Here is a 144,179-nt window from a genome sequence, read left to right as displayed (position 1 = left end):
TGAGTCTCTCTTAGATTAGAGTTGAATAGCGTCCTAGCTCATTCAGCAACAGAGACAATCACGATCTTAGCTTTTAGCAAGAAATGCATTAAAAACAGTGTGCGTCTTATCATTGAGGCTGTCTTGTTAGGAAAATGAGTTAGGAGTTCCTACATGAAGTTAGTGAGTCTCTCTTAGATTAGAGTTGAATAGCGTCCTAGCTCATTCAGCAACAGAGACAATCACGATCTTAGCTCTTTTAGCAAGAAATGCATTGAAAACAGTGTGCGTCTTATCATTGAGGTTGTCTTGTTAGGAAAATGAGTTAGGAGACAAAGTAACGGTGTTCCTACATGAAGTTAGTGAGTCTCTCTTAGATTAGAGTTAAATAGCGTCCTAGCTCATTCAGCAACAGAGACAATCACGATCTTAGCTCTTTTATCAAGAAATGCGTTGAAAACAGTGTGCGTCTTATCATTGAGGTTGTCTTGTTAGGAAAATGCGTTAGGAGACAAAGTAACGGTGTTCTTACATGAAGTTAGTGAGTCTCTCTTAGATTAGAGTTGAATAGCGTCCTAGCTCATTCAGCTACAGAGACAATCGCGATCTTAGCTCTTTTAGCAAGAAATGCATTGAAAACAGTGTGCGTCTTATCATTGAGGTTGTCTTGTTAGGAAAATGAGTTAGGAGACAAAGTAACGGTGTTCCTACATGAAGTTAGTGAGTCTCTCTTAGATTAGAGTTGAATAGCGTCCTAGCTCATTCAGCAACAGAGACAATCACGATCTTAGCTTTTAGCAAGAAATGCATTGAAAACAGTGTGCGTCTTATCATTGAGGCTGTCTTGTTAGGAAAATGAGTTAGGAGTTTCTACATGAAGTTAGTGAGTCTCTCTTAGATTAGAGTTGAATAGCGTCCTAGCTCATTCAGCAACAGAGACAATCACAATCTTAGCTCTTTTAGCAAGAAATGCATTGAAAACAGTGTGCATCCTATCATTGAGGTTGTCTTGTTAGGAAAATGAGTTAGGAGACAAAGTAACGGTGTTCCTACATGAAGTTAGTGAGTCTCTCTTAGATTAGAGTTGAATAGCGTCCTAGCTCATTCAGCAACAGAGACAATCACGATCTTAGCTCTTTTAGCAAGAAATGCATTGAAAACAGTGTGCGTCTTATCATTGAGGTTGTCTTGTTAGGAAAATGAGTTAGGAGACAAAGTAACGGTGTTCCTACATGAAGTTAGTGAGTCTCTCTTAGATTAGAGTTGAATAGCGTCCTAGCTCATTCAGCAACAGAGACAATCACGATCTTAGCTCTTTTAGCAAGAAATGCATTGAAAACAGTGTGCGTCTTATCATTGAGGTTGTCTTGTTAGGAAAATGAGTTAGGAGACAAAGTAACGGTGTTCCTACATGAAGTTAGTGAGTCTCTCTTAGATTAGAGTTGAATAGCGTCCTAGCTCATTCAGCAACAGAGACAATCACGATCTTAGCTCTTTTAGCAAGAAATGCATTAAAAACAGTGTGCGTCTTATCATTGAGGTTGTCTTGTTAGGAAAATGCGTTAGGAGACAAAGTAATGGTGTTCCTACATGAAGTTAGTGAGTCTCTCTTAGATTAGAGTTGAATAGCGTCCTAGCTCATTCAGCAACAGAGTCATTCACAATCTTAGCTCTTTTAGCAAGAAATGCAGTGAAAACAGTGTGCGTCTTATCATTGAGGTTGTCTTGTTAGGAAAATGAGTTAGGAGTTTCTACATGAAGTTAGTGAGTCTCTCTTAGATTAGAGTTGAATAGCGTCCTAGCTCATTCAGCAACAGAGACAATCACGATCTTAGCTCTTTTAGCAAGAAATGCATTGAAAACAGTGTGCGTCTTATCATTGAGGTTGTCGTGATGGAAAATGCGTTAGGAGACAAAGTAACGGTGTTCCTACATGAAGTTAGTGAGTCTCTCTTAGATTAGAGTTGATTAGCGTCCTAGCTCATTCAGCAACAGAGACAATCACGATCTTAGCTCTTTTAGCAAGAAATGCATTGAAAACAGTGTGCGTCTTATCATTGAGGTTGTCTTGTTAGGAAAATGAGTTAGGAGACAAAGTAACGGTGTTCCTACATGAAGTAAGTGAGTCTCTCTTAGATTAGAGTTGAATAGCGTCCTAGCTCATTCAGCAACAGAGACAATCACGATCTTAGCTCTTTTAGCAAGAAATGCATTGAAAACAGTGTGCGTCTATTCATTGAGGTTGTCTTGATAGAAAATACGTTAGGAGACAAAGTAACGGTGTTCCTACATGAAGTTAGTGAGTCTCTCTTAGATTAGAGTTAAATAGCGTCCTAGCTCATTCAGCAACAGAGACAATCACGATCTTAGCTCTTTTAGCAAGAAATGCATTGAAAACAGTGTGCGTCTTATCATTGAGGTTGTCTTGTTAGGAAAATGAGTTAGGAGACAAAGTAACGGTGTTCCTACATGAAGTTAGTGAGTCTCTCTTAGATTAGAGTTGAATAGCCTCCTAGGTCATTCAGCAACAGAGACAATCACGATCTTAGCTCTTTTAGCAAGAAATGCATTGAAAACAGTGTGCGTCTTATCATTGAGGTTGTCTTGTTAGGAAAATGCGTTAGGAGACAAAGTAACGGTGTTCCTACATGAAGTTAGTGAGTCTCTCTTAGATTAGAGTTGAATAGCGTCCTAGCTCATTCAGCAACAGAGACAATCACGATCTTAGCTCTTTTAGCAAGAAATGCATTGAAAACAGTGTGCGTCTTATCATTGAGGTTGTCTTGTTAGGAAAATGAGTTAGGAGTTCCTACATGAAGTTAGTGAGTCTCTCTTAGATTAGAGTTGAATAGCGTCCTAGCTCATTCAGCAACAGAGACAATCACGATCTTAGCTCTTTTAGCAAGAAATGCATTGAAAACAGTGTGCGTCTTATCATTGAGGTTGTCTTGTTAGGAAAATGAGTTAGGAGACAAAGTAACGGTGTTCCTACATGAAGTTAGTAAGTCTCTCTTAGATTAGAGTTGAATAGCGTCCTAGCTCATTCAGCAACAGAGACAATCACGATCTTAGCTCTTTTAGCAAGAAATGCATTGAAAACAGTGTGCGTCTTATCATTGAGGTTGTCTTGTTAGGAAAATGCGTTAGGAGACAAAGTAATGGTGTTCCTACATGAAGTTAGTGAGTCTCTCTTAGATTAGAGTTGAATAGCGTCCTAGCTTATTCAGCAACAGAGACATTCACAATCTTAGCTCTTTTAGCAAGAAATGCAGTGAAAACAGTGTGCGTCTTATCATTGAGGTTGTCTTGTTAGGAAAATGAGTTAGGAGTACCTACTTGAAGTTAGTGAGTCTCTCTTAGATTAGAGTTGAATAGCGTCCTAGCTTATTCAGCAACAGAGAATCACGATCTTAGCTCTTTTAGCAAGAAATGCATTGAAAACAGTGTGCGTCCTATCATTGAGGTTGTCTTGTTAGGAAAATGAGTTAGGAGACAAAGTAATGGTGTTCCTACATGAAGTTAGTGAGTCTCTCTTAGATTAGAGTTGAATAGCGTCCTAGCTCATTCAGCAACAGAGACAATCACGATCTTAGCTCTTTTAGCAAGAAATGCATTGAAAACAGTGTGCGTCTTATCATTGAGGTTGTCTTGTTAGGAAAATGAGTTAGGAGACAAAGTAACGGTGTTCCTACATGAAGTTAGTGAGTCTCTCTTAGATTAGAGTTGAATAGCGTCCTAGCTCATTCAGCAACAGAGACAATCACGATCTTAGCTCTTTTAGAAAGAAATGCATTGAAAACAGTGTGCGTCTTATCATTGAGGTTGTCTTGATGGAAAATGCGTTAGGAGACAAAGTAACGGTGTTCCTACATGAAGTTAGTGAGTCTCTCTTAGATTAGAGTTGATTAGCGTCCTAGCTCATTCAGCAACAGAGACAATCACGATCTTAGCTCTTTTAGCAAGAAATGCATTGAAAACAGTGTGCGTCTTATCATTGAGGTTGTCTTGTTAGGAAAATGAGTTAGGAGACAAAGTAACGGTGTTCCTACATGAAGTTAGTGAGTCTCTCTTAGATTAGAGTTGAATAGCGTCCTAGCTCATTCAGCAACAGAGACAATCACGATCTTAGCTCTTTTAGCAAGAAATGCATTGAAAACAGTGTGCGTCTATTCATTGAGGTTGTCTTGATGGAAAATGCGTTAGGAGACAAAGTAACGGTGTTCCTACATGAAGTTAGTGAGTCTCTCTTAGATTAGAGTTAAATAGCGTCCTAGCTCATTCAGCAACAGAGACAATCACGATCTTAGCTCTTTTAGCAAGAAATGCATTGAAAACAGTGTGCGTCTTATCATTGAGGTTGTCTTGTTAGGAAAATGCGTTAGGAGACAAAGTAACGGTGTTCCTACATGAAGTTAGTGAGTCTCTCTTAGATTAGAGTTGAATAGCGTCCTAGCTCATTCAGCAACAGAGACAATCACGATCTTAGCTCTTTTAGCAAGAAATGCATTGAAAACAGTGTGCGTCTTATCATTGAGGTTGTCTTGTTAGGAAAATGAGTTAGGAGTTCCTACATGAAGTTAGTGAGTCTCTCTTAGATTAGAGTTGAATAGCGTCCTAGCTCATTCAGCAACAGAGACAATCACGATCTTAGCTCTTTTAGCAAGAAATGCATTGAAAACAGTGTGCGTCCTATCATTGAGGTTGTCTTGTTAGGAAAATGAGTTAGGAGACAAAGTAACGGTGTTCCTACATGAAGTTAGTGAGTCTCTCTTAGATTAGAGTTGAATAGCGTCCTAGCTCATTCAGCAACAGAGACAATCACGATCTTAGCTCTTTTAGCAAGAAATGCATTGAAAACAGCGTGCGTCTTATCATTGAGGTTGTCTTGTTAGGAAAATGAGTTAGGAGACAAAGTAAAGGTGTTCCTACATGAAGTTAGTAAGTCTCTCTTAGATTAGAGTTGAATAGCGTCCTAGCTCATTCAGCAACAGAGACAATCACGATCTTAGCTCTTTTAGCAAGAAATGCATTGAAAACAGTGTGCGTCTTATCATTGAGGTTGTCTTGTTAGGAAAATGCGTTAGGAGACAAAGTAATGGTGTTCCTACATGAAGTTAGTGAGTCTCTCTTAGATTAGAGTTGAATAGCGTCCTAGCTTATTCAGCAACAGAGACATTCACAATCTTAGCTCTTTTAGCAAGAAATGCAGTGAAAACAGTGTGCGTCTTATCATTGAGGTTGTCTTGTTAGGAAAATGAGTTAGGAGTTCCTACTTGAAGTTAGTGAGTCTCTCTTAGATTAGAGTTGAATAGCGTCCTAGCTTATTCAGCAACAGAGAATCACGATCTTAGCTCTTTTAGCAAGAAATGCATTGAAAACAGTGTGCGTCCTATCATTGAGGTTGTCTTGTTAGGAAAATGAGTTAGGAGACAAAGTAATGGTGTTCCTACATGAAGTTAGTGAGTCTCTCTTAGATTAGAGTTGAATAGCGTCCTAGCTCATTCAGCAACAGAGACAATCACGATCTTAGCTCTTTTAGCAAGAAATGCATTGAAAACAGTGTGCGTCTTATCATTGAGGTTGTCTTGTTAGGAAAATGAGTTAGGAGACAAAGTAACGGTGTTCCTACATGAAGTTAGTGAGTCTCTCTTAGATTAGAGTTGAATAGCGTCCTAGCTCATTCAGCAACAGAGACAATCACGATCTTAGCTCTTTTAGCAAGAAATGCATTGAAAACAGTGTGCGTCTTATCATTGAGGTTGTCTTGATGGAAAATGCGTTAGGAGACAAAGTAACGGTGTTCCTACATGAAGTTAGTGAGTCTCTCTTAGATTAGAGTTGATTAGCGTCCTAGCTCATTCAGCAACAGAGACAATCACGATCTTAGCTCTTTTAGCAAGAAATGCATTGAAAACAGTGTGCGTCTTATCATTGAGGTTGTCTTGTTAGGAAAATGAGTTAGGAGACAAAGTAACGGTGTTCCTACATGAAGTTAGTGAGTCTCTCTTAGATTAGAGTTGAATAGCGTCCTAGCTCATTCAGCAACAGAGACAATCACGATCTTAGCTCTTTTAGCAAGAAATGCATTGAAAACAGTGTGCGTCTATTCATTGAGGTTGTCTTGATGGAAAATGCGTTAGGAGACAAAGTAACGGTGTTCCTACATGAAGTTAGTGAGTCTCTCTTAGATTAGAGTTGAATAGCGTCCTAGCTCATTCAGCAACAGAGACAATCACGATCTTAGCTCTTTTAGCAAGAAATGCATTGAAAACAGTGTGCGTCTTATCATTGAGGTTGTCTTGTTAGGAAAATGAGTTAGGAGACAAAGTAACGGTGTTCCTACATGAAGTTAGTGAGTCTCTCTTAGATTAGAGTTGAATAGCCTCCTAGGTCATTCAGCAACAGAGACAATCACGATCTTAGCTCTTTTAGCAAGAAATGCATTGAAAACAATTGTGCGTCTTATCATTGAGGTTGTCTTGTTAGGAAAATGCGTTAGGAGACAATGTAACAGTGTTCCTACATGAAGTTAGTGAGTCTCTCTTAGATTAGAGTTGAATAGCGTCCTAGCTCATTCAGCAACAGAGACAATCACGATCTTAGCTCTTTTAGCAAGAAATGCATTGAAAACAGTGTGCGTCTTATCATTGAGGTTGTCTTGTTAGGAAAATGAGTTAGGAGTTCCTACATGAAGTTAGTGAGTCTCTCTTAGATTAGAGTTGAATAGCGTCCTAGCTCATTCAGCAACAGAGACAATCACGATCTTAGCTCTTTTAGCAAGAAATGCATTGAAAACAGTGTGCGTCCTATCATTGAGGTTGTCTTGTTAGGAAAATGAGTTAGGAGACAAAGTAACGGTGTTCCTACATGAAGTTAGTGAGTCTCTCTTAGATTAGAGTTAAATAGCGTCCTAGCTCATTCAGCAACAGAGACAATCACGATCTTAGCTCTTTTAGCAAGAAATGCGTTGAAAACAGTGTGCGTCTTATCATTGAGGTTGTCTTGTTAGGAAAATGCGTTCGGAGACAAAGTAACGGTGTTCCTACATGAAGTTAGTGAGTCTCTCTTAGATTAGAGTTGAATAGCGTCCTAGCTCATTCAGCTACAGAGACAATCGCGATCTTAGCTCTTTTAGCAAGAAATGCATTGAAAACAGTGTGCGTCTTATCATTGAGGTTGTCTTGTTAGGAAGATGAGTTAGGAGACAAAGTAACGGTGTTCCTACATGAAGTTAGTGAGTCTCTCTTAGATTAGAGTTGAATAGCGTTCTAGCTCATTCAGCAACAGAGACAATCACGATCTTAGCTCTTTTAGCAAGAAATGCATTGAAAACAGTGTGCGTCTTATCATTGAGGTTGTCTTGTTAGGAAAATGAGTTAGGAGACAAAGTAACGGTGTTCCTACATAAAGTTAGTGAGTCTCTCTTAGATTAGAGTTGAATAGCGTCCTAGCTCATTCAGCAACAGAGACAATCACGATCTTAGCTCTTTTAGCAAGAAATGCATTGAAAACAGTGTGCGTCTTATCATTGAGGCTGTCTTGTTAGGAAAATGAGTTAGGAGTTCCTACATGAAGTTAGTGAGTCTCTCTTAGACTAGAGTTGAATAGCGTCCTAGCTCATTCAGCAACAGAGACAATCACGATCATAGCTCTTTTAGCAAGAAATGCATTGAAAACAGTGTGCATCCTATCATTGAGGTTGTCTTGTCTGGAAAATGAGTTAGGAGACAAAGTAACGGTGTTCCTACATGAAGTTAGTGAGTCTCTCTTAGATTAGAGTTGAATAGCGTCCTAGCTCATTCAGCAACAGAGACAATCACGATCTTAGCTCTTTTAGCAAGAAATGCATTGAAAACAGTGTGCGTCTTATCATTGAGGTTGTCTTGTTAGGAAAATGAGTTAGGAGACAAAGTAACGGTGTTCCTACATGAAGTTAGTGAGTCTCTCTTAGATTAGAGTTGAATAGCGTCCTAGCTCATTCAGCAACAGAGACAATCACGATCTTAGCTTTTAGCAAGAAATGCATTAAAAACAGTGTGCGTCTTATCATTGAGGCTGTCTTGTTAGGAAAATGAGTTAGGAGTTCCTACATGAAGTTAGTGAGTCTCTCTTAGATTAGAGTTGAATAGCGTCCTAGCTCATTCAGCAACAGAGACAATCACGATCTTAGCTCTTTTAGCAAGAAATGCATTGAAAACAGTGTGCGTCTTATCATTGAGGTTGTCTTGTTAGGAAAATGAGTTAGGAGACAAAGTAACGGTGTTCCTACATGAAGTTAGTGAGTCTCTCTTAGATTAGAGTTGAATAGCGTCCTAGCTCATTCAGCAACAGAGACAATCGCGATCTTAGCTCTTTTAGCATGAAATGCATTGAAAACAGTGTGCGTCTTATCATTGAGGTTGTCTTGTTAGCAAAATGAGTTAGGAGACAAAGTAACGGTGTTCCTACATGAAGTTAGTGAGTCTCTCTTAGATTAGAGTTAAATAGCGTCCTAGCTCATTCAGCAACAGAGACAATCACGATCTTAGCTCTTTTATCAAGAAATGCGTTGAAAACAGTGTGCGTCTTATCATTGAGGTTGTCTTGTTAGGAAAATGCGTTAGGAGACAAAGTAACGGTGTTCTTACATGAAGTTAGTGAGTCTCTCTTAGATTAGAGTTGAATAGCGTCCTAGCTCATTCAGCTACAGAGACAATCGCGATCTTAGCTCTTTTAGCAAGAAATGCATTGAAAACAGTGTGCGTCTTATCATTGAGGTTGTCTTGTTAGGAAAATGAGTTAGGAGACAAAGTAACGGTGTTCCTACATGAAGTTAGTGAGTCTCTCTTAGATTAGAGTTGAATAGCGTCCTAGCTCATTCAGCAACAGAGACAATCACGATCTTAGCTTTTAGCAAGAAATGCATTGAAAACAGTGTGCGTCTTATCATTGAGGCTGTCTTGTTAGGAAAATGAGTTAGGAGTTTCTACATGAAGTTAGTGAGTCTCTCTTAGATTAGAGTTGAATAGCGTCCTAGCTCATTCAGCAACAGAGACAATCACGATCTTAGCTCTTTTAGCAAGAAATGCATTGAAAACAGTGTGCATCCTATCATTGAGGTTGTCTTGTTAGGAAAATGAGTTAGGAGACAAAGTAACGGTGTTCCTACATGAAGTTAGTGAGTCTCTCTTAGATTAGAGTTGAATAGCGTCCTAGCTCATTCAGCAACAGAGACAATCACGATCTTAGCTCTTTTAGCAAGAAATGCATTGAAAACAGTGTGCGTCTTATCATTGAGGTTGTCTTGTTAGGAAAATGAGTTAGGAGACAAAGTAACGGTGTTCCTACATGAAGTTAGTGAGTCTCTCTTAGATTAGAGTTGAATAGCGTCCTAGCTCATTCAGCAACAGAGACAATCACGATCTTAGCTCTTTTAGCAAGAAATGCATTGAAAACAGTGTGCGTCTTATCATTGAGGTTGTCTTGTTAGGAAAATGAGTTAGGAGACAAAGTAACGGTGTTCCTACATGAAGTTAGTGAGTCTCTCTTAGATTAGAGTTGAATAGCGTCCTAGCTCATTCAGCAACAGAGACAATCACGATCTTAGCTCTTTTAGCAAGAAATGCATTAAAAACAGTGTGCGTCTTATCATTGAGGTTGTCTTGTTAGGAAAATGCGTTAGGAGACAAAGTAATGGTGTTCCTACATGAAGTTAGTGAGTCTCTCTTAGATTAGAGTTGAATAGCGTCCTAGCTCATTCAGCAACAGAGACATTCACAATCTTAGCTCTTTTAGCAAGAAATGCAGTGAAAACAGTGTGCGTCTTATCATTGAGGTTGTCTTGTTAGGAAAATGAGTTAGGAGTTCCTACTTGAAGTTAGTGAGTCTCTCTTAGATTAGAGTTGAATAGCGTCCTAGCTTATTCAGCAACAGAGACAATCACGATCTTAGCTCTTTTAGCAAGAAATGCATTGAAAACAGTGTGCGTCCTATCATTGAGGTTGTCTTGTTAGGAAAATGAGTTAGGAGACAAAGTAATGGTGTTCCTACATGAAGTTAGTGAGTCTCTCTTAGATTAGAGTTGAATAGCGTCCTAGCTCATTCAGCAACAGAGACAATCACGATCTTAGCTCTTTTAGCAAGAAATGCATTGAAAACAGTGTGCGTCTTATCATTGAGGTTGTCTTGTTAGGAAAATGAGTTAGGAGACAAAGTAACGGTGTTCCTACATGAAGTTAGTGAGTCTCTCTTAGATTAGAGTTGAATAGCGTCCTAGCTCATTCAGCAACAGAGACAATCACGATCTTAGCTCTTTTAGCAAGAAATGCATTGAAAACAGTGTGCGTCTTATCATTGAGGTTGTCGTGATGGAAAATGCGTTAGGAGACAAAGTAACGGTGTTCCTACATGAAGTTAGTGAGTCTCTCTTAGATTAGAGTTGATTAGCGTCCTAGCTCATTCAGCAACAGAGACAATCACGATCTTAGCTCTTTTAGCAAGAAATGCATTGAAAACAGTGTGCGTCTTATCATTGAGGTTGTCTTGTTAGGAAAATGAGTTAGGAGACAAAGTAACGGTGTTCCTACATGAAGTTAGTGAGTCTCTCTTAGATTAGAGTTGAATAGCGTCCTAGCTCATTCAGCAACAGAGACAATCACGATCTTAGCTTTTTTAGCAAGAAATGCATTGAAAACAGTGTGCGTCTATTCATTGAGGTTGTCTTGATGGAAAATGCGTTAGGAGACAAAGTAACGGTGTTCCTACATGAAGTTAGTGAGTCTCTCTTAGATTAGAGTTAAATAGCGTCCTAGCTCATTCAGCAACAGAGACAATCACGATCTTAGCTCTTTTAGCAAGAAATGCATTGAAAACAGTGTGCGTCTTATCATTGAGGTTGTCTTGTTAGGAAAATGAGTTAGGAGACAAAGTAACGGTGTTCCTACATGAAGTTAGTGAGTCTCTCTTAGATTAGAGTTGAATAGCCTCCTAGGTCATTCAGCAACAGAGACAATCACGATCTTAGCTCTTTTAGCAAGAAATGCATTGAAAACAGTGTGCGTCTTATCATTGAGGTTGTCTTGTTAGGAAAATGCGTTAGGAGACAAAGTAACGGTGTTCCTACATGAAGTTAGTGAGTCTCTCTTAGATTAGAGTTGAATAGCGTCCTAGCTCATTCAGCAACAGAGACAATCACGATCTTAGCTCTTTTAGCAAGAAATGCATTGAAAACAGTGTGCGTCTTATCATTGAGGTTGTCTTGTTAGGAAAATGAGTTAGGAGTTCCTACATGAAGTTAGTGAGTCTCTCTTAGATTAGAGTTGAATAGCGTCCTAGCTCATTCAGCAACAGAGACAATCACGATCTTAGCTCTTTTAGCAAGAAATGCATTGAAAACAGTGTGCGTCCTATCATTGAGGTTGTCTTGTTAGGAAAATGAGTTAGGAGACAAAGTAACGGTGTTCCTACATGAAGTTAGTGAGTCTCTCTTAGATTAGAGTTGAATAGCGTCCTAGCTCATTCAGCAACAGAGACAATCACGATCTTAGCTCTTTTAGCAAGAAATGCATTGAAAACAGTGTGCGTCTTATCATTGAGGTTGTCTTGTTAGGAAAATGAGTTAGGAGACAAAGTAACGGTGTTCCTACATGAAGTTAGTAAGTCTCTCTTAGATTAGAGTTGAATAGCGTCCTAGCTCATTCAGCAACAGAGACAATCACGATCTTAGCTCTTTTAGCAAGAAATGCATTGAAAACAGTGTGCGTCTTATCATTGAGGTTGTCTTGTTAGGAAAATGCGTTAGGAGACAAAGTAATGGTGTTCCTACATGAAGTTAGTGAGTCTCTCTTAGATTAGAGTTGAATAGCGTCCTAGCTTATTCAGCAACAGAGACATTCACAATCTTAGCTCTTTTAGCAAGAAATGCAGTGAAAACAGTGTGCGTCTTATCATTGAGGTTGTCTTGTTAGGAAAATGAGTTAGGAGTTCCTACTTGAAGTTAGTGAGTCTCTCTTAGATTAGAGTTGAATAGCGTCCTAGCTTATTCAGCAACAGAGAATCACGATCTTAGCTCTTTTAGCAAGAAATGCATTGAAAACAGTGTGCGTCCTATCATTGAGGTTGTCTTGTTAGGAAAATGAGTTAGGAGACAAAGTAATGGTGTTCCTACATGAAGTTAGTGAGTCTCTCTTAGATTAGAGTTGAATAGCGTCCTAGCTCATTCAGCAACAGAGACAATCACGATCTTAGCTCTTTTAGCAAGAAATGCATTGAAAACAGTGTGCGTCTTATCATTGAGGTTGTCTTGTTAGGAAAATGAGTTAGGAGACAAAGTAACGGTGTTCCTACATGAAGTTAGTGAGTCTCTCTTAGATTAGAGTTGAATAGCGTCCTAGCTCATTCAGCAACAGAGACAATCACGATCTTAGCTCTTTTAGCAAGAAATGCATTGAAAACAGTGTGCGTCTTATCATTGAGGTTGTCTTGATGGAAAATGCGTTAGGAGACAAAGTAACGGTGTTCCTACATGAAGTTAGTGAGTCTCTCTTAGATTAGAGTTGATTAGCGTCCTAGCTCATTCAGCAACAGAGACAATCACGATCTTAGCTCTTTTAGCAAGAAATGCATTGAAAACAGTGTGCATCTTATCATTGAGGTTGTCTTGTTAGGAAAATGAGTTAGGAGACAAAGTAACGGTGTTCCTACATGAAGTTAGTGAGTCTCTCTTAGATTAGAGTTGAATAGCGTCCTAGCTCATTCAGCAACAGAGACAATCACGATCTTAGCTCTTTTAGCAAGAAATGCATTGAAAACAGTGTGCGTCTATTCATTGAGGTTGTCTTGATGGAAAATGCGTTAGGAGACAAAGTAACGGTGTTCCTACATGAAGTTAGTGAGTCTCTCTTAGATTAGAGTTGAATAGCGTCCTAGCTCATTCAGCAACAGAGACAATCACGATCTTAGCTCTTTTAGCAAGAAATGCATTGAAAACAGTGTGCGTCTTATCATTGAGGTTGTCTTGTTAGGAAAATGAGTTAGGAGACAAAGTAACGGTGTTCCTACATGAAGTTAGTGAGTCTCTCTTAGATTAGAGTTGAATAGCCTCCTAGGTCATTCAGCAACAGAGACAATCACGATCTTAGCTCTTTTAGCAAGAAATGCATTGAAAACAATTGTGCGTCTTATCATTGAGGTTGTCTTGTTAGGAAAATGCGTTAGGAGACAATGTAACAGTGTTCCTACATGAAGTTAGTGAGTCTCTCTTAGATTAGAGTTGAATAGCGTCCTAGCTCATTCAGCAACAGAGACAATCACGATCTTAGCTCTTTTAGCAAGAAATGCATTGAAAACAGTGTGCGTCTTATCATTGAGGTTGTCTTGTTAGGAAAATGAGTTAGGAGTTCCTACATGAAGTTAGTGAGTCTCTCTTAGATTAGAGTTGAATAGCGTCCTAGCTCATTCAGCAACAGAGACAATCACGATCTTAGCTCTTTTAGCAAGAAATGCATTGAAAACAGTGTGCGTCCTATCATTGAGGTTGTCTTGTTAGGAAAATGAGTTAGGAGACAAAGTAACGGTGTTCCTACATGAAGTTAGTGAGTCTCTCTTAGATTAGAGTTGAATAGCGTCCTAGCTCATTCAGCAACAGAGACAATCACAATCTTAGCTCTTTTAGCAAGAAATGCATTGAAAACAGTGTGCGTCTTATCATTGAGGTTGTCTTGTTAGGAAAATGAGTTAGGAGACAAAGTAACGGTGTTCCTACATGAAGTTAATGAGTCTCTCTTAGATTAGAGTTGAATAGCGTCCTAGCTCATTCAGCAACAGAGACAATCACGATCTTAGCTCTTTTAGCAAGAAATGCATTGAAAACAGTGTGCGTCTTATCATTGAGGTTGTCTTGATGGAAAATGCGTTAGGAGACAAAGTAACGGTGTTCCTACATGAAGTTAGTGAGTCTCTATTAGATTAGAGTTGAATAGCGTCCTAGCTCATTCAGCAACAGAGACAATCACGATCTTAGCTCTTTTAGCAAGAAATGCATTGAAAACAGTGTGCGTCTTATCATTGAGGTTGTCTTGTTAGGAAAATGAGTTAAGAGACAAAGTAACGGTGTTCCTACATGAAGTTAGTGAGTCTCTCTTAGATTAGAGTTGAATAGCGTCCTAGCTCATTCAGCAACAGAGACAATCACGATCTTAGCTCTTTTAGCAAGAAATGCATTGAAAACAGTGTGCGTCTATTCATTGAGGTTGTCTTGATGGAAAATGCGTTAGGAGACAAAGTAACGGTGTTCCTACATGAAGTTAGTGAGTCTCTCTTAGATTAGAGTTGAATAGCGTCCTAGCTCATTCAGCAACAGAGACAATCACGATCTTAGCTCTTTTAGCAAGAAATGCATTGAAAACAGTGTGCGTCTTATCATTGAGGTTGTCTTGTTAGGAAAATGAGTTAGGAGACAAAGTAACGGTGTTCCTACATGAAGTTAGTGAGTCTCTCTTAGATTAGAGTTGAATAGCCTCCTAGCTTATTCAGCAACAGAGACAATCACGATCTTAGCTCTTTTAGCAAGAAATGCATTGAAAACAGTGTGCGTCTTATCATTGAGGTTGTCTTGTTAGGAAAATGCGTTAGGAGTAGAGATGAGCGAACACTAAAATGCTCGGGTACTCGTTATTCGAGACGAACTTTTCCCGATGCTCGAGTGCTCGTCTCGAATAACGAACCCCATTGAAGTCAATGGGAGACTCGAGCATTTTTCAAGGGGACCAAGGCTCTGCACAGGGAAGCTTGGCCAAACACCTGGGAACCTCAGAAAAGGATGGAAACACCACGGAAATGGACAGGAAACAGCAGGGGCAGCATGCATGGATGCCTCTGAGGCTGCTTAATCGCACCATTATGCCGAAATTATGGGCAACAGCATGGCCATGACAGAGTGACAGAATGAAGCTAGATAGCATGTAAAACATCCAATAATTGACCCTGACACTATAGGGGACGGCATGCAGAGGCAGAGGCAGCGGCAGCAGGCTAGAGAGTGGCATGGCGACATACCCTAATTGGACTCAGGCTTCAAACCAATGGGTGTCAGAGAGGAACCAAAGGAGGTGAGCAAGAAGCGCTCAAATAATATCGGTACATGATAAAAGTTTGCCAGTATATTTTGTGGATTACACAGCAGGGTGGCGACAAAGTTAACATGGAAGCCATGAAAACAACCCAAAATTCTGCCTGACACAGCTCGTTTGATAAGGGGACCATGTATGCTTACAGTTCATGCCAGTCGCTGCACTGGCTGCCAGTCTCCTTTCGAATACAGTTTAAAATAATTATAACCCTCATCCATAAAGCTCTGTATAATGCTGCACCCCCCTACCTCTCCTCTCTTATCTCAGTCTATCGCCCAACCCGTGCTCTTAGATCCGCCAGTGATCTTAGATTAACCTCTACCCTAGTGCGGACCTCCCACTCGCGTCTCCAAGACTTCTCTAGAGCTGCACCAATTCTATGGAATGCTCTGCCCTGGACTATCAGACTAATACCTAACCTCCAAAGTTTCAAACGTGCTCTTAAAACCCATTTCTTTAGGCAAGCCTATAACACTCATTAACTGCATGAAGTTTTAACTCTTCTACTAACCCGTCCTGTGTCGTCCTCCCATCTGTTATCCAGCAACCAACAGGCACCAGACTTCTCTGCAGTCCCATTCACCCTGGACCTGGTATATAAGATGACGGCTGAGTGGTTCAAGCGACAGCAATTCCATTTATTATATTTTGTTCTATTCCCTAAGAAGAATGGCTTGACCGTTAAATATTCTTTTACCTCGTGTTACCCCATCATCTTCATAAACCGTAAGCTCTGGCGAGCAGGGACCTCACTCCTGTTGTTCCATACAAATGTTGTGCTCTGTTACAATACATTTGTATTTGTTTCCTATGATTTGTAAAGCGCTACGGAATATGATGGCGCTATATAAATAAAGATTATTATTATTATTATTATGGAGGCAGTGAACTAGTAGTAGATTAAAGGTGCTGCAACTATGTTAGTTGGATCTTGGGATGGAGCTGGCGCTCTGCAGCCAGGCGAGCTTTTGCCAATCCAAGCCCCTGTCTCTAGGCTACTCCCCAAACAGCACTTCTAAGAACCTTTTGTATAAGATCAAGTGTAGTAGCGTTCTTATAAGTTTAGGATATGGCGGGTGAGGGGAATGTAAACAGATGCGCAAGAAGCGCTGAAATAATATCCCTAAATGGTAAAAGTTTGCAAGTATATTTTGTGGATTACACAGCAGGGTGGCGACAAAGTTAACAACTTTGATGTGGAATGCCCTGTAATAGCTCTTGGGCGGTGTGCCTTTTATCGCCTAGGCTCAGCAGTTTCAGCACCGCCTGCTGTCGCTTAGCGACGGCACTGCTGCTGTGCCTAGAGCTACCGACTGATGGCGCCATGCCCACGGATGGTAATTCGGAGGAGGAGGAGGTGGAGGAGGGGTGGGAGGAGGTATAGTAGGCCTTTGAGACCTGGACCGAGGTAGGCCCCGCAATTCTCTGCGTCGGCAGTATATGACCAGCCCCAGGGTCAGACTCGGTCCCAGCCTGCACCAAGTTAAGTGTAGTAGCGTTCTTATAAGTTTGGGATATGGCGGGTGAGGGGAATGTAAACAGATGCGCAAGAAGCGCATGATGCGCATGGAGCTGGCGCTCCGCTGCCAGGCGAGCTTTCGCCAATTCAAGCCCCTGTCTCAAGGCTACTCCCCAAACAGCACTTCTAAGAACCTTTTGTATAAGATCAAGTGTAGTAGCGTTCTTATAAGTTTAGGATATGGCGGGTGAGGGGAATGTAAACAGATGCGCAAGAAGCGCATGATGCGCATGGAGCTGGCGCTCCGCTGCCAGGCGAGCTTTCGCCAATTCAAGCCCCTGTCTCTAGGCTACTCCCCAAACAGCACTTCTAAGAACCTTTTGTATAAGATCAAGTGTAGTAGCGTTCTTATAAGTTTAGGATATGCCGGGTGAGGGGAATGTAAACAGATGCGCAAGAAGCGCATGATGCGCATGGAGCTGGCGCTCCGCTGCCAGGCGAGCTTTCGCCAATTCAAGCCCCTGTCTCTAGGCTACTCCCCAAACAGCACTTCTAAGAACCTTTTGTATAAGATCAAGTGTAGTAGCGTTCTTATAAGTTTAGGATATGCCTGGTGAGGGGAATGTAAACAGATGCGCAAGAAGCGCATGATGCGCATGGAGCTGGCGCTCCGCTGCCAGGCGAGCTTTCGCCAATTCAAGCCCCTGTCTCTAGGCTACTCCCCAAACAGCACTTCTAAGAACCTTTTGTATAAGATCAAGTGTAGTAGCGTTCTTATAAGTTTAGGATATGCCGGGTGAGGGGAATGTAAACAGATGCGCAAGAAGCGCTGAAATAATATCCCTAAATGGTAAAAGTTTGCCAGTATATTTTGTGGATAACACAGCAGGGTGGCGACAAAGTTAACAACTTTGATGTGGAATCCATGAAAACAACCCAAATTTCTGCCTGACACACCTCGTTTGATAAAGGGACGATGTATGGAGGCAGCTATATGGACGACTTTTGGAGGTAGCAATGGAGACAACGTGTGGAGGCTGCTATGGAGACAATTTAATTTGGATAGTGCCTGTATGTGGCAGTCCCAAACATTTTTCAAACCAGAGGAGCAGGTAGGTGGCCCTCCAGTAAAATGGAATAGATTGAGTGCCTGTATGTGGCAGTCCCAAAAATGTTTCAAACCAGAGGAGCAGGTAGGTGGCCCTGCAGTAAAATGGAATAGATTGAGTGCCTGTATGTGGCAGTCCCAAAAATTTTTCAAACCAGAGGAGCAGGTAGGTGGCCCTCCAGTAAAATGGAATAGATTGAGTGCCTGTATGTGGCAGTCCCAAAAATGTTTCAAACCAGAGGAGCAGGTAGGTGGCCCTGCAGTAAAATGGAATAGATTGAGTGCCTGTATGTGGCACTCACAAAAATTGTTTCAAACAGAGGACCGGGTAGGTGGCCCTCCAGAAAAATTAAATGCATGAAGTACTATAGCAAGAGCCAGTGGGCCCTGTCAAAAAATAGCCATTTTCCTCTGCTTTACTGTACAAAGAGGAGGAGAAGGAGGAAAATGAGGAGGAGGAGGAGTGGATCAATTATTCAGGTTGAGCTTCCTTCACCTGGTGGAGATTGGAAATTCTGAGAAATCCAGCCTTTATTCATTTTAATAAGCGTCAGCCTGTCAGCGCTGTCAGTCGACAGGCGTGTACGCTTATCGGTGATGATGCCACCAGCTGCACTGAAAACCCGCTCGGACAAGACGCTAGCGGCAGGGCAGGCAAGAACCTCCAAGGCGTACAGCGCCAGTTCGTGCCACATGTCCAGCTTTGAAACCCAGTAGTTGTAGGGAGCTGTGTGATCATTTAGGACGATGGTATGGTCAGCTACGTACTCCCTCACCATCTTTCTGTAAAGATCAGCCCTACTCTGCCGAGACTGGGGACAGGTGACAGTGTCTTGCTGGGGTGACATAAAGCTGGCAAAAGCCTTGTAAAGCGTACCCTTGCCAGTGCTGGACAAGCTGCCTGCTCGCCTACTCTCCCTCGCTACTTGTCCCGCAGAACTACGCACTCTGCCGCTAGCGCTGTCAGAAGGGAAATACTGTTTCAGCTTGTGCACCAGGGCCTGCTGGTATTCATGCATTCTCACACTCCTTTCCTCTGCAGGGATGAGAGTGGAAAGATTTTGCTTGTACCGTGGGTCCAGGAGAGTGAACACCCAGTAATCGGTGCTGGAATAAATTCTTTGAACGCGAGGGTCACGGGATAGGCAGCCTAGCATGAAATCTGCCATATGCGCCAGAGTACCAACGCGTAAGAATTCACTCCCCTCACTGGCCTGACTGTCCATTTCCTCCTCCTCCAACTCCTCCAACTCCTCTTCTTCTGCCCATACACGCTGAACAGTAAAGGACTCAACAATGGTCCCCTCTTGTGTCTCACCAACATTCTCCTCCTCTTCCTCCTCATCCTCCTCCACCTCCACCTCCTCCGATATGCGCTGAGAAACAGACCTGAGGGTGCTTTGGCTATCAACAAGGGAATATTCTTCCCCTGTCTCTTGTGACGAGCGCAAAGCTTCCGACTTCATGCTGACCAGAGAGTTTTTCAACAGGCCAAGCAGCGGGATGGTGAGGCTGATGATGGCGGCATCGCCACTGACCATCTGTGTTGACTCCTCAAAGTTACTCAGCACCTGACAGATATCAGACATCCACGTCCACTCCTCATTGTAGACTTGAGGAAGCTGACTGACCTGACTACCAGTTCTGGTGGAAGTTGACATCTGGCAGTCTACAATCGCTCTGCGCTGCTGGTAAACTCTGGATAACATGGTCAGTGTTGAATTCCACCTCGTGGGCACGTCGCACAACAGTCGGTGAGCGGGCAGTTGGAGGCGGCGCTGCGCTGCCCTGAGAGTGGCAGCATCTGGGCTGGACTTCCTGAAATGCGCACAGATGCGGCGCACCTTCGTGAGCAAATCAGACAGATTGGGGTATGTCTTGAGGAAACGCTGAACTATCAGATTTAACACATGGGCCAGGCATGGCACATGTGTCAGTCTGCCGAGTTGCAGAGCCGCCACCAGGTTACGGCCGTTGTCACACACAACCATTCCCGGCTTGAGGTTCAGCGGTGCCAGCCACAGATCAGTCTGCGCCGTGATGCCCTGTAATAGCTCTTGGGCGGTGTGCCTTTTGTCGCCTAGGCTCAGCAGTTTGAGCACCGCCTGCTGTCGCTTAGCGACGGCACTGCTGCTGTGCCTAGAGCTACCGACTGATGGCGCCGTGCCCACGGATGATAGTTCGGAGGAGGAGGTGGAGGAGGGGTGGGAGGAGGAGGAGGCATAGTAGGCCTGAAACACCTGGACCGAGGTAGGCCCCGCAATCCTCGGCGTCGGCAGTATATGAGCAGCCCCAGTGTCAGACTCGGTCCCAGCCTCCACCAAGTTAACCCAATGTGCCGTCAGCGATATATAGTGGCCCTGCCCGGCAGCACTCGTCCACGTGTCCGTGGTCAGGTGGACCTTGTCAGAAACGGCGTTGGTCAGGGCACGGATGATGTTGTCTGACACGTGCTGGTGCAGGGCTGGGACGGCACATCGGGAAAAGTAGTGGCGGCTGGGGACCGAATACCGAGGGGCGGCCGCCGCCATGAGGTTGCGAAAGGCCTCGGTCTCTACTAGCCTATAGGGCAGCATCTCCAGGCTAAGCAATCTGGAGATGTGCACATTAAGGGCTTGGGCGTGCGGGTGGGTTGCACTATATTTGCGTTTCCGCTCCAGCGTCTGGGGTATGGAGAGCTGAACGCTGGTGGATGCTGTGGAGGATCGTGGAGGCGACGATGGGGTTTTTGTGGCAGGGTCCTGGGCAGGGGGCTGACTAGCAGCTGACACAGGGGAAGGAGCAGTGGTGTGCACGGCCGGAGGTGAACGGGCTTGTTGCCACTGAGTGGGGTGTTTAGCATTCATATGCCTGCGCATACTGGTGGTAGTTAAGCTAGTAGTGGTGGAACCCCTGCTGAGCCTGGTTTGGCAAATGTTGCACACCACAGTCCGTCGGTCATCCGGTGTTTCCTTAAAGAACCTCCACACTTCTGAAGATCTAGCCCTCGCCGCAGGAGCCCTCGCCACGGGAGCTTCACTAGTTGACACATTTGGCGCTGATGCACCAGCTCTGGCCCTGCCTCTCCGTCTGGCCCCACCACTGCCTCTTCCAACCTGTTCTGGTCGAGGACTCTCCTCCGTCTCAGAAGCACTGTGTTCACCCGGCCTCTCAACCCAGCTTGGGTCTGTCACCTCATCATCCTCCGATCCCTCAGTCTGCTCCCCCCTCGGACTTCCTGCCCTGACAACAACTTCCCCACTGTCTGACAACCGTGTCTCCTCATCGTCGGACACCTCTTTACACACTTCCACTACGTCAAGAAGGTCATCATCACCCACAGACTGTGACTGTTGGAAAACCTGGGCATCGGAAAATTGCTCAGCAGCAACCGGACAAGTGGTTTGTGACTGTGGGAAGGGTCCAGAAAACAGTTCCTCAGAGTATGCCGGTTCAAATGCCAAATTTTCCTGGGAGGGGGCAGACTGGGGGGGAGGAGGCTGAGGTGCAGGAGCTGGAGGAGTGGCGATTTCGGTGACATGGGTGGACTGCGTGGAAGACTGACTGGTGGTGGACAAATTGCTCGAAGCATTGTCAGCAATCCACGACATCACCTGTTCGCACTGTTCTGGCCTCAACAGTGCTCTACCACGAGTCCCAGTAACTTCAGACATGAACCTAGGAAGTGTAGCTCTGCGGCGTTCCCCTGCTCCCTCATCAGCAGGTGGTGTCTCACCCCGCCCAGGACCACGGCCTCTGACCCCTGCAGTAGTTGGACGCCCACGTCCCCGCCCTCGTCCTCTACCCCTAGCCCTCGGGTTAAACATTTTTAAAATGAGAGTTATAACTTTATTTTTTTTTTTACTTTTTTTTGTTTTTTTTTGTGTTTTTTTTTTTTTTTGTGTTTTTTGTTTTTTTTTGAGTTTTTAAAACCAAACAATGCTATCCTATTGCTATGGCTATTTTCTAGCCAAGTATCAAAGCACACTACTATGCCAGATGAGATGACACTGAGTTAGTGCCTAATTGAAATCCAACCCCTACTAAATTTTCCCACTTCGGTCTTTGCTATGGATATGTGCGTCACTAAGCGCAGAACACAGCGGTCGCAAGTCTCACTACAAATTGCTCAGAATTGGCTAGTACATGCACTGCAGAAAGTACAGCCACCAGCAGATCAACCAGAAATCAAATATATAGAACGCTACTGTATGCGTAAGTAAGCTCTTTGTATTCTCCTATGGCTATTTTCTAGCCAAGTATCAAAGCACACTACTATGCCAGATGAGATGACACTGAGTTAGTGCCTAATTGAAATCCAACCCCTACTAAATTTTCCCACTTCGGTCTTTGCTATGGATATGTGCGTCACTAAGCGCAGAACACAGCGGTCGCAAGTCTCACTACAAATTGCTCAGAATTGGCTAGTACATGCACTGCAGAAAGTACAGCCACCAGCAGATCAACCAGAAATCAAATATATAGAACGCTACTGTATGCGTAAGTAAGCTCTTTGTATTCTCCTATGGCTATTTTCTAGCCAAGTATCAAAGCACACTACTATGCCAGATGAGATGACACTGAGTTAGTGCCTAATTGAAATCCAACCCCTACTAAATTTTCCCACTTCGGTCTTTGCTATGGATATGTGCGTCACTAAGCGCAGAACACAGCGGTCGCAAGTCTCACTACAAATTGCTCAGAATTGGCTAGTACATGCACTGCAGAAAGTACAGCCACCAGCAGATCAACCAGAAATCAAATATATAGAACGCTACTGTATGCGTAAGTAAGCTCTTTGTATTCTCCTATGGCTATTTTCTAGCCAAGTATCAAAGCACACTACTATGCCAGATGAGATGACACTGAGTTAGTGCCTAATTGAAATCCAACCCCTACTAAATTTTCCCACTTCGGTCTTTGCTATGGATATGTGCGTCACTAAGCGCAGAACACAGCGGTCGCAAGTCTCACTACAAATTGCTCAGAATTGGCTAGTACATGCACTGCAGAAAGTACAGCCACCAGCAGATCAACCAGAAATCAAATATATAGAACGCTACTGTATGCGTAAGTAAGCTCTTTGTATTCTCCTATGGCTATTTTCTAGCCAAGTATCAAAGCACACTACTATGCCAGATGAGATGACACTGAGTTAGTGCCTAATTGAAATCCAACCCCTACTAAATTTTCCCACTTCGGTCTTTGCTATGGATATGTGTGCCACTAAGAGCTAAACACAACGGTAGCAAGTCCCCCTGCTAATTCCTCACAAAATGGTACTAGATGCAAATTAAAATAAAAAAAGTAGAACGTTATTGTAGCCCTAAGAAGGGCTGTTGGGTTCTTTGAGAATCACTCCTGCCTAACAGTAAGCTAATAGAACACCCTAACGCTTTCCCTGACCAGCAGCAGCTCTCTCCCTAGCGGCATCCAGACACAGAATGATCCGAGCAGCGCGGGCAGCGGCTAGTCTATCCCAGGGTCACCTGATCTGGCCAGCCAACCACTGCTATCGACGTGTAAGGGTACCACGTCATGCTGGGAGGAGTGCAGAGTCTCCTGGCTTGTGATTGGCTCTGTTTCTGGCCGCCAAAAAGCAAAACGGCGGGAGCTGCCATTTTCTCGAGCGGGCGAAGTATTCGTCCGAGCAACGAGCAGTTTCGAGTACCCTAATGCTCGACCGAGCATCAAGCTCGGACGAGCATGTTCGCTCATCTCTAGTTAGGAGACAAAGTAGCGGTGTTCCTACATGAAGTTAGTGAGTCTCTCTTAGATTAGAGTTGAATAGCGTCCTAGCTCATTCAGCAACAGAGACAATCACGATCTTAGCTCTTTTAGCAAGAAATGCATTGAAAACAGTGTGCGTCTTATCATTGAGGTTGTCTTGTTAGGAAAATGAGTTAGGAGACAAAGTAACGGTGTTCCTACATGAAGTTAGTGAGTCTCTCTTAGATTAGAGTTGAATAGCGTCCTAAGCTCATTCAGCAACAGAGACAATCACGATTTTAGCTCTTTTAGCAAGAAATTCATTGAAAACAGTGTGCGTCTTATCATTGAGGTTGTCTTGTTAGGAAAATGAGTTAGGAGACAAAGTAACGGTGTTCCTACATGAAGTTAGTGAGTCTCTCTTAGATTAGAGTTGAATAGCGTCCTAGCTCATTCAGCAACAGAGACAATCACGATCTTAGCTCTTTTAGCAAGAAATGCATTGAAAACAGTGTGCGTCTTATCATTGAGGTTGTCTTGTTAGGAAAATGAGTTAGGAGACAAAGTAACGGTGTTCCTACATGAAGTTAGTGAGTCTCTCTTAGATTAGAGTTGAATAGCGTCCTAGCTCATTCAGCAACAGAGACAATCACGATCTTAGCTCTTTTAGCAAGAAATGCATTGAAAACAGTGTGCGTCTTATCATTGAGGTTGTCTTGTTAGGAAAATGAGTTAGGAGTTCCTACATGAAGTTAGTGAGTCTCTCTTAGATTAGAGTTGAATAGCGTCCTAGCTCATTCAGCAACAGAGACAATCACGATCTTAGCTCTTTTAGCAAGAAATGCATTGAAAACAGTGTGCGTCCTATCATTGAGGTTGTCTTGTTAGGAAAATGAGTTAGGAGACAAAGTAACGGTGTTCCTACATGAAGTTAGTGAGTCTCTCTTAGATTAGAGTTGAATAGCGTCCTAGCTCATTCAGCAACAGAGACAATCACAATCTTAGCTCTTTTAGCAAGAAATGCATTGAAAACAGTGTGCGTCTTATCATTGAGGTTGTCTTGTTAGGAAAATGAGTTAGGAGACAAAGTAACGGTGTTCCTACATGAAGTTAATGAGTCTCTCTTAGATTAGAGTTGAATAGCGTCCTAGCTCATTCAGCAACAGAGACAATCACGATCTTAGCTCTTTTAGCAAGAAATGCATTGAAAACAGTGTGCGTCATATCATTGAGGTTGTCTTGATGGAAAATGCGTTAGGAGACAAAGTAACGGTGTTCCTACATGAAGTTAGTGAGTCTCTATTAGATTAGAGTTGAATAGCGTCCTAGCTCATTCAGCAACAGAGACAATCACGATCTTAGCTCTTTTAGCAAGAAATGCATTGAAAACAGTGTGCGTCTTATCATTGAGGTTGTCTTGTTAGGAAAATGAGTTAAGAGACAAAGTAACGGTGTTCCTACATGAAGTTAGTGAGTCTCTCTTAGATTAGAGTTGAATAGCGTCCTAGCTCATTCAGCAACAGAGACAATCACGATCTTAGCTCTTTTAGCAAGAAATGCATTGAAAACAGTGTGCGTCTATTCATTGAGGTTGTCTTGATGGAAAATGCGTTAGGAGACAAAGTAACGGTGTTCCTACATGAAGTTAGTGAGTCTCTCTTAGATTAGAGTTGAATAGCGTCCTAGCTCATTCAGCAACAGAGACAATCACGATCTTAGCTCTTTTAGCAAGAAATGCATTGAAAACAGTGTGCGTCTTATCATTGAGGTTGTCTTGTTAGGAAAATGAGTTAGGAGACAAAGTAACGGTGTTCCTACATGAAGTTAGTGAGTCTCTCTTAGATTAGAGTTGAATAGCCTCCTAGCTTATTCAGCAACAGAGACAATCACGATCTTAGCTCTTTTAGCAAGAAATGCATTGAAAACAGTGTGCGTCTTATCATTGAGGTTGTCTTGTTAGGAAAATGCGTTAGGAGACAAAGTAGCGGTGTTCCTACATGAAGTTAGTGAGTCTCTCTTAGATTAGAGTTGAATAGCGTCCTAGCTCATTCAGCAACAGAGACAATCACGATCTTAGCTCTTTTAGCAAGAAATGCATTGAAAACAGTGTGCGTCTTATCATTGAGGTTGTCTTGTTAGGAAAATGAGTTAGGAGACAAAGTAACGGTGTTCCTACATGAAGTTAGTGAGTCTCTCTTAGATTAGAGTTGAATAGCGTCCTAAGCTCATTCAGCAACAGAGACAATCACGATTTTAGCTCTTTTAGCAAGAAATGCATTGAAAACAGTGTGCGTCTTATCATTGAGGTTGTCTTGTTAGGAAAATGAGTTAGGAGACAAAGTAACGGTGTTCCTACATGAAGTTAGTGAGTCTCTCTTAGATTAGAGTTGAATAGCGTCCTAGCTCATTCAGCAACAGAGACAATCACGATCTTAGCTCTTTTAGCAAGAAATGCATTGAAAACAGTGTGCGTCTTATCATTGAGGTTGTCTTGTTAGGAAAATGAGTTAGGAGACAAAGTAACGGTGTTCCTACATGAAGTTAGTGAGTCTCTCTTAGATTAGAGTTGAATAGCGTCCCAGCTCATTCAGCAACAGAGACAATCACGATCTTAGCTCTTTTAGCAAGAAATGCATTGAAAACAGTGTGCGTCTTATCATTGAGGTTGTCTTGTTAGGAAAATGCGTTAGGAGACAAAGTAACGGTGTTCCTACATGAAGTTAGTGAGTCTCTCTTAGATTAGAATTGAATAGCGTCCTAGCTCATTCAGCTACAGAGACAATCGCGATCTTAGCTCTTTTAGCAAGAAATGCATTGAAAACAGTGTGCGTCTTATCATTGAGGTTGTCTTGTTAGGAAAATGAGTTAGGAGACAAAGTAACGGTGTTCCTATATGAAGTTAGTGAGTCTCTCTTAGATTAGAGTTGAATAGCGTCCTAGCTCATTCAGCAACAGAGACAATCACGATCTTAGCTCTTTTAGCAAGAAATGCATTGAAAACAGTGTGCGTCTTATCATTGAGGTTGTCTTGTTAGGAAAATGAGTTAGGAGACAAAGTAACGGTGTTCCTACATGAAGTTAGTGAGTCTCTCTTAGATTAGAGTTGAATAGCGTCCTAGCTCATTCAGCTACAGAGACAATCGCGATCTTAGCTCTTTTAGCAAGAAATGCATTGAAAACAGTGTGCGTCTTATCATTGAGGTTGTCTTGTTAGGAAAATGCGTTAGGAGACAAAGTAACGGTGTTCCTACATGAAGTTAGTGAGTCTCTCTTAGATTAGAATTGAATAGCGTCCTAGCTCATTCAGCTACAGAGACAATCGCGATCTTAGCTCTTTTAGCAAGAAATGCATTGAAAACAGTGTGCGTCTTATCATTGAGGTTGTCTTGTTAGGAAAATGAGTTAGGAGACAAAGTAACGGTGTTCCTATATGAAGTTAGTGAGTCTCTCTTAGATTAGAGTTGAATAGCGTCCTAGCTCATTCAGCAACAGAGACAATCACGATCTTAGCTCTTTTAGCAAGAAATGCATTGAAAACAGTGTGCGTCTTATCATTGAGGTTGTCTTGTTAGGAAAATGAGTTAGGAGACAAAGTAACGGTGTTCCTACATGAAGTTAGTGAGTCTCTCTTAGATTAGAGTTGAATAGCGTCCTAGCTCATTCAGCTACAGAGACAATCGCGATCTTAGCTCTTTTAGCAAGAAATGCATTGAAAACAGTGTGCGTCTTATCATTGAGGTTGTCTTGTTAGGAAAATGAGTTAGGAGACAAAGTAACGGTGTTCCTACATGAAGTTAGTGAGTCTCTCTTAGATTAGAGTTGAATAGCGTCCTAGCTCATTCAGCAACAGAGACAATCACGATCTTAGCTCTTTTAGCAAGAAATGCATTGAAAACAGTGTGCGTCTTATCTTTGAGGTTGTCTTGTTAGGAAAATGAGTTAGGAGACAAAGTAACGGTGTTCCTACATGAAGTTAGTGAGTCTCTCTTAGATTAGAGTTGAATAGCGTCCTAGCTCATTCAGCAACAGAGACAATCACGATCTTAGCTCTTTTAGCAAGAAATGCATTGAAAACAGTGTGCGTCTTATCATTGAGGTTGTCTTGTTAGGAAAATGAGTTAGGAGACAAAGTAACGGTGTTCCTACATGAAGTTAGTGAGTCTCTCTTAGATTAGAGTTGAATAGCGTCCTAGCTCATTCAGCAACAGAGACAATCGCGATCTTAGCTCTTTTAGCAAGAAATGCATTGAAAACAGTGTGCGTCTTATCATTGAGGTTGTCTTGTTAGGAAAATGAGTTAGGAGACAAAGTAACGGTGTTCCTACATGAAGTTAGTGAGTCTCTCTTAGATTAGAGTTGAATAGCGTCCTAAGCTCATTCAGCAACAGAGACAATCACGATCTTAGCTCTTTTAGCAAGAAATGCATTGAAAACAGTGTGCGTCTTATCATTGAGGTTGTCTTGTTAGGAAAATGAGTTAGGAGACAAAGTAACGGTGTTCCTACATGAAGTTAGTGAGTCTCTCTTAGATTAGAGTTGAATAGCGTCCTAGCTCATTCAGCAACAGAGACAATCACGATCTTAGCTCTTTTAGCAAGAAATGCATTGAAAACAGTGTGCGTCTTATAATTGAGGTTGTCTTGTTAGGAAAATGAGTTAGGAGAAAAAGTAACGGTGTTCCTACATGAAGTTAGTGAGTCTCTCTTAGATTAGAGTTGAATAGCGTCCTAGCTCATTCAGCAACAGAGACAATCACGATCTTAGCTCTTTTAGCAAGAAATGCATTGAAAACAGTGTGCGTCTTATCATTGAGGTTGTCTTGTTAGGAAAATGCGTTAGGAGACAAAGTAACGGTGTTCCTACATGAAGTTAGTGAGTCTCTCTTAGATTAGAGTTGAATAGCGTCCTAGCTCATTCAGCAACAGAGACAATCACGATCTTAGCTCTTTTAGCAAGAAATGCATTGAAAACAGTGTGCATCCTATCATTGAGGTTGTCTTGTTAGGAAAATGAGTTAGGAGACAAAGTAACGGTGTTCCTACATGAAGTTAGTGAGTCTCTCTTAGATTAGAGTTGAATAGCGTCCTAGCTCATTCAGCAACAGAGACAATCACGATCTTAGCTCTTTTAGCAAGAAATGCATTGAAAACAGTGTGCGTCTTATCATTGAGGTTGTCTTGTTAGGAAAATGAGTTAGGAGACAAAGTAACGGTGTTCCTACATGAAGTTAGTGAGTCTCTCTTAGATTAGAGTTGATTAGCGTCCTAGCTCATTCAGCTACAGAGACAATCGCGATCTTAGCTCTTTTAGCAAGAAATGCATTGAAAACAGTGTGCGTCTTATCATTGAGGTTGTCTTGTTAGGAAAATGAGTTAGGAGACAAAGTAACGGTGTTCCTACATGAAGTTAGTGAGTCTCTCTTAGATTAGAGTTGAATAGCGTTCTAGCTCATTCAGCAACAGAGACAATCACGATCTTAGCTCTTTTAGCAAGAAATGCATTGAAAACAGTGTGCGTCTTATCATTGAGGTTGTCTTGTTAGGAAAATGAGTTAGGAGACAAAGTAACGGTGTTCCTACATGAAGTTAGTGAGTCTCTCTTAGATTAGAGTTGAATAGCGTCCTAGCTCATTCAGCAACAGAGACAATCACGATCTTAGCTCTTTTAGCAAGAAATGCATTGAAAACAGTGTGCGTCTTATCATTGAGGTTGTCTTGTTAGGAAAATGAGTTAGGAGACAAAGTAACGGTGTTCCTACATGAAGTTAGTGAGTCTCTCTTAGATTAGAGTTGAATAGCGTCCTAGCTCATTCAGCTACAGAGACAATCGCGATCTTAGCTCTTTTAGCAAGAAATGCATTGAAAATAGTGTGCGTCTTATCATTGAGGTTGTCTTGTTAGGAAAATGAGTTAGGAGACAAAGTAACGGTGTTCCTACATGAAGTTAGTGAGTCTCTCTTAGATTAGAGTTGAATAGCGTCCTAGCTCATTCAGCAACAGAGACAATCACGATCTTAGCTCTTTTAGCAAGAAATGCATTGAAAACAGTGTGCGTCTTATCATTGAGGTTGTCTTGTTAGGAAAATGAGTTAGGAGACAAAGTAACGGTGTTCCTACATGAAGTTAGTGAGTCTCTCTTAGATTAGAGTTGAATAGCGTCCTAGCTCATTCAGCAACAGAGACAATCACGATCTTAGCTCTTTTAGCAAGAAATGCATTGAAAACAGTGTGCGTCTTATCATTGAGGTTGTCTTGTTAGGAAAATGAGTTAGGAGAAAAAGTAACGGTGTTCCTACATGAAGTTAGTGAGTCTCTCTTAGATTAGAGTTGAATAGCGTCCTAGCTCATTCAGCAACAGAGACAATCGCGATCTTAGCTCTTTTAGCAAGAAATGCATTGAAAACAGTGTGCGTCTTATCATTGAGGTTGTCTTGTTAGGAAAATGCGTTAGGAGACAAAGTAACGGTGTTCCTACATGAAGTTAGTGAGTCTCTCTTAGATTAGAGTTGAATAGCGTCCTAGCTCATTCAGCAACAGAGACAATCACGATCTTAGCTCTTTTAGCAAGAAATGCATTGAAAACAGTGTGCGTCTTATAATTGAGGTTGTCTTGTTAGGAAAATGAGTTAGGAGAAAAAGTAACGGTGTTCCTACATGAAGTTAGTGAGTCTCTCTTAGATTAGAGTTGAATAGCGTCCTAGCTCATTCAGCAACAGAGACAATCACGATCTTAGCTCTTTTAGCAAGAAATGCATTGAAAACAGTGTGCGTCTTATCATTGAGGTTGTCTTGTTAGGAAAATGCGTTAGGAGACAAAGTAACGGTGTTCCTACATGAAGTTAGTGAGTCTCTCTTAGATTAGAGTTGAATAGCGTCCTAGCTCATTCAGCAACAGAGACAATCACGATCTTAGCTCTTTTAGCAAGAAATGCATTGAAAACAGTGTGCATCCTATCATTGAGGTTGTCTTGTTAGGAAAATGAGTTAGGAGACAAAGTAACGGTGTTCCTACATGAAGTTAGTGAGTCTCTCTTAGATTAGAGTTGAATAGCGTCCTAGCTCATTCAGCAACAGAGACAATCACGATCTTAGCTCTTTTAGCAAGAAATGCATTGAAAACAGTGTGCGTCTTATCATTGAGGTTGTCTTGTTAGGAAAATGAGTTAGGAGACAAAGTAACGGTGTTCCTACATGAAGTTAGTGAGTCTCTCTTAGATTAGAGTTGATTAGCGTCCTAGCTCATTCAGCTACAGAGACAATCGCGATCTTAGCTCTTTTAGCAAGAAATGCATTGAAAACAGTGTGCGTCTTATCAATGAGGTTGTCTTGTTAGGAAAATGAGTTAGGAGACAAAGTAACGGTGTTCCTACATGAAGTTAGTGAGTCTCTCTTAGATTAGAGTTGAATAGCGTTCTAGCTCATTCAGCAACAGAGACAATCACGATCTTAGCTCTTTTAGCAAGAAATGCATTGAAAACAGTGTGCGTCTTATCATTGAGGTTGTCTTGTTAGGAAAATGAGTTAGGAGACAAAGTAACGGTGTTCCTACATGAAGTTAGTGAGTCTCTCTTAGATTAGAGTTGAATAGCGTCCTAGCTCATTCAGCAACAGAGACAATCACGATCTTAGCTCTTTTAGCAAGAAATGCATTGAAAATAGTGTGCGTCTTATCATTGAGGTTGTCTTGTTAGGAAAATGAGTTAGGAGACAAAGTAACGGTGTTCCTACATGAAGTTAGTGAGTCTCTCTTAGATTAGAGTTGAATAGCGTCCTAGCTCATTCAGCAACAGAGACAATCACGATCTTAGCTCTTTTAGCAAGAAATGCATTGAAAACAGTGTGCGTCTTATCATTGAGGTTGTCTTGTTAGGAAAATGAGTTAGGAGACAAAGTAACGGTGTTCCTACATGAAGTTAGTGAGTCTCTCTTAGATTAGAGTTGAATAGCGTCCTAGCTCATTCAGCAACAGAGACAATCACGATCTTAGCTCTTTTAGCAAGAAATGCATTGAAAACAGTGTGCGTCTTATCATTGAGGTTGTCTTGTTAGGAAAATGAGTTAGGAGAAAAAGTAACGGTGTTCCTACATGAAGTTAGTGAGTCTCTCTTAGATTAGAGTTGAATAGCGTCCTAGCTCATTCAGCAACAGAGACAATCGCGATCTTAGCTCTTTTAGCAAGAAATGCATTGAAAACAGTGTGCGTCTTATCATTGAGGTTGTCTTGTTAGGAAAATGCGTTAGGAGACAAAGTAACGGTGTTCCTACATGAAGTTAGTGAGTCTCTCTTAGATTAGAGTTGAATAGCGTCCTAGCTCATTCAGCAACAGAGACAATCACGATCTTAGCTCTTTTAGCAAGAAATGCATTGAAAACAGTGTGCGTCTTATAATTGAGGTTGTCTTGTTAGGAAAATGAGTTAGGAGAAAAAGTAACGGTGTTCCTACATGAAGTTAGTGAGTCTCTCTTAGATTAGAGTTGAATAGCGTCCTAGCTCATTCAGCAACAGAGACAATCACGATCTTAGCTCTTTTAGCAAGAAATGCATTGAAAACAGTGTGCGTCTTATCATTGAGGTTGTCTTGTTAGGAAAATGCGTTAGGAGACAAAGTAACGGTGTTCCTACATGAAGTTAGTGAGTCTCTCTTAGATTAGAGTTGAATAGCGTCCTAGCTCATTCAGCAACAGAGACAATCACGATCTTAGCTCTTTTAGCAAGAAATGCATTGAAAACAGTGTGCATCCTATCATTGAGGTTGTCTTGTTAGGAAAATGAGTTAGGAGACAAAGTAACGGTGTTCCTACATGAAGTTAGTGAGTCTCTCTTAGATTAGAGTTGAATAGCGTCCTAGCTCATTCAGCAACAGAGACAATCACGATCTTAGCTCTTTTAGCAAGAAATGCATTGAAAACAGTGTGCGTCTTATCATTGAGGTTGTCTTGTTAGGAAAATGAGTTAGGAGACAAAGTAACGGTGTTCCTACATGAAGTTAGTGAGTCTCTCTTAGATTAGAGTTGATTAGCGTCCTAGCTCATTCAGCTACAGAGACAATCGCGATCTTAGCTCTTTTAGCAAGAAATGCATTGAAAACAGTGTGCGTCTTATCAATGAGGTTGTCTTGTTAGGAAAATGAGTTAGGAGACAAAGTAACGGTGTTCCTACATGAAGTTAGTGAGTCTCTCTTAGATTAGAGTTGAATAGCGTTCTAGCTCATTCAGCAACAGAGACAATCACGATCTTAGCTCTTTTAGCAAGAAATGCATTGAAAACAGTGTGCGTCTTATCATTGAGGTTGTCTTGTTAGGAAAATGAGTTAGGAGACAAAGTAACGGTGTTCCTACATGAAGTTAGTGAGTCTCTCTTAGATTAGAGTTGAATAGCGTCCTAGCTCATTCAGCAACAGAGACAATCACGATCTTAGCTCTTTTAGCAAGAAATGCATTGAAAACAGTGTGCGTCTTATCATTGAGGTTGTCTTGTTAGGAAAATGAGTTAGGAGACAAAGTAACGGTGTTCCTACATGAAGTTAGTGAGTCTCTCTTAGATTAGAGTTGAATAGCGTTCTAGCTCATTCAGCAATAGAGACAATCACGATCTTAGCCCTTTTAGCAAGAAATGCATTGAAAACAGTGTGCGTCTTATCATTGAGGTTGTCTTGTTAGGAAAATGCGTTAGGAGACAAAGTAACGGTGTTCCTACATGAAGTTAGTGAGTCTCTCTTAGATTAGAGTTGAATAGCGTCCTAGCTCATTCAGCTACAGAGACAATCGCGATCTTAGCTCTTTTAGCAAGAAATGCATTGAAAACAGTGTGCGTCTTATCATTGAGGTTGTCTTGTTAGGAAGATGAGTTAGGAGACAAAGTAACGGTGTTCCTACATGAAGTTAGTGAGTCTCTCTTAGATTAGAGTTGAATAGCGTTCTAGCTCATTCAGCAACAGAGACAATCACGATCTTAGCTCTTTTAGCAAGAAATGCATTGAAAACAGTGTGCGTCTTATCATTGAGGTTGTCTTGTTAGGAAAATGAGTTAGGAGACAAAGTAACGGTGTTCCTACATGAAGTTAGTGAGTCTCTCTTAGATTAGAGTTGAATAGCGTCCTAGCTCATTCAGCAACAGAGACATTCACAATCTTAGCTCTTTTAGCAAGAAATGCAGTGAAAACAGTGTGCGTCTTATCATTGAGGTTGTCTTGTTAGGAAAATGAGTTAGGAGTTCCTACTTGAAGTTAGTGAGTCTCTCTTAGATTAGAGTTGAATAGCGTCCTAGCTTATTCAGCAACAGAGACAATCACGATCTTAGCTCTTTTAGCAAGAAATGCATTGAAAACAGTGTGCGTCCTATCATTGAGGTTGTCTTGTTAGGAAAATGAGTTAGGAGATAAAGTAACGGTGTTCCTACATGAAGTTAGTGAGTCTCTCTTAGATTAGAGTTGAATAGCGTCCTAGCTCATTCAGCAACAGAGACAATCACGATCTTAGCTCTTTTAGCAAGAAATGCATTGAAAACAGTGTGCGTCTTATCATTGAGGTTGTCTTGTTAGGAAAATGAGTTAGGAGACAAAGTAACGGTGTTCCTACATGAAGTTAGTGAGTCTCTCTTAGATTAGAGTTGAATAGCATCCTAGCTCATTCAGCAACAGAGACAATCACGATCATAGCTCTTTTAGCAAGAAATGCATTGAAAACAGTGTGCGTCTTATCATTGAGGTTGTCTTGATGGAAAATGCGTTAGGAGACAAAGTAACGGTGTTCCTACATGAAGTTAGTGAGTCTCTCTTAGATTAGAGTTGATTAGCGTCCTAGCTCATTCAGCAACAGAGACAATCACGATCTTAGCTCTTTTAGCAAGAAATGCATTGAAAACAGTGTGCGTCTTATCATTGAGGTTGTCTTGTTAGGAAAATGAGTTAGGAGACAAAGTAACGGTGTTCCTACATGAAGTTAGTGAGTCTCTCTTAGATTAGAGTTGAATAGCGTCCTAGCTCATTCAGCAACAGAGACAATCACGATCTTAGCTCTTTTAGCAAGAAATGCATTGAAAACAGTGTGCGTCTATTCATTGAGGTTGTCTTGATGGAAAATGCGTTAGGAGACAAAGTAACGGTGTTCCTACATGAAGTTAGTGAGTCTCTCTTAGATTAGAGTTGAATAGCGTCCTAGCTCATTCAGCAACAGAGACAATCACGATCTTAGCTCTTTTAGCAAGAAATGCATTGAAAACAGTGTGCGTCTTATCATTGAGGTTGTCTTGTTAGGAAAATGAGTTAAGAGACAAAGTAACGGTGTTCCTACATGAAGTTAGTGAGTCTCTCTTAGATTAGAGTTGAATAGCGTCCTAGCTCATTCAGCAACAGAGACAATCACGATCTTAGCTCTTTTAGCAAGAAATGCATTGAAAACAGTGTGCGTCTATTCATTGAGGTTGTCTTGATGGAAAATGCGTTAGGAGACAAAGTAACGGTGTTCCTACATGAAGTTAGTGAGTCTCTCTTAGATTAGAGTTGAATAGCGTCCTAGCTCATTCAGCAACAGAGACAATCACGATCTTAGCTCTTTTAGCAAGAAATGCATTGAAAACAGTGTGCGTCTTATCATTGAGGTTGTCTTAAAGGAAAATGCGTTAAGAGACAAAGTAACGGTGTTCCTACATGAAGTTAGTGAGTCTCTCTTAGATTAGAGTTGAATAGCGTCCTAGCTCATTCAGCAACAGAGACAATCACGATCTTAGCTCTTTTAGCAAGAAATGCATTGAAAACAGTGTGCGTCTATTCATTGAGGTTGTCTTGATGGAAAATGCGTTAGGAGACAAAGTAACGGTGTTCCTACATGAAGTTAGTGAGTCTCTCTTAGATTAGAGTTGAATAGCGTCCTAGCTTATTCAGCAACAGAGACAATCACGATCTTAGCTCTTTTAGCAAGAAATGCATTGAAAACAGTGTGCGTCTTATCATTGAGGTTGTCTTGTTAGGAAAATGCGTTAGGAGACAAAGTAGCGGTGTTCCTACATGAAGTTAGTGAGTCTCTCTTAGATTAGAGTTGAATAGCGTCCTAGCTCATTCAGCAACAGAGACAATCACGATCTTAGCTCTTTTAGCAAGAAATGCATTGAAAACAGTGTGCGTCTTATCATTGAGGTTGTCTTGTTAGGAAAATGAGTTAGGAGACAAAGTAACGGTGTTCCTACATGAAGTTAGTGAGTCTCTCTTAGATTAGAGTTGAATAGCGTCCTAAGCTCATTCAGCAACAGAGACAATCACGATTTTAGCTCTTTTAGCAAGAAATGCATTGAAAACAGTGTGCGTCTTATCATTGAGGTTGTCTTGTTAGGAAAATGAGTTAGGAGACAAAGTAACGGTGTTCCTACATGAAGTTAGTGAGTCTCTCTTAGATTAGAGTTGAATAGCGTCCTAGCTCATTCAGCAACAGAGACAATCACGATCTTAGCTCTTTTAGCAAGAAATGCATTGAAAACAGTGTGCGTCTTATAAATGAGGTTGTCTTGTTAGGAAAATGAGTTAGGAGACAAAGTAACGGTGTTCCTACATGAAGTTAGTGAGTCTCTCTTAGATTAGAGTTGAATAGCGTCCTAGCTCATTCAGCAACAGAGACAATCACGATCTTAGCTCTTTTAGCAAGAAATGCATTGAATACAGTGTGCGTCTTATCATTGAGGTTGTCTTGTTAGGAAAATGAGTTAGGAGACAAAGTAACGGTGTTCCTATATGAAGTTAGTGAGTCTCTCTTAGATTAGAGTTGAATAGCGTCCTATTTTATTCAGCAACAGAGACAATCACGATCTTAGCTCTTTTAGCAAGAAATGCATTGAAAACAGTGTGCATCCTATCATTGAGGTTGTCTTGTTAGGAAAATGAGTTAGGAGACAAAGTAACGGTGTTCCTACATGAAGTTAGTGAGTCTCTCTTAGATTAGAGTTGAATAGTGTCCTAGCTCATTCAGCAACAGAGACAATCACGATCTTAGCTCTTTTAGCAAGAAATGCATTGAAAACAGTGTGTGTCTTATCATTGAGGTTGTCTTGTTAGGAAAATGAGTTAGGAGACAAAGTAACGGTGTTCCTACATGAAGTTAGTGAGTCTCTCTTAGATTAGAGTTGAATAGCGTCCTAGCTCATTCAGCTACAGAGACAATCGCGATCTTAGCTCTTTTAGCAAGAAATGCATCGAAAACAGTGTGCGTCTTATCATTGAGGTTGTCTTGTTAGGAAAATGAGTTAGGAGACAAAGTAACGGTGTTCCTACATGAAGTTAGTGAGTCTCTCTTAGATTAGAGTTGAATAGCGTCCTAGCTCATTCAGCAACGGAGACAATCGCGATCTTAGCTCTTTTAGCAAGAAATGCATTGAAAACAGTGTGCGTCTTATCATTGAGGTTGTCTTGTTAGGAAAATGAGTTAGGAGACAAAGTAACGGTGTTCCTACATGAAGTTAGTGAGTCTCTCTTAGATTAGAGTTGAATAGCGTCCTAGCTCATTCAGCAACAGAGACAATCACGATCCTAGCTCTTTTAGCAAGAAATGCATTGAAAACAGTGTGCGTCTTATCATTGAGGTTGTCTTGTTAGGAAAATGCGTTAGGAGACAAAGTAACGGTGTTCCTACATGAAGTTAGTGAGTCTCTCTTAGATTAGAGTTGAATAGCGTCCTAGCTCATTCAGCAACAGAGACAATCACGATCTTAGCTCTTTTAGCAAGAAATGCATTGAAAACAGTATGCATCCTATCATTGAGGTTGTCTTGTTAGGAAAATGAGTTAGGAGACAAAGTAACGGTGTTCCTACATGAAGTTAGTGAGTCTCTCTTAGATTAGAGTTGAATAGCGTCCTAGCTCATTCAGCAACAGAGACAATCACGATCTTAGCTCTTTTAGCAAGAAATGCATTGAAAACAGTGTGCGTCTTATCATTGAGGTTGTCTTGTTAGGAAAATGAGTTAGGAGACAAAGTAACGGTGTTCCTACATGAAGTTAGTGAGTCTCTCTTAGATTAGAGTTGATTAGCGTCCTAGCTCATTCAGCTACAGAGACAATCGCGATCTTAGCTCTTTTAGCAAGAAATGCATTGAAAACAGTGTGCGTCTTATCATTGAGGTTGTCTTGTTAGGAAAATGAGTTAGGAGACAAAGTAACGGTGTTCCTACATGAAGTTAGTGAGTCTCTCTTAGATTAGAGTTGAATAGCGTCCTAGCTCATTCAGCAACAGAGACAATCGCGATCTTAGCTCTTTTAGCAAGAAATGCATTGAAAACAGTGTGCGTCTTATCATTGAGGTTGTCTTGTTAGGAAAATGAGTTAGGAGACAAAGTAACGGTGTTCCTACATGAAGTTAGTGGGTCTCTCTTAGATTAGAGTTGAATAGCGTCCTAGCTCATTCAGCAACAGAGACAATCGCGATCTTAGCTCTTTTAGCAAGAAATGCATTGAAAACAGTGTGCGTCTTATCATTGAGGTTGTCTTGTTAGGAAAATGAGTTAGGAGACAAAGTAACGGTGTTCCTACATGAAGTTAGTGAGTCTCTCTTAGATTAGAGTTGAATAGCGTTCTAGCTCATTCAGCAATAGAGACAATCACGATCTTAGCTCTTTTAGCAAGAAATGCATTGAAAACAGTGTGCGTCTTATCATTGAGGTTGTCTTGATGGAAAATGCGTTCAGAGACAAAGTAACGGTGTTCCTACATGAAGTTAGTGAGTCTCTCTTAGATTAGAGTTGAATAGCGTCCTAGCTCATTCAGCAACAGAGACAATCACGATCTTAGCTCTTTTAGCAAGAAATGCATTGAAAACAGTGTGCGTCTATTCATTGAGGTTGTCTTGATGGAAAATGCGTTAGGAGACAAAGTAACGGTGTTCCTACATGAAGTTAGTGAGTCTCTCTTAGATTAGAGTTGAATAGCGTCCTAGCTTATTCAGCAACAGAGACAATCACGATCTTAGCTCTTTTAGCAAGAAATGCATTGAAAACAGTGTGCGTCTTATCATTGAGGTTGTCTTGTTAGGAAAATGCGTTAGGAGACAAAGTAGCGGTGTTCCTACATGAAGTTAGTGAGTCTCTCTTAGATTAGAGTTGAATAGCGTCCTAGCTCATTCAGCAACAGAGACAATCACGATCTTAGCTCTTTTAGCAAGAAATGCATTGAAAACAGTGTGCGTCTTATCATTGAGGTTGTCTTGTTAGGAAAATGAGTTAGGAGACAAAGTAACGGTGTTCCTACATGAAGTTAGTGAGTCTCTCTTAGATTAGAGTTGAATAGCGTCCTAAGCTCATTCAGCAACAGAGACAATCACGATTTTAGCTCTTTTAGCAAGAAATGCATTGAAAACAGTGTGCGTCTTATCATTGAGGTTGTCTTGTTAGGAAAATGAGTTAGGAGACAAAGTAACGGTGTTCCTACATGAAGTTAGTGAGTCTCTCTTAGATTAGAGTTGAATAGCGTCCTAGCTCATTCAGCAACAGAGACAATCACGATCTTAGCTCTTTTAGCAAGAAATGCATTGAAAACAGTGTGCGTCTTATAAATGAGGTTGTCTTGTTAGGAAAATGAGTTAGGAGACAAAGTAACGGTGTTCCTACATGAAGTTAGTGAGTCTCTCTTAGATTAGAGTTGAATAGCGTCCTAGCTCATTCAGCAACAGAGACAATCACGATCTTAGCTCTTTTAGCAAGAAATGCATTGAATACAGTGTGCGTCTTATCATTGAGGTTGTCTTGTTAGGAAAATGAGTTAGGAGACAAAGTAACGGTGTTCCTATATGAAGTTAGTGAGTCTCTCTTAGATTAGAGTTGAATAGCGTCCTATTTTATTCAGCAACAGAGACAATCACGATCTTAGCTCTTTTAGCAAGAAATGCATTGAAAACAGTGTGCATCCTATCATTGAGGTTGTCTTGTTAGGAAAATGAGTTAGGAGACAAAGTAACGGTGTTCCTACATGAAGTTAGTGAGTCTCTCTTAGATTAGAGTTGAATAGTGTCCTAGCTCATTCAGCAACAGAGACAATCACGATCTTAGCTCTTTTAGCAAGAAATGCATTGAAAACAGTGTGTGTCTTATCATTGAGGTTGTCTTGTTAGGAAAATGAGTTAGGAGACAAAGTAACGGTGTTCCTACATGAAGTTAGTGAGTCTCTCTTAGATTAGAGTTGAATAGCGTCCTAGCTCATTCAGCTACAGAGACAATCGCGATCTTAGCTCTTTTAGCAAGAAATGCATCGAAAACAGTGTGCGTCTTATCATTGAGGTTGTCTTGTTAGGAAAATGAGTTAGGAGACAAAGTAACGGTGTTCCTACATGAAGTTAGTGAGTCTCTCTTAGATTAGAGTTGAATAGCGTCCTAGCTCATTCAGCAACGGAGACAATCGCGATCTTAGCTCTTTTAGCAAGAAATGCATTGAAAACAGTGTGCGTCTTATCATTGAGGTTGTCTTGTTAGGAAAATGAGTTAGGAGACAAAGTAACGGTGTTCCTACATGAAGTTAGTGAGTCTCTCTTAGATTAGAGTTGAATAGCGTCCTAGCTCATTCAGCAACAGAGACAATCACGATCCTAGCTCTTTTAGCAAGAAATGCATTGAAAACAGTGTGCGTCTTATCATTGAGGTTGTCTTGTTAGGAAAATGCGTTAGGAGACAAAGTAACGGTGTTCCTACATGAAGTTAGTGAGTCTCTCTTAGATTAGAGTTGAATAGCGTCCTAGCTCATTCAGCAACAGAGACAATCACGATCTTAGCTCTTTTAGCAAGAAATGCATTGAAAACAGTATGCATCCTATCATTGAGGTTGTCTTGTTAGGAAAATGAGTTAGGAGACAAAGTAACGGTGTTCCTACATGAAGTTAGTGAGTCTCTCTTAGATTAGAGTTGAATAGCGTCCTAGCTCATTCAGCAACAGAGACAATCACGATCTTAGCTCTTTTAGCAAGAAATGCATTGAAAACAGTGTGCGTCTTATCATTGAGGTTGTCTTGTTAGGAAAATGAGTTAGGAGACAAAGTAACGGTGTTCCTACATGAAGTTAGTGAGTCTCTCTTAGATTAGAGTTGATTAGCGTCCTAGCTCATTCAGCTACAGAGACAATCGCGATCTTAGCTCTTTTAGCAAGAAATGCATTGAAAACAGTGTGCGTCTTATCATTGAGGTTGTCTTGTTAGGAAAATGAGTTAGGAGACAAAGTAACGGTGTTCCTACATGAAGTTAGTGAGTCTCTCTTAGATTAGAGTTGAATAGCGTCCTAGCTCATTCAGCAACAGAGACAATCGCGATCTTAGCTCTTTTAGCAAGAAATGCATTGAAAACAGTGTGCGTCTTATCATTGAGGTTGTCTTGTTAGGAAAATGAGTTAGGAGACAAAGTAACGGTGTTCCTACATGAAGTTAGTGGGTCTCTCTTAGATTAGAGTTGAATAGCGTCCTAGCTCATTCAGCAACAGAGACAATCGCGATCTTAGCTCTTTTAGCAAGAAATGCATTGAAAACAGTGTGCGTCTTATCATTGAGGTTGTCTTGTTAGGAAAATGAGTTAGGAGACAAAGTAACGGTGTTCCTACATGAAGTTAGTGAGTCTCTCTTAGATTAGAGTTGAATAGCGTTCTAGCTCATTCAGCAATAGAGACAATCACGATCTTAGCTCTTTTAGCAAGAAATGCATTGAAAACAGTGTGCGTCTTATCATTGAGGTTGTCTTGATGGAAAATGCGTTCAGAGACAAAGTAACGGTGTTCCTACATGAAGTTAGTGAGTCTCTCTTAGATTAGAGTTGAATAGCGTCCTAGCTCATTCAGCAACAGAGACAATCACGATCTTAGCTCTTTTAGCAAGAAATGCATTGAAAACAGTGTGCGTCTATTCATTGAGGTTGTCTTGATGGAAAATGCGTTAGGAGACAAAGTAACGGTGTTCCTACATGAAGTTAGTGAGTCTCTCTTAGATTAGAGTTGAATAGCGTCCTAGCTTATTCAGCAACAGAGACAATCACGATCTTAGCTCTTTTAGCAAGAAATGCATTGAAAACAGTGTGCGTCTTATCATTGAGGTTGTCTTGTTAGGAAAATGCGTTAGGAGACAAAGTAGCGGTGTTCCTACATGAAGTTAGTGAGTCTCTCTTAGATTAGAGTTGAATAGCGTCCTAGCTCATTCAGCAACAGAGACAATCACGATCTTAGCTCTTTTAGCAAGAAATGCATTGAAAACAGTGTGCGTCTTATCATTGAGGTTGTCTTGTTAGGAAAATGAGTTAGGAGACAAAGTAACGGTGTTCCTACATGAAGTTAGTGAGTCTCTCTTAGATTAGAGTTGAATAGCGTCCTAAGCTCATTCAGCAACAGAGACAATCACGATTTTAGCTCTTTTAGCAAGAAATGCATTGAAAACAGTGTGCGTCTTATCATTGAGGTTGTCTTGTTAGGAAAATGAGTTAGGAGACAAAGTAACGGTGTTCCTACATGAAGTTAGTGAGTCTCTCTTAGATTAGAGTTGAATAGCGTCCTAGCTCATTCAGCAACAGAGACAATCACGATCTTAGCTCTTTTAGCAAGAAATGCATTGAAAACAGTGTGCGTCTTATAAATGAGGTTGTCTTGTTAGGAAAATGAGTTAGGAGACAAAGTAACGGTAATCCTACATGAAGTTAGTGAGTCTCTCTTAGATTAGAGTTGAATAGCGTCCTAGCTCATTCAGCAACAGAGACAATCACGATCTTAGCTCTTTTAGCAAGAAATGCATTGAAAACAGTGTGCATCCTATCATTGAGGTTGTCTTGTTAGGAAAATGAGTTAGGAGACAAAGTAACGGTGTTCCTACATGAAGTTAGTGAGTCTCTCATAGATTAGAGTTGAATAGCGTCCTAGCTCATTCAGCTACAGAGACAATCGCGATCTTAGCTCTTTTAGCAAGAAATGCATTGAATACAGTGTGCGTCTTATCATTGAGGTTGTCTTGTTAGGAAAATGAGTTAGGAGACAAAGTAACGGTGTTCCTATATGAAGTTAGTGAGTCTCTCTTAGATTAGAGTTGAATAGCGTCCTAGCTCATTCAGCAACAGAGACAATCACGATCTTAGCTCTTTTAGCAAGAAATGCATTGAAAACAGTGTGCATCCTATCATTGAGGTTGTCTTGTTAGGAAAATGAGTTAGGAGACAAAGTAACGGTGTTCCTACATGAAGTTAGTGAGTCTCTCTTAGATTAGAGTTGAATAGTGTCCTAGCTCATTCAGCAACAGAGACAATCACGATCTTAGCTCTTTTAGCAAGAAATGCATTGAAAACAGTGTGTGTCTTATCATTGAGGTTGTCTTGTTAGGAAAATGAGTTAGGAGACAAAGTAACGGTGTTCCTACATGAAGTTAGTGAGTCTCTCTTAGATTAGAGTTGAATAGCGTCCTAGCTCATTCAGCTACAGAGACAATCGCGATCTTAGCTCTTTTAGCAAGAAATGCATCGAAAACAGTGTGCGTCTTATCATTGAGGTTGTCTTGTTAGGAAAATGAGTTAGGAGACAAAGTAACGGTGTTCCTACATGAAGTTAGTGAGTCTCTCTTAGATTAGAGTTGAATAGCGTCCTAGCTCATTCAGCAACGGAGACAATCGCGATCTTAGCTCTTTTAGCAAGAAATGCATTGAAAACAGTGTGCGTCTTATCATTGAGGTTGTCTTGTTAGGAAAATGAGTTAGGAGACAAAGTAACGGTGTTCCTACATGAAGTTAGTGAGTCTCTCTTAGATTAGAGTTGAATAGCGTCCTAGCTCATTCAGCAACAGAGACAATCACGATCCTAGCTCTTTTAGCAAGAAATGCATTGAAAACAGTGTGCGTCTTATCATTGAGGTTGTCTTGTTAGGAAAATGCGTTAGGAGACAAAGTAACGGTGTTCCTACATGAAGTTAGTGAGTCTCTCTTAGATTAGAGTTGAATAGCGTCCTAGCTCATTCAGCAACAGAGACAATCACGATCTTAGCTCTTTTAGCAAGAAATGCATTGAAAACAGTATGCATCCTATCATTGAGGTTGTCTTGTTAGGAAAATGAGTTAGGAGACAAAGTAACGGTGTTCCTACATGAAGTTAGTGAGTCTCTCTTAGATTAGAGTTGAATAGCGTCCTAGCTCATTCAGCAACAGAGACAATCACGATCTTAGCTCTTTTAGCAAGAAATGCATTGAAAACAGTGTGCGTCTTATCATTGAGGTTGTCTTGTTAGGAAAATGAGTTAGGAGACAAAGTAACGGTGTTCCTACATGAAGTTAGTGAGTCTCTCTTAGATTAGAGTTGATTAGCGTCCTAGCTCATTCAGCTACAGAGACAATCGCGATCTTAGCTCTTTTAGCAAGAAATGCATTGAAAACAGTGTGCGTCTTATCATTGAGGTTGTCTTGTTAGGAAAATGAGTTAGGAGACAAAGTAACGGTGTTCCTACATGAAGTTAGTGAGTCTCTCTTAGATTAGAGTTGAATAGCGTCCTAGCTCATTCAGCAACAGAGACAATCGCGATCTTAGCTCTTTTAGCAAGAAATGCATTGAAAACAGTGTGCGTCTTATCATTGAGGTTGTCTTGTTAGGAAAATGAGTTAGGAGACAAAGTAACGGTGTTCCTACATGAAGTTAGTGGGTCTCTCTTAGATTAGAGTTGAATAGCGTCCTAGCTCATTCAGCAACAGAGACAATCGCGATCTTAGCTCTTTTAGCAAGAAATGCATTGAAAACAGTGTGCGTCTTATCATTGAGGTTGTCTTGTTAGGAAAATGAGTTAGGAGACAAAGTAACGGTGTTCCTACATGAAGTTAGTGAGTCTCTCTTAGATTAGAGTTGAATAGCGTTCTAGCTCATTCAGCAATAGAGACAATCACGATCTTAGCTCTTTTAGCAAGAAATGCATTGAAAAAAGTGTGCGTCTTATCATTGAGGTTGTCTTGTTAGGAAAATGCGTTAGGAGACAAAGTAACGGTGTTCCTACATGAAGTTAGTGAGTCTCTCTTAGATTAGAGTTGAATAGCATCCTAGCTCATTCAGCTACAGAGACAATCGCGATCTTAGCTCTTTTAGCAAGAAATGCATTGAAAACAGTGTGCGTCTTATCATTGAGGTTGTCTTGTTAGGAAGATGAGTTAGGAGACAAAGTAACGGTGTTCCTACATGAAGTTAGTGAGTCTCTCTTAGATTAGAGTTGAATAGCGTTCTAGCTCATTCAGCAACAGAGACAATCACGATCTTAGCTCTTTTAGCAAGAAATGCATTGAAAACAGTGTGCGTCTTATCATTGAGGTTGTCTTGTTAGAAAAATGAGTTAGGAGACAAAGTAACGGTGTTCCTACATGAAGTTAGTGAGTCTCTCTTAGATTAGAGTTGAATAGCGTCCTAGCTCATTCAGCAACAGAGACATTCACAATCTTAGCTCTTTTAGCAAGAAATGCAGTGAAAACAGTGTGTGTCTTATCATTGAGGTTGTCTTGTTAGGAAAATGAGTTAGGAGTTCCTACTTGAAGTTAGTGAGTCTCTCTTAGATTAGAGTTGAATAGCGTCCTAGCTTATTCAGCAACAGAGACAATCACGATCTTAGCTCTTTTAGCAAGAAATGCATTGAAAACAGTGTGCGTCCTATCATTGAGGTTGTCTTGTTAGGAAAATGAGTTAGGAGACAAAGTAACGGTGTTCCTACATGAAGTTAGTGAGTCTCTCTTAGATTAGAGTTGAATAGCGTCCTAGCTCATTCAGCAACAGAAACAATCACGATCTTAGCTCTTTTAGCAAGAAATGCATTGAAAACAGTGTGCGTCTTATCATTGAGGTTGTCTTGTTAGGAAAATGAGTTAGGAGACAAAGTAACGGTGTTCCTACATGAAGTTAGTGAGTCTCTCTTAGATTAGAGTTGAATAGCGTCCTAGCTCATTCAGCAACAGAGACAATCACGATCTTAGCTCTTTTAGCAAGAAATGCATTGAAAACAGTGTGCGTCTTATCATTGAGGTTGTCTTGATGGAAAATGCGTTAGGAGACAAAGTAACGGTGTTCCTACATGAAGTTAGTGAGTCTCTCTTAGATTAGAGTTGATTAGCGTCCTAGCTCATTCAGCAACAGAGACAATCACGATCTTAGCTCTTTTAGCAAGAAATGCATTGAAAACAGTGTGCGTCTTATCATTGAGGTTGTCTTGTTAGGAAAATGAGTTAGGAGACAAAGTAACGGTGTTCCTACATGAAGTTAGTGAGTCTCTCTTAGATTAGAGTTGAATAGCGTCCTAGCTCATTCAGCAACAGAGACAATCACGATCTTAGCTCTTTTAGCAAGAAATGCATTGAAAACAGTGTGCGTCTATTCATTGAGGTTGTCTTGATGGAAAATGCGTTAGGAGACAAAGTAACGGTGTTCCTACATGAAGTTAGTGAGTCTCTCTTAGATTAGAGTTGAATAGCGTCCTAGCTCATTCAGCAACAGAGACAATCACGATCTTAGCTCTTTTAGCAAGAAATGCATTGAAAACAGTGTTATTCTTATCATTGAGGTTGTCTTGTTAGGAAAATGAGTTAAGAGACAAAGTAACGGTGTTCCTACATGAAGTTAGTGAGTCTCTCTTAGATTAGAGTTGAATAGCGTCCTAGCTCATTCAGCAACAGAGACAATCACGATCTTAGCTCTTTTAGCAAGAAATGCATTGAAAACAGTGTGCGTCTATTCATTGAGGTTGTCTTGATGGAAAATGCGTTAGGAGACAAAGTAACGGTGTTCCTACATGAAGTTAGTGAGTCTCTCTTAGATTAGAGTTGAATAGCGTCCTAGCTCATTCAGCAACAGAGACAATCACGATCTTAGCTCTTTTAGCAAGAAATGCATTGAAAACAGTGTGCGTCTTATCATTGAGGTTGTCTTGATGGAAAATGCGTTAGGAGACAAAGTAACGGTGTTCCTACATGAAGTTAGTGAGTCTCTATTAGATTAGAGTTGAATAGCGTCCTAGCTCATTCAGCAACAGAGACAATCACGATCTTAGCTCTTTTAGCAAGAAATGCATTGAAAACAGTGTGCGTCTTATCATTGAGGTTGTATTGTTAGGAAAATGAGTTAAGAGACAAAGTAACGGTGTTCCTACATGAAGTTAGTGAGTCTCTCTTAGATTAGAGTTGAATAGCGTCCTAGCTCATTCAGCAACAGAGACAATCACGATCTTAGCTCTTTTAGCAAGCAATGCATTGAAAACAGTGTGCGTCTATTCATTGAGGTTGTCTTGATGGAAAATGCGTTAGGAGACAAAGTAACGGTGTTCCTACATGAAGTTAGTGAGTCTCTCTTAGATTAGAGTTGAATAGCGTCCTAGCTCATTCAGCAACAGAGACAATCACGATCTTAGCTCTTTTAGCAAGAAATGCATTGAAAACAGTGTGCGTCTTATCATTGAGGTTGTCTTGTTAGGAAAATGAGTTAGGAGACAAAGTAACGGTGTTCCTACATAAAGTTAGTGAGTCTCTCTTAGATTAGAGTTGAATAGCCTCCTAGCTCATTCAGCAACAGAGACAATCACGATCTTAGCTCTTTTAGCAAGAAATGCATTGAAAACAGTGTGCGTCTTATCATTGAGGTTGTCTTGTTAGGAAAATGCGTTAGGAGACAAAGTAGCGGTGTTCCTACATGAAGTTAGTGAGTCTCTCTTAGATTAGAGTTGAATAGCGTCCTAGCTCATTCAGCAACAGAGACAATCACGATCTTAGCTCTTTTAGCAAGAAATGCATTGAAAACAGTGTGCGTCTTATCATTGAGGTTGTCTTGTTAGGAAAATGAGTTAGGAGACAAAGTAACGGTGTTCCTACATGAAGTTAGTGAGTCTCTCTTAGATTAGAGTTGAATAGCGTCCTAGCTCATTCAGCAACAGAGACAATCACGATCTTAGCTCTTTTAGCAAGAAATGCATTGAAAACAGTGTGCGTCTTATCATTGAGGTTGTCTTGTTAGGAAAATGAGTTAGGAGACAAAGTAACGGTGTTCCTACATGAAGTTAGTGAGTCTCTCTTAGATTAGAGTTGAATAGCGTCCTAGCTCATTCAGCAACAGAGACAATCACGATCTTAGCTCTTTTAGCAAGAAATGCATTGAAAACAGTGTGCGTCTTATCATTGAGGTTGTCTTGTTAGGAAAATGAGTTAGGAGACAAAGTAACGGTGTTCCTACATGAAGTTAGTGAGTCTCTCTTAGATTAGAGTTGAATAGCGTCCTAGCTCATTCAGCAACAGAGACAATCACGATCTTAGCTCTTTTAGCAAGAAATGCATTGAAAACAGTGTGCGTCTTATCATTGAGGTTGTCTTGTTAGGAAAATGAGTTAGGAGACAAAGTAACGGTGTTCCTACATGAAGTTAGTGAGTCTCTCTTAGATTAGAGTTGAATAGCGTCCTAGCTCATTCAGCAACAGAGACAATCGCGATCTTAGCTCTTTTAGCAAGAAATGCATTGAAAACAGTGTGCTTCTTATCATTGAGGTTGTCTTGTTAGGAAAATGCGTTAGGAGACAAAGTAACGGTGTTCCTACATGAAGTTAGTGAGTCTCTCTTAGATTAGAGTTGAATAGCGTCCTAGCTCATTCAGCTACAGAGACAATCGCGATCTTATCTCTTTTAGCAAGAAATGCATTGAAAACAGTGTGCGTCTTATCATTGAGGTTGTCTTGTTAGGAAGATGAGTTAGGAGACAAAGTAACGGTGTTCCTACATGAAGTTAGTGAGTCTCTCTTAGATTAGAGTTGAATAGCGTTCTAGCTCATTCAGCAACAGAGACAATCACGATCTTAGCTCTTTTAGCAAGAAATGCATTGAAAACAGTGTGCGTCTTATCATTGAGGTTGTCTTGTTAGGAAAATGAGTTAGGAGACAAAGTAACGGTGTTCCTACATGAAGTTAGTGAGTCTCTCTTAGATTAGAGTTGAATAGCGTCCTAGCTCATTCAGCAACAGAGACAATCACGATCTTAGCTCTTTTAGCAAGAAATGCATTGAAAACAGTGTGCGTCTTATCATTGAGGTTGTCTTGTTAGGAAAATGAGTTAGGAGACAAAGTAACGGTGTTCCTACATGAAGTTAGTGAGTCTCTCTTAGATTAGAGTTGAATAGCGTCCTAGCTCATTCAGCAACAGAGACAATCACGATCTTAGCTCTTTTAGCAAGAAATGCATTGAAAACAGTGTGCGTCTATTCATTGAGGTTGTCTTGATGGAAAATGCGTTAGGAGACAAAGTAACGGTGTTCCTACATGAAGTTAGTGAGTCTCTCTTAGATTAGAGTTGAATAGCGTCCTAGCTCATTCAGCAACAGAGACAATCACGATCTTAGCTCTTTTAGCAAGAAATGCATTGAAAACAGTGTTATTCTTATCATTGAGGTTGTCTTGTTAGGAAAATGAGTTAAGAGACAAAGTAACGGTGTTCCTACATGAAGTTAGTGAGTCTCTCTTAGATTAGAGTTGAATAGCGTCCTAGCTCATTCAGCAACAGAGACAATCACGATCTTAGCTCTTTTAGCAAGAAATGCATTGAAAACAGTGTGCGTCTATTCATTGAGGTTGTCTTGATGGAAAATGCGTTAGGAGACAAAGTAACGGTGTTCCTACATGAAGTTAGTGAGTCTCTCTTAGATTAGAGTTGAATAGCGTCCTAGCTCATTCAGCAACAGAGACAATCACGATCTTAGCTCTTTTAGCAAGAAATGCATTGAAAACAGTGTGCGTCTTATCATTGAGGTTGTCTTGATGGAAAATGCGTTAGGAGACAAAGTAACGGTGTTCCTACATGAAGTTAGTGAGTCTCTATTAGATTAGAGTTGAATAGCGTCCTAGCTCATTCAGCAACAGAGACAATCACGATCTTAGCTCTTTTAGCAAGAAATGCATTGAAAACAGTGTGCGTCTTATCATTGAGGTTGTATTGTTAGGAAAATGAGTTAAGAGACAAAGTAACGGTGTTCCTACATGAAGTTAGTGAGTCTCTCTTAGATTAGAGTTGAATAGCGTCCTAGCTCATTCAGCAACAGAGACAATCACGATCTTAGCTCTTTTAGCAAGCAATGCATTGAAAACAGTGTGCGTCTATTCATTGAGGTTGTCTTGATGGAAAATGCGTTAGGAGACAAAGTAACGGTGTTCCTACATGAAGTTAGTGAGTCTCTCTTAGATTAGAGTTGAATAGCGTCCTAGCTCATTCAGCAACAGAGACAATCACGATCTTAGCTCTTTTAGCAAGAAATGCATTGAAAACAGTGTGCGTCTTATCATTGAGGTTGTCTTGTTAGGAAAATGAGTTAGGAGACAAAGTAACGGTGTTCCTACATGAAGTTAGTGAGTCTCTCTTAGATTAGAGTTGAATAGCCTCCTAGCTCATTCAGCAACAGAGACAATCACGATCTTAGCTCTTTTAGCAAGAAATGCATTGAAAACAGTGTGCGTCTTATCATTGAGGTTGTCTTGTTAGGAAAATGCGTTAGGAGACAAAGTAGCGGTGTTCCTACATGAAGTTAGTGAGTCTCTCTTAGATTAGAGTTGAATAGCGTCCTAGCTCATTCAGCAACAGAGACAATCACGATCTTAGCTCTTTTAGCAAGAAATGCATTGAAAACAGTGTGCGTCTTATCATTGAGGTTGTCTTGTTAGGAAAATGAGTTAGGAGACAAAGTTTCATAGTTTCATAGTTTCATAGTTTCTACGGTTGAAAAAAGACACTTGTCCATCAAGTTCAACCAAGGAAGGAAAGGGATTGGATGAGGAAGGGATTTAGGGGAAACAATTCTATATAACATAACCATCAATGTTATTTAGGTGTAAAAAGGCATCTAGACCCTTTTTGAAGCTCTCCGCTGTCCCTGCTGCGACCAGCGCCTGCGGCAGGCTATTCCACAGATTGACCGTTCTCATAGTAAAAAAGCCCTGTCGCCTCCGGTGATTAAACCTTGATTTCTCCAAACGGAGACAGTGCCCCCTCGTCTTTTGATTTGATCTAATCTGAAACAACTTACCACCATATTTTTTGTATGGACCATTCATATATTTAAATAAATTAATCATGTCCCCTCGTAGTCGTCTCTTTTCCAGACTAAATAAATCTAGTTGTTTTAATCTTTCCTCATAACTGAGACCCTCCATACCCCTTATCATTTTTGTGGCTCTACGTTGAACCCTCTCCAGCTCCAGGGCATCCTTTTTATGGACCGGTGCCCAGAACTGGACAGCATATTCCAGGTGAGGCCGAACCAATGCCTTGTATAGTGGTAATATTACATCCCTATGACGAGAGTCCATACCACTTTTGATACATGACAAGATCCTACTGGCTTTAGAGGCAGCTGATTGACATTGCATGCTGTTATTCAATTTATGATCTACTAGTACCCCCAGGTCCTTCTCAACAAGGGACTCTCCCAGATTTACTCCCCCAAGGACATATTTTGCCTTTGGATTATTGGCCCCCAGGTGCATAACCTTACATTTATCCACATTAAACCTCATTTGCCAAGTGGATGACCAAACATTCAGTTTGTCCAAGTCACCCTGCAGCCTATGAACATCCTCCATAGACTGTATTACACTACACAGTTTGGTGTCATCTGCAAAAATAGACACAGTGCTATTAATTCCTACCTCTATATCATTAATAAATATATTAAATAGTAGTGGGCCAAGCACAGAACCCTGGGGTACACCACTCATAACTGGTGACCATTCCGAGTAGGAATCATTGACCACAACTCTCTGGATACGATCCTTCAGCCAGTTTTCAATCCAATTGCAAATTATTTCTGCCAAACCAATAGCCCTAATTTTACCCATCAGGCGTCTATGAGGGACAGTGTCAAATGGCTTTGCAAAGTCCAAGAACACAATATCCACAGCTGCTCCTCCATCCAGGCATCTGCTCACCTCTTCATAAAAGCAGATAAGGTTAGTTTGACAACTTCTATTCTTAGTAAACCCATGCTGGCTGTCACTTATTATACTATTTGATGTCACATACTCCAGTATGATAGTTTCATAACGGTGTTCCTACATGAAGTTAGTGAGTCTCTCTTAGATTAGAGTTGAATAGCACCCTAACCTCATTCAGCAACAGAGACAATCACGATCTTAGCTCTTTTAGCAAGAAATGCATTGAAAACAGTGTGCGTCTTATCATTGAGGTTGTCTTGTTAGGAAAATGAGTTAGGAGACAAAGTAACGGTGTTCCTACATGAAGTTAGTGAGTCTCTCTTAGATTAGAGTTGAATAGCGTCCTAGCTCATTCAGCAACAGAGACAATCACGATCTTAGCTCTTTTAGCAAGAAATGCATTGAAAACAGTGTGCGTCTTATCATTGAGGTTGTCTTGTTAGGAAAATGCGTTAGGAGACAAAGTAACGGTGTTCCTACATGAAGTTAGTGAGTCTCTCTTAGATTAGAGTTGAATAGCGTCCTAGCTCATTCAGCTACAGAGACAATCGCGATCTTAGCTCTTTTAGCAAGAAATGCATTGAAAACAGTGTGCGTCTTATCATTGAGGTTGTCTTGTTAGGAAAATGAGTTAGGAGACAAAGTAACGGTGTTCCTATATGAAGTTAGTGAGTCTCTCTTAGATTAGAGTTGAATAGCGTCCTAGCTCATTCAGCAACAGAGACAATCACGATCTTAGCTCTTTTAGCAAGAAATGCATTGAAAACAGTGTGCGTCTTATCATTGAGGTTGTCTTGTTAGGAAAATGAGTTAGGAGACAAAGTAACGGTGTTCCTACATGAAGTTAGTGAGTCTCTCTTAGATTAGAGTTGAATAGCGTCCTAGCTCATTCAGCTACAGAGACAATCGCGATCTTAGCTCTTTTAGCAAGAAATGCATTGAAAACAGTGTGCGTCTTATCATTGAGGTTGTCTTGTTAGGAAAATGAGTTAGGAGACAAAGTAACGGTGTTCCTACATGAAGTTAGTGAGTCTCTCTTAGATTAGAGTTGAATAGCGTCCTAGCTCATTCAGCAACAGAGACAATCGCGATCTTAGCTCTTTTAGCAAGAAATGCATTGAAAACAGTGTGCGTCTTATCATTGAGGTTGTCTTGTTAGGAAAATGAGTTAGGAGACAAAGTAACGGTGTTCCTACATGAAGTTAGTGAGTCTCTCTTAGATTAGAGTTGAATAGCGTTCTAGCTCATTCAGCAACAGAGACAATCACGATCTTAGCTCTTTTAGCAAGAAATGCATTGAAAACAGTGTGCGTCTTATCATTGAGGTTGTCTTGTTAGGAAAATGAGTTAGGAGACAAAGTAACGGTGTTCCTACATGAAGTTAGTGAGTCTCTCTTAGATTAGAGTTGAATAGCGTCCTAGCTCATTCAGCAACAGAGACAATCGCGATCTTAGCTCTTTTAGCAAGAAATGCATTGAAAACAGTGTGCGTCTTATCATTGAGGTTGTCTTGTTAGGAAAATGAGTTAGGAGACAAAGTAACGGTGTTCCTACATGAAGTTAGTGAGTCTCTCTTAGATTAGAGTTGAATAGCGTTCTAGCTCATTCAGCAACAGAGACAATCACGATCTTAGCTCTTTTAGCAAGAAATGCATTGAAAACAGTGTGCGTCTTATCATTGAGGTTGTCTTGTTAGGAAAATGAGTTAGGAGACAAAGTAACGGTGTTCCTACATGAAGTTAGTGAGTCTCTCTTAGATTAGAGTTGAATAGCGTCCTAGCTCATTCAGCAACAGAGACAATCACGATCTTAGCTCTTTTAGCAAGAAATGCATTGAAAACAGTGTGCGTCTTATCATTGAGGTTGTCTTGTTAGGAAAATGAGTTAGGAGACAAAGTAACGGTGTTCCTACATGAAGTTAGTGAGTCTCTCTTAGATTAGAGTTGAATAGCGTCCTAGCTCATTCAGCAACAGAGACAATCACGATCTTAGCTCTTTTAGCAAGAAATGCATTGAAAACAGTGTGCGTCTTATCATTGAGGTTGTCTTGTTAGGAAAATGAGTTAGGAGACAAAGTAACGGTGTTCCTACATGAAGTTAGTGAGTCTCTCTTAGATTAGAGTTGAATAGCGTCGTAGCTCATTCAGCAACAGAGACAATCACGATCTTAGCTCTTTTAGCAAGAAATGCATTGAAAACAGTGTGCGTCTTATCATTGAGGTTGTCTTGTTAGGAAAATGAGTTAGGAGACAAAGTAACGGTGTTCCTACATGAAGTTAGTGAGTCTCTCTTAGATTAGAGTTGAATAGCGTCCTAGCTCATTCAGCAACAGAGACAATCGCGATCTTAGCTCTTTTAGCAAGAAATGCATTGAAAACAGTGTGCGTCTTATCATTGAGGTTGTCTTGTTAGGAAAATGCGTTAGGAGACAAAGTAACGGTGTTCCTACATGAAGTTAGTGAGTCTCTCTTAGATTAGAGTTGAATAGCGTCCTAGCTCATTCAGCTACAGAGACAATCGCGATCTTAGCTCTTTTAGCAAGAAATGCATTGAAAACAGTGTGCGTCTTATCATTGAGGTTGTCTTGTTAGGAAGATGAGTTAGGAGACAAAGTAACGGTGTTCCTACATGAAGTTAGTGAGTCTCTCTTAGATTAGAGTTGAATAGCGTTCTAGCTCATTCAGCAACAGAGACAATCACGATCTTAGCTCTTTTAGCAAGAAATGCATTGAAAACAGTGTGCGTCTTATCATTGAGGTTGTCTTGTTAGGAAAATGAGTTAGGAGACAAAGTAACGGTGTTCCTACATGAAGTTAGTGAGTCTCTCTTAGATTAGAGTTGAATAGCGTCCTAGCTCATTCAGCAACAGAGACAATCACGATCTTAGCTCTTTTAGCAAGAAATGCATTGAAAACAGTGTGCGTCTTATCATTGAGGTTGTCTTGTTAGGAAAATGAGTTAGGAGACAAAGTAACGGTGTTCCTACATGAAGTTAGTGAGTCTCTCTTAGATTAGAGTTGAATAGCGTCCTAGCTCATTCAGCAACAGAGACAATCGCGATCTTAGCTCTTTTAGCAAGAAATGCATTGAAAACAGTGTGCGTCTTATCATTGAGGTTGTCTTGTTAGCAAAATGAGTTAGGAGACAAAGTAACGGTGTTCCTACATGAAGTTAGTGAGTCTCTCTTAGATTAGAGTTAAATAGCGTCCTAGCTCATTCAGCAACAGAGACAATCATGATCTTAGCTCTTTTAGCAAGAAATGCGTTGAAAACAGGGTGCGTCTTATCATTGAGGTTGTCTTGTTAGGAAAATGCGTTAGGAGACAAAGTAACGGTGTTCTTACATGAAGTTAGTGAGTCTCTCTTAGATTAGAGTTGAATAGCGTCCTAGCTCATTCAGCTACAGAGACAATCGCGATCTTAGCTCTTTTAGCAAGAAATGCATTGAAAACAGTGTGCGTCTTATCATTGAGGTTGTCTTGTTAGGAAAATGAGTTAGGAGACAAAGTAACGGTGTTCCTACATGAAGTTAGTGAGTCTCTCTTAGATTAGAGTTGAATAGCGTCCTAGCTCATTCAGCAACAGAGACAATCACGATCTTAGCTTTTAGCAAGAAATGCATTGAAAACAGTGTGCGTCTTATCATTGAGGCTGTCTTGTTAGGAAAATGAGTTAGGAGTTTCTACATGAAGTTAGTGAGTCTCTCTTAGATTAGAGTTGAATAGCGTCCTAGCTCATTCAGCAACAGAGACAATCACGATCTTAGCTCTTTTAGCAAGAAATGCATTGAAAACAGTGTGCGTCTTATCATTGAGGTTGTCTTGATGGAAAATGCGTTAGGAGACAAAGTAACGGTGTTCCTACATGAAGTTAGTGAGTCTCTCTTAGATTAGAGTTGATTAGCGTCCTAGCTCATTCAGCAACAGAGACAATCACGATCTTAGCTCTTTTAGCAAGAAATGCATTGAAAACAGTGTGCGTCTTATCATTGAGGTTGTCTTGTTAGGAAAATGAGTTAGGAGACAAAGTAACGGTGTTCCTACATGAAGTTAGTGAGTCTCTCTTAGATTAGAGTTGAATAGCGTCCTAGCTCATTCAGCAACAGAGACAATCACGATCTTAGCTCTTTTAGCAAGAAATGCATTGAAAACAGTGTGCGTCTATTCATTGAGGTTGTCTTGATGGAAAATGCGTTAGGAGACAAAGTAACGGTGTTCCTACATGAAGTTAGTGAGTCTCTCTTAGATTAGAGTTGAATAGCGTCCTAGCTCATTCAGCAACAGAGACAATCACGATCTTAGCTCTTTTAGCAAGAAATGCATTGAAAACAGTGTTATTCTTATCATTGAGGTTGTCTTGTTAGGAAAATGAGTTAAGAGACAAAGTAACGGTGTTCCTACATGAAGTTAGTGAGTCTCTCTTAGATTAGAGTTGAATAGCGTCCTAGCTCATTCAGCAACAGAGACAATCACGATCTTAGCTCTTTTAGCAAGAAATGCATTGAAAACAGTGTGCGTCTATTCATTGAGGTTGTCTTGATGGAAAATGCGTTAGGAGACAAAGTAACGGTGTTCCTACATGAAGTTAGTGAGTCTCTCTTAGATTAGAGTTGAATAGCGTCCTAGCTCATTCAGCAACAGAGACAATCACGATCTTAGCTCTTTTAGCAAGAAATGCATTGAAAACAGTGTGCGTCTTATCATTGAGGTTGTCTTGATGGAAAATGCGTTAGGAGACAAAGTAACGGTGTTCCTACATGAAGTTAGTGAGTCTCTATTAGATTAGAGTTGAATAGCGTCCTAGCTCATTCAGCAACAGAGACAATCACGATCTTAGCTCTTTTAGCAAGAAATGCATTGAAAACAGTGTGCGTCTTATCATTGAGGTTGTATTGTTAGGAAAATGAGTTAAGAGACAAAGTAACGGTGTTCCTACATGAAGTTAGTGAGTCTCTCTTAGATTAGAGTTGAATAGCGTCCTAGCTCATTCAGCAACAGAGACAATCACGATCTTAGCTCTTTTAGCAAGCAATGCATTGAAAACAGTGTGCGTCTATTCATTGAGGTTGTCTTGATGGAAAATGCGTTAGGAGACAAAGTAACGGTGTTCCTACATGAAGTTAGTGAGTCTCTCTTAGATTAGAGTTGAATAGCGTCCTAGCTCATTCAGCAACAGAGACAATCACGATCTTAGCTCTTTTAGCAAGAAATGCATTGAAAACAGTGTGCGTCTTATCATTGAGGTTGTCTTGTTAGGAAAATGAGTTAGGAGACAAAGTAACGGTGTTCCTACATAAAGTTAGTGAGTCTCTCTTAGATTAGAGTTGAATAGCCTCCTAGCTCATTCAGCAACAGAGACAATCACGATCTTAGCTCTTTTAGCAAGAAATGCATTGAAAACAGTGTGCGTCTTATCATTGAGGTTGTCTTGTTAGGAAAATGCGTTAGGAGACAAAGTAGCGGTGTTCCTACATGAAGTTAGTGAGTCTCTCTTAGATTAGAGTTGAATAGCGTCCTAGCTCATTCAGCAACAGAGACAATCACGATCTTAGCTCTTTTAGCAAGAAATGCATTGAAAACAGTGTGCGTCTTATCATTGAGGTTGTCTTGTTAGGAAAATGAGTTAGGAGACAAAGTAACGGTGTTCCTACATGAAGTTAGTGAGTCTCTCTTAGATTAGAGTTGAATAGCGTCCTAGCTCATTCAGCAACAGAGACAATCACGATCTTAGCTCTTTTAGCAAGAAATGCATTGAAAACAGTGTGCGTCTTATCATTGAGGTTGTCTTGTTAGGAAAATGAGTTAGGAGACAAAGTAACGGTGTTCCTACATGAAGTTAGTGAGTCTCTCTTAGATTAGAGTTGAATAGCGTCCTAGCTCATTCAGCAACAGAGACAATCACGATCTTAGCTCTTTTAGCAAGAAATGCATTGAAAACAGTGTGCGTCTTATCATTGAGGTTGTCTTGTTAGGAAAATGAGTTAGGAGACAAAGTAACGGTGTTCCTACATGAAGTTAGTGAGTCTCTCTTAGATTAGAGTTGAATAGCGTCCTAGCTCATTCAGCAACAGAGACAATCACGATCTTAGCTCTTTTAGCAAGAAATGCATTGAAAACAGTGTGCGTCTTATCATTGAGGTTGTCTTGTTAGGAAAATGAGTTAGGAGACAAAGTAACGGTGTTCCTACATGAAGTTAGTGAGTCTCTCTTAGATTAGAGTTGAATAGCGTCCTAGCTCATTCAGCAACAGAGACAATCGCGATCTTAGCTCTTTTAGCAAGAAATGCATTGAAAACAGTGTGCTTCTTATCATTGAGGTTGTCTTGTTAGGAAAATGCGTTAGGAGACAAAGTAACGGTGTTCCTACATGAAGTTAGTGAGTCTCTCTTAGATTAGAGTTGAATAGCGTCCTAGCTCATTCAGCTACAGAGACAATCGCGATCTTAGCTCTTTTAGCAAGAAATGCATTGAAAACAGTGTGCGTCTTATCATTGAGGTTGTCTTGTTAGGAAGATGAGTTAGGAGACAAAGTAACGGTGTTCCTACATGAAGTTAGTGAGTCTCTCTTAGATTAGAGTTGAATAGCGTTCTAGCTCATTCAGCAACAGAGACAATCACGATCTTAGCTCTTTTAGCAAGAAATGCATTGAAAACAGTGTGCGTCTTATCATTGAGGTTGTCTTGTTAGGAAAATGAGTTAGGAGACAAAGTAACGGTGTTCCTACATGAAGTTAGTGAGTCTCTCTTAGATTAGAGTTGAATAGCGTCCTAGCTCATTCAGCAACAGAGACAATCACGATCTTAGCTCTTTTAGCAAGAAATGCATTGAAAACAGTGTGCGTCTTATCATTGAGGTTGTCTTGTTAGGAAAATGAGTTAGGAGACAAAGTAACGGTGTTCCTACATGAAGTTAGTGAGTCTCTCTTAGATTAGAGTTGAATAGCGTCCTAGCTCATTCAGCAACAGAGACAATCACGATCTTAGCTCTTTTAGCAAGAAATGCATTGAAAACAGTGTGCGTCTATTCATTGAGGTTGTCTTGATGGAAAATGCGTTAGGAGACAAAGTAACGGTGTTCCTACATGAAGTTAGTGAGTCTCTCTTAGATTAGAGTTGAATAGCGTCCTAGCTCATTCAGCAACAGAGACAATCACGATCTTAGCTCTTTTAGCAAGAAATGCATTGAAAACAGTGTTATTCTTATCATTGAGGTTGTCTTGTTAGGAAAATGAGTTAAGAGACAAAGTAACGGTGTTCCTACATGAAGTTAGTGAGTCTCTCTTAGATTAGAGTTGAATAGCGTCCTAGCTCATTCAGCAACAGAGACAATCACGATCTTAGCTCTTTTAGCAAGAAATGCATTGAAAACAGTGTGCGTCTATTCATTGAGGTTGTCTTGATGGAAAATGCGTTAGGAGACAAAGTAACGGTGTTCCTACATGAAGTTAGTGAGTCTCTCTTAGATTAGAGTTGAATAGCGTCCTAGCTCATTCAGCAACAGAGACAATCACGATCTTAGCTCTTTTAGCAAGAAATGCATTGAAAACAGTGTGCGTCTTATCATTGAGGTTGTCTTGATGGAAAATGCGTTAGGAGACAAAGTAACGGTGTTCCTACATGAAGTTAGTGAGTCTCTATTAGATTAGAGTTGAATAGCGTCCTAGCTCATTCAGCAACAGAGACAATCACGATCTTAGCTCTTTTAGCAAGAAATGCATTGAAAACAGTGTGCGTCTTATCATTGAGGTTGTATTGTTAGGAAAATGAGTTAAGAGACAAAGTAACGGTGTTCCTACATGAAGTTAGTGAGTCTCTCTTAGATTAGAGTTGAATAGCGTCCTAGCTCATTCAGCAACAGAGACAATCACGATCTTAGCTCTTTTAGCAAGCAATGCATTGAAAACAGTGTGCGTCTATTCATTGAGGTTGTCTTGATGGAAAATGCGTTAGGAGACAAAGTAACGGTGTTCCTACATGAAGTTAGTGAGTCTCTCTTAGATTAGAGTTGAATAGCGTCCTAGCTCATTCAGCAACAGAGACAATCACGATCTTAGCTCTTTTAGCAAGAAATGCATTGAAAACAGTGTGCGTCTTATCATTGAGGTTGTCTTGTTAGGAAAATGAGTTAGGAGACAAAGTAACGGTGTTCCTACATAAAGTTAGTGAGTCTCTCTTAGATTAGAGTTGAATAGCCTCCTAGCTCATTCAGCAACAGAGACAATCACGATCTTAGCTCTTTTAGCAAGAAATGCATTGAAAACAGTGTGCGTCTTATCATTGAGGTTGTCTTGTTAGGAAAATGCGTTAGGAGACAAAGTAGCGGTGTTCCTACATGAAGTTAGTGAGTCTCTCTTAGATTAGAGTTGAATAGCGTCCTAGCTCATTCAGCAACAGAGACAATCACGATCTTAGCTCTTTTAGCAAGAAATGCATTGAAAACAGTGTGCGTCTTATCATTGAGGTTGTCTTGTTAGGAAAATGAGTTAGGAGACAAAGTAACGGTGTTCCTACATGAAGTTAGTGAGTCTCTCTTAGATTAGAGTTGAATAGCGTCCTAGCTCATTCAGCAACAGAGACAATCACGATCTTAGCTCTTTTAGCAAGAAATGCATTGAAAACAGTGTGCGTCTTATCATTGAGGTTGTCTTGTTAGGAAAATGAGTTAGGAGACAAAGTAACGGTGTTCCTACATGAAGTTAGTGAGTCTCTCTTAGATTAGAGTTGAATAGCGTCCTAGCTCATTCAGCAACAGAGACAATCACGATCTTAGCTCTTTTAGCAAGAAATGCATTGAAAACAGTGTGCGTCTTATCATTGAGGTTGTCTTGTTAGGAAAATGAGTTAGGAGACAAAGTAACGGTGTTCCTACATGAAGTTAGTGAGTCTCTCTTAGATTAGAGTTGAATAGCGTCCTAGCTCATTCAGCAACAGAGACAATCACGATCTTAGCTCTTTTAGCAAGAAATGCATTGAAAACAGTGTGCGTCTTATCATTGAGGTTGTCTTGTTAGGAAAATGAGTTAGGAGACAAAGTAACGGTGTTCCTACATGAAGTTAGTGAGTCTCTCTTAGATTAGAGTTGAATAGCGTCCTAGCTCATTCAGCAACAGAGACAATCGCGATCTTAGCTCTTTTAGCAAGAAATGCATTGAAAACAGTGTGCTTCTTATCATTGAGGTTGTCTTGTTAGGAAAATGCGTTAGGAGACAAAGTAACGGTGTTCCTACATGAAGTTAGTGAGTCTCTCTTAGATTAGAGTTGAATAGCGTCCTAGCTCATTCAGCTACAGAGACAATCGCGATCTTAGCTCTTTTAGCAAGAAATGCATTGAAAACAGTGTGCGTCTTATCATTGAGGTTGTCTTGTTAGGAAGATGAGTTAGGAGACAAAGTAACGGTGTTCCTACATGAAGTTAGTGAGTCTCTCTTAGATTAGAGTTGAATAGCGTTCTAGCTCATTCAGCAACAGAGACAATCACGATCTTAGCTCTTTTAGCAAGAAATGCATTGAAAACAGTGTGCGTCTTATCATTGAGGTTGTCTTGTTAGGAAAATGAGTTAGGAGACAAAGTAACGGTGTTCCTACATGAAGTTAGTGAGTCTCTCTTAGATTAGAGTTGAATAGCGTCCTAGCTCATTCAGCAACAGAGACAATCACGATCTTAGCTCTTTTAGCAAGAAATGCATTGAAAACAGTGTGCGTCTTATCATTGAGGTTGTCTTGTTAGGAAAATGAGTTAGGAGACAAAGTAACGGTGTTCCTACATGAAGTTAGTGAGTCTCTCTTAGATTAGAGTTGAATAGCGTCCTAGCTCATTCAGCAACAGAGACAATCACGATCTTAGCTCTTTTAGCAAGAAATGCATTGAAAACAGTGTGCGTCTATTCATTGAGGTTGTCTTGATGGAAAATGCGTTAGGAGACAAAGTAACGGTGTTCCTACATGAAGTTAGTGAGTCTCTCTTAGATTAGAGTTGAATAGCGTCCTAGCTCATTCAGCAACAGAGACAATCACGATCTTAGCTCTTTTAGCAAGAAATGCATTGAAAACAGTGTTATTCTTATCATTGAGGTTGTCTTGTTAGGAAAATGAGTTAAGAGACAAAGTAACGGTGTTCCTACATGAAGTTAGTGAGTCTCTCTTAGATTAGAGTTGAATAGCGTCCTAGCTCATTCAGCAACAGAGACAATCACGATCTTAGCTCTTTTAGCAAGAAATGCATTGAAAACAGTGTGCGTCTATTCATTGAGGTTGTCTTGATGGAAAATGCGTTAGGAGACAAAGTAACGGTGTTCCTACATGAAGTTAGTGAGTCTCTCTTAGATTAGAGTTGAATAGCGTCCTAGCTCATTCAGCAACAGAGACAATCACGATCTTAGCTCTTTTAGCAAGAAATGCATTGAAAACAGTGTGCGTCTTATCATTGAGGTTGTCTTGATGGAAAATGCGTTAGGAGACAAAGTAACGGTGTTTCTACATGAAGTTAGTGAGTCTCTATTAGATTAGAGTTGAATAGCGTCCTAGCTCATTCAGCAACAGAGACAATCACGATCTTAGCTCTTTTAGCAAGAAATGCATTGAAAACAGTGTGCGTCTTATCATTGAGGTTGTATTGTTAGGAAAATGAGTTAAGAGACAAAGTAACGGTGTTCCTACATGAAGTTAGTGAGTCTCTCTTAGATTAGAGTTGAATAGCGTCCTAGCTCATTCAGCAACAGGGACAATCACGATCTTAGCTCTTTTAGCAAGCAATGCATTGAAAACAGTGTGCGTCTATTCATTGAGGTTGTCTTGATGGAAAATGCGTTAGGAGACAAAGTAACGGTGTTCCTACATGAAGTTAGTGAGTCTCTCTTAGATTAGAGTTGAATAGCGTCCTAGCTCATTCAGCAACAGAGACAATCACGATCTTAGCTCTTTTAGCAAGAAATGCATTGAAAACAGTGTGCGTCTTATCATTGAGGTTGTCTTGTTAGGAAAATGAGTTAGGAGACAAAGTAACGGTGTTCCTACATGAAGTTAGTGAGTCTCTCTTAGATTAGAGTTGAATAGCCTCCTAGCTCATTCAGCAACAGAGACAATCACGATCTTAGCTCTTTTAGCAAGAAATGCATTGAAAACAGTGTGCGTCTTATCATTGAGGTTGTCTTGTTAGGAAAATGCGTTAGGAGACAAAGTAGCGGTGTTCCTACATGAAGTTAGTGAGTCTCTCTTAGATTAGAGTTGAATAGCGTCCTAGCTCATTCAGCAACAGAGACAATCACGATCTTAGCTCTTTTAGCAAGAAATGCATTGAAAACAGTGTGCGTCTTATCATTGAGGTTGTCTTGTTAGGAAAATGAGTTAGGAGACAAAGTTTCATAGTTTCATAGTTTCATAGTTTCTACGGTTGAAAAAAGACACTTGTCCATCAAGTTCAACCAAGGAAGGAAAGGGATTGGATGAGGAAGGGATTTAGGGGAAACAATTCTATATAACATAACCATCAATGTTATTTAGGTGTAAAAAGGCATCTAGACCCTTTTTGAAGCTCTCCGCTGTCCCTGCTGCGACCAGCGCCTGCGGCAGGCTATTCCACAGATTGACCGTTCTCATAGTAAAAAAGCCCTGTCGCCTCCGGTGATTAAACCTTGATTTCTCCAAACGGAGACAGTGCCCCCTCGTCTTTTGATTTGATCTAATCTGAAACAACTTACCACCATATTTTTTGTATGGACCATTCATATATTTAAATAAATTAATCATGTCCCCTCGTAGTTGTCTCTTTTCCAGACTAAATAAATCTAGTTGTTTTAATCTTTCCTCATAACTGAGACCCTCCATACCCCTTATCATTTTTGTGGCTCTACGTTGAACCCTCTCCAGCTCCAGGGCATCCTTTTTATGGAACGGTGCCCAGAACTGGACAGCATATTCCAGGTGAGGCCGAACCAATGCCTTGTATAGTGGTAATATTACATCCCTATGACGAGAGTCCATACCACTTTTGATACATGACAAGATCCTACTGGCTTTAGAGGCAGCTGATTGACATTGCATGCTGTTATTCAATTTATGATCTACTAGTACCCCCAGGTCCTTCTCAACAAGGGACTCTCCCAGATTTACTCCCCCAAGGACATATTTTGCCTTTGGATTATTGGCCCCCAGGTGCATAACCTTACATTTATCCACATTAAACCTCATTTGCCAAGTGGATGACCAAACATTCAGTTTGTCCAAGTCACCCTGCAGCCTATGAACATCCTCCATAGACTGTATTACACTACACAGTTTGGTGTCATCTGCAAAAATAGACACAGTGCTATTAATTCCTACCTCTATATCATTAATAAATATATTAAATAGTAGTGGGCCAAGCACAGAACCCTGGGGTACACCACTCATAACTGGTGACCATTCCGAGTAGGAATCATTGACCACAACTCTCTGGATACGATCCTTCAGCCAGTTTTCAATCCAATTGCAAATTATTTCTGCCAAACCAATAGCCCTAATTTTACCCATCAGGCGTCTATGAGGGACAGTGTCAAATGGCTTTGCAAAGTCCAAGAACACAATATCCACAGCTGCTCCTCCATCCAGGCATCTGCTCACCTCTTCATAAAAGCAGATAAGGTTAGTTTGACAACTTCTATTCTTAGTAAACCCATGCTGGCTGTCACTTATTATACTATTTGATGTCACATACTCCAGTATGATAGTTTCATAACGGTGTTCCTACATGAAGTTAGTGAGTCTCTCTTAGATTAGAGTTGAATAGCGCCCTAACCTCATTCAGCAACAGAGACAATCACGATCTTAGCTCTTTTAGCAAGAAATGCATTGAAAACAGTGTGCGTCTTATCATTGAGGTTGTCTTGTTAGGAAAATGAGTTAGGAGACAAAGTAACGGTGTTCCTACATGAAGTTAGTGAGTCTCTCTTAGATTAGAGTTGAATAGCGTCCTAGCTCATTCAGCAACAGAGACAATCACGATCTTAGCTCTTTTAGCAAGAAATGCATTGAAAACAGTGTGCGTCTTATCATTGAGGTTGTCTTGTTAGGAAAATGCGTTAGGAGACAAAGTAACGGTGTTCCTACATGAAGTTAGTGAGTCTCTCTTAGATTAGAGTTGAATAGCGTCCTAGCTCATTCAGCTACAGAGACAATCGCGATCTTAGCTCTTTTAGCAAGAAATGCATTGAAAACAGTGTGCGTCTTATCATTGAGGTTGTCTTGTTAGGAAAATGAGTTAGGAGACAAAGTAACGGTGTTCCTATATGAAGTTAGTGAGTCTCTCTTAGATTAGAGTTGAATAGCGTCCTAGCTCATTCAGCAACAGAGACAATCACGATCTTAGCTCTTTTAGCAAGAAATGCATTGAAAACAGTGTGCGTCTTATCATTGAGGTTGTCTTGTTAGGAAAATGAGTTAGGAGACAAAGTAACGGTGTTCCTACATGAAGTTAGTGAGTCTCTCTTAGATTAGAGTTGAATAGCGTCCTAGCTCATTCAGCTACAGAGACAATCGCGATCTTAGCTCTTTTAGCAAGAAATGCATTGAAAACAGTGTGCGTCTTATCATTGAGGTTGTCTTGTTAGGAAAATGAGTTAGGAGACAAAGTAACGGTGTTCCTACATGAAGTTAGTGAGTCTCTCTTAGATTAGAGTTGAATAGCGTCCTAGCTCATTCAGCAACAGAGACAATCGCGATCTTAGCTCTTTTAGCAAGAAATGCATTGAAAACAGTGTGCGTCTTATCATTGAGGTTGTCTTGTTAGGAAAATGAGTTAGGAGACAAAGTAACGGTGTTCCTACATGAAGTTAGTGAGTCTCTCTTAGATTAGAGTTGAATAGCGTTCTAGCTCATTCAGCAACAGAGACAATCACGATCTTAGCTCTTTTAGCAAGAAATGCATTGAAAACAGTGTGCGTCTTATCATTGAGGTTGTCTTGTTAGGAAAATGAGTTAGGAGACAAAGTAACGGTGTTCCTACATGAAGTTAGTGAGTCTCTCTTAGATTAGAGTTGAATAGCGTCCTAGCTCATTCAGCAACAGAGACAATCGCGATCTTAGCTCTTTTAGCAAGAAATGCATTGAAAACAGTGTGCGTCTTATCATTGAGGTTGTCTTGTTAGGAAAATGAGTTAGGAGACAAAGTAACGGTGTTCCTACATGAAGTTAGTGAGTCTCTCTTAGATTAGAGTTGAATAGCGTTCTAGCTCATTCAGCAACAGAGACAATCACGATCTTAGCTCTTTTAGCAAGAAATGCATTGAAAACAGTGTGCGTCTTATCATTGAGGTTGTCTTGTTAGGAAAATGAGTTAGGAGACAAAGTAACGGTGTTCCTACATGAAGTTAGTGAGTCTCTCTTAGATTAGAGTTGAATAGCGTTCTAGCTCATTCAGCAACAGAGACAATCACGATCTTAGCTCTTTTAGCAAGAAATGCATTGAAAACAGTGTGCGTCTTATCATTGAGGTTGTCTTGTTAGGAAAATGAGTTAGGAGACAAAGTAACGGTGTTCCTACATGAAGTTAGTGAGTCTCTCTTAGATTAGAGTTGAATAGCGTCCTAGCTCATTCAGCAACAGAGACAATCACGATCTTAGCTCTTTTAGCAAGAAATGCATTGAAAACAGTGTGCGTCTTATCATTGAGGTTGTCTTGTTAGGAAAATGAGTTAGGAGACAAAGTAACGGTGTTCCTACATGAAGTTAGTGAGTCTCTCTTAGATTAGAGTTGAATAGCGTCGTAGCTCATTCAGCAACAGAGACAATCACGATCTTAGCTCTTTTAGCAAGAAATGCATTGAAAACAGTGTGCGTCTTATCATTGAGGTTGTCTTGTTAGGAAAATGAGTTAGGAGACAAAGTAACGGTGTTCCTACATGAAGTTAGTGAGTCTCTCTTAGATTAGAGTTGAATAGCGTCCTAGCTCATTCAGCAACAGAGACAATCGCGATCTTAGCTCTTTTAGCAAGAAATGCATTGAAAACAGTGTGCGTCTTATCATTGAGGTTGTCTTGTTAGGAAAATGCGTTAGGAGACAAAGTAACGGTGTTCCTACATGAAGTTAGTGAGTCTCTCTTAGATTAGAGTTGAATAGCGTCCTAGCTCATTCAGCTACAGAGACAATCGCGATCTTAGCTCTTTTAGCAAGAAATGCATTGAAAACAGTGTGCGTCTTATCATTGAGGTTGTCTTGTTAGGAAGATGAGTTAGGAGACAAAGTAACGGTGTTCCTACATGAAGTTAGTGAGTCTCTCTTAGATTAGAGTTGAATAGCGTTCTAGCTCATTCAGCAACAGAGACAATCACGATCTTAGCTCTTTTAGCAAGAAATGCATTGAAAACAGTGTGCGTCTTATCATTGAGGTTGTCTTGTTAGGAAAATGAGTTAGGAGACAAAGTAACGGTGTTCCTACATGAAGTTAGTGAGTCTCTCTTAGATTAGAGTTGAATAGCGTCCTAGCTCATTCAGCAACAGAGACAATCACGATCTTAGCTCTTTTAGCAAGAAATGCATTGAAAACAGTGTGCGTCTTATCATTGAGGTTGTCTTGTTAGGAAAATGAGTTAGGAGACAAAGTAACGGTGTTCCTACATGAAGTTAGTGAGTCTCTCTTAGATTAGAGTTGAATAGCGTCCTAGCTCATTCAGCAACAGAGACAATCGCGATCTTAGCTCTTTTAGCAAGAAATGCATTGAAAACAGTGTGCGTCTTATCATTGAGGTTGTCTTGTTAGCAAAATGAGTTAGGAGACAAAGTAACGGTGTTCCTACATGAAGTTAGTGAGTCTCTCTTAGATTAGAGTTAAATAGCGTCCTAGCTCATTCAGCAACAGAGACAATCACGATCTTAGCTCTTTTAGCAAGAAATGCGTTGAAAACAGGGTGCGTCTTATCATTGAGGTTGTCTTGTTAGGAAAATGCGTTAGGAGACAAAGTAACGGTGTTCTTACATGAAGTTAGTGAGTCTCTCTTAGATTAGAGTTGAATAGCGTCCTAGCTCATTCAGCTACAGAGACAATCGCGATCTTAGCTCTTTTAGCAAGAAATGCATTGAAAACAGTGTGCGTCTTATCATTGAGGTTGTCTTGTTAGGAAAATGAGTTAGGAGACAAAGTAACGGTGTTCCTACATGAAGTTAGTGAGTCTCTCTTAGATTAGAGTTGAATAGCGTCCTAGCTCATTCAGCAACAGAGACAATCACGATCTTAGCTTTTAGCAAGAAATGCATTGAAAACAGTGTGCGTCTTATCATTGAGGCTGTCTTGTTAGGAAAATGAGTTAGGAGTTTCTACATGAAGTTAGTTAGTCTCTCTTAGATTAGAGTTGAATAGCGTCCTAGCTCATTCAGCAACAGAGACAATCACGATCTTAGCTCTTTTAGCAAGAAATTCATTGAAAACAGTGTGCATCCTATCATTGAGGTTGTCTTGTTAGGAAAATGAGTTAGGAGACAAAGTAACGGTGTTCCTACATGAAGTTAGTGAGTCTCTCTTAGATTAGAGTTGAATAGCGTCCTAGCTCATTCAGCAACAGAGACAATCACGATCTTAGCTCTTTTAGCAAGAAATGCATTGAAAACAGTGTGCGTCTTATCATTGAGGTTGTCTTGTTAGGAAAATGAGTTAGGAGACAAAGTAACGGTGTTCCTACATGAAGTTAGTGAGTCTCTCTTAGATTAGAGTTGAATAGCGTCCTAGCTCATTCAGCAACAGAGACAATCACGATCTTAGCTCTTTTAGCAAGAAATGCATTGAAAACAGTGTGCGTCTTATCATTGAGGTTGTCTTGTTAGGAAAATGAGTTAGGAGACAAAGTAACGGTGTTCCTACATGAAGTTAGTGAGTCTCTCTTAGATTAGAGTTGAATAGCGTCCTAGCTCATTCAGCAACAGAGACAATCACGATCTTAGCTCTTTTAGCAAGAAATGCATTAAAAACAGTGTGCGTCTTATCATTGAGGTTGTCTTGTTAGGAAAATGCGTTAGGAGACAAAGTAATGGTGTTCCTACATGAAGTTAGTGAGTCTCTCTTAGATTAGAGTTGAATAGCGTCCTAGCTCATTCAGCAACAGAGACATTCACAATCTTAGCTCTTTTAGCAAGAAATGCAGTGAAAACAGTGTGCGTCTTATCATTGAGGTTGTCTTGTTAGGAAAATGAGTTAGGAGTTCCTACTTGAAGTTAGTGAGTCTCTCTTAGATTAGAGTTGAATAGCGTCCTAGCTTATTCAGCAACAGAGACAATCACGATCTTAGCTCTTTTAGCAAGAAATGCATTGAAAACAGTGTGCGTCCTATCATTGAGGTTGTCTTGTTAGGAAAATGAGTTAGGAGACAAAGTAATGGTGTTCCTACATGAAGTTAGTGAGTCTCTCTTAGATTAGAGTTGAATAGCGTCCTAGCTCATTCAGCAACAGAGACAATCACGATCTTAGCTCTTTTAGCAAGAAATGCATTGAAAACAGTGTGCGTCTTATCATTGAGGTTGTCTTGTTAGGAAAATGAGTTAGGAGACAAAGTAACGGTGTTCCTACATGAAGTTAGTGAGTCTCTCTTAGATTAGAGTTGAATAGCGTCCTAGCTCATTCAGCAACAGAGACAATCACGATCTTAGCTCTTTTAGCAAGAAATGCATTGAAAACAGTGTGCGTCTATTCATTGAGGTTGTCTTGATGGAAAATGCGTTAGGAGACAAAGTAACGGTGTTCCTACATGAAGTTAGTGAGTCTCTCTTAGATTAGAGTTAAATAGCGTCCTAGCTCATTCAGCAACAGAGACAATCACGATCTTAGCTCTTTTAGCAAGAAATGCATTGAAAACAGTGTGCGTCTTATCATTGAGGTTGTCTTGTTAGGAAAATGCGTTAGGAGACAAAGTAACGGTGTTCCTACATGAAGTTAGTGAGTCTCTCTTAGATTAGAGTTGAATAGTGTCCTAGCTCATTCAGCAACAGAGACAATCACGATCTTAGCTCTTTTAGCAAGAAATGCATTGAAAACAGTGTGCGTCTTATCATTGAGGTTGTCTTGTTAGGAAAATGAGTTAGGAGTTCCTACATGAAGTTAGTGAGTCTCTCTTAGATTAGAGTTGAATAGCGTCCTAGCTCATTCAGCAACAGAGACAATCACGATCTTAGCTCTTTTAGCAAGAAATGCATTGAAAACAGTGTGCGTCCTATCATTGAGGTTGTCTTGTTAGGAAAATGAGTTAGGAGACAAAGTAACGGTGTTCCTACATGAAGTTAGTGAGTCTCTCTTAGATTAGAGTTGAATAGCGTCCTAGCTCATTTAGCAACAGAGACAATCACGATCTTAGCTCTTTTAGCAAGAAATGCATTGAAAACAGTGTGCGTCTTATCATTGAGGTTGTCTTGTTAGGAAAATGAGTTAGGAGACAAAGTAACGTTGTTCCTACATGAAGTTAGTAAGTCTCTCTTAGATTAGAGTTGAATAACGTCCTAGCTCATTCAGCAACAGAGACAATCACAATCTTAGCTCTTTTAGCAAGAAATGCATTGAAAACAGTGTGCGTCTTATCATTGAGGTTGTCTTGTTAGGAAAATGCGTTAGGAGACAAAGTAATGGTGTTCCTACATGAAGTTAGTGAGTCTCTCTTAGATTAGAGTTGAATAGCGTCCTAGCTTATTCAGCAACAGAGACATTCACAATCTTAGCTCTTTTAGCAAGAAATGCAGTGAAAACAGTGTGCGTCTTATCATTGAGATTGTCTTGTTAGGAAAATGAGTTAGGAGTTCCTACTTGAAGTTAGTGAGTCTCTCTTAGATTAGAGTTGAATAGCGTCCTAGCTTATTCAGCAACAGAGAATCACGATCTTAGCTCTTTTAGCAAGAAATGCATTGAAAACAGTGTGCGTCCTATCATTGAGGTTGTCTTGTTAGGAAAAAGAGTTAGGAGACAAAGTAATGGTGTTCCTACATGAAGTTAGTGAGTCTCTCTTAGATTAGAGTTGAATAGCGTCCTAGCTCATTCAGCAACAGAGACAATCACGATCTTAGCTCTTTTAGCAAGAAATGCATTGAAAACAGTGTGCGTCTTATCATTGAGGTTGTCTTGTTAGGAAAATGAGTTAGGAGACAAAGTAACGGTGTTCCTACATGAAGTTAGTGAGTCTCTCTTAGATTAGAGTTGAATAGCGTCCTAGCTCATTCAGCAACAGAGACAATCACGATCTTAGCTCTTTTAGCAAGAAATGCATTGAAAACAGTGTGCGTCTTATCATTGAGGTTGTCTTGATGGAAAATGCGTTAGGAGACAAAGTAACGGTGTTCCTACATGAAGTTAGTGAGTCTCTCTTAGATTAGAGTTGATTAGCGTCCTAGCTCATTCAGCAACAGAGACAATCACGATCTTAGCTCTTTTAGCGAGAAATGCATTGAAAACAGTGTGCGTCGTATCATTGAGGTTGTCTTGTTAGGAAAATGAGTTAGGAGACAAAGTAACGGTGTTCCTACATGAAGTTAGTGAGTCTCTCTTAGATTAGAGTTGAATAGCCTCCTAGGTCATTCAGCAACAGAGACAATCACGATCTTAGCTCTTTTAGCAAGAAATGCATTGAAAACAATTGTGCGTCTTATCATTGAGGTTGTCTTGTTAGGAAAATGCGTTAGGAGACAATGTAACAGTGTTCCTACATGAAGTTAGTGAGTCTCTCTTAGATTAGAGTTGAATAGCGTCCTAGCTCATTCAGCAACAGAGACAATCACGATCTTAGCTCTTTTAGCAAGAAATGCATTGAAAACAGTGTGCGTCTTATCATTGAGGTTGTCTTGTTAGGAAAATGAGTTAGGAGTTCCTACATGAAGTTAGTGAGTCTCTCTTAGATTAGAGTTGAATAGCGTCCTAGCTCATTCAGCAACAGAGACAATCACGATCTTAGCTCTTTTAGCAAGAAATGCATTGAAAACAGTGTGCGTCCTATCATTGAGGTTGTCTTGTTAGGAAAATGAGTTAGGAGACAAAGTAACGGTGTTCCTACATGAAGTTAGTGAGTCTCTCTTAGATTAGAGTTGAATAGCGTCCTAGCTCATTCAGCAACAGAGACAATCACAATCTTAGCTCTTTTAGCAAGAAATGCATTGAAAACAGTGTGCGTCTTATCATTGAGGTTGTCTTGTTAGGAAAATGAGTTAGGAGACAAAGTAACGGTGTTCCTACATGAAGTTAATGAGTCTCTCTTAGATTAGAGTTGAATAGCGTCCTAGCTCATTCAGCAACAGAGACAATCACGATCTTAGCTCTTTTAGCAAGAAATGCATTGAAAACAGTGTGCGTCTTATCATTGAGGTTGTCTTGATGGAAAATGCGTTAGGAGACAAAGTAACGGTGTTCCTACATGAAGTTAGTGAGTCTCTATTAGATTAGAGTTGAATAGCGTCCTAGCTCATTCAGCAACAGAGACAATCACGATCTTAGCTCTTTTAGCAAGAAATGCATTGAAAACAGTGTGCGTCTTATCATTGAGGTTGTCTTGTTAGGAAAATGAGTTAAGAGACAAAGTAACGGTGTTCCTACATGAAGTTAGTGAGTCTCTCTTAGATTAGAGTTGAATAGCGTCCTAGCTCATTCAGCAACAGAGACAATCACGATCTTAGCTCTTTTAGCAAGAAATGCATTGAAAACAGTGTGCGTCTATTCATTGAGGTTGTCTTGATGGAAAATGCGTTAGGAGACAAAGTAACGGTGTTCCTACATGAAGTTAGTGAGTCTCTCTTAGATTAGAGTTGAATAGCGTCCTAGCTCATTCAGCAACAGAGACAATCACGATCTTAGCTCTTTTAGCAAGAAATGCATTGAAAACAGTGTGCGTCTTATCATTGAGGTTGTCTTGTTAGGAAAATGAGTTAGGAGACAAAGTAACGGTGTTCCTACATGAAGTTAGTGAGTCTCTCTTAGATTAGAGTTGAATAGCCTCCTAGCTTATTCAGCAACAGAGACAATCACGATCTTAGCTCTTTTAGCAAGAAATGCATTGAAAACAGTGTGCGTCTTATCATTGAGGTTGTCTTGTTAGGAAAATGCGTTAGGAGACAAAGTAGCGGTGTTCCTACATGAAGTTAGTGAGTCTCTCTTAGATTAGAGTTGAATAGCGTCCTAGCTCATTCAGCAACAGAGACAATCACGATCTTAGCTCTTTTAGCAAGAAATGCATTGAAAACAGTGTGCGTCTTATCATTGAGGTTGTCTTGTTAGGAAAATGAGTTAGGAGACAAAGTAACGGTGTTCCTACATGAAGTTAGTGAGTCTCTCTTAGATTAGAGTTGAATAGCGTCCTAAGCTCATTCAGCAACAGAGACAATCACGATTTTAGCTCTTTTAGCAAGAAATGCATTGAAAACAGTGTGCGTCTTATCATTGAGGTTGTCTTGTTAGGAAAATGAGTTAGGAGACAAAGTAACGGTGTTCCTACATGAAGTTAGTGAGTCTCTCTTAGATTAGAGTTGAATAGCGTTCTAGCTCATTCAGCAACAGAGACAATCACGATCTTAGCTCTTTTAGCAAGAAATGCATTGAAAACAGTGTGCGTCTTATCATTGAGGTTGTCTTGTTAGGAAAATGAGTTAGGAGACAAAGTAACGGTGTTCCTACATGAAGTTAGTGAGTCTCTCTTAGATTAGAGTTGAATAGCGTCCTAGCTCATTCAGCAACAGAGACAATCACGATCTTAGCTCTTTTAGCAAGAAATGCATTGAAAACAGTGTGCGTCTTATCATTGAGGTTGTCTTGTTAGGAAAATGAGTTAGGAGTTCCTACATGAAGTTAGTGAGTCTCTCTTAGATTAGAGTTGAATAGCGTCCTAGCTCATTCAGCAACAGAGACAATCACGATCTTAGCTCTTTTAGCAAGAAATGCATTGAAAACAGTGTGCGTCCTATCATTGAGGTTGTCTTGTTAGGAAAATGAGTTAGGAGACAAAGTAACGGTGTTCCTACATGAAGTTAGTGAGTCTCTCTTAGATTAGAGTTGAATAGCGTCCTAGCTCATTCAGCAACAGAGACAATCACAATCTTAGCTCTTTTAGCAAGAAATGCATTGAAAACAGTGTGCGTCTTATCATTGAGGTTGTCTTGTTAGGAAAATGAGTTAGGAGACAAAGTAACGGTGTTCCTACATGAAGTTAATGAGTCTCTCTTAGATTAGAGTTGAATAGCGTCCTAGCTCATTCAGCAACAGAGACAATCACGATCTTAGCTCTTTTAGCAAGAAATGCATTGAAAACAGTGTGCGTCTTATCATTGAGGTTGTCTTGATGGAAAATGCGTTAGGAGACAAAGTAACGGTGTTCCTACATGAAGTTAGTGAGTCTCTATTAGATTAGAGTTGAATAGCGTCCTAGCTCATTCAGCAACAGAGACAATCACGATCTTAGCTCTTTTAGCAAGAAATGCATTGAAAACAGTGTGCGTCTTATCATTGAGGTTGTCTTGTTAGGAAAATGAGTTAAGAGACAAAGTAACGGTGTTCCTACATGAAGTTAGTGAGTCTCTCTTAGATTAGAGTTGAATAGCGTCCTAGCTCATTCAGCAACAGAGACAATCACGATCTTAGCTCTTTTAGCAAGAAATGCATTGAAAACAGTGTGCGTCTATTCATTGAGGTTGTCTTGATGGAAAATGCGTTAGGAGACAAAGTAACGGTGTTCCTACATGAAGTTAGTGAGTCTCTCTTAGATTAGAGTTGAATAGCGTCCTAGCTCATTCAGCAATAGAGACAATCACGATCTTAGCTCTTTTAGCAAGAAATGCATTGAAAACAGTGTGCGTCTTATCATTGAGGTTGTCTTGTTAGGAAAATGAGTTAGGAGACAAAGTAACGGTGTTCCTACATGAAGTTAGTGAGTCTCTCTTAGATTAGAGTTGAATAGCCTCCTAGCTTATTCAGCAACAGAGACAATCACGATCTTAGCTCTTTTAGCAAGAAATGCATTGAAAACAGTGTGCGTCTTATCATTGAGGTTGTCTTGTTAGGAAAATGCGTTAGGAGACAAAGTAGCGGTGTTCCTACATGAAGTTAGTGAGTCTCTCTTAGATTAGAGTTGAATAGCGTCCTAGCTCATTCAGCAACAGAGACAATCACGATCTTAGCTCTTTTAGCAAGAAATGCATTGAAAACAGTGTGCGTCTTATCATTGAGGTTGTCTTGTTAGGAAAATGAGTTAGGAGACAAAGTAACGGTGTTCCTACATGAAGTTAGTGAGTCTCTCTTAGATTAGAGTTGAATAGCGTCCTAAGCTCATTCAGCAACAAAGACAATCACGATTTTAGCTCTTTTAGCAAGAAATGCATTGAAAACAGTGTGCGTCTTATCATTGAGGTTGTCTTGTTAGGAAAATGAGTTAGGAGACAAAGTAACGGTGTTCCTACATGAAGTTAGTGAGTCTCTCTTAGATTAGAGTTGAATAGCGTCCTAGCTCATTCAGCAACAGAGACAATCACGATCTTAGCTCTTTTAGCAAGAAATGCATTGAAAACAGTGTGCGTCTTATCATTGAGGTTGTCTTGTTAGGAAAATGAGTTAGGAGACAAAGTAACGGTGTTCCTACATGAAGTTAGTGAGTCTCTCTTAGATTAGAGTTGAATAGCGTCCTAGCTCATTCAGCAACAGAGACAATCACGATCTTAGCTCTTTTAGCAAGAAATGCATTGAAAACAGTGTGCGTCTTATCATTGAGGTTGTCTTGTTAGGAAAATGCGTTAGGAGACAAAGTAACGGTGTTCCTACATGAAGTTAGTGAGTCTCTCTTAGATTAGAATTGAATAGCGTCCTAGCTCATTCAGCTACAGAGACAATCACGATCTTAGCTCTTTTAGCAAGAAATGCATTGAAAACAGTGTGCATCCTATCATTGAGGTTGTCTTGTTAGGAAAATGAGTTAGGAGACAAAGTAACGGTGTTCCTACATGAAGTTAGTGAGTCTCTCTTAGATTAGAGTTGAATAGTGTCCTAGCTCATTCAGCAACAGAGACAATCACGATCTTAGCTCTTTTAGCAAGAAATGCATTGAAAACAGTGTGCGTCTTATCATTGAGGTTGTCTTGTTAGGAAAATGAGTTAGGAGACAAAGTAACGGTGTTCCTACATGAAGTTAGTGAGTCTCTCTTAGATTTGAGTTGAATAGCGTCCTAGCTCATTCAGCTACAGAGACAATCGCGATCTTAGCTCTTTTAGCAAGAAATGCATTGAAAACAGTGTGCGTCTTATCATTGAGGTTGTCTTGTTAGGAAAATGAGTTAGGAGACAAAGTAACGGTGTTCCTACATGAAGTTAGTGAGTCTCTCTTAGATTAGAATTGAATAGCGTCCTAGCTCATTCAGCAACAGAGACAATCACGATCTTAGCTCTTTTAGCAAGAAATGCATTGAAAACAGTGTGCGTCTTATCATTGAGGTTGTCTTGTTAGGAAAATGAGTTAGGAGACAAAGTAACGGTGTTCCTACATGAAGTTAGTGAGTCTCTCTTAGATTAGAGTTGAATAGTGTCCTAGCTCATTCAGCAACAGAGACAATCACGATCTTAGCTCTTTTAGCAAGAAATGCATTGAAAACAGTGTGCGTCTTATCATTGAGGTTGTCTTGTTAGGAAAATGAGTTAGGAGACAAAGTAACGGTGTTCCTACATGAAGTTAGTGAGTCTCTCTTAGATTAGAGTTGAATAGCGTCCTAGCTCATTCAGCAACAGAGACAATCGCGATCTTAGCTCTTTTAGCAAGAAATGCATTGAAAACAGTGTGCGTCTTATCATTGAGGTTGTCTTGTTAGGAAAATGAGTTAGGAGACAAAGTAACGGTGTTCCTACATGAAGTTAGTGAGTCTCTCTTAGATTAGAGTTGAATAGCGTCCTAAGCTCATTCAGCAACAGAGACAATCACGATCTTAGCTCTTTTAGCAAGAAATGCATTGAAAACAGTGTGCGTCTTATCATTGAGGTTGTCTTGTTAGGAAAATGAGTTAGGAGACAAAGTAACGGTGTTCCTACATGAAGTTAGTGAGTCTCTCTTAGATTAGAGTTGAATAGCGTCCTAGCTCATTCAGCAACAGAGACAATCACGATCTTAGCTCTTTTAGCAAGAAATGCATTGAAAACAGTGTGCGTCTTATAATTGAGGTTGTCTTGTTAGGAAAATGAGTTAGGAGAAAAAGTAACGGTGTTCCTACATGAAGTTAGTGAGTCTCTCTTAGATTAGAGTTGAATAGCGTCCTAGCTCATTCAGCAACAGAGACAATCACGATCTTAGCTCTTTTAGCAAGAAATGCATTGAAAACAGTGTGTGTCTTATCATTGAGGTTGTCTTGTTAGGAAAATGCGTTAGGAGACAAAGTAACGGTGTTCCTACATGAAGTTAGTGAGTCTCTCTTAGATTAGAGTTGAATAGCGTCCTAGCTCATTCAGCAACAGAGACAATCACGATCTTAGCTCTTTTAGCAAGAAATGCATTGAAAACAGTGTGCATCCTATCATTGAGGTTGTCTTGTTAGGAAAATGAGTTAGGAGACAAAGTAACGGTGTTCCTACATGAAGTTAGTGAGTCTCTCTTAGATTAGAGTTGAATAGCGTCCTAGCTCATTCAGCAACAGAGACAATCACGATCTTAGCTCTTTTAGCAAGAAATGCATTGAAAACAGTGTGCGTCTTATCATTGAGGTTGTCTTGTTAGGAAAATGAGTTAGGAGACAAAGTAACGGTGTTCCTACATGAAGTTAGTGAGTCTCTCTTAGATTAGAGTTGATTAGCGTCCTAGCTCATTCAGCTACAGAGACAATCGCGATCTTAGCTCTTTTAGCAAGAAATGCATTGAAAACAGTGTGCGTCTTATCATTGAGGTTGTCTTGTTAGGAAAATGAGTTAGGAGACAAAGTAACGGTGTTCCTACATGAAGTTAGTGAGTCTCTCTTAGATTAGAGTTGAATAGCGTTCTAGCTCATTCAGCAACAGAGACAATCACGATCTTAGCTCTTTTAGCAAGAAATGCATTGAAAACAGTGTGCGTCTTATCATTGAGGTTGTCTTGTTAGGAAAATGAGTTAGGAGACAAAGTAACGGTGTTCCTACATGAAGTTAGTGAGTCTCTCTTAGATTAGAGTTGAATAGCGTCCTAGCTCATTCAGCAACAGAGACAATCACGATCTTAGCTCTTTTAGCAAGAAATGCATTGAAAACAGTGTGCGTCTTATCATTGAGGTTGTCTTGTTAGGAAAATGAGTTAGGAGACAAAGTAACGGTGTTCCTACATGAAGTTAGTGAGTCTCTCTTAGATTAGAGTTGAATAGCGTCCTAGCTAATTCAGCTACAGAGACAATCGCGATCTTAGCTCTTTTAGCAAGAAATGCATTGAAAACAGTGTGCGTCTTATCATTGAGGTTGTCTTGTTAGGAAAATGAGTTAGGAGACAAAGTAACGGTGTTCCTACATGAAGTTAGTGAGTCTCTCTTAGATTAGAGTTGAATAGCGTCCTAGCTCATTCAGCAACAGAGACAATCACGATCTTAGCTCTTTTAGCAAGAAATGCATTGAAAACAGTGTGCGTCTTATCATTGAGGTTGTCTTGTTAGGAAAATGAGTTAGGAGACAAAGTAACGGTGTTCCTACATGAAGTTAGTGAGTCTCTCTTAGATTAGAGTTGAATAGCGTCCTAGCTCATTCAGCAACAGAGACAATCACGATCTTAGCTCTTTTAGCAAGAAATGCATTGAAAACAGTGTGCGTCTTATCATTGAGGTTGTCTTGTTAGGAAAATGAGTTAGGAGACAAAGTAACGGTGTTCCTACATGAAGTTAGTGAGTCTCTCTTAGATTAGAGTTGAATAGCGTCCTAGCTCATTCAGCAACAGAGACAATCGCGATCTTAGCTCTTTTAGCAAGAAATGCATTGAAAACAGTGTGCGTCTTATCATTGAGGTTGTCTTGTTAGGAAATTGAGTTAGGAGACAAAGTAACGGTGTTCCTACATAAAGTTAGTGAGTCTCTCTTAGATTAGAGTTGAATAGCGTCCTAGCTCATTCAGCAACAGAGACAATCACGATCTTAGCTCTTTTAGCAAGAAATGCATTGAAAACAGTGTGCGTCTTATCATTGAGGTTGTCTTGTTAGGAAAATGAGTTAGGAGACAAAGTAACGGTGTTCCTACATGAAGTTAGTGAGTCTCTCTTAGATTAGAGTTGAATAGCGTCCTAGCTCATTCAGCAACAGAGACAATCACGATCTTAGCTCTTTTAGCAAGAAATGCATTGAAAACAGTGTGCGTCTTATCATTGAGGTTGTCTTGTTAGAAAAATGAGTTAGGAGACAAAGTAACGGTGTTCCTACATGAAGTTAGTGAGTCTCTCTTAGATTAGAGATGAATAGCGTCCTAGCTCATTCAGCAACAGAGACAATCACGATCTTAGCTCTTTTAGCAAGAAATGCATTGAAAACAGTGTGCGTCTTATCATTGAGGTTGTCTTGTTAGGAAATTGAGTTAGGAGACAAAGTAACGGTGTTCCTACATAAAGTTAGTGAGTCTCTCTTAGATTAGAGTTGAATAGCGTCCTAGCTCATTCAGCAACAGAGACAATCACGATCTTAGCTCTTTTAGCAAGAAATGCATTGAAAACAGTGTGCGTCTTATCATTGAGGCTGTCTTGTTAGGAAAATGAGTTAGGAGTTCCTACATGAAGTTAGTGAGTCTCTCTTAGATTAGAGTTGAATAGCGTCCTAGCTCATTCAGCAACAGAGACAATCACGATCGTAGCCCTTTTAGCAAGAAATGCATTGAAAACAGTGTGCGTCCTATCATTGAGGTTGTCTTGTCTGGAAAATGAGTTAGGAGACAAAGTAACGGTGTTCCTTTATGAAGTTAGTGAGTCTCTCTTAGATTAGAGTTGAATAGCGTCCTAGCTCATTCAGCAACAGAGACAATCACGATCTTAGCTTTTAGCAAGAAATGCATTGAAAACAGTGTGCGTCTTATCATTGAGGTTGTCTTGTTAGGAAAATGAGTTAGGAGACAAAGTAACGGTGTTCCTACATGAAGTTAGTGAGTCTCTCTTAGATTAGAGTTGAATAGCGTCCTAAGCTCATTCAGCAACAGAGACAATCACGATCTTAGCTCTTTTAGCAAGAAATGCATTGAAAACAGTGTGCGTCTTATCATTGAGGTTGTCTTGTTAGGAAAATGAGTTAGGAGACAAAGTAACGGTGTTCCTACATGAAGTTAGTGAGTCTCTCTTAGATTAGAGTTGAATAGCGTCCTAGCTCATTCAGCAACAGAGACAATCACGATCTTAGCTCTTTTAGCAAGAAATGCATTGAAAACAGTGTGCGTCTATTCATTGAGGTTGTCTTGATGGAAAATGCGTTAGGAGACAAAGTAACGGTGTTCCTACATGAAGTTAGTGAGTCTCTCTTAGATTAGAGTTGAATAGCGTCCTAGCTCATTCAGCAACAGAGACAATCACGATCTTAGCTCTTTTAGCAAGAAATGCATTGAAAACAGTGTGCGTCTTATCATTGAGGTTGTCTTGTTAGGAAAATGAGTTAGGAGACAAAGTAACGGTGTTCCTACATGAAGTTAGTGAGTCTCTCTTAGATTAGAGTTGAATAGCCTCCTAGCTCATTCAGCAACAGAGACAATCACGATCTTAGCTCTTTTAGCAAGAAATGCATTGAAAACAGTGTGCGTCTTATCATTGAGGTTGTCTTGTTAGGAAAATGAGTTAGGAGACAAAGTAACAGTGTTCCTACATGAAGTTAGTGAGTCTCTCTTAGATTAGAGTTGAATAGCGTCCTAGCTCATTCAGCAACAGAGACAATCTCGATCTTAGCTCTTTTAGCAAGAAATGCATTGAAAACAGTGTGCGTCTTATCATTGAGGTTGTCTTGTTAGGAAAATGAGTTAGGAGACAAAGTAACGGTGTTCCTACATGAAGTTAGTGAGTCTCTCTTAGGTTAGAGTTGAATAGCGTCCTAGCTCATTCAGCAACAGAGACAATCACGATCTTAGCTCTTTTAGCAAGAAATGCATTGAAAACAGTGTGCGTCTTATCATTGAGGTTGTCTTGTTAGGAAAATGCGTTAGGAGACAAAGTAACGGTGTTCCTACATGAAGTTAGTGAGTCTCTCTTAGATTAGAGTTGAATAGCGTCCTAGCTCATTCAACAACAGAGACAATCACGATCTTAGCTCTTTTAGCAAGAAATGCATTGAAAACAGTGTGCGTCTTATCATTGAGGTAGTCTTGTTAGGAAAATGAGTTAGGAGACAAAGTAACGGTGTTCCTACATGAAGTTAGTGAGTCTCTCTTAGATTAGAGTTGAATAGCGTCCTAGCTCATTCAGCAACAGAGACAATCACGATCTTAGCTCTTTTAGCAAGAAATGCATTGAAAACAGTGTGCGTCTTATCATTGAGGTTGTCTTGTTAGGAAAATGAGTTAGGAGACAAAGTAACGGTGTTCCTACATGAAGTTAGTGAGTCTCTCTTAGATTAGAGTTGAATAGCGTCCTAGCTCATTCAGCAACAGAGACAATCACGATCTTAGCTCTTTTAGCAAGAAATGCATTGAAAACAGTGTGCGTCTTATCATTGAGGTTGTGTTGTTAGGAAAATGAGTTAGGAGACAAAGTAACGGTGTTCCTACATGAAGTTAGTGAGTCTCTCTTAGATTAGAGTTGAATAGCGTCCTAGCTCATTCAGCAACAGAGACAATCACGATCTTAGCTCTTTTAGCAAGAAATGCATTAAAAACAGTGTGCGTCTTATCATTGAGGTTGTCTTGTTAGGAAAATGCGTTAGGAGACAAAGTAATGGTGTTCCTACATGAAGTTAGTGAGTCTCTCTTAGATTAGAGTTGAATAGCGTCCTAGCTCATTCAGCAACAGAGACATTCACAATCTTAGCTCTTTTAGCAAGAAATGCAGTGAAAACAGTGTGCGTCTTATCATTGAGGTTGTCTTGTTAGGAAAATGAGTTAGGAGTTCCTACTTGAAGTTAGTGAGTCTCTCTTAGATTAGAGTTGAATAGCGTCCTAGCTTATTCAGCAACAGAGACAATCACGATCTTAGCTCTTTTAGCAAGAAATGCATTGAAAACAGTGTGCGTCCTATCATTGAGGTTGTCTTGTTAGGAAAATGAGTTAGGAGACAAAGTAATGGTGTTCCTACATGAAGTTAGTGAGTCTCTCTTAGATTAGAGTTGAATAGCGTCCTAGCTCATTCAGCAACAGAGACAATCACGATCTTAGCTCTTTTAGCAAGAAATGCATTGAAAACAGTGTGCGTCTTATCATTGAGGTTGTCTTGTTAGGAAAATGAGTTAGGAGACAAAGTAACGGTGTTCCTACATGAAGTTAGTGAGTCTCTCTTAGATTAGAGTTGAATAGCGTCCTAGCTCATTCAGCAACAGAGACAATCACGATCTTAGCTCTTTTAGCAAGAAATGCATTGAAAACAGTGTGCGTCTTATCATTGAGGTTGTCGTGATGGAAAATGCGTTAGGAGACAAAGTAACGGTGTTCCTACATGAAGTTAGTGAGTCTCTCTTAGATTAGAGTTAAATAGCGTCCTAGCTCATTCAGCAACAGAGACAATCACGATCTTAGCTCTTTTAGCAAGAAATGCATTGAAAACAGTGTGCGTCTATTCATTGAGGTTGTCTTGATGGAAAATGCGTTAGGAGACAAAGTAACGGTGTTCCTACATGAAGTTAGTGAGTCTCTCTTAGATTAGAGTTAAATAGCGTCCTAGCTCATTCAGCAACAGAGACAATCACGATCTTAGCTCTTTTAGCAAGAAATGCATTGAAAACAGTGTGCGTCTTATCATTGAGGTTGTCTTGTTAGGAAAATGAGTTAGGAGACAAAGTAACGGTGTTCCTACATGAAGTTAGTGAGTCTCTCTTAGATTAGAGTTGAATAGCCTCCTAGGTCATTCAGCAACAGAGACAATCACGATCTTAGCTCTTTTAGCAAGAAATGCATTGAAAACAGTGTGCGTCTTATCATTGAGGTTGTCTTGTTAGGAAAATGCGTTAGGAGACAAAGTAACGGTGTTCCTACATGAAGTTAGTGAGTCTCTCTTAGATTAGAGTTGAATAGCGTCCTAGCTCATTCAGCAACAGAGACAATCACGATCTTAGCTCTTTTAGCAAGAAATGCATTGAAAACAGTGTGCGTCTTATCATTGAGGTTGTCTTGTTAGGAAAATGAGTTAGGAGTTCCTACATGAAGTTAGTGAGTCTCTCTTAGATTAGAGTTGAATAGCGTCCTAGCTCATTCAGCAACAGAGACAATCACGATCTTAGCTCTTTTAGCAAGAAATGCATTGAAAACAGTGTGCGTCCTATCATTGAGGTTGTCTTGTTAGGAAAATGAGTTAGGAGACAAAGTAACGGTGTTCCTACATGAAGTTAGTGAGTCTCTCTTAGATTAGAGTTGAATAGCGTCCTAGCTCATTCAGCAACAGAGACAATCACGATCTTAGCTCTTTTAGCAAGAAATGCATTGAAAACAGTGTGCGTCTTATCATTGAGGTTGTCTTGTTAGGAAAATGAGTTAGGAGACAAAGTAACGGTGTTCCTACATGAAGTTAGTAAGTCTCTCTTAGATTAGAGTTGAATAGCGTCCTAACTCATTCAGCAACAGAGACAATCACGATCTTAGCTCTTTTAGCAAGAAATGCATTGAAAACAGTGTGCGTCTTATCATTGAGGTTGTCTTGTTAGGAAAATGCGTTAGGAGACAAAGTAATGGTGTTCCTACATGAAGTTAGTGAGTCTCTCTTAGATTAGAGTTGAATAGCGTCCTAGCTTATTCAGCAACAGAGACATTCACAATCTTAGCTCTTTTAGCAAGAAATGCAGTGAAAACAGTGTGCGTCTTATCATTGAGATTGTCTTGTTAGGAAAATGAGTTAGGAGTTCCTACTTGAAGTTAGTGAGTCTCTCTTAGATTAGAGTTGAATAGCGTCCTAGCTTATTCAGCAACAGAGAATCACGATCTTAGCTCTTTTAGCAAGAAATGCATTGAAAACAGTGTGCGTCCTATCATTGAGGTTGTCTTGTTAGGAAAATGAGTTAGGAGACAAAGTAATGGTGTTCCTACATGAAGTTAGTGAGTCTCTCTTAGATTAGAGTTGAATAGCGTCCTAGCTCATTCAGCAACAGAGACAATCACGATCTTAGCTCTTTTAGCAAGAAATGCATTGAAAACAGTGTGCGTCTTATCATTGAGGTTGTCTTGATGGAAAATGCGTTAGGAGACAAAGTAACGGTGTTCCTACATGAAGTTAGTGAGTCTCTCTTAGATTAGAGTTGATTAGCGTCCTAGCTCATTCAGCAACAGAGACAATCACGATCTTAGCTCTTTTAGCAAGAAATGCATTGAAAACAGTGTGCGTCTTATCATTGAGGTTGTCTTGTTAGGAAAATGAGTTAGGAGACAAAGTAACGGTGTTCCTACATGAAGTTAGTGAGTCTCTCTTAGATTAGAGTTGAATAGCGTCCTAGCTCATTCATCAACAGAGACAATCACGATCTTAGCTCTTTTAGCAAGAAATGCATTGAAAACAGTGTGCGTCTATTCATTGAGGTTGTCTTGATGGAAAATGCGTTAGGAGACAAAGTAACGGTGTTCCTACATGAAGTTAGTGAGTCTCTCTTAGATTAGAGTTGAATAGCGTCCTAGCTCATTCAGCAACAGAGACAATCACGATCTTAGCTCTTTTAGCAAGAAATGCATTGAAAACAATTGTGCGTCTTATCATTGAGGTTGTCTTGTTAGGAAAATGCGTTAGGAGACAATGTAACAGTGTTCCTACATGAAGTTAGTGAGTCTCTCTTAGATTAGAGTTGAATAGCGTCCTAGCTCATTCAGCAACAGAGACAATCACGATCTTAGCTCTTTTAGCAAGAAATGCATTGAAAACAATTGTGCGTCTTATCATTGAGGTTGTCTTGTTAGGAAAATGCGTTAGGAGACAATGTAACAGTGTTCCTACATGAAGTTAGTGAGTCTCTCTTAGATTAGAGTTGAATAGCGTCCTAGCTCATTCAGCAACAGAGACAATCACGATCTTAGCTCTTTTAGCAAGAAATGCATTGAAAACAGTGTGCGTCTTATCATTGAGGTTGTCTTGTTAGGAAAATGAGTTAGGAGTTCCTACATGAAGTTAGTGAGTCTCTCTTAGATTAGAGTTGAATAGCGTCCTAGCTCATTCAGCAACAGAGACAATCACGATCTTAGCTCTTTTAGCAAGAAATGCATTGAAAACAGTGTGCGTCTATTCATTGAGGTTGTCTTGATGGAAAATGCGTTAGGAGACAAAGTAACGGTGTTCCTACATGAAGTTAGTGAGTCTCTCTTAGATTAGAGTTGAATAGCGTCCTAGCTCATTCAGCAACAGAGACAATCACGATCTTAGCTCTTTTAGCAAGAAATGCATTGAAAACAGTGTGCGTCTTATCATTGAGGTTGTCTTGTTAGGAAAATGAGTTAGGAGACAAAGTAACGGTGTTCCTACATGAAGTTAGTGAGTCTCTCTTAGATTAGAGTTGAATAGCCTCCTAGCTTATTCAGCAACAGAGACAATCACGATCTTAGCTCTTTTAGCAAGAAATGCATTGAAAACAGTGTGCGTCTTATCATTGAGGTTGTCTTGTTAGGAAAATGCGTTAGGAGACAAAGTAGCGGTGTTCCTACATGAAGTTAGTGAGTCTCTCTTAGATTAGAGTTGAATAGCGTCCTAGCTCATTCAGCAACAGAGACAATCACGATCTTAGCTCTTTTAGCAAGAAATGCATTGAAAACAGTGTGCGTCTTATCATTGAGGTTGTCTTGTTAGGAAAATGAGTTAGGAGACAAAGTAACGGTGTTCCTACATGAAGTTAGTGAGTCTCTCTTAGATTAGAGTTGAATAGCGTCCTAAGCTCATTCAGCAACAGAGACAATCACGATTTTAGCTCTTTTAGCAAGAAATGCATTGAAAACAGTGTGCGTCTTATCATTGAGGTTGTCTTGTTAGGAAAATGAGTTAGGAGACAAAGTAACGGTGTTCCTACATGAAGTTAGTGAGTCTCTCTTAGATTAGAGTTGAATAGCGTCCTAGCTCATTCAGCAACAGAGACAATCACGATCTTAGCTCTTTTAGCAAGAAATGCATTGAAAACAGTGTGCGTCTTATCATTGAGGTTGTCTTGTTAGGAAAATGAGTTAGGAGACAAAGTAACGGTGTTCCTACATGAAGTTAGTGAGTCTCTCTTAGATTAGAGTTGAATAGCGTCCTAGCTCATTCAGCAACAGAGACAATCACGATCTTAGCTCTTTTAGCAAGAAATGCATTGAAAACAGTGTGCGTCTTATCATTGAGGTTGTCTTGTTAGGAAAATGAGTTAGGAGTTCCTACATGAAGTTAGTGAGTCTCTCTTAGATTAGAGTTGAATAGCGTCCTAGCTCATTCAGCAACAGAGACAATCACGATCTTAGCTCTTTTAGCAAGAAATGCATTGAAAACAGTGTGCGTCCTATCATTGAGGTTGTCTTGTTAGGAAAATGAGTTAGGAGACAAAGTAACGGTGTTCCTACATGAAGTTAGTGAGTCTCTCTTAGATTAGAGTTGAATAGCGTCCTAGCTCATTCAGCAACAGAGACAATCACAATCTTAGCTCTTTTAGCAAGAAATGCATTGAAAACAGTGTGCGTCTTATCATTGAGGTTGTCTTGTTAGGAAAATGAGTTAGGAGACAAAGTAACGGTGTTCCTACATGAAGTTAATGAGTCTCTCTTAGATTAGAGTTGAATAGCGTCCTAGCTCATTCAGCAACAGAGACAATCACGATCTTAGCTCTTTTAGCAAGAAATGCATTGAAAACAGTGTGCGTCTTATCATTGAGGTTGTCTTGATGGAAAATGCGTTAGGAGACAAAGTAACGGTGTTCCTACATGAAGTTAGTGAGTCTCTATTAGATTAGAGTTGAATAGCGTCCTAGCTCATTCAGCAACAGAGACAATCACGATCTTAGCTCTTTTAGCAAGAAATGCATTGAAAACAGTGTGCGTCTTATCATTGAGGTTGTCTTGTTAGGAAAATGAGTTAAGAGACAAAGTAACGGTGTTCCTACATGAAGTTAGTGAGTCTCTCTTAGATTAGAGTTGAATAGCGTCCTAGCTCATTCAGCAACAGAGACAATCACGATCTTAGCTCTTTTAGCAAGAAATGCATTGAAAACAGTGTGCGTCTATTCATTGAGGTTGTCTTGATGGAAAATGCGTTAGGAGACAAAGTAACGGTGTTCCTACATGAAGTTAGTGAGTCTCTCTTAGATTAGAGTTGAATAGCGTCCTAGCTCATTCAGCAACAGAGACAATCACGATCTTAGCTCTTTTAGCAAGAAATGCATTGAAAACAGTGTGCGTCTTATCATTGAGGTTGTCTTGTTAGGAAAATGAGTTAGGAGACAAAGTAACGGTGTTCCTACATGAAGTTAGTGAGTCTCTCTTAGATTAGAGTTGAATAGCCTCCTAGCTTATTCAGCAACAGAGACAATCACGATCTTAGCTCTTTTAGCAAGAAATGCATTGAAAACAGTGTGCGTCTTATCATTGAGGTTGTCTTGTTAGGAAAATGCGTTAGGAGACAAAGTAGCGGTGTTCCTACATGAAGTTAGTGAGTCTCTCTTAGATTAGAGTTGAATAGCGTCCTAGCTCATTCAGCAACAGAGACAATCACGATCTTAGCTCTTTTAGCAAGAAATGCATTGAAAACAGTGTGCGTCTTATCATTGAGGTTGTCTTGTTAGGAAAATGAGTTAGGAGACAAAGTAACGGTGTTCCTACATGAAGTTAGTGAGTCTCTCTTAGATTAGAGTTGAATAGCGTCCTAAGCTCATTCAGCAACAGAGACAATCACGATTTTAGCTCTTTTAGCAAGAAATGCATTGAAAACAGTGTGCGTCTTATCATTGAGGTTGTCTTGTTAGGAAAATGAGTTAGGAGACAAAGTAACGGTGTTCCTACATGAAGTTAGTGAGTCTCTCTTAGATTAGAGTTGAATAGCGTCCTAGCTCATTCAGCAACAGAGACAATCACGATCTTAGCTCTTTTAGCAAGAAATGCATTGAAAACAGTGTGCGTCTTATCATTGAGGTTGTCTTGTTAGGAAAATGAGTTAGGAGACAAAGTAACGGTGTTCCTACATGAAGTTAGTGAGTCTCTCTTAGATTAGAGTTGAATAGCGTCCTAGCTCATTCAGCAACAGAGACAATCACGATCTTAGCTCTTTTAGCAAGAAATGCATTGAAAACAGTGTGCGTCTTATCATTGAGGTTGTCTTGTTAGGAAAATGCGTTAGGAGACAAAGTAACGGTGTTCCTACATGAAGTTAGTGAGTCTCTCTTAGATTAGAATTGAATAGCGTCCTAGCTCATTCAGCTACAGAGACAATCACGATCTTAGCTCTTTTAGCAAGAAATGCATTGAAAACAGTGTGCATCCTATCATTGAGGTTGTCTTGTTAGGAAAATGAGTTAGGAGACAAAGTAACGGTGTTCCTACATGAAGTTAGTGAGTCTCTCTTAGATTAGAGTTGAATAGTGTCCTAGCTCATTCAGCAACAGAGACAATCACGATCTTAGCTCTTTTAGCAAGAAATGCATTGAAAACAGTGTGCGTCTTATCATTGAGGTTGTCTTGTTAGGAAAATGAGTTAGGAGACAAAGTAACGGTGTTCCTACATGAAGTTAGTGAGTCTCTCTTAGATTTGAGTTGAATAGCGTCCTAGCTCATTCAGCTACAGAGACAATCGCGATCTTAGCTCTTTTAGCAAGAAATGCATTGAAAACAGTGTGCGTCTTATCATTGAGGTTGTCTTGTTAGGAAAATGAGTTAGGAGACAAAGTAACGGTGTTCCTACATGAAGTTAGTGAGTCTCTCTTAGATTAGAGTTGAATAGCGTCCTAGCTCATTCAGCAACAGAGACAATCACGATCTTAGCTCTTTTAGCAAGAAATGCATTGAAAACAGTGTGCGTCTTATCATTGAGGTTGTCTTGTTAGGAAAATGAGTTAGGAGACAAAGTAACGGTGTTCCTACATGAAGTTAGTGAGTCTCTCTTAGATTAGAGTTGAATAGCGTCCTAGCTCATTCAGCAACAGAGACAATCGCGATCTTAGCTCTTTTAGCAAGAAATGCATTGAAAACAGTGTGCGTCTTATCATTGAGGTTGTCTTGTTAGGAAAATGAGTTAGGAGACAAAGTAACGGTGTTCCTACATGAAGTTAGTGAGTCTCTCTTAGATTAGAGTTGAATAGCGTCCTAGCTCATTCAGCAACAGAGACAATCACGATCTTAGCTCTTTTAGCAAGAAATGCATTGAAAACAGTGTGCGTCTTATAATTGAGGTTGTCTTGTTAGGAAAATGAGTTAGGAGAAAAAGTAACGGTGTTCCTACATGAAGTTAGTGAGTCTCTCTTAGATTAGAGTTGAATAGCGTCCTAGCTCATTCAGCAACAGAGACAATCACGATCTTAGCTCTTTTAGCAAGAAATGCATTGAAAACAGTGTGTGTCTTATCATTGAGGTTGTCTTGTTAGGAAAATGCGTTAGGAGACAAAGTAACGGTGTTCCTACATGAAGTTAGTGAGTCTCTCTTAGATTAGAGTTGAATAGCGTCCTAGCTCATTCAGCAACAGAGACAATCACGATCTTAGCTCTTTTAGCAAGAAATGCATTGAAAACAGTGTGCATCCTATCATTGAGGTTGTCTTGTTAGGAAAATGAGTTAGGAGACAAAGTAACGGTGTTCCTACATGAAGTTAGTGAGTCTCTCTTAGATTAGAGTTGAATAGCGTCCTAGCTCATTCAGCAACAGAGACAATCACGATCTTAGCTCTTTTAGCAAGAAATGCATTGAAAACAGTGTGCGTCTTATCATTGAGGTTGTCTTGTTAGGAAAATGAGTTAGGAGACAAAGTAACGGTGTTCCTACATGAAGTTAGTGAGTCTCTCTTAGATTAGAGTTGATTAGCGTCCTAGCTCATTCAGCTACAGAGACAATCGCGATCTTAGCTCTTTTAGCAAGAAATGCATTGAAAACAGTGTGCGTCTTATCATTGAGGTTGTCTTGTTAGGAAAATGAGTTAGGAGACAAAGTAACGGTGTTCCTACATGAAGTTAGTGAGTCTCTTTTAGATTAGAGTTGAATAGCGTTCTAGCTCATTCAGCAACAGAGACAATCACGATCTTAGCTCTTTTAGCAAGAAATGCATTGAAAACAGTGTGCGTCTTATCATTGAGGTTGTCTTGTTAGGAAAATGAGTTAGGAGACAAAGTAACGGTGTTCCTACATGAAGTTAGTGAGTCTCTCTTAGATTAGAGTTGAATAGCGTCCTAGCTCATTCAGCAACAGAGACAATCGCGATCTTAGCTCTTTTAGCAAGAAATGCATTGAAAACAGTGTGCGTCTTATCATTGAGGTTGTCTTGTTAGGAAAATGAGTTAGGAGACAAAGTAACGGTGTTCCTACATGAAGTTAGTGAGTCTCTCTTAGATTAGAGTTGAATAGCGTCCTAGCTCATTCAGCAACAGAGACAATCGCGATCTTAGCTCTTTTAGCAAGAAATGCATTGAAAACAGTGTGCGTCTTATCATTGAGGTTGTCTTGTTAGGAAAATGAGTTAGGAGACAAAGTAACGGTGTTCCTACATGAAGTTAGTGAGTCTCTCTTAGATTAGAGTTGAATAGCGTCCTAGCTCATTCAGCTACAGAGACAATCGCGATCTTAGCTCTTTTAGCAAGAAATGCATTGAAAACAGTGTGCGTCTTATCATTGAGGTTGTCTTGTTAGGAAAATGAGTTAGGAGACAAAGTAACGGTGTTCCTACATGAAGTTAGTGAGTCTCTCTTAGATTAGAGTTGAATAGCGTCCTAGCTCATTCAGCAACAGAGACAATCACGATCTTAGCTCTTTTAGCAAGAAATGCATTGAAAACAGTGTGCGTCTTATCATTGAGGTTGTCTTGTTAGGAAAATGAGTTAGGAGACAAAGTAACGGTGTTCCTACATGAAGTTAGTGAGTCTCTCTTAGATTAGAGTTGAATAGCGTCCTAGCTCATTCAGCAGCAGAGACAATCGCGATCTTAGCTCTTTTAGCAAGAAATGCATTGAAAACAGTGTGCGTCTTATCATTGAGGTTGTCTTGTTAGGAAAATGAGTTAGGAGACAAAGTAACGGTGTTCCTACATGAAGTTAGTGAGTCTCTCTTAGATTAGAGTTGAATAGCGTTCTAGCTCATTCAGCAACAGAGACAATCACGATCTTAGCTCTTTTAGCAAGAAATGCGTTGAAAACAGTGTGCGTCTTATCATTGAGGTTGTCTTGTTAGGAAAATGAGTTAGGAGACAAAGTAACGGTGTTCCTACATGAAGTTAGTGAGTCTCTCTTAGATTAGAGTTGAATAGCGTCCTAGCTCATTCAGCAACAGAGACAATCACGATCTTAGCTCTTTTAGCAAGAAATGCGTTGAAAACAGTGTGCGTCTTATCATTGAGGTTGTCTTGTTAGGAAAATGCGTTAGGAGACAAAGTAACGGTGTTCCTACATGAAGTTAGTGAGTCTCTCTTAGATTAGAGTTGAATAGCGTCCTAGCTCATTCAGCTACAGAGACAATCGCGATCTTAGCTCTTTTAGCAAGAAATGCATTGAAAACAGTGTGCGTCTTATCATTGAGGTTGTCTTGTTAGGAAATTGAGTTAGGAGACAAAGTAACGGTGTTCCTACATAAAGTTAGTGAGTCTCTCTTAGATTAGAGTTGAATAGCGTCCTAGCTCATTCAGCAACAGAGACAATCACGATCTTAGCTCTTTTAGCAAGAAATGCATTGAAAACAGTGTGCGTCTTATCATTGAGGCTGTCTTGTTAGGAAAATGAGTTAGGAGTTCCTACATGAAGTTAGTGAGTCTCTCTTAGATTAGAGTTGAATAGCGTCCTAGCTCATTCAGCAACAGAGACAATCACGATCGTAGCCCTTTTAGCAAGAAATGCATTGAAAACAGTGTGCATCCTATCATTGAGGTTGTCTTGTCTGGAAAATGAGTTAGGAGACAAAGTAACGGTGTTCCTACATGAAGTTAGTGAGTCTCTCTTAGATTAGAGTTGAATAGCGTCCTAGCTCATTCAGCAACAGAGACAATCACGATCTTAGCTCTTTTAGCAAGAAATGCATTGAAAACAGTGTGCGTCTTATCATTGAGGTTGTCTTGTTAGGAAAATGAGTTAGGAGACAAAGTAACGGTGTTCCTACATGAAGTTAGTGAGTCTCTCTTAGATTAGAGTTGAATAGCGTCCTAGCTCATTCAGCAACAGAGACAATCACGATCTTAGCTTTTAGCAAGAAATGCATTGAAAACAGTGTGCGTCTTATCATTGAGGCTGTCTTGTTAGGAAAATGAGTTAGGAGTTCCTAAATGAAGTTAGTGAGTCTCTCTTAGATTAGAGTTGAATAGCGTCCTAGCTCATTCAGCAACAGAGACAATCACGATCTTAGCTCTTTTAGCAAGAAATGCATTGAAAACAGTGTGCGTCTTATCATTGAGGTTGTCTTGTTAGGAAAATGAGTTAGGAGACAAAGTAACGGTGTTCCTACATGAAGTTAGTGAGTCTCTCTTAGATTAGAGTTGAATAGCGTCCTAGCTCATTCAGCAACAGAGACAATCACGATCTTAGCTCTTTTAGCAAGAAATGCATTGAAAACAGTGTGCGTCTTATCATTGAGGTTGTCGTGATGGAAAATGCGTTAGGAGACAAAGTAACGGTGTTCCTACATGAAGTTAGTGAGTCTCTCTTAGATTAGAGTTGATTAGCGTCCTAGCTCATTCAGCAACAGAGACAATCACGATCTTAGCTCTTTTAGCAAGAAATGTATTGAAAACAGTGTGCGTCTTATCATTGAGGTTGTCTTGTTAGGAAAATGAGTTAGGAGACAAAGTAACGGTGTTCCTACATGAAGTTAGTGAGTCTCTCTTAGATTAGAGTTGAATAGCGTCCTAGCTCATTCAGCAACAGAGACAATCACGATCTTAGCTCTTTTAGCAAGAAATGCATTGAAAACAGTGTGCGTCTTATCATTGAGGTTGTCTTGTTAGGAAAATGCGTTAGGAGACAAAGTAACGGTGTTCCTACATGAAGTTAGTGAGTCTCTCTTAGATTAGAATTGAATAGCGTCCTAGCTCATTCAGCTACAGAGACAATCACGATCTTAGCTCTTTTAGCAAGAAATGCATTGAAAACAGTGTGCATCCTATCATTGAGGTTGTCTTGTTAGGAAAATGAGTTAGGAGACAAAGTAACGGTGTTCCTACATGAAGTTAGTGAGTCTCTCTTAGATTAGAGTTGAATAGTGTCCTAGCTCATTCAGCAACAGAGACAATCACGATCTTAGCTCTTTTAGCAAGAAATGCATTGAAAACAGTGTGCGTCTTATCATTGAGGTTGTCTTGTTAGGAAAATGAGTTAGGAGACAAAGTAACGGTGTTCCTACATGAAGTTAGTGAGTCTCTCTTAGATTTGAGTTGAATAGCGTCCTAGCTCATTCAGCTACAGAGACAATCGCGATCTTAGCTCTTTTAGCAAGAAATGCATTGAAAACAGTGTGCGTCTTATCATTGAGGTTGTCTTGTTAGGAAAATGAGTTAGGAGACAAAGTAACGGTGTTCCTACATGAAGTTAGTGAGTCTCTCTTAGATTAGAGTTGAATAGCGTCCTAGCTCATTCAGCAACAGAGACAATCACGATCTTAGCTCTTTTAGCAAGAAATGCATTGAAAACAGTGTGCGTCTTATCATTGAGGTTGTCTTGTTAGGAAAATGAGTTAGGAGACAAAGTAACGGTGTTCCTACATGAAGTTAGTGAGTCTCTCTTAGATTAGAGTTGAATAGCGTTCTAGCTCATTCAGCAACAGAGACAATCACGATCTTAGCTCTTTTAGCAAGAAATGCGTTGAAAACAGTGTGCGTCTTATCATTGAGGTTGTCTTGTTAGGAAAATGAGTTAGGAGACAAAGTAACGGTGTTCCTACATGAAGTTAGTGAGTCTCTCTTAGATTAGAGTTGAATAGCGTCCTAGCTCATTCAGCAACAGAGACAATCACGATCTTAGCTCTTTTAGCAAGAAATGCGTTGAGAACAGTGTGCGTCTTATCATTGAGGTTGTCTTGTTAGGAAAATGCGTTAGGAGACAAAGTAACGGTGTTCCTACATGAAGTTAGTGAGTCTCTCTTAGATTAGAGTTGAATAGCGTCCTAGCTCATTCAGCTACAGAGACAATCGCGATCTTAGCTCTTTTAGCAAGAAATGCATTGAAAACAGTGTGCGTCTTATCATTGAGGTTGTCTTGTTAGGAAATTGAGTTAGGAGACAAAGTAACGGTGTTCCTACATAAAGTTAGTGAGTCTCTCTTAGATTAGAGTTGAATAGCGTCCTAGCTCATTCAGCAACAGAGACAATCACGATCTTAGCTCTTTTAGCAAGAAATGCATTGAAAACAGTGTGCGTCTTATCATTGAGGCTGTCTTGTTAGGAAAATGAGTTAGGAGTTCCTACATGAAGTTAGTGAGTCTCTCTTAGATTAGAGTTGAATAGCGTCCTAGCTCATTCAGCAACAGAGACAATCACGATCGTAGCCCTTTTAGCAAGAAATGCATTGAAAACAGTGTGCATCCTATCATTGAGGTTGTCTTGTCTGGAAAATGAGTTAGGAGACAAAGTAACGGTGTTCCTACATGAAGTTAGTGAGTCTCTCTTAGATTAGAGTTGAATAGCGTCCTAGCTCATTCAGCAACAGAGACAATCACGATCTTAGCTCTTTTAGCAAGAAATGCATTGAAAACAGTGTGCGTCTTATCATTGAGGTTGTCTTGTTAGGAAAATGAGTTAGGAGACAAAGTAACGGTGTTCCTACATGAAGTTAGTGAGTCTCTCTTAGATTAGAGTTGAATAGCGTCCTAGCTCATTCAGCAACAGAGACAATCACGATCTTAGCTTTTAGCAAGAAATGCATTGAAAACAGTGTGCGTCTTATCATTGAGGCTGTCTTGTTAGGAAAATGAGTTAGGAGTTCCTAAATGAAGTTAGTGAGTCTCTCTTAGATTAGAGTTGAATAGCGTCCTAGCTCATTCAGCAACAGAGACAATCACGATCTTAGCTCTTTTAGCAAGAAATGCATTGAAAACAGTGTGCGTCTTATCATTGAGGTTGTCTTGTTAGGAAAATGAGTTAGGAGACAAAGTAACGGTGTTCCTACATGAAGTTAGTGAGTCTCTCTTAGATTAGAGTTGAATAGCGTCCTAGCTCATTCAGCAACAGAGACAATCACGATCTTAGCTCTTTTAGCAAGAAATGCATTGAAAACAGTGTGCGTCTTATCATTGAGGTTGTCGTGATGGAAAATGCGTTAGGAGACAAAGTAACGGTGTTCCTACATGAAGTTAGTGAGTCTCTCTTAGATTAGAGTTGATTAGCGTCCTAGCTCATTCAGCAACAGAGACAATCACGATCTTAGCTCTTTTAGCAAGAAATGTATTGAAAACAGTGTGCGTCTTATCATTGAGGTTGTCTTGTTAGGAAAATGAGTTAGGAGACAAAGTAACGGTGTTCCTACATGAAGTTAGTGAGTCTCTCTTAGATTAGAGTTGAATAGCGTCCTAGCTCATTCAGCAACAGAGACAATCACGATCTTAGCTCTTTTAGCAAGAAATGCATTGAAAACAGTGTGCGTCTTATCATTGAGGTTGTCTTGTTAGGAAAATGCGTTAGGAGACAAAGTAACGGTGTTCCTACATGAAGTTAGTGAGTCTCTCTTAGATTAGAATTGAATAGCGTCCTAGCTCATTCAGCTACAGAGACAATCACGATCTTAGCTCTTTTAGCAAGAAATGCATTGAAAACAGTGTGCATCCTATCATTGAGGTTGTCTTGTTAGGAAAATGAGTTAGGAGACAAAGTAACGGTGTTCCTACATGAAGTTAGTGAGTCTCTCTTAGATTAGAGTTGAATAGTGTCCTAGCTCATTCAGCAACAGAGACAATCACGATCTTAGCTCTTTTAGCAAGAAATGCATTGAAAACAGTGTGCGTCTTATCATTGAGGTTGTCTTGTTAGGAAAATGAGTTAGGAGACAAAGTAACGGTGTTCCTACATGAAGTTAGTGAGTCTCTCTTAGATTTGAGTTGAATAGCGTCCTAGCTCATTCAGCTACAGAGACAATCGCGATCTTAGCTCTTTTAGCAAGAAATGCATTGAAAACAGTGTGCGTCTTATCATTGAGGTTGTCTTGTTAGGAAAATGAGTTAGGAGACAAAGTAACGGTGTTCCTACATGAAGTTAGTGAGTCTCTCTTAGATTAGAGTTGAATAGCGTCCTAGCTCATTCAGCAACAGAGACAATCACGATCTTAGCTCTTTTAGCAAGAAATGCATTGAAAACAGTGTGCGTCTTATCATTGAGGTTGTCTTGTTAGGAAAATGAGTTAGGAGACAAAGTAACGGTGTTCCTACATGAAGTTAGTGAGTCTCTCTTAGATTAGAGTTGAATAGCGTCCTAGCTCATTCAGCAACAGAGACAATCACGATCTTAGCTCTTTTAGCAAGAAATGCATTGAAAACAGTGTGCGTCTTATCATTGAGGTTGTCTTGTTAGGAAAATGAGTTAGGAGACAAAGTAACGGTGTTCCTACATGAAGTTAGTGAGTCTCTCTTAGATTAGAGTTGAATAGCGTCCTAGCTCATTCAGCAACAGAGACAATCGCGATCTTAGCTCTTTTAGCAAGAAATGCATTGAAAACAGTGTGCGTCTTATCATTGAGGTTGTCTTGTTAGGAAAATGAGTTAGGAGACAAAGTAACGGTGTTCCTACATGAAGTTAGTGAGTCTCTCTTAGATTAGAGTTGAATAGCGTCCTAAGCTCATTCAGCAACAGAGACAATCACGATCTTAGCTCTTTTAGCAAGAAATGCATTGAAAACAGTGTGCGTCTTATCATTGAGGTTGTCTTGTTAGGAAAATGAGTTAGGAGACAAAGTAACGGTGTTCCTACATGAAGTTAGTGAGTCTCTCTTAGATTAGAGTTGAATAGCGTCCTAGCTCATTCAGCAACAGAGACAATCACGATCTTAGCTCTTTTAGCAAGAAATGCATTGAAAACAGTGTGCGTCTTATAATTGAGGTTGTCTTGTTAGGAAAATGAGTTAGGAGAAAAAGTAACGGTGTTCCTACATGAAGTTAGTGAGTCTCTCTTAGATTAGAGTTGAATAGCGTCCTAGCTCATTCAGCAACAGAGACAATCACGATCTTAGCTCTTTTAGCAAGAAATGCATTGAAAACAGTGTGTGTCTTATCATTGAGGTTGTCTTGTTAGGAAAATGCGTTAGGAGACAAAGTAACGGTGTTCCTACATGAAGTTAGTGAGTCTCTCTTAGATTAGAGTTGAATAGCGTCCTAGCTCATTCAGCAACAGAGACAATCACGATCTTAGCTCTTTTAGCAAGAAATGCATTGAAAACAGTGTGCATCCTATCATTGAGGTTGTCTTGTTAGGAAAATGAGTTAGGAGACAAAGTAACGGTGTTCCTACATGAAGTTAGTGAGTCTCTCTTAGATTAGAGTTGAATAGCGTCCTAGCTCATTCAGCAACAGAGACAATCACGATCTTAGCTCTTTTAGCAAGAAATGCATTGAAAACAGTGTGCGTCTTATCATTGAGGTTGTCTTGTTAGGAAAATGAGTTAGGAGACAAAGTAACGGTGTTCCTACATGAAGTTAGTGAGTCTCTCTTAGATTAGAGTTGATTAGCGTCCTAGCTCATTCAGCTACAGAGACAATCGCGATCTTAGCTCTTTTAGCAAGAAATGCATTGAAAACAAAGTGCGTCTTATCATTGAGGTTGTCTTGTTAGGAAAATGAGTTAGGAGACAAAGTAACGGTGTTCCTACATGAAGTTAGTGAGTCTCTCTTAGATTAGAGTTGAATAGCGTTCTAGCTCATTCAGCAACAGAGACAATCACGATCTTAGCTCTTTTAGCAAGAAATGCATTGAAAACAGTGTGCGTCTTATCATTGAGGTTGTCTTGTTAGGAAAATGAGTTAGGAGACAAAGTAACGGTGTTCCTACATGAAGTTAGTGAGTCTCTCTTAGATTAGAGTTGAATAGCGTCCTAGCTCATTCAGCAACAGAGACAATCGCGATCTTAGCTCTTTTAGCAAGAAATGCATTGAAAACAGTGTGCGTCTTATCATTGAGGTTGTCTTGTTAGGAAAATGAGTTAGGAGACAAAGTAACGGTGTTCCTACATGAAGTTAGTGAGTCTCTCTTAGATTAGAGTTGAATAGCGTCCTAGCTCATTCAGCAACAGAGACAATCGCGATCTTAGCTCTTTTAGCAAGAAATGCATTGAAAACAGTGTGCGTCTTATCATTGAGGTTGTCTTGTTAGGAAAATGAGTTAGGAGACAAAGTAACGGTGTTCCTACATGAAGTTAGTGAGTCTCTCTTAGATTAGAGTTGAATAGCGTCCTAGCTCATTCAGCTACAGAGACAATCGCGATCTTAGCTCTTTTAGCAAGAAATGCATTGAAAACAGTGTGCGTCTTATCATTGAGGTTGTCTTGTTAGGAAAATGAGTTAGGAGACAAAGTAACGGTGTTCCTACATGAAGTTAGTGAGTCTCTCTTAGATTAGAGTTGAATAGCGTCCTAGCTCATTCAGCAACAGAGACAATCACGATCTTAGCTCTTTTAGCAAGAAATGCATTGAAAACAGTGTGCGTCTTATCATTGAGGTTGTCTTGTTAGGAAAATGAGTTAGGAGACAAAGTAACGGTGTTCCTACATGAAGTTAGTGAGTCTCTCTTAGATTAGAGTTGAATAGCGTCCTAGCTCATTCAGCAGCAGAGACAATCGCGATCTTAGCTCTTTTAGCAAGAAATGCATTGAAAACAGTGTGCGTCTTATCATTGAGGTTGTCTTGTTAGGAAAATGAGTTAGGAGACAAAGTAACGGTGTTCCTACATGAAGTTAGTGAGTCTCTCTTAGATTAGAGTTGAATAGCGTTCTAGCTCATTCAGCAACAGAGACAATCACGATCTTAGCTCTTTTAGCAAGAAATGCGTTGAAAACAGTGTGCGTCTTATCATTGAGGTTGTCTTGTTAGGAAAATGCGTTAGGAGACAAAGTAACGGTGTTCCTACATGAAGTTAGTGAGTCTCTCTTAGATTAGAGTTGAATAGCGTCCTAGCTCATTCAGCTACAGAGACAATCGCGATCTTAGCTCTTTTAGCAAGAAATGCATTGAAAACAGTGTGCGTCTTATCATTGAGGTTGTCTTGTTAGGAAATTGAGTTAGGAGACAAAGTAACGGTGTTCCTACATAAAGTTAGTGAGTCTCTCTTAGATTAGAGTTGAATAGCGTCCTAGCTCATTCAGCAACAGAGACAATCACGATCTTAGCTCTTTTAGCAAGAAATGCATTGAAAACAGTGTGCGTCTTATCATTGAGGCTGTCTTGTTAGGAAAATGAGTTAGGAGTTCCTATATGAAGTTAGTGAGTCTCTCTTAGATTAGAGTTGAATAGCGTCCTAGCTCATTCAGCTACAGAGACAATCGCGATCTTAGCTCTTTTAGCAAGAAATGCATTGAAAACAGTGTGCGTCTTATCATTGAGGTTGTCTTGTTAGAAAAATGAGTTAGGAGACAAAGTAACGGTGTTCCTACATGAAGTTAGTGAGTCTCTCTTAGATTAGAGTTGAATAGCGTTCTAGCTCATTCAGCAACAGAGACAATCACGATCTTAGCTCTTTTAGCAAGAAATGCATTGAAAACATTGTGCGTCTTATCATTGAGGTTGTCTTGTTAGAAAAATGAGTTAGGAGACAAAGTAACGGTGTTCCTACATGAAGTTAGTGAGTCTCTCTTAGATTAGAGTTGAATAGCGTCCTAGCTCATTCAGCAACAGAGACAATCACGATCTTAGCTCTTTTAGCAAGAAATGCATTGAAAACAGTGTGCGTCTTATCATTGAGGTTGTCTTGTTAGGAAAATGAGTTAGGAGACAAAGTAACGGTGTTCCTACATGAAGTTAGTGAGTCTCTCTTAGATTAGAGTTGAATAGCGTCCTAGCTCATTCAGCAACAGAGACAATCACGATCTTAGCTCTTTTAGCAAGAAATGCATTGAAAACAGTGTGCGTCTTATCATTGAGGTTGTCTTGTTAGAAAAATGAGTTAGGAGACAAAGTAACGGTGTTCCTACATGAAGTTAGTGAGTCTCTCTTAGATTAGAGTTGAATAGCGTCCTAGCTCATTCAGCAACAGAGACAATCACGATCTTAGCTCTTTTAGCAAGAAATGCATTGAAAACAGTGTGCGTCTTATCATTGAGGTTGTCTTGTTAGGAAATTGAGTTAGGAGACAAAGTAACGGTGTTCCTACATAAAGTTAGTGAGTCTCTCTTAGATTAGAGTTGAATAGCGTCCTAGCTCATTCAGCAACAGAGACAATCACGATCTTAGCTCTTTTAGCAAGTAATGCATTGAAAACAGTGTGCGTCTTATCATTGAGGCTGTCTTGTTAGGAAAATGAGTTAGGAGTTCCTACATGAAGTTAGTGAGTCTCTCTTAGATTAGAGTTGAATAGCGTCCTAGCTCATTCAGCAACAGAGACAATCACGATCGTAGCCCTTTTAGCAAGAAATGCATTGAAAACAGTGTGCATCCTATCATTGAGGTTGTCTTGTCTGGAAAATGAGTTAGGAGACAAAGTAACGGTGTTCCTTTATGAAGTTAGTGAGTCTCTCTTAGATTAGAGTTGAATAGCGTCCTAGCTCATTCAGCAACAGAGACAATCACGATCTTAGCTCTTTTAGCAAGAAATGCATTGAAAACAGTGTGCGTCTTATCATTGAGGTTGTCTTGTTAGGAAAATGAGTTAGGAGACAAAGTAACGGTGTTCCTACATGAAGTTAGTGAGTCTCTCTTAGATTAGAGTTGAATAGCGTCCTAAGCTCATTCAGCAACAGAGACAATCACGATCTTAGCTCTTTTAGCAAGAAATGCATTGAAAACAGTGTGCGTCTTATCATTGAGGTTGTCTTGTTAGGAAAATGAGTTAGGAGACAAAGTAACGGTGTTCCTACATGAAGTTAGTGAGTCTCTCTTAGATTAGAGTTGAATAGCGTCCTAGCTCATTCAGCAACAGAGACAATCACGATCTTAGCTCTTTTAGCAAGAAATGCATTGAAAACAGTGTGCGTCTATTCATTGAGGTTGTCTTGATGGAAAATGCGTTAGGAGACAAAGTAACGGTGTTCCTACATGAAGTTAGTGAGTCTCTCTTAGATTAGAGTTGAATAGCGTCCTAGCTCATTCAGCAACAGAGACAATCACGATCTTAGCTCTTTTAGCAAGAAATGCATTGAAAACAGTGTGCGTCTTATCATTGAGGTTGTCTTGTTAGGAAAATGAGTTAGGAGACAAAGTAACAGTGTTCCTACATGAAGTTAGTGAGTCTCTCTTAGATTAGAGTTGAATAGCGTCCTAGCTCATTCAGCAACAGAGACAATCTCGATCTTAGCTCTTTTAGCAAGAAATGCATTGAAAACAGTGTGCGTCTTATCATTGAGGTTGTCTTGTTAGGAAAATGAGTTAGGAGACAAAGTAACGGTGTTCCTACATGAAGTTAGTGAGTCTCTCTTAGGTTAGAGTTGAATAGCGTCCTAGCTCATTCAGCAACAGAGACAATCACGATCTTAGCTCTTTTAGCAAGAAATGCATTGAAAACAGTGTGCGTCTTATCATTGAGGTTGTCTTGTTAGGAAAATGCGTTAGGAGACAAAGTAACGGTGTTCCTACATGAAGTTAGTGAGTCTCTCTTAGATTAGAGTTGAATAGCGTCCTAGCTCATTCAACAACAGAGACAATCACGATCTTAGCTCTTTTAGCAAGAAATGCATTGAAAACAGTGTGCGTCTTATCATTGAGGTAGTCTTGTTAGGAAAATGAGTTAGGAGACAAAGTAACGGTGTTCCTACATGAAGTTAGTGAGTCTCTCTTAGATTAGAGTTGAATAGCGTCCTAGCTCATTCAGCAACAGAGACAATCACGATCTTAGCTCTTTTAGCAAGAAATGCATTGAAAACAGTGTGCGTCTTATCATTGAGGTTGTCTTGTTAGGAAAATGAGTTAGGAGACAAAGTAACGGTGTTTCTACATGAAGTTAGTGAGTCTCTCTTAGATTAGAGTTGAATAGCGTCCTAGCTCATTCAGCAACAGAGACAATCACGATCTTAGCTCTTTTAGCAAGAAATGCATTGAAAACAGTGTGGGTCTTATCATTGAGGTTGTCTTGTTAGGAAAATGAGTTAGGAGACAAAGTAACGGTGTTCCTACATGAAGTTAGTGAGTCTCTCTTAGATTAGAGTTGAATAGCGTCCTAGCTCATTCAGCAACAGAGACAATCACGATCTTAGCTCTTTTAGCAAGAAATGCATGTAAAATAGTGTGCGTCTTATCATTAAGGGTTGTCTTGTTAGGAAAATGCGTTAGGAGACAAAGTAACGGTGTTCCTACATGAAGTTAGTGAGTCTCTCTTAGATTAGAGTTGAATAGCGTCCTAGCTCATTCAGCTACAGAGACAATCGCGATCTTAGCTCTTTTAGCAAGAAATGCATTGAAAACAGTGTGCGTCTTATCATTGAGGTTGTCTTGTTAGGAAAATGAGTTAGGAGACAAAGTAACGGTGTTCCTATATGAAGTTAGTGAGTCTCTCTTAGATTAGAGTTGAATAGCGTCCTAGCTCATTCAGCAACAGAGACAATCACGATCTTAGCTCTTTTAGCAAGAAATGCATTGAAAACAGTGTGCGTCTTATCATTGAGGTAGTCTTGTTAGGAAAATGAGTTAGGAGACAAAGTAACGGTGTTCCTACATGAAGTTAGTGAGTCTCTCTTAGATTAGAGTTGAATAGCGTCCTAGCTCATTCAGCAACAGAGACAATCACGATCTTAGCTCTTTTAGCAAGAAATGCATTGAAAACAGTGTGCGTCTTATCTTGAGGTTGTCTTGTTAGGAAAATGAGTTAGGAGACAAAGTAACGGTGTTCCTACATGAAGTTAGTGAGTCTCTCTTAGATTAGAGTTGAATAGCGTCCTAGCTCATTCAGCAACAGAGACAATCGCGATCTTAGCTCTTTTAGCAAGAAATGCATTGAAAACAGTGTGCGTCTTATCATTGAGGTTGTCTTGTTAGGAAAATGAGTTCAGAGACAAAGTAACGGTGTTCCTAAATGAAGTTAGTGAGTCTCTCTTAGATTAGAGTTGAATAGCGTCCTAGCTCATTCAGCAACAGAGACAATCACGATCTTAGCTCTTTTAGCAAGAAATGCATTGAAAACAGTGTGCGTCTTATCATTGAGGTTGTCTTGTTAGGAAAATGAGTTAGGAGACAAAGTAACGGTGTTCCTACATGAAGTTAGTGAGTCTCTCTTAGATTAGAGTTGAATAGCGTCCTAGCTCATTCAGCAACAGAGACAATCACGATCTTAGCTCTTTTAGCAAGAAATGCATTGAAAACAGTGTGCGTCTTATCATTGAGGTTGTCGTGATGGAAAATGCGTTAGGAGACAAAGTAACGGTGTTCCTACATGAAGTTAGTGAGTCTCTCTTAGATTAGAGTTGATTAGCGTCCTAGCTCATTCAGCAACAGAGACAATCACGATCTTAGCTCTTTTAGCAAGAAATGCATTGAAAACAGTGTGCGTCTTATCATTGAGGTTGTCTTGTTAGGAAAATGAGTTAGGAGACAAAGTAACGGTGTTCCTACATGAAGTTAGTGAGTCTCTCTTAGATTAGAGTTGAATAGCGTCCTAGCTCATTCAGCAACAGAGACAATCACGATCTTAGCTCTTTTAGCAAGAAATGCATTGAAAACAGTGTGCGTCTATTTATTGAGGTTGTCTTGATGGAAAATGCGTTAGGAGACAAAGTAACGGTGTTCCTACATGAAGTTAGTGAGTCTCTCTTAGATTAGAGTTAAATAGCGTCCTAGCTCATTCAGCAACAGAGACAATCACGATCTTAGCTCTTTTAGCAAGAAATGCATTGAAAACAGTGTGCGTCTTATCATTGAGGTTGTCTTGTTAGGAAAATGAGTTAGGAGACAAAGTAACGGTGTTCCTACATGAAGTTAGTGAGTCTCTCTTAGATTAGAGTTGAATAGCCTCCTAGGTCATTCAGCAACAGAGACAATCACGATCTTAGCTCTTTTAGCAAGAAATGCATTGAAAACAGTGTGCGTCTTATCATTGAGGTTGTCTTGTTAGGAAAATGCGTTAGGAGACAAAGTAACGGTGTTCCTACATGAAGTTAGTGAGTCTCTCTTAGATTAGAGTTGAATAGCGTCCTAGCTAGAGATGAGCGAACATGCTCGTCCGAGCTTGATGCTCGGTCGAGCATTAGGGTACTCGAAACTGCTCGTTGCTCGGACGAATACTTTGCCCGCTCGAGAAAATGGCAGCTCCCGCCGTTTTGCTTTTTGGCGGCCAGAAACAGAGCCAATAACAAGCCAGGAGACTCTGCACTCCACCCAGCATGACGTGGTACCCTTACACGTCGATAGCAGTGGTTGGCTGGCCAGATCAGGTGACCCTGGGATAGACTAGCCGCTGGCCGCGCTGCTCGGATCATTCTGTCTCTGGATGCCGCTAGGGAGAGAGCTGCTGCTGGTCAGGGAAAGCGTTAGGGTGTTCTATTAGCTTACTGTTAGGCAGGAGTGATTCTCAAAGAACCCAACAGCCCTTCTTAGGGCTACAATAACGTTCTACTTTTTTTATTTTAATTTGCATCTTTTACCATTTTGTGAGGAATTAGCAGGGGGACTTGCTACCGTTGTGTTTAGCTCTTAGTGGCACACATATCCATAGCAAAGACCGAAGTGGGAAAATTCAGTAGGGGTTGGATTTCTATTAGGCAATAACTCAGTGTCATCTCATCTGGCATAGTAGTGTGCTTCCTTTGATACTTGGCTAGAAAATAGCCATAGGAGAATACAAATAGCTTCTTGAAGCCTACAGTAGCGTTCTATATATTTGATTTCTGGTTGATCTGCTGGTGGCTGTAGTTTCTGCAGTGCATGTACTTGCCAATTCTGAGCAATTTGTAGTGAGACTTGCGACCGCTGTGTTCTGCGCTTAGTGGCGCACATATCCATAGCAAAGGCTGAAGTGGGAAAATTCAGTAGGGGTTGGATTTCTATTAGGCAATAACTCAGTGTCATCTCATCTGGCATAGTAGTGTGCTTCCTTTGATACTTGGCTAGAAAATAGCCATAGGAGAATACAAATAGCTTCTTGAAGCCTACAGTAGCGTTCTATATATTTGATTTCTGGTTGATCTGCTGGTGGCTGTAGTTTCTGCAGTGCATGTACTTGCCAATTCTGAGCAATTTGTAGTGAGACTTGCGACCGCTGTGTTCTGCGCTTAGTGGCGCACATATCCATAGCAAAGGCTGAAGTGGGAAAATTCAGTAGGGGTTGGATTTCTATTAGGCAATAACTCAGTGTCATCTCATCTGGCATAGTAGTGTGCTTCCTTTGATACTTGGCTAGAAAATAGCCATAGGAGAATACAAATAGCTTCTTGAAGCCTACAGTAGCGTTCTATATATTTGATTTCTGGTTGATCTGCTGGTGGCTGTAGTTTCTGCAGTGCATGTACTTGCCAATTCTGAGCAATTTGTAGTGAGACTTGCGACCGCTGTGTTCTGCGCTTAGTGGCGCACATATCCATAGCAAAGGCTGAAGTGGGAAAATTCAGTAGGGGTTGGATTTCTATTAGGCAATAACTCAGTGTCATCTCATCTGGCATAGTAGTGTGCTTCCTTTGATACTTGGCTAGAAAATAGCCATAGGAGAATACAAATAGCTTCTTGAAGCCTACAGTAGCGTTCTATATATTTGATTTCTGGTTGATCTGCTGGTGGCTGTAGTTTCTGCAGTGCATGTACTTGCCAATTCTGAGCAATTTGTAGTGAGACTTGCGACCGCTGTGTTCTGCGCTTAGTGGCGCACATATCCATAGCAAAGGCTGAAGTGGGAAAATTCAGTAGGGGTTGGATTTCTATTAGGCAATAACTCAGTGTCATCTCATCTGGCATAGTAGTGTGCTTCCTTTGATACTTGGCTAGAAAATAGCCATAGGAGAATACAAATAGCTTCTTGAAGCCTACAGTAGCGTTCTATATATTTGATTTCTGGTTGATCTGCTGGTGGCTGTAGTTTCTGCAGTGCATGTACTTGCCAATTCTGAGCAATTTGTAGTGAGACTTGCGACCGCTGTGTTCTGCGCTTAGTGGCGCACATATCCATAGCAAAGGCTGAAGTGGGAAAATTCAGTAGGGGTTGGATTTCTATTAGGCAATAACTCAGTGTCATCTCATCTGGCATAGTAGTGTGCTTCCTTTGATACTTGGCTAGAAAATAGCCATAGGAGAATACAAATAGCTTCTTGAAGCCTACAGTAGCGTTCTATATATTTGATTTCTGGTTGATCTGCTGGTGGCTGTAGTTTCTGCAGTGCATGTACTTGCCAATTCTGAGCAATTTGTAGTGAGACTTGCGACCGCTGTGTTCTGCGCTTAGTGGCGCACATATCCATAGCAAAGGCTGAAGTGGCAAAATTCAGTAGGGGTTGGATTTCTATTAGGCAATAACTCAGTGTCATCTCATCTGGCATAGTAGTGTGCTTCCTTTGATACTTGGCTAGAAAATAGCCATAGGAGAATACAAATAGCTTCTTGAAGCCTACAGTAGCGTTCTATATATTTGATTTCTGGTTGATCTGCTGGTGGCTGTAGTTTCTGCAGTGCATGTACTTGCCAATTCTGAGCAATTTGTAGTGAGACTTGCGACCGCTGTGTTCTGCGCTTAGTGGCGCACATATCCATAGCAAAGGCTGAAGTGGCAAAATTCAGTAGGGGTTGGATTTCTATTAGGCAATAACTCAGTGTCATCTCATCTGGCATAGTAGTGTGCTTCCTTTGATACTTGGCTAGAAAATAGCCATAGGAGAATACAAATAGCTTCTTGAAGCCTACAGTAGCGTTCTATATATTTGATTTCTGGTTGATCTGCTGGTGGCTGTAGTTTCTGCAGTGCATGTACTTGCCAATTCTGAGCAATTTGTAGTGAGACTTGCGACCGCTGTGTTCTGCGCTTAGTGGCGCACATATCCATAGCAAAGGCTGAAGTGGCAAAATTCAGTAGGGGTTGGATTTCTATTAGGCAATAACTCAGTGTCATCTCATCTGGCATAGTAGTGTGCTTCCTTTGATACTTGGCTAGAAAATAGCCATAGCAATAGGATAGGATTGTTTGGTTCTAAAAACTCAAAAAAAAACAAAAAACACAAAAAAAAACAAAAAACACAAAAAAAACACACAAAAAAAAAAAAAAAAAGTAAAAAAAAAAAAAAAGTTATAACTCTCATTTTAAAAATGTTTAACCCCAGGGCTAGGGGTAGAGGACGAGGGCGGGGACGTGGGCGTCCAACTACTGCAGGGGTCAGAGGCCGTGGTCCTGGGCGGGGTGAGACACCACCTGCTGATGAGGGAGCAGGGGAACGCCGCAGAGCTACACTCCCTAGGTTCATGTCTGAAGTTACTGGGACTCGTGGTAGAGCACTGTTGAGGCCAGAACAGTGCGAACAGGTGATGTCGTGGATTGCTGACAATGCTTCGAGCAATTTGTCCACCACCAGTCAGTCTTCCACGCAGTCCACCCATGTCACCGAAATCCCCACTCCTCCAGCTCCTGCACCTCAGCCTCCTCCCCCCCAGTCTGCCCCCTCCCAGGAAAATTTGCCATTTGAACCGGCATACTCTGAGGAACTGTTTTCTGGACCCTTCCCACAGTCACAAACCACTTGTCCGGTTGCTGCTGAGCAATTTTCCGATGCCCAGGTTTTCCACCAGTCACAGTCTGTGGGTGATGATGACCTTCTTGACGTAGTGGAAGTGTGTAAAGAGGTGTCCGACGATGAGGAGACACGGTTGTCAGACAGTGGGGAAGTTGTTGTCAGGGCAGGAAGTCCGAGGGGGGAGCAGACTGAGGGATCGGAGGATGATGAGGTGACAGACCCAAGCTGGGTTGAGAGGCCGGGTGAACACAGTGCTTCTGAGACGGAGGAGAGTCCTCGACCTGAACAGGTTGGAAGAGGCAGTGGTGGGGCCAGACGGAGAGGCAGGGCCAGAGCTGGTGCATCAGCGCCACTGTCAACTAGTGAAGCTCCCGTGGTGAGGGCTCTTGCGGCGAGGGCTAGATCTTCAGAAGTGTGGAGGTTCTTTAAGGAAACACCGGATGACCGACGGACTGTGGTGTGCAACATTTGCCAAACCAGGCTCAGCAGGGGTTCCACCACTACTAGCTTAACTACCACCAGTATGCGCAGGCATATGAATGCTAAGCACCCCACTCAGTGGCAACAAGCCCGTTCACCTCCGGCCGTGCACACCACTGCTCCTTCCCCTGTGTCAGCTGCTAGTCAGCCCCCTGCCCAGGACCCTGGCCCAAAAACCCCATCGTCGCCTCCACGATCCTCCACAGCATCCACCAGCGTTCAGCTCTCCATACCCCAGACGCTGGAGCGGAAACGCAAATATAGTGCAACCCACCCGCACGCCCAAGCCCTTAATGTGCACATCTCCAGATTGCTTAGCCTGGAGATGCTGCCCTATAGGCTAGTAGAGACCGAGGCCTTTCGCAACCTCATGGCGGCGGCCGCCCCTCGGTATTCGGTCCCCAGCCGCCACTACTTTTCCCGATGTGCCGTCCCAGCCCTGCACCAGCACGTGTCAGACAACATCATCCGTGCCCTGACCAACGCCGTTTCTGACAAGGTCCACCTGACCACGGACACGTGGACGAGTGCTGCCGGGCAGGGCCACTATATATCGCTGACGGCACATTGGGTTAACTTGGTGGAGGCTGGGACCGAGACTGACCCTGGGGCTGCTCATATACTGCCGACGCCGAGGATTGCGGGGCCTACCTCGGTCCAGGTGTTTCAGGCCTACTATGCCTCCTCCTCCTCCCACCCCTCCTCCACCTCCTCCTCCGAACTACCATCCGTGGGCACGGCGCCATCAGTCGGTAGCTCTAGGCACAGCAGCAGTGCCGTCGCTAAGCGACAGCAGGCGGTGCTCAAACTGCTGAGCCTAGGCGACAAAAGGCACACCGCCCAAGAGCTATTACAGGGCATCACGGCGCAGACTGATCTGTGGCTGGCACCGCTGAACCTCAAGCCGGGAATGGTTGTGTGTGACAACGGCCGTAACCTGGTGGCGGCTCTGCAACTCGGCAGACTGACACATGTGCCATGCCTGGCCCATGTGTTAAATCTGATAGTGCAGCGTTTCCTCAAGACATACCCCAATCTGTCTGATTTGCTCACGAAGGTGCGCCGCATCTGTGCGCATTTCAGGAAGTCCAGCCCAGATGCTGCCACTCTCAGGGCAGCGCAGCGCCGCCTCCAACTGCCCGCTCACCGACTGTTGTGCGACGTGCCCACGAGGTGGAATTCAACACTGACCATGTTATCCAGAGTTTACCAGCAGCGCAGAGCGATTGTAGACTGCCAGATGTCAACTTCCACCAGAACTGGTAGTCAGGTCAGTCAGCTTCCTCAAGTCTACAATGAGGAGTGGACGTGGATGTCTGATATCTGTCAGGTGCTGAGTAACTTTGAGGAGTCAACACAGATGGTCAGTGGCGATGCCGCCATCATCAGCCTCACCATCCCGCTGCTTGGCCTGTTGAAAAACTCTCTGGTCAGCATGAAGTCGGAAGCTTTGCGCTCGTCACAAGAGACGGGGGAAGAATATTCCCTTGTTGATAGCCAAAGCACCCTGAGGTCTGTTTCTCAGCGCATATCGGAGGAGGTGGAGGTGGAGGAGGATGAGGAGGAAGAGGAGGAGAATGTTGGCGAGACACAAGAGGGGACCATTGTTGAGTCCTTCACTGTTCAGCGTGTATGGGCAGAAGAAGAGGAGTTGGAGGAGTTGGAGGAGGAGGAAATGGACAGTCAGGCCAGTGAGGGGAGTGAATTCTTACGCGTTGGTACTCTGGCGCATATGGCAGATTTCATGCTAGGCTGCCTATCCCGTGACCCTCGCGTTCAAAGAATTTATTCCAGCACCGATTACTGGGTGTTCACTCTCCTGGACCCACGGTACAAGCAAAATCTTGCCACTCTCATCCCTGCAGAGGAAAGGAGTGTGAGAATGCATGAATACCAGCAGGCCCTGGTGCACAAGCTGAAACAGTATTTCCCTTCTGACAGCGCTAGCGGCAGAGTGCGTAGTTCTGCGGGACAAGTAGCGAGGGAGAGTAGGCGAGCAGGCAGCTTGTCCAGCACTGGCAAGGGTACGCTTTACAAGGCTTTTGCCAGCTTTATGTCACCCCAGCAAGACACTGTCACCTGTCCCCAGTCTCGGCAGAGTAGGGCTGATCTTTACAGAAAGATGGTGAGGGAGTACGTAGCTGACCATACCATCGTCCTAAATGATCACACAGCTCCCTACAACTACTGGGTTTCAAAGCTGGACATGTGGCACGAACTGGCGCTGTACGCCTTGGAGGTTCTTGCCTGCCCTGCCGCTAGCGTCTTGTCCGAGCGGGTTTTCAGTGCAGCTGGTGGCATCATCACCGATAAGCGTACACGCCTGTCGACTGACAGCGCTGACAGGCTGACGCTTATTAAAATGAATAAAGGCTGGATTTCTCAGAATTTCCAATCTCCACCAGGTGAAGGAAGCTCAACCTGAATAATTGATCCACTCCTCCTCCTCCTCCTCATTTTCCTCCTTCTCCTCCTCTTTGTACAGTAAAGCAGAGGAAAATGGCTATTTTTTGACAGGGCCCACTGGCTCTTGCTATACTTCATGCATTTAATTTTTCTGGAGGGCCACCTACCCGGTCCTCTGTTTGAAACAATTTTTGTGAGTGCCACATACAGGCACTCAATCTATTCCATTTTTCTGGAGGGCCACCTACCCGGTCCTCTGGTTTGAACAATTTTTGGGACTGCCACATACAGGCACTCAATCTATTCCATTTTACTGGAGGGCCACCTACCTGCTCCTCTGGTTATAAGAATTTTTGGGACTGCCACATACAGGCACTCAATCTATTCCATTTTACTGGAGGGCCACCTACCTGCTCCTCTGGTTTGAAACATTTTTGGGACTGCCACATACAGGCACTCAATCTATCCCATTTTACTGGAGGGCCACCTACCTGCTCCTCTGGTTTGAAGAATTTTTGGGACTGCCACATACAGGCACTCAATCTATTCCATTTTACTGGAGGGCCACCTACCTGCTCCTCTGGTTTGAAACATTTTTGGGACTGCCACATACAGGCACTCAATCTATCCCATTTTACTGGAGGGCCACCTACCTGCTCCTCTGGTTTGAAACATTTTTGGGACTGCCACATACAGGCACTCAATCTATCCCATTTTACTGGAGGGCCACCTACCTGCTCCTCTGGTTTGAAACATTTTTGGGACTGCCACATACAGGCACTCAATCTATTCCATTTTACTGCAGGGCCACCTACCTGCTCCTCTGGTTTGAACAATTTTTGGGACTGCCACATACAGGCACTCAATCTATTCCATTTTACTGGAGGGCCACCTACCTGCTCCTCTGGTTTGAACAATTTTTGGGACTGCCACATACAGGCACTCAATCTATCCCATTTTACTGGAGGGCCACCTACCTGCTCCTCTGGTTTGAAAAATGTTTGGGACTGCCACATACAGGCACTATCCAAATTAAATTGTCTCCATAGCAGCCTCCACACGTTGTCTCCATTCCTACCTCCAAAAGTCGTCCATATAGCTGCCTCCATACATCGTCCCTTTATCAAACGAGGTGTGTCAGGCAGAAATTTGGGTTGTTTTCATGGATTCCACATCAAAGTTGTTAACTTTGTCGCCACCCTGCTGTGTAATCCACAAAATATACTTGCAAACTTTTACCATTTAGGGATATTATTTCAGCGCTTCTTGCGCATCTGTTTACATTCCCCTCACCCGCCATATCCTAAACTTATAAGAACGCTACTACACTTGATCTTATACAAAAGTGCTGTTTGGGGAGTAGCCTAGAGACAGGGGCTTGGATTTGCGAAAGCTCGCCTGGCAGCGGAGCGCCAGCTCCATGCGCATCATGCGCTTCTTGCGCATCTGTTTACATTCCCCTCACCCGGCATATCCTAAACTTATAAGAACGCTACTACACTTGATCTTATACAAAAGGTTCTTAGAAGTGCTGTTTGGGGAGTAGCCTAGAGACAGGGGCTTGGATTGGCGAAAGCTCGCCTGGCAGCGGAGCGCCAGCTCCATGCCAAGATCCAACTAACATAGTTTTAACTGCAGCACCTTTAATCTACTATTAGTTCACTGCCTCCATACATGGTCCCCTTATCAAACGAGCTGTGTCAGGCAGAATTTTGGGTTGTTTTCATGGCTTCCATGTTAACTTTGTCGCCACCCTGCTGTGTAATCCACAAAATATACTGGCAAACTTTTATCATGTACCGATATTATTTGAGCACTTCTTGCTCACCTCCTTTGGTTCCTCTCTGCCACCCATTGGTTTGAAGCCTGAGTCCATTTAGGGTATGTCGCCATGACACTCTCTAGCCTGCTGCCGCTGCCTCTGCATGCCGTCCCCTATAGTGTCAGGGTCAATTATTGCATGTTTTAGATGCTATCTAGCTTCATTCTGTCACTCTGTCATGGCCATGCTGTTGCCCATAATTTTGGCATAATGGTGCGTTTAAGCAGCCTCAGAGGCATCCATGCATGCTGCCCCTGCTGTTTCCTGTCCATTTCCGTGGTGTTTCCATCCTTTTCTGAGGTTCCCAGGTGTTTGGCCAAGCTTCCCTGTGCAGAGCCTTGGTCCCCTTGAAAAATGCTCGAGTCTCCCATTGACTTCAATGGGGTTCGTTATTCGAGACGAGCACTCGAGCATCGGGAAAAGTTCGTCTCGAATAACGAGTACCCGAGCATTTTAGTGTTCGCTCATCTCTAGTCCTAGCTCATTCAGCAACAGAGACAATCACGATCTTAGCTCTTTTAGCAAGAAATGCATTGAAAACAGTGTGCGTCTTATCATTGAGGTTGTCTTGTTAGGAAAATGAGTTAGGAGTTCCTACATGAAGTTAGTGAGTCTCTCTTAGATTAGAGTTGAATAGCGTCCTAGCTCATTCAGCAACAGAGACAATCACGATCTTAGCTCTTTTAGCAAGAAATGCATTGAAAACAGTGTGCGCCCTATCATTGAGGTTGTCTTGTTAGGAAAATGAGTTAGGAGACAAAGTAACGGTGTTCCTACATGAAGTTAGTGAGTCTCTCTTAGATTAGAGTTGAATAGCGTCCTAGCTCATTCAGCAACAGAGACAATCACGATCTTAGCTCTTTTAGCAAGAAATGCATTGAAAACAGTGTGCGTCTTATCATTGAGGTTGTCTTGTTAGGAAAATGAGTTAGGAGACAAAGTAACGGTGTTCCTACATGAAGTTAGTAAGTCTCTCTTAGATTAGAGTTGAATAGCGTCCTAGCTCATTCAGCAACAGAGACAATCACGATCTTAGCTCTTTTAGCAAGAAATGCATTGAAAACAGTGTGCGTCTTATCATTGAGGTTGTCTTGTTAGGAAAATGCGTTAGGAGACAAAGTAATGGTGTTCCTACATGAAGTTAGTGAGTCTCTCTTAGATTAGAGTTGAATAGCGTCCTAGCTTATTCAGCAACAGAGACATTCACAATCTTAGCTCTTTTAGCAAGAAATGCAGTGAAAACAGTGTGCGTCTTATCATTGAGATTGTCTTGTTAGGAAAATGAGTTAGGAGTTCCTACTTGAAGTTAGTGAGTCTCTCTTAGATTAGAGTTGAATAGCGTCCTAGCTTATTCAGCAACAGAGAATCACGATCTTAGCTCTTTTAGCAAGAAATGCATTGAAAACAGTGTGCGTCCTATCATTGAGGTTGTCTTGTTAGGAAAATGAGTTAGGAGACAAAGTAATGGTGTTCCTACATGAAGTTAGTGAGTCTCTCTTAGATTAGAGTTGAATAGCGTCCTAGCTCATTCAGCAACAGAGACAATCACGATCTTAGCTCTTTTAGCAAGAAATGCATTGAAAACAGTGTGCGTCTTATCATTGAGGTTGTCTTGTTAGGAAAATGAGTTAGGAGACAAAGTAACGGTGTTCCTACATGAAGTTAGTGAGTCTCTCTTAGATTAGAGTTGAATAGCGTCCTAGCTCATTCAGCAACAGAGACAATCACGATCTTAGCTCTTTTAGCAAGAAATGCATTGAAAACAGTGTGCGTCTTATCATTGAGGTTGTCTTGATGGAAAATGCGTTAGGAGACAAAGTAACGGTGTTCCTACATGAAGTTAGTGAGTCTCTCTTAGATTAGAGTTGATTAGCGTCCTAGCTCATTCAGCAACAGAGACAATCACGATCTTAGCTCTTTTAGCAAGAAATGCATTGAAAACAGTGTGCGTCTTATCATTGAGGTTGTCTTGTTAGGAAAATGAGTTAGGAGACAAAGTAACGGTGTTCCTACATGAAGTTAGTGAGTCTCTCTTAGATTACAGTTGAATAGCTTCCTAGCTCATTCATCAACAGAGACAATCACGATCTTAGCTCTTTTAGCAAGAAATGCATTGAAAACAGTGTGCGTCTATTCATTGAGGTTGTCTTGATGGAAAATGCGTTAGGAGACAAAGTAACGGTGTTCCTACATGAAGTTAGTGAGTCTCTCTTAGATTAGAGTTGAATAGCGTCCTAGCTCATTCAGCAACAGAGACAATCACGATCTTAGCTCTTTTAGCAAGAAATGCATTGAAAACAGTGTGCGTCGTATCATTGAGGTTGTCTTGTTAGGAAAATGAGTTAGGAGACAAAGTAACGGTGTTCCTACATGAAGTTAGTGAGTCTCTCTTAGATTAGAGTTGAATAGCCTCCTAGGTCATTCAGCAACAGAGACAATCACGATCTTAGCTCTTTTAGCAAGAAATGCATTGAAAACAATTGTGCGTCTTATCATTGAGGTTGTCTTGTTAGGAAAATGCGCTAGGAGACAATGTAACAGTGTTCCTACATGAAGTTAGTGAGTCTCTCTTAGATTAGAGTTGAATAGCGTCCTAGCTCATTCAGCAACAGAGACAATCACGATCTTAGCTCTTTTAGCAAGAAATGCATTGAAAACAGTGTGCGTCTTATCATTGAGGTTGTCTTGTTAGGAAAATGAGTTAGGAGTTCCTACATGAAGTTAGTGAGTCTCTCTTAGATTAGAGTTGAATAGCGTCCTAGCTCATTCAGCAACAGAGACAATCACGATCTTAGCTCTTTTAGCAAGAAATGCATTGAAAACAGTGTGCGTCCTATCATTGAGGTTGTCTTGTTAGGAAAATGAGTTAGGAGACAAAGTAACGGTGTTCCTACATGAAGTTAGTGAGTCTCTCTTAGATTAGAGTTGAATAGCGTCCTAGCTCATTCAGCAACAGAGACAATCACAATCTTAGCTCTTTTAGCAAGAAATGCATTGAAAACAGTGTGCGTCTTATCATTGAGGTTGTCTTGTTAGGAAAATGAGTTAGGAGACAAAGTAACGGTGTTCCTACATGAAGTTAATGAGTCTCTCTTAGATTAGAGTTGAATAGCGTCCTAGCTCATTCAGCAACAGAGACAATCACGATCTTAGCTCTTTTAGCAAGAAATGCATTGAAAACAGTGTGCGTCTTATCATTGAGGTTGTCTTGATGGAAAATGCGTTAGGAGACAAAGTAACGGTGTTCCTACATGAAGTTAGTGAGTCTCTATTAGATTAGAGTTGAATAGCGTCCTAGCTCATTCAGCAACAGAGACAATCACGATCTTAGCTCTTTTAGCAAGAAATGCATTGAAAACAGTGTGCGTCTTATCATTGAGGTTGTCTTGTTAGGAAAATGAGTTAAGAGACAAAGTAACGGTGTTCCTACATGAAGTTAGTGAGTCTCTCTTAGATTAGAGTTGAATAGCGTCCTAGCTCATTCAGCAACAGAGACAATCACGATCTTAGCTCTTTTAGCAAGAAATGCATTGAAAACAGTGTGCGTCTATTCATTGAGGTTGTCTTGATGGAAAATGCGTTAGGAGACAAAGTAACGGTGTTCCTACATGAAGTTAGTGAGTCTCTCTTAGATTAGAGTTGAATAGCGTCCTAGCTCATTCAGCAACAGAGACAATCACGATCTTAGCTCTTTTAGCAAGAAATGCATTGAAAACAGTGTGCGTCTTATCATTGAGGTTGTCTTGTTAGGAAAATGAGTTAGGAGACAAAGTAACGGTGTTCCTACATGAAGTTAGTGAGTCTCTCTTAGATTAGAGTTGAATAGCCTCCTAGCTTATTCAGCAACAGAGACAATCACGATCTTAGCTCTTTTAGCAAGAAATGCATTGAAAACAGTGTGCGTCTTATCATTGAGGTTGTCTTGTTAGGAAAATGCGTTAGGAGACAAAGTAGCGGTGTTCCTACATGAAGTTAGTGAGTCTCTCTTAGATTAGAGTTGAATAGCGTCCTAGCTCATTCAGCAACAGAGACAATCACGATCTTAGCTCTTTTAGCAAGAAATGCATTGAAAACAGTGTGCGTCTTATCATTGAGGTTGTCTTGTTAGGAAAATGAGTTAGGAGACAAAGTAACGGTGTTCCTACATGAAGTTAGTGAGTCTCTCTTAGATTAGAGTTGAATAGCGTCCTAAGCTCATTCAGCAACAGAGACAATCACGATTTTAGCTCTTTTAGCAAGAAATGCATTGAAAACAGTGTGCGTCTTATCATTGAGGTTGTCTTGTTAGGAAAATGAGTTAGGAGACAAAGTAACGGTGTTCCTACATGAAGTTAGTGAGTCTCTCTTAGATTAGAGTTGAATAGCGTCCTAGCTCATTCAGCAACAGAGACAATCACGATCTTAGCTCTTTTAGCAAGAAATGCATTGAAAACAGTGTGCGTCTTATCATTGAGGTTGTCTTGTTAGGAAAATGAGTTAGGAGACAAAGTAACGGTGTTCCTACATGAAGTTAGTGAGTCTCTCTTAGATTAGAGTTGAATAGCGTCCTAGCTCATTCAGCAACAGAGACAATCACGATCTTAGCTCTTTTAGCAAGAAATGCATTGAAAACAGTGTGCGTCTTATCATTGAGGTTGTCTTGTTAGGAAAATGAGTTAGGAGTTCCTACATGAAGTTAGTGAGTCTCTCTTAGATTAGAGTTGAATAGCGTCCTAGCTCATTCAGCAACAGAGACAATCACGATCTTAGCTCTTTTAGCAAGAAATGCATTGAAAACAGTGTGCGTCCTATCATTGAGGTTGTCTTGTTAGGAAAATGAGTTAGGAGACAAAGTAACGGTGTTCCTACATGAAGTTAATGAGTCTCTCTTAGATTAGAGTTGAATAGCGTCCTAGCTCATTCAGCAACAGAGACAATCACGATCTTAGCTCTTTTAGCAAGAAATGCATTGAAAACAGTGTGCGTCTTATCATTGAGGTTGTCTTGATGGAAAATGCGTTAGGAGACAAAGTAACGGTGTTCCTACATGAAGTTAGTGAGTCTCTATTAGATTAGAGTTGAATAGCGTCCTAGCTCATTCAGCAACAGAGACAATCACGATCTTAGCTCTTTTAGCAAGAAATGCATTGAAAACAGTGTGCGTCTTATCATTGAGGTTGTCTTGTTAGGAAAATGAGTTAAGAGACAAAGTAACGGTGTTCCTACATGAAGTTAGTGAGTCTCTCTTAGATTAGAGTTGAATAGCGTCCTAGCTCATTCAGCAACAGAGACAATCACGATCTTAGCTCTTTTAGCAAGAAATGCATTGAAAACAGTGTGCGTCTATTCATTGAGGTTGTCTTGATGGAAAATGCGTTAGGAGACAAAGTAACGGTGTTCCTACATGAAGTTAGTGAGTCTCTCTTAGATTAGAGTTGAATAGCGTCCTAGCTCATTCAGCAACAGAGACAATCACGATCTTAGCTCTTTTAGCAAGAAATGCATTGAAAACAGTGTGCGTCTTATCATTGAGGTTGTCTTGTTAGGAAAATGAGTTAGGAGACAAAGTAACGGTGTTCCTACATGAAGTTAGTGAGTCTCTCTTAGATTAGAGTTGAATAGCCTCCTAGCTTATTCAGCAACAGAGACAATCACGATCTTAGCTCTTTTAGCAAGAAATGCATTGAAAACAGTGTGCGTCTTATCATTGAGGTTGTCTTGTTAGGAAAATGCGTTAGGAGACAAAGTAGCGGTGTTCCTACATGAAGTTAGTGAGTCTCTCTTAGATTAGAGTTGAATAGCGTCCTAGCTCATTCAGCAACAGAGACAATCACGATCTTAGCTCTTTTAGCAAGAAATGCATTGAAAACAGTGTGCGTCTTATCATTGAGGTTGTCTTGTTAGGAAAATGAGTTAGGAGACAAAGTAACGGTGTTCCTACATGAAGTTAGTGAGTCTCTCTTAGATTAGAGTTGAATAGCGTCCTAAGCTCATTCAGCAACAGAGACAATCACGATTTTAGCTCTTTTAGCAAGAAATGCATTGAAAACAGTGTGCGTCTTATCATTGAGGTTGTCTTGTTAGGAAAATGAGTTAGGAGACAAAGTAACGGTGTTCCTACATGAAGTTAGTGAGTCTCTCTTAGATTAGAGTTGAATAGCGTCCTAGCTCATTCAGCAACAGAGACAATCACGATCTTAGCTCTTTTAGCAAGAAATGCATTGAAAACAGTGTGCGTCTTATCATTGAGGTTGTCTTGTTAGGAAAATGAGTTAGGAGACAAAGTAACGGTGTTCCTACATGAAGTTAGTGAGTCTCTCTTAGATTAGAGTTGAATAGCGTCCTAGCTCATTCAGCAACAGAGACAATCACGATCTTAGCTCTTTTAGCAAGAAATGCATTGAAAACAGTGTGCGTCTTATCATTGAGGTTGTCTTGTTAGGAAAATGAGTTAGGAGTTCCTACATGAAGTTAGTGAGTCTCTCTTAGATTAGAGTTGAATAGCGTCCTAGCTCATTCAGCAACAGAGACAATCACGATCTTAGCTCTTTTAGCAAGAAATGCATTGAAAACAGTGTGCGTCCTATCATTGAGGTTGTCTTGTTAGGAAAATGAGTTAGGAGACAAAGTAACGGTGTTCCTACATGAAGTTAGTGAGTCTCTCTTAGATTAGAGTTGAATAGCGTCCTAGCTCATTCAGCAACAGAGACAATCACAATCTTAGCTCTTTTAGCAAGAAATGCATTGAAAACAGTGTGCGTCTTATCATTGAGGTTGTCTTGTTAGGAAAATGAGTTAGGAGACAAAGTAACGGTGTTCCTACATGAAGTTAATGAGTCTCTCTTAGATTAGAGTTGAATAGCGTCCTAGCTCATTCAGCAACAGAGACAATCACGATCTTAGCTCTTTTAGCAAGAAATGCATTGAAAACAGTGTGCGTCTTATCATTGAGGTTGTCTTGTTAGGAAAATGAGTTAGGAGACAAAGTAACGGTGTTCCTACATGAAGTTAGTGAGTCTCTCTTAGATTAGAGTTGAATAGCGTCCTAGCTCATTCAGCAACAGAGACAATCACGATCTTAGCTCTTTTAGCAAGAAATGCATTGAAAACAGTGTGCGTCTTATCATTGAGGTTGTCTTGTTAGGAAAATGAGTTAGGAGACAAAGTAACGGTGTTCCTACATGAAGTTAGTGAGTCTCTCTTAGATTAGAGTTGAATAGCGTCCTAAGCTCATTCAGCAACAGAGACAATCACGATCTTAGCTCTTTTAGCAAGAAATGCATTGAAAACAGTGTGCGTCTTATCATTGAGGTTGTCTTGTTAGGAAAATGAGTTAGGAGACAAAGTAACGGTGTTCCTACATGAAGTTAGTGAGTCTCTCTTAGATTAGAGTTGAATAGCGTCCTAGCTCATTCAGCAACAGAGACAATCACGATCTTAGCTCTTTTAGCAAGAAATGCATTGAAAACAGTGTGCGTCTTATAATTGAGGTTGTCTTGTTAGGAAAAAGAGTTAGGAGAAAAAGTAACGGTGTTCCTACATGAAGTTAGTGAGTCTCTCTTAGATTAGAGTTGAATAGCGTCCTAGCTCATTCAGCAACAGAGACAATCACGATCTTAGCTCTTTTAGCAAGAAATGCATTGAAAACAGTGTGTGTCTTATCATTGAGGTTGTCTTGTTAGGAAAATGCGTTAGGAGACAAAGTAACGGTGTTCCTACATGAAGTTAGTGAGTCTCTCTTAGATTAGAGTTGAATAGCGTCCTAGCTCATTCAGCAACAGAGACAATCACGATCTTAGCTCTTTTAGCAAGAAATGCATTGAAAACAGTGTGCGTCTTATCATTGAGGTTGTCTTGTTAGGAAAATGAGTTAGGAGACAAAGTAACGGTGTTCCTACATGAAGTTAGTGAGTCTCTCTTAGATTAGAATTGATTAGCGTCCTAGCTCATTCAGCTACAGAGACAATCGCGATCTTAGCTCTTTTAGCAAGAAATGCATTGAAAACAGTGTGCGTCTTATCATTGAGGTTGTCTTGTTAGGAAAATGAGTTAGGAGACAAAGTAACGGTGTTCCTACATGAAGTTAGTGAGTCTCTCTTAGATTAGAGTTGAATAGCGTTCTAGCTCATTCAGCAACAGAGACAATCACGATCTTAGCTCTTTTAGCAAGAAATGCATTGAAAACAGTGTGCGTCTTATCATTGAGGTTGTCTTGTTAGGAAAATGAGTTAGGAGACAAAGTAACGGTGTTCCTACATGAAGTTAGTGAGTCTCTCTTAGATTAGAGTTGAATAGCGTCCTAGCTCATTCAGCTACAGAGACAATCGCGATCTTAGCTCTTTTAGCAAGAAATGCATTGAAAACAGTGTGCGTCTTATCATTGAGGTTGTCTTGTTAGGAAAATGAGTTAGGAGACAAAGTAACAGTGTTCCTACATGAAGTTAGTGAGTCTCTCTTAGATTAGAGTTGAATAGCGTCCTAGCTCATTCAGCAACAGAGACAATCACGATCTTAGCTCTTTTAGCAAGAAATGCATTGAAAACAGTGTGCGTCTTATCATTGAGGTTGTCTTGATGGAAAATGCGTTAGGAGACAAAGTAACGGTGTTCCTACATGAAGTTAGTGAGTCTCTATTAGATTAGAGTTGAATAGCGTCCTAGCTCATTCAGCAACAGAGACAATCACGATCTTAGCTCTTTTAGCAAGAAATGCATTGAAAACAGTGTGCGTCTTATCATTGAGGTTGTCTTGTTAGGAAAATGAGTTAAGAGACAAAGTAACGGTGTTCCTACATGAAGTTAGTGAGTCTCTCTTAGATTAGAGTTGAATAGCGTCCTAGCTCATTCAGCAACAGAGACAATCACGATCTTAGCTCTTTTAGCAAGAAATGCATTGAAAACAGTGTGCGTCTATTCATTGAGGTTGTCTTGATGGAAAATGCGTTAGGAGACAAAGTAACGGTGTTCCTACATGAAGTTAGTGAGTCTCTCTTAGATTAGAGTTGAATAGCGTCCTAGCTCATTCAGCAACAGAGACAATCACGATCTTAGCTCTTTTAGCAAGAAATGCATTGAAAACAGTGTGCGTCTTATCATTGAGGTTGTCTTGTTAGGAAAATGAGTTAGGAGACAAAGTAACGGTGTTCCTACATGAAGTTAGTGAGTCTCTCTTAGATTAGAGTTGAATAGCCTCCTAGCTTATTCAGCAACAGAGACAATCACGATCTTAGCTCTTTTAGCAAGAAATGCATTGAAAACAGTGTGCGTCTCATCATTGAGGTTGTCTTGTTAGGAAAATGCGTTAGGAGACAAAGTAGCGGTGTTCCTACATGAAGTTAGTGAGTCTCTCTTAGATTAGAGTTGAATAGCGTCCTAGCTCATTCAGCAACAGAGACAATCACGATCTTAGCTCTTTTAGCAAGAAATGCATTGAAAACAGTGTGCGTCTTATCATTGAGGTTGTCTTGTTAGGAAAATGAGTTAGGAGACAAAGTAACGGTGTTCCTACATGAAGTTAGTGAGTCTCTCTTAGATTAGAGTTGAATAGCGTCCTAAGCTCATTCAGCAACAGAGACAATCACGATTTTAGCTCTTTTAGCAAGAAATGCATTGAAAACAGTGTGCGTCTTATCATTGAGGTTGTCTTGTTAGGAAAATGAGTTAGGAGACAAAGTAACGGTGTTCCTACATGAAGTTAGTGAGTCTCTCTTAGATTAGAGTTGAATAGCGTCCTAGCTCATTCAGCAACAGAGACAATCACGATCTTAGCTCTTTTAGCAAGAAATGCATTGAAAACAGTGTGCGTCTTATCATTGAGGTTGTCTTGTTAGGAAAATGAGTTAGGAGACAAAGTAACGGTGTTCCTACATGAAGTTAGTGAGTCTCTCTTAGATTAGAGTTGAATAGCGTCCTAGCTCATTCAGCAACAGAGACAATCACGATCTTAGCTCTTTTAGCAAGAAATGCATTGAAAACAGTGTGCGTCTTATCATTGAGGTTGTCTTGTTAGGAAAATGAGTTAGGAGTTCCTACATGAAGTTAGTGAGTCTCTCTTAGATTAGAGTTGAATAGCGTCCTAGCTCATTCAGCAACAGAGACAATCACGATCTTAGCTCTTTTAGCAAGAAATGCATTGAAAACAGTGTGCGTCCTATCATTGAGGTTGTCTTGTTAGGAAAATGAGTTAGGAGACAAAGTAACGGTGTTCCTACATGAAGTTAATGAGTCTCTCTTAGATTAGAGTTGAATAGCGTCCTAGCTCATTCAGCAACAGAGACAATCACGATCTTAGCTCTTTTAGCAAGAAATGCATTGAAAACAGTGTGCGTCTTATCATTGAGGTTGTCTTGATGGAAAATGCGTTAGGAGACAAAGTAACGGTGTTCCTACATGAAGTTAGTGAGTCTCTATTAGATTAGAGTTGAATAGCGTCCTAGCTCATTCAGCAACAGAGACAATCACGATCTTAGCTCTTTTAGCAAGAAATGCATTGAAAACAGTGTGTGTCTTATCATTGAGGTTGTCTTGTTAGGAAAATGAGTTAAGAGACAAAGTAACGGTGTTCCTACATGAAGTTAGTGAGTCTCTCTTAGATTAGAGTTGAATAGCGTCCTAGCTCATTCAGCAACAGAGACAATCACGATCTTAGCTCTTTTAGCAAGAAATGCATTGAAAACAGTGTGCGTCTATTCATTGAGGTTGTCTTGATGGAAAATGCGTTAGGAGACAAAGTAACGGTGTTCCTACATGAAGTTAGTGAGTCTCTCTTAGATTAGAGTTGAATAGCGTCCTAGCTCATTCAGCAACAGAGACAATCACGATCTTAGCTCTTTTAGCAAGAAATGCATTGAAAACAGTGTGCGTCTTATCATTGAGGTTGTCTTGTTAGGAAAATGAGTTAGGAGACAAAGTAACGGTGTTCCTACATGAAGTTAGTGAGTCTCTCTTAGATTAGAGTTGAATAGCCTCCTAGCTTATTCAGCAACAGAGACAATCACGATCTTAGCTCTTTTAGCAAGAAATGCATTGAAAACAGTGTGCGTCTTATCATTGAGGTTGTCTTGTTAGGAAAATGCGTTAGGAGACAAAGTAGCGGTGTTCCTACATGAAGTTAGTGAGTCTCTCTTAGATTAGAGTTGAATAGCGTCCTAGCTCATTCAGCAACAGAGACAATCACGATCTTAGCTCTTTTAGCAAGAAATGCATTGAAAACAGTGTGCGTCTTATCATTGAGGTTGTCTTGTTAGGAAAATGAGTTAGGAGACAAAGTAACGGTGTTCCTACATGAAGTTAGTGAGTCTCTCTTAGATTAGAGTTGAATAGCGTCCTAAGCTCATTCAGCAACAGAGACAATCACGATTTTAGCTCTTTTAGCAAGAAATGCATTGAAAACAGTGTGCGTCTTATCATTGAGGTTGTCTTGTTAGGAAAATGAGTTAGGAGACAAAGTAACGGTGTTCCTACATGAAGTTAGTGAGTCTCTCTTAGATTAGAGTTGAATAGCGTCCTAGCTCATTCAGCAACAGAGACAATCACGATCTTAGCTCTTTTAGCAAGAAATGCATTGAAAACAGTGTGCGTCTTATCATTGAGGTTGTCTTGTTAGGAAAATGAGTTAGGAGACAAAGTAACGGTGTTCCTACATGAAGTTAGTGAGTCTCTATTAGATTAGAGTTGAATAGCGTCCTAGCTCATTCAGCAACAGAGACAATCACGATCTTAGCTCTTTTAGCAAGAAATGCATTGAAAACAGTGTGCGTCTTATCATTGAGGTTGTCTTGTTAGGAAAATGAGTTAGGAGTTCCTACATGAAGTTAGTGAGTCTCTCTTAGATTAGAGTTGAATAGCGTCCTAGCTCATTCAGCAACAGAGACAATCACGATCTTAGCTCTTTTAGCAAGAAATGCATTGAAAACAGTGTGCGTCCTATCATTGAGGTTGTCTTGTTAGGAAAATGAGTTAGGAGACAAAGTAACGGTGTTCCTACATGAAGTTAGTGAGTCTCTCTTAGATTAGAGTTGAATAGCGTCCTAGCTCATTCAGCAACAGAGACAATCACAATCTTAGCTCTTTTAGCAAGAAATGCATTGAAAACAGTGTGCGTCTTATCATTGAGGTTGTCTTGTTAGGAAAATGAGTTAGGAGACAAAGTAACGGTGTTCCTACATGAAGTTAATGAGTCTCTCTTAGATTAGAGTTGAATAGCGTCCTAGCTCATTCAGCAACAGAGACAATCACGATCTTAGCTCTTTTAGCAAGAAATGCATTGAAAACAGTGTGCGTCTTATCATTGAGGTTGTCTTGTTAGGAAAATGAGTTAGGAGACAAAGTAACGGTGTTCCTACATGAAGTTAGTGAGTCTCTCTTAGATTAGAGTTGAATAGCGTCCTAGCTCATTCAGCAACAGAGACAATCACGATCTTAGCTCTTTTAGCAAGAAATGCATTGAAAACAGTGTGCGTCTTATCATTGAGGTTGTCTTGTTAGGAAAATGAGTTAGGAGACAAAGTAACGGTGTTCCTACATGAAGTTAGTGAGTCTCTCTTAGATTAGAGTTGAATAGCGTCCTAAGCTCATTCAGCAACAGAGACAATCACGATCTTAGCTCTTTTAGCAAGAAATGCATTGAAAACAGTGTGCGTCTTATCATTGAGGTTGTCTTGTTAGGAAAATGAGTTAGGAGACAAAGTAACGGTGTTCCTACATGAAGTTAGTGAGTCTCTCTTAGATTAGAGTTGAATAGCGTCCTAGCTCATTCAGCAACAGAGACAATCACGATCTTAGCTCTTTTAGCAAGAAATGCATTGAAAACAGTGTGCGTCTTATAATTGAGGTTGTCTTGTTAGGAAAAAGAGTTAGGAGAAAAAGTAACGGTGTTCCTACATGAAGTTAGTGAGTCTCTCTTAGATTAGAGTTGAATAGCGTCCTAGCTCATTCAGCAACAGAGACAATCACGATCTTAGCTCTTTTAGCAAGAAATGCATTGAAAACAGTGTGTGTCTTATCATTGAGGTTGTCTTGTTAGGAAAATGCGTTAGGAGACAAAGTAACGGTGTTCCTACATGAAGTTAGTGAGTCTCTCTTAGATTAGAGTTGAATAGCGTCCTAGCTCATTCAGCAACAGAGACAATCACGATCTTAGCTCTTTTAGCAAGAAATGCATTGAAAACAGTGTGCGTCTTATCATTGAGGTTGTCTTGTTAGGAAAATGAGTTAGGAGACAAAGTAACGGTGTTCCTACATGAAGTTAGTGAGTCTCTCTTAGATTAGAGTTGAATAGCGTCCTAGCTCATTCAGCTACAGAGACAATCGCGATCTTAGCTCTTTTAGCAAGAAATGCATTGAAAACAGTGTGCGTCTTATCATTGAGGTTGTCTTGTTAGGAAAATGAGTTAGGAGACAAAGTAACAGTGTTCCTACATGAAGTTAGTGAGTCTCTCTTAGATTAGAGTTGAATAGCGTCCTAGCTCATTCAGCAACAGAGACAATCACGATCTTAGCTCTTTTAGCAAGAAATGCATTGAAAACAGTGTGCGTCTTATCATTGAGGTTGTCTTGTTAGGAAAATGAGTTAGGAGACAAAGTAACGGTGTTCCTACATGAAGTTAGTGAGTCTCTCTTAGATTAGAGTTGAATAGCGTCCTAGCTCATTCAGCAACAGAGACAATCACGATCTTAGCTCTTTTAGCAAGAAATGCATTGAAAACAGTGTGCGTCTTATCATTGAGGTTGTCTTGTTAGGAAAATGAGTTAGGAGACAAAGTAACGGTGTTCCTACATGAAGTTAGTGAGTCTCTCTTAGATTAGAGTTGAATAGCGTCCTAGCTCATTCAGCAACAGAGACAATCGCGATCTTAGCTCTTTTAGCAAGAAATGCATTGAAAACAGTGTGCGTCTTATCATTGAGGTTGTCTTGTTAGGAAAATGAGTTAGGAGACAAAGTAACGGTGTTCCTACATGAAGTTAGTGAGTCTCTCTTAGATTAGAGTTGAATAGCGTCCTAGCTCATTCAGCAGCAGAGACAATCGCGATCTTAGCTCTTTTAGCAAGAAATGCATTGAAAACAGTGTGCGTCTTATCATTGAGGTTGTCTTGTTAGGAAAATGCGTTAGGAGACAAAGTAACGGTGTTCCTACATGAAGTTAGTGAGTCTCTCTTAGATTAGAGTTGAATAGCGTCCTAGCTCATTCAGCTACAGAGACAATCGCGATCTTAGCTCTTTTAGCAAGAAATGCATTGAAAACAGTGTGCGTCTTATCATTGAGGTTGTCTTGTTAGGAAGATGAGTTAGGAGAGAAAGTAACGGTGTTCCTACATGAAGTTAGTGAGTCTCTCTTAGATTAGAGTTGAATAGCGTTCTAGCTCATTCAGCAACAGAGACAATCACGATCTTAGCTCTTTTAGCAAGAAATGCATTGAAAACAGTCTGCGTCTTATCATTGAGGTTGTCTTGTTAGGAAATTGAGTTAGGAGACAAAGTAACGGTGTTCCTACATAAAGTTAGTGAGTCTCTCTTAGATTAGAGTTGAATAGCGTCCTAGCTCATTCAGCAACAGAGACAATCACGATCTTAGCTCTTTTAGCAAGAAATGCATTGAAAACAGTGTGCGTCTTATCATTGAGGCTGTCTTGTTAGGAAAATGAGTTAGGAGTTCCTATATGAAGTTAGTGAGTCTCTCTTAGATTAGAGTTGAATAGCGTCCTAGCTCATTCAGCTACAGAGACAATCGCGATCTTAGCTCTTTTAGCAAGAAATGCATTGAAAACAGTGTGCGTCTTATCATTGAGGTTGTCTTGTTAGAAAAATGAGTTAGGAGACAAAGTAACGGTGTTCCTACATGAAGTTAGTGAGTCTCTCTTAGATTAGAGTTGAATAGCGTTCTAGCTCATTCAGCAACAGAGACAATCACGATCTTAGCTCTTTTAGCAAGAAATGCATTGAAAACATTGTGCGTCTTATCATTGAGGTTGTCTTGTTAGAAAAATGAGTTAGGAGACAAAGTAACGGTGTTCCTACATGAAGTTAGTGAGTCTCTCTTAGATTAGAGTTGAATAGCGTCCTAGCTCATTCAGCAACAGAGACAATCACGATCTTAGCTCTTTTAGCAAGAAATGCATTGAAAACAGTGTGCGTCTTATCATTGAGGTTGTCTTGTTAGGAAAATGAGTTAGGAGACAAAGTAACGGTGTTCCTACATGAAGTTAGTGAGTCTCTCTTAGATTAGAGTTGAATAGCGTCCTAGCTCATTCAGCAACAGAGACAATCACGATCTTAGCTCTTTTAGCAAGAAATGCATTGAAAACAGTGTGCGTCTTATCATTGAGGTTGTCTTGTTAGAAAAATGAGTTAGGAGACAAAGTAACGGTGTTCCTACATGAAGTTAGTGAGTCTCTCTTAGATTAGAGTTGAATAGCGTCCTAGCTCATTCAGCAACAGAGACAATCACGATCTTAGCTCTTTTAGCAAGAAATGCATTGAAAACAGTGTGCGTCTTATCATTGAGGTTGTCTTGTTAGGAAATTGAGTTAGGAGACAAAGTAACGGTGTTCCTACATAAAGTTAGTGAGTCTCTCTTAGATTAGAGTTGAATAGCGTCCTAGCTCATTCAGCAACAGAGACAATCACGATCTTAGCTCTTTTAGCAAGAAATGCATTGAAAACAGTGTGCGTCTTATCATTGAGGCTGTCTTGTTAGGAAAATGAGTTAGGAGTTCCTACATGAAGTTAGTGAGTCTCTCTTAGATTAGAGTTGAATAGCGTCCTAGCTCATTCAGCAACAGAGACAATCACGATCGTAGCCCTTTTAGCAAGAAATGCATTGAAAACAGTGTGCATCCTATCATTGAGGTTGTCTTGTCTAGAAAATGAGTTAGGAGACAAAGTAACGGTGTTCCTTTATGAAGTTAGTGAGTCTCTCTTAGATTAGAGTTGAATAGCGTCCTAGCTCATTCAGCAACAGAGACAATCACGATCTTAGCTTTTAGCAAGAAATGCATTGAAAACAGTGTGCGTCTTATCATTGAGGTTGTCTTGTTAGGAAAATGAGTTAGGAGACAAAGTAACGGTGTTCCTACATGAAGTTAGTGAGTCTCTCTTAGATTAGAGTTGAATAGCGTCCTAAGCTCATTCAGCAACAGAGACAATCACGATCTTAGCTCTTTTAGCAAGAAATGCATTGAAAACAGTGTGCGTCTTATCATTGAGGTTGTCTTGTTAGGAAAATGAGTTAGGAGACAAAGTAACGGTGTTCCTACATGAAGTTAGTGAGTCTCTCTTAGATTAGAGTTGAATAGCGTCCTAGCTCATTCAGCAACAGAGACAATCACGATCTTAGCTCTTTTAGCAAGAAATGCATTGAAAACAGTGTGCGTCTATTCATTGAGGTTGTCTTGATGGAAAATGCGTTAGGAGACAAAGTAACGGTGTTCCTACATGAAGTTAGTGAGTCTCTCTTAGATTAGAGTTGAATAGCGTCCTAGCTCATTCAGCAACAGAGACAATCACGATCTTAGCTCTTTTAGCAAGAAATGCATTGAAAACAGTGTGCGTCTTATCATTGAGGTTGTCTTGTTAGGAAAATGAGTTAGGAGACAAAGTAACGGTGTTCCTACATGAAGATAGTGAGTCTCTCTTAGATTAGAGTTGAATAGCCTCCTAGCTCATTCAGCAACAGAGACAATCACGATCTTAGCTCTTTTAGCAAGAAATGCATTGAAAACAGTGTGCGTCTTATCATTGAGGTTGTCTTGTTAGGAAAATGAGTTAGGAGACAAAGTAACAGTGTTCCTACATGAAGTTAGTGAGTCTCTCTTAGATTAGAGTTGAATAGCGTCCTAGCTCATTCAGCAACAGAGACAATCTCGATCTTAGCTCTTTTAGCAAGAAATGCATTGAAAACAGTGTGCGTCTTATCATTGAGGTTGTCTTGTTAGGAAAATGAGTTAGGAGACAAAGTAACGGTGTTCCTACATGAAGTTAGTGAGTCTCTCTTAGGTTAGAGTTGAATAGCGTCCTAGCTCATTCAGCAACAGAGACAATCACGATCTTAGCTCTTTTAGCAAGAAATGCATTGAAAACAGTGTGCGTCTTATCATTGAGGTTGTCTTGTTAGGAAAATGCGTTAGGAGACAAAGTAACGGTGTTCCTACATGAAGTTAGTGAGTCTCTCTTAGATTAGAGTTGAATAGCGTCCTAGCTCATTCAACAACAGAGACAATCACGATCTTAGCTCTTTTAGCAAGAAATGCATTGAAAACAGTGTGCGTCTTATCATTGAGGTAGTCTTGTTAGGAAAATGAGTTAGGAGACAAAGTAACGGTGTTCCTACATGAAGTTAGTGAGTCTCTCTTAGATTAGAGTTGAATAGCGTCCTAGCTCATTCAGCAACAGAGACAATCACGATCTTAGCTCTTTTAGCAAGAAATGCATTGAAAACAGTGTGCGTCTTATCATTGAGGTTGTCTTGTTAGGAAAATGAGTTAGGAGACAAAGTAACGGTGTTCCTACATGAAGTTAGTGAGTCTCTCTTAGATTAGAGTTGAATAGCGTCCTAGCTCATTCAGCAACAGAGACAATCACGATCTTAGCTCTTTTAGCAAGAAATGCATTGAAAACAGTGTGGGTCTTATCATTGAGGTTGTCTTGTTAGGAAAATGAGTTAGGAGACAAAGTAACGGTGTTCCTACATGAAGTTAGTGAGTCTCTCTTAGATTAGAGTTGAATAGCGTCCTAGCTCATTCAGCAACAGAGACAATCACGATCTTAGCTCTTTTAGCAAGAAATGCATGTAAAATAGTGTGCGTTTTATCATTAAGGGTTGTCTTGTTAGGAAAATGCGTTAGGAGACAAAGTAACGGTGTTCCTACATGAAGTTAGTGAGTCTCTCTTAGATTAGAGTTGAATAGCGTCCTAGCTCATTCAGCTACAGAGACAATCGCGATCTTAGCTCTTTTAGCAAGAAATGCATTGAAAACAGTGTGCGTCTTATCATTGAGGTTGTCTTGTTAGGAAAATGAGTTAGGAGACAAAGTAACGGTGTTCCTATATGAAGTTAGTGAGTCTCTCTTAGATTAGAGTTGAATAGCGTCCTAGCTCATTCAGCAACAGAGACAATCACGATCGTAGCTCTTTTAGCAAGAAATGCATTGAAAACAGTGTGCATCCTATCATTGAGGTTGTCTTGTCTGGAAAATGAGTTAGGAGACAAAGTAACGGTGTTCCTACATGAAGTTAGTGAGTCTCTCTTAGATTAGAGTTGAATAGCGTCCTAGCTCATTCAGCAACAGAGACAATCACGATCTTAGCTCTTTTAGCAAGAAATGCATTGAAAACAGTGTGCGTCTTATCATTGAGGTTGTCTTGTTAGGAAAATGAGTTAGGAGACAAAGTAACGGTGTTCCTACATGAAGTTAGTGAGTCTCTCTTAGATTAGAGTTGAATAGCGTCCTAGCTCATTCAGCAACAGAGACAATCACGATCTTAGCTCTTTTAGCAAGAAATGCATTGGAAACAGTGTGCGTCTTATCATTGAGGTTGTCTTGTTAGGAAAATGAGTTAGGAGACAAAGTAACGGTGTTCCTACATGAAGTTAGTGAGTCTCTCTTAGATTAGAGTTGAATAGCGTCCTAGCTCATTCAGCAACAGAGACAATCATGATCTTAGCTCTTTTAGCAAGAAATGCATTGAAAACAGTGTGCGTCTTATCATTGAGGCTGTCTTGTTAGGAAAATGAGTTAGGAGTTCCTACATGAAGTTAGTGAGTCTCTCTTAGATTAGAGTTGAATAGCGTCCTAGCTCATTCAGCAACAGAGACAATCACGATCGTAGCCCTTTTAGCAAGAAATGCATTGAAAACAGTGTGCATCCTATCATTGAGGTTGTCTTGTCTGGAAAATGAGTTAGGAGACAAAGTAACGGTGTTCCTACATGAAGTTAGTGAGTCTCTCTTAGATTAGAGTTGAATAGCGTCCTAGCTCATTCAGCAACAGAGACAATCACGATCTTAGCTCTTTTAGCAAGAAATGCATTGAAAACAGTGTGCGTCTTATCATTGAGGTAGTCTTGTTAGGAAAATGAGTTAGGAGACAAAGTAACGGTGTTCCTACATGAAGTTAGTGAGTCTCTCTTAGATTAGAGTTGAATAGCGTCCTAGCTCATTCAGCAACAGAGACAATCACGATCTTAGCTTTTAGCAAGAAATGCATTGAAAACAGTGTGCGTCTTATCATTGAGGCTGTCTTGTTAGGAAAATGAGTTAGGAGTTCCTACATGAAGTTAGTGAGTCTCTCTTAGATTAGAGTTGAATAGCGTCCTAGCTCATTCAGCAACAGAGACAATCACGATCTTAGCTCTTTTAGCAAGAAATGTATTGAAAACAGTGTGCGTCTTATCATTGAGGTAGTCTTGTTAGGAAAATGAGTTAGGAGACAAAGTAACGGTGTTCCTACATGAAGTTAGTGAGTCTCTCTTAGATTAGAGTTGAATAGCGTCCTAGCTCATTCAGCAACAGAGACAATCGCGATCTTAGCTCTTTTAGCAAGAAATGCATTGAAAACAGTGTGCGTCTTATCATTGAGGTTGTCTTGTTAGGAAAATGAGTTAGGAGACAAAGTAACGGTGTTCCTACATGAAGTTAGTGAGTCTCTCTTAGATTAGAGTTGAATAGCGTCCTAGCTCATTCAGCAACAGAGACAATCGCGATCTTAGCTCTTTTAGCAAGAAATGCATTGAAAACAGTGTGCGTCTTATCATTGAGGTTGTCTTGTTAGGAAAATGAGTTAGGAGACAAAGTAACGGTGTTCCTACATGAAGTTAGTGAGTCTCTCTTAGATTAGAGTTGAATAGCGTCCTAGCTCATTCAGCAACAGAGACAATCGCGATCTTAGCTCTTTTAGCAAGAAATGCATTGAAAACAGTGTGCGTCTTATCATTGAGGTTGTCTTGTTAGGAAAATGAGTTAGGAGACAAAGTAACGGTGTTCCTACATGAAGTTAGTTAGTCTCTCTTAGATTAGAGTTGAATAGCGTTCTAGCTCATTCAGCAACAGAGACAATCACGATCTTAGCTCTTTTAGCAAGAAATGCATTGAAAACAGTGTGCGTCTTATCATTGAGGTTGTCTTGTTAGGAAAATGAGTTAGGAGACAAAGTAACGGTGTTCCTACATGAAGTTAGTGAATCTCTCTTAGATTAGAGTTGAATAGCGTTCTAGCTCATTCAGCAACAGAGACCATCACGATCTTAGCTCTTTTAGCAAGAAATGCATTGAAAACAGTGTGCGTCTTATCATTGAGGCTGTCTTGTTTGGAAAATGAGTTAGGAGTTCCTACATGAAGTTAGTGAGTCTCTCTTAGATTAGAGTTGAATAGCGTCCTAGCTCATTCAGCAACAGAGACAATCACGATCTTAGCTCTTTTAGCAAGAAATGCATTGAAAACAGTGTGCGTCTTATCATTGAGGCTGTCTTGTTTGGAAAATGAGTTAGGAGTTCCTACATGAAGTTAGTGAGTCTCTCTTAGATTAGAGTTGAATAGCGTCCTAGCTCATTCAGCAACAGAGACAATCACGATCTTAGCTCTTTTAGCAAGAAATGCATTGAAAACAGTGTGCGTCTTATCATTGAGGTTGTCTTGTTAGGAAATTGAGTTAGGAGACAAAGTAACGGTGTTCCTACATGAAGTTAGTGAGTCTCTCTTAGATTAGAGTTGAATAGCGTCCTAGCTCATTCAGCAACAGAGACAATCACGATCTTAGCTTTTAGCAAGAAATGCATTGAAAACAGTGTGCGTCTTATCATTGAGGCTGTCTTGTTAGGAAAATGAGTTAGGAGTTCCTACATGAAGTTAGTGAGTCTCTCTTAGATTAGAGCTGAATAGCGTCCTAGCTCATTCAGCTACAGAGACAATCGCGATCTTAGCTCTTTTAGCAAGAAATGCATTGAAAACAGTGTGCGTCTTATCATTGAGGTTGTCTTGTTAGGAAAATGAGTTAGGAGACAAAGTAACGGTGTTCCTATATGAAGTTAGTGAGTCTCTCTTAGATTAGAGTTGAATAGCGTCCTAGCTCATTCAGCAACAGAGACAATCGCGATCTTAGCTCTTTTAGCAAGAAATGCATTGAAAACAGTGTGCGTCTTATCATTGAGGTAGTCTTGTTAGGAAAATGAGTTAGGAGACAAAGTAACGGTGTTCCTACATGAAGTTAGTGAGTCTCTCTTAGATTAGAGTTGAATAGCGTCCTAGCTCATTCAGCAACAGAGACAATCGCGATCTTAGCTCTTTTAGCAAGAAATGCATTGAAAACAGTGTGCGTCTTATCATTGAGGTTGTCTTGTTAGGAAAATGAGTTAGGAGACAAAGTAACGGTGTTCCTACATGAAGTTAGTGAGTCTCTCTTAGATTAGAGTTGAATAGCGTCCTAGCTCATTCAGCAACAGAGACAATCGCGATCTTAGCTCTTTTAGCAAGAAATGCATTGAAAACAGTGTGCGTCTTATCATTGAGGTTGTCTTGTTAGGAAAATGAGTTAGGAGACAAAGTAACGGTGTTCCTACATGAAGTTAGTGAGTCTCTCTTAGATTAGAGTTGAATAGCGTCCTAGCTCATTCAGCAACAGAGACAATCACGATCTTAGCTCTTTTAGCAAGAAATGCATTGAAAACAGTGTGCGTCTTATCATTGAGGCTGTCTTGTTAGGAAAATGAGTTAGGAGTTCCTACATGAAGTTAGTGAGTCTCTCTTAGATTAGAGTTGAATAGCGTCCTAGCTCATTCAGCAACAGAGACAATCACGATCGTAGCCCTTTTAGCAAGAAATGCATTGAAAACAGTGTGCATCCTATCATTGAGGTTGTCTTGTCTGGAAAATGAGTTAGGAGACAAAGTAACGGTGTTCCTACATGAAGTTAGTGAGTCTCTCTTAGATTAGAGTTGAATAGCGTCCTAGCTCATTCAGCAACAGAGACAATCACGATCTTAGCTCTTTTAGCAAGAAATGCATTGAAAACAGTGTGCGTCTTATCATTGAGGTTGTCTTGTTAGGAAATTGAGTTAGGAGACAAAGTAACGGTGTTCCTACATGAAGTTAGTGAGTCTCTCTTAGATTAGAGTTGAATAGCGTCCTAGCTCATTCAGCAACAGAGACAATCACGATCTTAGCTTTTAGCAAGAAATGCATTGAAAACAGTGTGCGTCTTATCATTGAGGCTGTCTTGTTAGGAAAATGAGTTAGGAGTTCCTACATGAAGTTAGTGAGTCTCTCTTAGATTAGAGCTGAATAGCGTCCTAGCTCATTCAGCTACAGAGACAATCGCGATCTTAGCTCTTTTAGCAAGAAATGCATTGAAAACAGTGTGCGTCTTATCATTGAGGTTGTCTTGTTAGGAAAATGAGTTAGGAGACAAAGTAACGGTGTTCCTATATGAAGTTAGTGAGTCTCTCTTAGATTAGAGTTGAATAGCGTCCTAGCTCATTCAGCAACAGAGACAATCGCGATCTTAGCTCTTTTAGCAAGAAATGCATTGAAAACAGTGTGCGTCTTATCATTGAGGTAGTCTTGTTAGGAAAATGAGTTAGGAGACAAAGTAACGGTGTTCCTACATGAAGTTAGTGAGTCTCTCTTAGATTAGAGTTGAATAGCGTCCTAGCTCATTCAGCAACAGAGACAATCGCGATCTTAGCTCTTTTAGCAAGAAATGCATTGAAAACAGTGTGCGTCTTATCATTGAGGTTGTCTTGTTAGGAAAATGAGTTAGGAGACAAAGTAACGGTGTTCCTACATGAAGTTAGTGAGTCTCTCTTAGATTAGAGTTGAATAGCGTCCTAGCTCATTCAGCAACAGAGACAATCGCGATCTTAGCTCTTTTAGCAAGAAATGCATTGAAAACAGTGTGCGTCTTATCATTGAGGTTGTCTTGTTAGGAAAATGAGTTAGGAGACAAAGTAACGGTGTTCCTACATGAAGTTAGTGAGTCTCTCTTAGATTAGAGTTGAATAGCGTCCTAGCTCATTCAGCAACAGAGACAATCGCGATCTTAGCTCTTTTAGCAAGAAATGCATTGAAAACAGTGTGCGTCTTATCATTGAGGTTGTCTTGTTAGGAAAATGAGTTAGGAGACAAAGTAACGGTGTTCCTACATGAAGTTAGTGAGTCTCTCTTAGATTAGAGTTGAATAGCGTCCTAGCTCATTCAGCAACAGAGACAATCGCGATCTTAGCTCTTTTAGCAAGAAATGCATTGAAAACAGTGTGCGTCTTATCATTGAGGTTGTCTTGTTAGGAAAATGAGTTAGGAGACAAAGTAACGGTGTTCCTACATGAAGTTAGTGAGTCTCTCTTAGATAAGAGTTGAATAGCGTCCTAGCTCATTCAGCAACAGAGACAATCACGATCTTAGCTCTTTTAGCAAGAAATGCATTGAAAACAGTGTGCGTCTTATCATTGAGGTTGTCTTGTTAGGAAAATGAGTTAGGAGACAAAGTAACGGTGTTCCTACATGAAGTTAGTGAGTCTCTCTTAGATTAGAGTTGAATAGCGTCCTAGCTCATTCAGCAACAGAGACAATCACGATCTTAGCTCTTTTAGCAAGAAATGCATTGAAAACAGTGTGCGTCTTATCATTGAGGCTGTCTTGTTAGGAAAATGAGTTAGGAGTTCCTACATGAAGTTAGTGAGTCTCTCTTAGATTAGAGTTGAATAGCGTCCTAGCTCATTCAGCAACAGAGACAATCACGATCGTAGCCCTTTTAGCAAGAAATGCATTGAAAACAGTGTGCATCCTATCATTGAGGTTGTCTTGTCTGGAAAATGAGTTAGGAGACAAAGTAACGGTGTTCCTACATGAAGTTAGTGAGTCTCTCTTAGATTAGAGTTGAATAGCGTCCTAGCTCATTCAGCAACAGAGACAATCACGATCTTAGCTCTTTTAGCAAGAAATGCATTGAAAACAGTGTGCGTCTTATCATTGAGGTTGTCTTGTTAGGAAAATGAGTTAGGAGACATGGTAACGGTGTTCCTACATGAAGTTAGTGAGTCTCTCTTAGATTAGAGTTGAATAGCGTTCTAGCTCATTCAGCAACAGAGACAATCACGATCTTAGCTCTTTTAGCAAGAAATGCATTGAAAACAGTGTGCGTCTTATCATTGAGGTTGTCTTGTTAGGAAAATGAGTTAGGAGACAAAGTAACGGTGTTCCTACATGAAGTTAGTGAGTCTCTCTTAGATTAGAGTTGAATAGCGTTCTAGCTCATTCAGCAACAGAGACAATCACGATCTTAGCTCTTTTAGCAAGAAATGCATTGAAAACAGTGTGCGTCTTATCATTGAGGTTGTCTTGTTAGGAAAATGAGTTAGGAGACAAAGTAACGGTGTTCCTACATGAAGTTAGTGAGTCTCTCTTAGATTAGAGTTGAATAGCGTCCTAGCTCATTCAGCAACAGAGACAATCGCGATCTTAGCTCTTTTAGCAAGAAATGCATTGAAAACAGTGTGCGTCTTATCATTGAGGTTGTCTTGTTAGGAAAATGAGTTAGGAGACAAAGTAACGGTGTTCCTACATGAAGTTAGTGAGTCTCTCTTAGATTAGAGTTGAATAGCGTCCTAGCTCATTCAGCAACAGAGACAATCGCGATCTTAGCTCTTTTAGCAAGAAATGCATTGAAAACAGTGTGCGTCTTATCATTGAGGTTGTCTTGTTAGGAAAATGAGTTAGGAGACAAAGTAACGGTGTTCCTACATGAAGTTAGTGAGTCTCTCTTAGATTAGAGTTGAATAGCGTCCTAGCTCATTCAGCAACAGAGACAATCGCGATCTTAGCTCTTTTAGCAAGAAATGCATTGAAAACAGTGTGCGTCTTATCATTGAGGTTGTCTTGTTAGGAAAATGAGTTAGGAGACAAAGTAACGGTGTTCCTACATGAAGTTAGTGAGTCTCTCTTAGATTAGAGTTGAATAGCGTCCTAGCTCATTCAGCAACAGAGACAATCGCGATCTTAGCTCTTTTAGCAAGAAATGCATTGAAAACAGTGTGCGTCTTATCATTGAGGTTGTCTTGTTAGGAAAATGAGTTAGGAGACAAAGTAACGGTGTTCCTACATGAAGTTAGTGAGTCTCTCTTAGATAAGAGTTGAATAGCGTCCTAGCTCATTCAGCAACAGAGACAATCACGATCTTAGCTCTTTTAGCAAGAAATGCATTGAAAACAGTGTGCGTCTTATCATTGAGGTTGTCTTGTTAGGAAAATGAGTTAGGAGACAAAGTAACGGTGTTCCTACATGAAGTTAGTGAGTCTCTCTTAGATTAGAGTTGAATAGCGTCCTAGCTCATTCAGCAACAGAGACAATCACGATCTTAGCTCTTTTAGCAAGAAATGCATTGAAAACAGTGTGCGTCTTATCATTGAGGCTGTCTTGTTAGGAAAATGAGTTAGGAGTTCCTACATGAAGTTAGTGAGTCTCTCTTAGATTAGAGTTGAATAGCGTCCTAGCTCATTCAGCAACAGAGACAATCACGATCGTAGCCCTTTTAGCAAGAAATGCATTGAAAACAGTGTGCATCCTATCATTGAGGTTGTCTTGTCTGGAAAATGAGTTAGGAGACAAAGTAACGGTGTTCCTACATGAAGTTAGTGAGTCTCTCTTAGATTAGAGTTGAATAGCGTCCTAGCTCATTCAGCAACAGAGACAATCACGATCTTAGCTCTTTTAGCAAGAAATGCATTGAAAACAGTGTGCGTCTTATCATTGAGGTTGTCTTGTTAGGAAAATGAGTTAGGAGACAAGGTAACGGTGTTCCTACATGAAGTTAGTGAGTCTCTCTTAGATTAGAGTTGAATAGCGTTCTAGCTCATTCAGCAACAGAGACAATCACGATCTTAGCTCTTTTAGCAAGAAATGCATTGAAAACAGTGTGCGTCTTATCATTGAGGTTGTCTTGTTAGGAAAATGAGTTAGGAGACAAAGTAACGGTGTTCCTACATGAAGTTAGTGAGTCTCTCTTAGATTAGAGTTGAATAGCGTTCTAGCTCATTCAGCAACAGAGACAATCACGATCTTAGCTCTTTTAGCAAGAAATGCATTGAAAACAGTGTGCGTCTTATCATTGAGGTTGTCTTGTTAGGAAAATGAGTTAGGAGACAAAGTAACGGTGTTCCTACATGAAGTTAGTGAGTCTCTCTTAGATTAGAGTTGAATAGCGTCCTAGCTCATTCAGCAACAGAGACAATCACGATCTTAGCTCTTTTAGCAAGAAATGCATTGGAAACAGTGTGCGTCTTATCATTGAGGTTGTCTTGTTAGGAAAATGAGTTAGGAGACAAAGTAACGGTGTTCCTACATGAAGTTAGTGAGTCTCTCTTAGATTAGAGTTGAATAGCGTCCTAGCTCATTCAGCAACAGAGACAATCATGATCTTAGCTCTTTTAGCAAGAAATGCATTGAAAACAGTGTGCGTCTTATCATTGAGGCTGTCTTGTTAGGAAAATGAGTTAGGAGTTCCTACATGAAGTTAGTGAGTCTCTCTTAGATTAGAGTTGAATAGCGTCCTAGCTCATTCAGCAACAGAGACAATCACGATCGTAGCCCTTTTAGCAAGAAATGCATTGAAAACAGTGTGCATCCTATCATTGAGGTTGTCTTGTCTGGAAAATGAGTTAGGAGACAAAGTAACGGTGTTCCTACATGAAGTTAGTGAGTCTCTCTTAGATTAGAGTTGAATAGCGTCCTAGCTCATTCAGCAACAGAGACAATCACGATCTTAGCTCTTTTAGCAAGAAATGCATTGAAAACAGTGTGCGTCTTATCATTGAGGTTGTCTTGTTAGGAAATTGAGTTAGGAGACAAAGTAACGGTGTTCCTACATGAAGTTAGTGAGTCTCTCTTAGATTAGAGTTGAATAGCGTCCTAGCTCATTCAGCAACAGAGACAATCACGATCTTAGCTTTTAGCAAGAAATGCATTGAAAACAGTGTGCGTCTTATCATTGAGGCTGTCTTGTTAGGAAAATGAGTTAGGAGTTCCTACATGAAGTTAGTGAGTCTCTCTTAGATTAGAGCTGAATAGCGTCCTAGCTCATTCAGCTACAGAGACAATCGCGATCTTAGCTCTTTTAGCAAGAAATGCATTGAAAACAGTGTGCGTCTTATCATTGAGGTTGTCTTGTTAGGAAAATGAGTTAGGAGACAAAGTAACGGTGTTCCTATATGAAGTTAGTGAGTCTCTCTTAGATTAGAGTTGAATAGCGTCCTAGCTCATTCAGCTACAGAGACAATCGCGATCTTAGCTCTTTTAGCAAGAAATGCATTGAAAACAGTGTGCGTCTTATCATTGAGGTAGTCTTGTTAGGAAAATGAGTTAGGAGACAAAGTAACGGTGTTCCTACATGAAGTTAGTGAGTCTCTCTTAGATTAGAGTTGAATAGCGTCCTAGCTCATTCAGCAACAGAGACAATCGCGATCTTAGCTCTTTTAGCAAGAAATGCATTGAAAACAGTGTGCGTCTTATCATTGAGGTTGTCTTGTTAGGAAAATGAGTTAGGAGACAAAGTAACGGTGTTCCTACATGAAGTTAGTGAGTCTCTCTTAGATTAGAGTTGAATAGCGTCCTAGCTCATTCAGCAACAGAGACAATCGCGATCTTAGCTCTTTTAGCAAGAAATGCATTGAAAACAGTGTGCGTCTTATCATTGAGGTTGTCTTGTTAGGAAAATGAGTTAGGAGACAAAGTAACGGTGTTCCTACATGAAGTTAGTGAGTCTCTCTTAGATTAGAGTTGAATAGCGTCCTAGCTCATTCAGCAACAGAGACAATCGCGATCTTAGCTCTTTTAGCAAGAAATGCATTGAAAACAGTGTGCGTCTTATCATTGAGGTTGTCTTGTTAGGAAAATGAGTTAGGAGACAAAGTAACGGTGTTCCTACATGAAGTTAGTGAGTCTCTCTTAGATTAGAGTTGAATAGCGTCCTAGCTCATTCAGCAACAGAGACAATCGCGATCTTAGCTCTTTTAGCAAGAAATGCATTGAAAACAGTGTGCGTCTTATCATTGAGGTTGTCTTGTCTGGAAAATGAGTTAGGAGACAAAGTAACGGTGTTCCTACATGAAGTTAGTGAGTCTCTCTTAGATTAGAGTTGAATAGCGTCCTAGCTCATTCAGCAACAGAGACAATCACGATCTTAGCTCTTTTAGCAAGAAATGCATTGAAAACAGTGTGCGTCTTATCATTGAGGTTGTCTTGTTAGGAAAATGAGTTAGGAGACAAGGTAACGGTGTTCCTACATGAAGTTAGTGAGTCTCTCTTAGATTAGAGTTGAATAGCGTTCTAGCTCATTCAGCAACAGAGACAATCACGATCTTAGCTCTTTTAGCAAGAAATGCATTGAAAACAGTGTGCGTCTTATCATTGAGGTTGTCTTGTTAGGAAAATGAGTTAGGAGACAAAGTAACGGTGTTCCTACATGAAGTTAGTGAGTCTCTCTTAGATTAGAGTTGAATAGCGTTCTAGCTCATTCAGCAACAGAGACAATCACGATCTTAGCTCTTTTAGCAAGAAATGCATTGAAAACAGTGTGCGTCTTATCATTGAGGCTGTCTTTTTTGGAAAATGAGTTAGGAGTTCCTACATGAAGTTAGTGAGTCTCTCTTAGATTAGAGTTGAATAGCGTCCTAGCTCATTCAGCAACAGAGACAATCACGATCGTAGCTCTTTTAGCAAGAAATGCATTGAAAACAGTGTGCATCCTATCATTGAGGTTGTCTTGTCTGGAAAATGAGTTAGGAGACAAAGTAACGGTGTTCCTACATGAAGTTAGTGAGTCTCTCTTAGATTAGAGTTGAATAGCGTCCTAGCTCATTCAGCAACAGAGACAATCACGATCTTAGCTCTTTTAGCAAGAAATGCATTGAAAACAGTGTGCGTCTTATCATTGAGGTTGTCTTGTTAGGAAAATGAGTTAGGAGACAAAGTAACGGTGTTCCTACATGAAGTTAGTGAGTCTCTCTTAGATTAGAGTTGAATAGCGTCCTAGCTCATTCAGCAACAGAGACAATCACGATCTTAGCTCTTTTAGCAAGAAATGCATTGGAAACAGTGTGCGTCTTATCATTGAGGTTGTCTTGTTAGGAAAATGAGTTAGGAGACAAAGTAACGGTGTTCCTACATGAAGTTAGTGAGTCTCTCTTAGATTAGAGTTGAATAGCGTCCTAGCTCATTCAGCAACAGAGACAATCATGATCTTAGCTCTTTTAGCAAGAAATGCATTGAAAACAGTGTGCGTCTTATCATTGAGGCTGTCTTGTTAGGAAAATGAGTTAGGAGTTCCTACATGAAGTTAGTGAGTCTCTCTTAGATTAGAGTTGAATAGCGTCCTAGCTCATTCAGCAACAGAGACAATCACGATCGTAGCCCTTTTAGCAAGAAATGCATTGAAAACAGTGTGCATCCTATCATTGAGGTTGTCTTGTCTGGAAAATGAGTTAGGAGACAAAGTAACGGTGTTCCTACATGAAGTTAGTGAGTCTCTCTTAGATTAGAGTTGAATAGCGTCCTAGCTCATTCAGCAACAGAGACAATCACGATCTTAGCTCTTTTAGCAAGAAATGCATTGAAAACAGTGTGCGTCTTATCATTGAGGTAGTCTTGTTAGGAAAATGAGTTAGGAGACAAAGTAACGGTGTTCCTACATGAAGTTAGTGAGTCTCTCTTAGATTAGAGTTGAATAGCGTCCTAGCTCATTCAGCAACAGAGACAATCACGATCTTAGCTTTTAGCAAGAAATGCATTGAAAACAGTGTGCGTCTTATCATTGAGGCTGTCTTGTTAGAAAAATGAGTTAGGAGTTCCTACATGAAGTTAGTGAGTCTCTCTTAGATTAGAGTTGAATAGCGTCCTAGCTCATTCAGCAACAGAGACAATCACGATCTTAGCTCTTTTAGCAAGAAATGTATTGAAAACAGTGTGCGTCTTATCATTGAGGTAGTCTTGTTAGGAAAATGAGTTAGGAGACAAAGTAACGGTGTTCCTACATGAAGTTAGTGAGTCTCTCTTAGATTAGAGTTGAATAGCGTCCTAGCTCATTCAGCAACAGAGACAATCGCGATCTTAGCTCTTTTAGCAAGAAATGCATTGAAAACAGTGTGCGTCTTATCATTGAGGTTGTCTTGTTAGGAAAATGAGTTAGGAGACAAAGTAACGGTGTTCCTACATGAAGTTAGTGAGTCTCTCTTAGATTAGAGTTGAATAGCGTCCTAGCTCATTCAGCAACAGAGACAATCGCGATCTTAGCTCTTTTAGCAAGAAATGCATTGAAAACAGTGTGCGTCTTATCATTGAGGTTGTCTTGTTAGGAAAATGAGTTAGGAGACAAAGTAACGGTGTTCCTACATGAAGTTAGTGAGTCTCTCTTAGATTAGAGTTGAATAGCGTCCTAGCTCATTCAGCAACAGAGACAATCGCGATCTTAGCTCTTTTAGCAAGAAATGCATTGAAAACAGTGTGCGTCTTATCATTGAGGTTGTCTTGTTAGGAAAATGAGTTAGGAGACAAAGTAACGGTGTTCCTACATGAAGTTAGTTAGTCTCTCTTAGATTAGAGTTGAATAGCGTTCTAGCTCATTCAGCAACAGAGACAATCACGATCTTAGCTCTTTTAGCAAGAAATGCATTGAAAACAGTGTGCGTCTTATCATTGAGGTTGTCTTGTTAGGAAAATGAGTTAGGAGACAAAGTAACGGTGTTCCTACATGAAGTTAGTGAATCTCTCTTAGATTAGAGTTGAATAGCGTTCTAGCTCATTCAGCAACAGAGACCATCACGATCTTAGCTCTTTTAGCAAGAAATGCATTGAAAACAGTGTGCGTCTTATCATTGAGGCTGTCTTGTTTGGAAAATGAGTTAGGAGTTCCTACATGAAGTTAGTGAGTCTCTCTTAGATTAGAGTTGAATAGCGTCCTAGCTCATTCAGCAACAGAGACAATCACGATCGTAGCTCTTTTAGCAAGAAATGCATTGAAAACAGTGTGCATCCTATCATTGAGGTTGTCTTGTCTGGAAAATGAGTTAGGAGACAAAGTAACGGTGTTCCTACATGAAGTTAGTGAGTCTCTCTTAGATTAGAGTTGAATAGCGTCCTAGCTCATTCAGCAACAGAGACAATCACGATCTTAGCTCTTTTAGCAAGAAATGCATTGAAAACAGTGTGCGTCTTATCATTGAGGTTGTCTTGTTAGGAAAATGAGTTAGGAGACAAAGTAACGGTGTTCCTACATGAAGTTAGTGAGTCTCTCTTAGATTAGAGTTGAATAGCGTCCTAGCTCATTCAGCAACAGAGACAATCACGATCTTAGCTCTTTTAGCAAGAAATGCATTGGAAACAGTGTGCGTCTTATCATTGAGGTTGTCTTGTTAGGAAAATGAGTTAGGAGACAAAGTAACGGTGTTCCTACATGAAGTTAGTGAGTCTCTCTTAGATTAGAGTTGAATAGCGTCCTAGCTCATTCAGCAACAGAGACAATCATGATCTTAGCTCTTTTAGCAAGAAATGCATTGAAAACAGTGTGCGTCTTATCATTGAGGCTGTCTTGTTAGGAAAATGAGTTAGGAGTTCCTACATGAAGTTAGTGAGTCTCTCTTAGATTAGAGTTGAATAGCGTCCTAGCTCATTCAGCAACAGAGACAATCACGATCGTAGCCCTTTTAGCAAGAAATGCATTGAAAACAGTGTGCATCCTATCATTGAGGTTGTCTTGTCTGGAAAATGAGTTAGGAGACAAAGTAACGGTGTTCCTACATGAAGTTAGTGAGTCTCTCTTAGATTAGAGTTGAATAGCGTCCTAGCTCATTCAGCAACAGAGACAATCACGATCTTAGCTCTTTTAGCAAGAAATGCATTGAAAACAGTGTGCGTCTTATCATTGAGGTTGTCTTGTTAGGAAATTGAGTTAGGAGACAAAGTAACGGTGTTCCTACATGAAGTTAGTGAGTCTCTCTTAGATTAGAGTTGAATAGCGTCCTAGCTCATTCAGCAACAGAGACAATCACGATCTTAGCTTTTAGCAAGAAATGCATTGAAAACAGTGTGCGTCTTATCATTGAGGCTGTCTTGTTAGGAAAATGAGTTAGGAGTTCCTACATGAAGTTAGTGAGTCTCTCTTAGATTAGAGCTGAATAGCGTCCTAGCTCATTCAGCTACAGAGACAATCGCGATCTTAGCTCTTTTAGCAAGAAATGCATTGAAAACAGTGTGCGTCTTATCATTGAGGTTGTCTTGTTAGGAAAATGAGTTAGGAGACAAAGTAACGGTGTTCCTATATGAAGTTAGTGAGTCTCTCTTAGATTAGAGTTGAATAGCGTCCT

Source organism: Engystomops pustulosus, chromosome 11 (assembly GCF_040894005.1).
Source record: "Engystomops pustulosus chromosome 11, aEngPut4.maternal, whole genome shotgun sequence".
Taxonomy (NCBI): Eukaryota; Metazoa; Chordata; class Amphibia; order Anura; family Leptodactylidae; genus Engystomops; species Engystomops pustulosus.
Note: the sequence above shows the minus strand (reverse complement) of the source record.